The sequence below is a fragment of the Amphiura filiformis genome, chromosome 11 (genome assembly GCF_039555335.1).
Source record: "Amphiura filiformis chromosome 11, Afil_fr2py, whole genome shotgun sequence".
Lineage (NCBI taxonomy): Eukaryota > Metazoa > Echinodermata > Ophiuroidea > Amphilepidida > Amphiuridae > Amphiura > Amphiura filiformis.
The window spans coordinates 39,390,513-39,534,691 of record NC_092638.1 but is presented as its reverse complement, the minus strand read 5'-3'; the positions used below and the strand labels follow the sequence as shown (position 1 = coordinate 39,534,691).

The 144,179-nt window shown below is 35.9% G+C and overlaps 7 protein-coding genes, 1 long non-coding RNA gene and 1 other non-coding gene across 13 annotated transcripts; 7 read left to right on the top strand and 2 right to left on the bottom strand.

Moving 5' to 3' along the window:
* Positions 1–34,111: 34,111 nt before the first annotated feature.
* Positions 34,112–35,293, bottom strand: LOC140163672 (growth hormone secretagogue receptor type 1-like). Its single transcript, XM_072186987.1, has one exon. It carries the CDS (start codon positions 35,291–35,293, stop codon positions 34,112–34,114), a length of 1,182 nt encoding a protein of 393 aa, XP_072043088.1.
* Positions 35,294–40,665: 5,372 nt separating this feature from the next.
* LOC140164835 (GTPase IMAP family member 4-like) lies at positions 40,666–45,553 on the top strand. Its single transcript, XM_072188213.1, has 4 exons — positions 40,666–40,911; positions 42,767–42,817; positions 43,268–43,568; positions 44,688–45,553. The coding sequence occupies exons 1-4, from the start codon at positions 40,887–40,889 to the stop codon at positions 45,127–45,129; spliced, it is 819 nt and encodes a 272-aa protein (XP_072044314.1). The 5' UTR covers positions 40,666–40,886; the 3' UTR covers positions 45,130–45,553.
* Positions 45,554–50,961: 5,408 nt separating this feature from the next.
* LOC140164834 (GTPase IMAP family member 4-like) lies at positions 50,962–56,035 on the top strand. 2 transcript variants are annotated; one of them, XM_072188211.1, is made up of 4 exons: positions 50,962–51,114; positions 51,447–51,503; positions 52,699–53,050; positions 53,765–56,034. In XM_072188211.1, the coding sequence occupies exons 2-4, from the start codon at positions 51,458–51,460 to the stop codon at positions 54,060–54,062; spliced, it is 696 nt and encodes a 231-aa protein (XP_072044312.1). In that variant the 5' UTR covers positions 50,962–51,114; positions 51,447–51,457; the 3' UTR covers positions 54,063–56,034. The 2 variants fall into 2 exon arrangements, with proteins under 2 accessions (XP_072044312.1, XP_072044313.1); XM_072188212.1 differs by having other exon boundaries at positions 51,000–51,099; positions 53,765–56,035.
* A 7,121-nt stretch (positions 56,036–63,156) lies between these two features.
* Positions 63,157–71,152, top strand: LOC140164833 (GTPase IMAP family member 9-like). Of its 2 annotated transcripts, none has more exons than XM_072188208.1 (4): positions 63,157–63,414; positions 64,625–64,758; positions 65,707–66,076; positions 67,112–71,098. In XM_072188208.1, the coding sequence occupies exons 2-4, from the start codon at positions 64,689–64,691 to the stop codon at positions 67,503–67,505; spliced, it is 834 nt and encodes a 277-aa protein (XP_072044309.1). In that variant the 5' UTR covers positions 63,157–63,414; positions 64,625–64,688; the 3' UTR covers positions 67,506–71,098. The 2 variants fall into 2 exon arrangements, with proteins under 2 accessions (XP_072044309.1, XP_072044311.1); XM_072188210.1 differs by lacking the exon at positions 63,157–63,414 and adding an exon at positions 64,395–64,456 and having other exon boundaries at positions 67,112–71,152.
* Positions 71,153–76,330: 5,178 nt separating this feature from the next.
* On the top strand, positions 76,331–96,634 carry LOC140163671 (receptor-type tyrosine-protein phosphatase F-like). The gene is made up of 16 exons (XM_072186986.1): positions 76,331–76,413; positions 76,569–76,675; positions 77,569–77,841; positions 80,394–80,514; positions 81,106–81,293; positions 81,730–81,929; positions 88,523–88,688; positions 89,214–89,299; positions 90,121–90,241; positions 90,731–90,829; positions 91,484–91,622; positions 92,250–92,404; positions 93,203–93,370; positions 93,984–94,151; positions 94,657–94,953; positions 96,288–96,634. Exons 2-16 carry the CDS (start codon positions 76,597–76,599, stop codon positions 96,632–96,634), a joined length of 2,607 nt encoding a protein of 868 aa, XP_072043087.1. The 5' UTR covers positions 76,331–76,413; positions 76,569–76,596.
* A 1,627-nt stretch (positions 96,635–98,261) lies between these two features.
* LOC140164832 (uncharacterized) lies at positions 98,262–103,608 on the top strand. 2 transcript variants are annotated; one of them, XR_011860588.1, is made up of 3 exons: positions 98,262–98,438; positions 100,654–103,210; positions 103,509–103,608. It is a non-coding gene; the product is annotated as an uncharacterized lncRNA (long non-coding RNA). The 2 variants fall into 2 exon arrangements; XR_011860587.1 differs by lacking the exon at positions 103,509–103,608 and adding an exon at positions 103,303–103,403.
* A 1,947-nt stretch (positions 103,609–105,555) lies between these two features.
* On the top strand, positions 105,556–105,629 carry Trnar-ccu (transfer RNA arginine (anticodon CCU)). Its single transcript has one exon. It is a non-coding gene; the product is annotated as a tRNA-Arg (tRNA).
* Positions 105,630–109,294: 3,665 nt separating this feature from the next.
* Positions 109,295–120,429, bottom strand: LOC140163670 (NADPH oxidase 5-like). The gene is made up of 10 exons (XM_072186985.1): positions 120,316–120,429; positions 119,148–119,362; positions 117,474–117,688; positions 115,219–115,407; positions 114,689–114,867; positions 112,898–113,089; positions 112,515–112,647; positions 111,616–111,947; positions 110,649–110,866; positions 109,295–109,497 (listed from the first exon to the last, which is right to left on the bottom strand). Exons 1-8 carry the CDS (start codon positions 120,427–120,429, stop codon positions 111,829–111,831), a joined length of 1,356 nt encoding a protein of 451 aa, XP_072043086.1. The 3' UTR covers positions 109,295–109,497; positions 110,649–110,866; positions 111,616–111,828.
* A 6,486-nt stretch (positions 120,430–126,915) lies between these two features.
* LOC140164001 (uncharacterized) lies at positions 126,916–139,767 on the top strand. Of its 2 annotated transcripts, XM_072187286.1 has the most exons (5): positions 126,916–126,967; positions 134,504–134,655; positions 137,639–137,988; positions 138,727–138,831; positions 139,378–139,767. In XM_072187286.1, the coding sequence occupies exons 1-5, from the start codon at positions 126,954–126,956 to the stop codon at positions 139,657–139,659; spliced, it is 903 nt and encodes a 300-aa protein (XP_072043387.1). In that variant the 5' UTR covers positions 126,916–126,953; the 3' UTR covers positions 139,660–139,767. The 2 variants fall into 2 exon arrangements, with proteins under 2 accessions (XP_072043387.1, XP_072043389.1); XM_072187288.1 differs by lacking the exon at positions 134,504–134,655.
* Positions 139,768–144,179: the final 4,412 nt, after the last annotated feature.

Here is a 144,179-nt window from a genome sequence, read left to right as displayed (position 1 = left end):
GGGTCAAGTGTTTTCTTAAAACAATTTCAGCGCCGCTTTTGTTTATATATTTCCCGGTCACTTTGCTTTCAGAGCAATATTTACTTTAAATCAATACGCCTCTTCTTGTTTTAATATCAAAACTCATCTCACTGTGTATTTTATTTACATTTAGTTATTTCTATTTGAAAGTGATCTTTCCACGAAGGGGTTACTGCTTTTAACATTGCTAATGTATATGGTTTATTCCAGCCAAAGCGGGACAAAATTCTCTCTGGGGGCCATTTTAAAAATGTTTTCCATTTCAATTCTAGACTTATCAAATGAGAAGATCATATCTAGTGAATCATCAGGTGGAAGTGCCATCGGATTGAAAAATAACTTTTCTTGCTAGACCAAATAAAGTGTTAAATGCGCATATGCATGTTACCCACGAATTTAAGCCTTTTTTCACCTGTTGTACGCCATACAATGTCCCTTTCTTTAATATCTTTCAATATTTTACATGTGACCCACAAACACTAGAAATCGGCGAAGACTTTGAACGTAAAATAGAATTTTATTACATATATCTACAAAGAAATATTTTGGTTATTACAAATTTTAAGAAAGAACAAGGTGTACAGGTAAGATTGTGTCAATTCTTCGAGCTCTTTCCAAAGTGGCTGGCTAACATTACTGCATTAGTTCGAAAGATTAAAATAAATGCTTTATAGAAATATAAAGTCAGATTTTGAATCTCGTCGCAGGATGAGGATCTCGGATGGATTCGTGGGGTAACAGCGTCTGAAAATTAGCAAATTCCTATTAATTTTTTAATAAAAATAAATATTACTTTTCCATATGTCCATAATTCAGGCTACAATGGCACTAAAATATATTTTAATCAAAATACAAACTACATGGAATATTTAGAATTGATCATTATGGCATTGTGGGTATAAAAATTCTGAGAATATATGATGTTGCCAAATTCAAATAGACACAGCAAACAGTTTTATATTATTATTTTAAGTAAAATCATTTCATATTTTCATGCAGCAATATTTAAATCGTGTTTGATGGTTCCTAGGAACTAAACACTATCAAGACATTGTTAACTATAATTTAAGTAGGGATTCGTGGGTAACCAAACTGTTCGTGGGTAACACATATTTGAAGGTATGTATTGGTAAGCGGCAAAATAGAAAATTTTACAGAAGGTTGGAAATCATCATGTGGTTATTCCTCCATTTTGTTTCAATGATTCCCGTTTCTCTAACCAATTGCATGCCACCAAAAAATGGTAATTTAGGATAATCAATCAAAACTTCATGATGCAGCTTCAGTATACCGTCAAGAGGACGCTATTAAACAGGACTGTTTTGGAACCTATTTCGCATGTTTTCAAAATGTTAAGATGAATAAGATTCATAAGATTCATAAGATAACATCTAATTTACGAGTAAATCCTTGGATTCGTGGGTAAAGCCGAATTCGGGGGTAAAGCTATAAGTACTATAGTACCGTTTGGGGTTTGCGTTTCTTAGGTGCATAAACTATAAGTACTGTAAAAATTATAGCATACCCATGGCTTGAATATGTGCTGATTTAGATTTAAAATAAATATTCTCCTTGTTTTTCAAGGTTAGCATCTATTCGGGATTCGTGGGTATCAAAAGTTTAAACCGTCGTAATTTGTTTTAAAGCGGTGAACGTATTTATACGATTTACAATTTTAAGCGCTTGTCAAACTTAATTCAGTGTCCAAGGTCATTAATGTTAAATTAAGTTATGGCAATTATATTTGCTGGACTAGTGGATAACATTTGATATGTGGGTAACGTCAAATTTGATTTTGTGGAATTTTATGGGTAAAATGTATTTGTATAAAATAATCACTTGGACCTCAGAATTATAGTACGAAACTTCGTTTCAAGATATAGTCATTTATGTTATATTCACTTAACATTTTTCAGAACGATCATTTTATTTTTGATCCGCGGGTAACAAAATTATTAGCCAAATTGACTTTGATAGAACTCGATCGTTTTACATATGATGAGAGAGTTAACAAGGCTAAATGTTTAGGTGTTTTAATTGATGATGAATTACTGTGGCATAAGCAAGTAAATTGTGTTATTCAGAAATTTTTCTGTAAAATATCTCTTTTAAGACGTCTGAGCACATTTCTTGATAGTAACACCCTTAATATCTTGTACAAGTCATTGATTCAACCCTGTTTTGACTATTGCTGTGTTGTATGGTTTGGTCGATATGAAAATGATGTACACAAACTCAATGTCCTACAAAAACGATGTGCTAGAATTATTTTGAGCGTTAATTCCCAAACCTCGTCTAATGTTATGTTTCCAGTATTAGGATGGAATTCACTTTATGATCGTTGCAATTATTTTAAAGCACTGCTAATGTTTAAATCTTTAAATGGCCTGGCGCCATCATATCTTTCTTCCAAATGTAAATATGTATCTGATTAAATCATGGCATTCATACAAGACAAGCTGCAGCTGGTCTGCTAGCGTTGCCACCTTGCTCTAATGGTAATGATACCGAATATTTTAAATTTTCTTTCTCGTACAGTGGTGTTGAGGTGTGGAACAAAATTGATTATGATGTAAGGAACGCCTCAAATTTACAATGTTTTAAGAATATGTATAAGTTTAAGCAAGGAAGTACTAGAAGTACTTCCATGGTTTAAGCTATAATATGACGTTATTAGTGGTGTCATATGTATTTAACAGTGTATTTTATGTAGAGATCTTCATTTGTTTGGTTTTTTGGTCAAATAATTGTTCCTCTAGTTGGTGCTATATTATATTGTCATGCTGGTTTGATTTGATATGTGTTAATAATTTTTGTTGTATTATATGTAATTTTAAATTTCTGTTGTGCAATTGTTATATGATGCAGGGCCCCGTGTAAGAACAGCATTTTTGCTGATCGGGTTACCCTGGGTAAATATGATGTAATAAATAAAATATATAAATAAAATCATGCAAACTTCTTTCTAACGATAATAATTTCATTTTTATTGAAGGACATTCAATGACATATATGGTGCTTTATCTTTGAATTCGTGGGTAACGCCAATTCATTTAAGCCAACATAACTTGTCCCCTGGTATGGCTTGCTAGTAAAGGCCTATATGCTCAAAGAGAGCACATCGGACGTGACATGATATGCTCCATCAATAACATGATTTCCTTTATTAATGACATTTTGAAGTGGAAAGTTAACATAGAGAGAATTTTGTCCCTCTTTCGCTGGAATTGACCATATGTGGATTCAATAAAATCAAATAGCCTGTGTATTAGAAACACGCTCTTCAAAGAATACAAACCAAGTCGCCAGTGGACATGGGAATCCCCAGATGGTTTTATTCTTCGAGAGAAATGCGGTAAATCATAACAACGGTCATCACCGTATAGCACAGAGATGTAATATAAAAGGAACAGTAACTATAGTTTGTTCAACTCTTTCTTTATAACTTTATTCCTGTCATTTTTTTCAGTTAATATTCTTCTCAATCCAACTATCAGCTGAACTTGGTCTTCAGCATACATAAATATTTATTTTGATGCTAGGCTATCACCTAATTTCCTATTCTGGAAGATCAGCTGACCTTCATAAGGCCCACTCTTCTGTATTATCATGAATGCCAATTTGGTTATTTCTCCTGATTCACATAGATTTCCTTATGAATTAAATAACTGTCTTCCGGTTGAGACTCGCCTCGGTTCTGATGCAACGAAGATAATACCAGATTTGAAGAAAAAGGGTAAAAAATAACAAGTTCAAGTTTTAACTATAGTATTAATTTCACATACGACGCGTAACTTGAAAGTTGAGGACATTCATTTTGTAGTTCCGTCTGCTATCAGATTTTAAAGTTGTACATCCTTTAAAGATTATATTATTTCCGGTTAAAAGAAGCTTTACCTTTTAAGATGTATAATATAATAGGATTCACGATTTGAATAGTAGTTGAAAGTAGTCAAAACAGTAACATATGTTAAGTGGTTAAGTTGTCATGTCTGGCAAATTTGGTGAAAAATATGCTTTTTGTAACATTTTGTTTGCACATATCACAATAGATGAAAAAGTACAGGCGGTCAACCACCAGATAATGTTGCGTCCTTCAGTATTTGGTTCCATGTAAGATGTGAATGTGAGATGTATAATTGCTGTTCATAATACAACGTACAAAATAGTTACGGAGTCATATTTCCACATTTGAGCCTACCCACAAAAACATATTATGGCAAGTGATCTTTATTTGCAAGAAATGGATAGGGTCCTTGTACTCCAAAATCAGAATTTATACTCAAGTCGTTAGATGTATGGAAACCAATTGACTTACTTGTTACTTCTGGAAGAGGAATGCCTGACGTGTATAAATAGCCAGGTATTATAATCGCTTGTCGCCTGTATTTGGGCTTGTATTAATGGCGGTGGTGCGTATATAAAGGCTTTTCGTATTTGGTTTGCAAGTGGATGTCATATTCTGCATAAAAGAAGAGTCAACTTGAGAGAATTGATACTTGGTATATTTGTACTCACTCACTCACTCTTATCAAAGAAAATGCTTCGGAATATTTGTATGGAATCTAATACCTTAAGGGCTGGGGTATGAACGTTTGGACAGTATTTATTTTGGGACATTAGAGCACATCAGACATATCGAATTGCATTCTGAATACGAAGAATGTCATTCTGATATCAAATAATTTTGATTTTTTGAAATTCGCAATTCAATACACATTTTATGGCAAATCATTAAAAATTGATATTTTTGATATTTAACTGTACTTGAAGTAAACTTTATACATCTGATGATTTATACTTAAAGTGTATGTAGGTGGGATGAAAAGCCGACGATCAATTGAAAATTTTGACCTTTCGTATTGAAGATATGGATTTTTTTCCAAAAACACCCAAAAAAATTAGGTCGTTTTGGGAAAAAAATCCATATCTTCAATATGAAAGGTCAAAATTTTCAATTGACCGTCGGCTTTTCCTCCCTGCTACATACACTATAAGAATATATCATTAGATTTATATAATTTACTTCGAGGACTGTTATATATCAAAAATTTGAAAAATATCAATTTTTTATAATTTGTCATAAAATTTGTATTATATTATATCAGAAAGACATGCTTCGTATTCAGAATGCAATTCGATAGGTCTGAGGTGCTCTCATGTCCCATAAAAGATACTGTCGAAACGCAATAAACGCTCATTTTAGATCCCTTAAAGTGGTGATATTTTTAGGTGTTTGTCTTAATATCGATCTTATTTTCCTGATTGGACATTCGCGCAGACGAGGTTTAATTCTGTACGAGTCAAATCAGGCTCTGTGTTGGACTCTGATACCTATGATGATCTAAGATAGTCCACCAATGGTACGCTCGCTGATCGCTCCGCTCGCTATTCGAGGTGTGTCGCGGTTTGCAAACTGTGCTAGTTCTAATCTGTAGTTCAATTTGTCTGGTAGATGAATTGCATAGCATCGCGGTGTATGGTGCAAGAAAGCTGTAACTTCTAAAGCTCCTGCAGATCATTCTATGGATTTGAAAAATACGATGGCAAATTCATGAATTTGACAGATATTCAGTCCGATGCCGTGGTTTTGAAATATTCACAAAATTGCTGGTATAATAACATCAGAGAAGTGTGAAAGGGCACCTCTTAATTTTAAGAATCACTGATGAAAAAGCAGGAATTTAAAGAACTTGATGGATATGTGGTTACTGTTATCATCAAAACTATTTGTAAGATTATTATTAATCACATTCCGTTAGCCCACGAAATAACTATTGCTAGGAAATTGTATAATTGACGCGTAATTATTATTATTTTCATTTTTAACTTAATAAATCTTCTATTTTGGAAGTTCACACAATAGAATAATTATAACAAAGTCGCTGATACCAATCATTGTTTGCGCCTCAAAATTACAGTGGTATTTTAATATTTTAATATTTTAATATTTTAATTTGACAATTCTTAAAAGAATTGGTCAAATTACATGAAGCCAGGTTTGAAAGGTGGTTACGAGAGGGACATCAAATCCTGTCTGTAATACCTGTTTCGAAACGACTGCACATATGGTCGAATCCAACGAAAAGTGTACACGGCATGTTCAGGGCCATAACTTAAAAGTATTAATCAATTGGCATTCGTTTTTGTATTGTGTTTATTCGCCTTGATCATACGCTTCGCGCCATATATAATAAGACTCCCTTCTGTGAAAAACTTAGACACAGAGACCCCAAAACATGCTATTTTTACCCATTTTTTCAAAATATTTCTTAAAGTATTTTTAAAAACATCTGAATCAGTTATGAAAAGAAGTCATTGGATTGAATCTAAATTGATTTCCTGAAAGGTGTGTATTCAAAGATTGCCTGTTAAATTTTTCACATATTTGTACATAATTATGAATTTTTGTGATAATTTTTTGAGTGGTATTTTTTACACTACCTACGAATACAATTTTTCATAGCACTAGATATAACTTTAAAAAATGGAAATCACTAATAAATGCGCAATTGATACAAGCTTTGATATGTCCAATAGTGAAATGCATTGCATTCAGACATCTTTATTGTTGTGTTTAGCTGCCAGAAATACTAAATGGCACAAAGGTAGGTTTGGTAAAAAATATGCATTACCTCCGAATACGTGTTAAAAGCTGGGTCATTTCCACAAACTGAGAGAATAGTAAACAATAGTTAAGCAATAGGTGCCGGGTAATACACTCTTTATTTCTACCAAGTTTCAATAGCCTGCGTTTAAATATTTCTGAGATGTCAACAATAAAAGCAAGTATTCGTAGGTAAATTTCGGTAACCGAATGTTACCTACGAATACAATTTGACATCATGACAGTATTGTGAAACACCGCCATTCATGCCAATGCCCATATTGGTACATAACGAAGGCCTGTATGTTTGCTATCAAATCATATGTCAATGAAATTTGCGAATTCACATCCATGCCAACCATGCAAAACTGAATACGGCTTACTTGTTGAAAAATATGTACTGAAATAGACGACGGTCTGCTCATTTGAAAGAAAAATCAGATTCGAAGAAGATTAGAAGGTGATAAATACGTGGATTTGTCAACTATCATGTGTGCTTCATTTTAAATGTTTACCGACCTTCTGGTTTCTGAGTAATTTGTGTCCAAATTGATTTATTCGAAGGTAACTTTTGACGTTTTCGCTAAGGTTACCTACGAATACCATGGAAAAAACGACTGTTCTCATTGTCTCATGTTCTAGACAACACAGTGATGGACCCTGGTATAAAGCTAATTGTAGTTGCCCCAAACGAAAGGCCACAAGACGTAACCGACTCCAAGATGGACTTCACAAGTCTGCAATAACGGTTTTAAGCGATTTGTGTGCAATTAAGCAAATTAAAGTCACTTTAGTGCCTTTGTTTCTTACTTCAATCCTCTTTCAACGGCTGTGAACCGACATTATTGATACATGATAGGGTCTCAAGTATCAATAAACGCACATTAAGAAAATAATACATTCAAAGTGCTTTATAAAATGAAGTTTTGATTGCGATATCCACCAAAAGTCTAATTCTACCTACAAATACTGAAATGTTACTTACGAATACAGCATAATACGTGCCATGTGTAATGAAGTGTCCATACCAATGGAAATTAATTGTCAAAAACTTTAAGCGGTACCCCAGGACACTATTATTACCCATATACGGATTCATTCAACAATTATTTATTATGTAAAATTGCTGATTAACTACTTGTATATCAAAATGAAGTGTTCAAAATCTTGCTAAAAGCATCAAAATTTTTTGATCTAAGGTAATAGCATTTATTCATTTGGACGTACCATCTGAAACAGATCTAAACACTACCATTTTATTAATTCATTACCATAATAGCAAAATTTAAACCTCTAAACTCAATATAGACATTTTTTTTTTTTATCTTTTATTTTATTTGCTTCGTTGATTTCATCACATTATATATTTACATAACTCATTTGTTCTCACTTAACTAATTTCTGACTTTACTGATTTCTACAATTTTTACTACATAAGCTTTCTGATTCTTAATTCAGAGTGTAATAGACTGATCAAATCGGGATATTTCCCGTAACGATATTTACTAATTGACAGTTTACTAACACTTATTATTTTATTGATAGTAGTATTACATTTTCCTGCACGGTAGTAACCAAAGATAACATCTGCTTGTGTGGTTTTAATTTTAACATTGTAGTGTTGCAAAATTATTTTGTCCACTTCGCTCCATATCTTTTTATTTTTTTTGCAACCAAAAAAAAAGTGTTCAATATAATCTACTTCGTTACAAATTTCACATACATTACTTTGTTCTATTCCTATTTTGTTAAGAAAGACTTTTGTTGCATAAATATTACTGGTTATTTTCCAATTCAATGTCATTAGCCTAGGTTCTTTTGTTGCCAGAATATTTTTCCAAATTTTGCTCCAATTGAATTTCATATTTTTGAATTTATTTTCCCAAAAGGTTTGACATATTGGTTTAGTCGAAATCTTTGATAACATAGCTTTCCTATATAATTGTGTGGTGCAATTCATTATTGCAACAAAAGTTTTTCCATCATAAAAGTATATGTCCTTGTTAATAACATTCTGATATTTATTTTTGCATGTCTTTAAAATTGCTTGTTTTAGAGCTAAATATTGTATACAAACACTGGCTGGCTGTGGAAACCTACTTTTGATTTCGTCTAGTGAATGAAAGACACCGTTTTGATCATACAAGTCTGAAATACATATTATACCTCTTTTAGCCCACTCCTTGTAATAAAATGTCTTACCCCTGCTAATTATACAAATATTATTCCAAATAACTTCATCTCCCCAGTTTTGCACTTGGTTTTTGTCTTGAGTACTTTTTGTTGACAACCATACCTTGATTAGATTTCGGTAAAACATGGGCATCTCATTTATTATATATCTTACCACTGCATTGATATTTTCAAAATTACAGTTGCACTTAAAAATATGTACGCCTAACTGGGTTTTATTAATAATATATAAAGGAATATTTTTCCACGTGCCGATTTCTGGCGATGCCAACTTTTTTCTCCATAACAACTTCAATGAGTCCAGAAATATTTTAAAATTGAACATTTTTAGGCCACCGTTGTCGTACTCGTTTACTAGTGTTGTTCTTTTAACCTTTTCCGAACCTCCCCATACAAACCTAAAAAACATACTATTTACTTTATTTACAAAACATTGTGGTAAGTCTATTATTGAACCTATATATGAAAATTTTGATGCCATCAAATTTTTTACTATGAGTATTTTACCAACCATTGATAGGTTTCTCATTGTCCATGCTCTTATGGACTTTTCTATTGAGACCATTTTCGGTTCCCAATTTGCAGACAACTCTTCAATATTAATTGATGGGTTAACTACTACACCTAATAATTTGACACTGTTGTTTGGTTCGAATTTCCAATTGATGTCACCGACCTTCTTTTTCAAACTTTTGCTTGCGCCAATCCAAACTGCGTCACTTTTTGTTTTATTAAGATGTAGACCTGAAATTTCTGTAAAACGGTCAAGGATTTCTATAACTCTATGTATTGACTTTTCATCCCTCACAAAGATTGTAGTGTCGTCGGCAAATTGAGTTATTTTAACTTCACCTTCCCCATAGTCTTTAAGGGGTAATTCAATACCCCGTATATCATTTGTTTGTCTTATCTTACTAGACATAATTTCTGACGCTATAAGAAATAATAAAAGAGATAAATTACAACCTTGTCTTAAACCTTCTTCTTGAAAGAAGAAATTTGACAAATGACCATTGTGTAATATACAACTTACAGTGTTCTTAAACATAGTGGTAATCCATTTTTTCAATTGCATACCAAAATTTAATTTCTCAAGTGCAAATAAAATCAAATCTCTGTTTATCGTATCGAATGCTTTTCGAAAATCAATGCAAATCATAGCCCCTTCTACATTTTCCTTTTCTGTATATCTCAAAACATCTTCAACAAGGCGTATGTTTAAAGCTGCACCACGTTTTCTTAAAAAGCCATTTTGGTCTGTGTTAATTACGTTGGGTAAAACCTGATTTATTCTTGAGGCGAGCACTTTTGCTGCAATCTTGTAATCTATATTCAGTAATGTTATCGGTCTCCAATTATCCAATTTGTTTCTATTAAGTCCCTTCCTTTTGTGAATTAATATAATAATACCTCTTTTATGCGATGCTGCGAGTTCGCCAGCTTCATGTGCTTCATTAAACGAATTTACAATCAATTGTCCTACCACTCTCCAATGACATTTAAAAATTCTGAAGTTAATCCATCAATCCGGGGCTCTTACAATTGGCCATTGTTTTAAGAGCCTTTTCACATTCATCATTAGTAAGTAAACTCTCACATGACTCTTTATCTTCCTCAGATAACTGTTCAGAGTTCATATTTTCAACGAAATTATCAAACATAAGTTGTGTCGTTTGACCCCTTTTTTTTTACTATTCTTAGACAATTCAATAGACATTGTTAAATCGCTCATGTTACCTACGAATACCCGGGTTTCTTCACCTTTTCATTTTATAAAGCGTTAGGTGTATGCGTATAATTCCAAATTTTCCTGAAAACATATATCCCACTCGTTCTTATACAATGTGTAAATTGATTCATACTCATTTGATAAATAAAATACAGAAACTGACCTAAACTTCATTTTCAAAAATAAACTAGCATAAATTGACTAAGATCATATTGGTCGCGTTATAAAAACAAAAACAAATATTTTTTGGTTGAGCTAGCATTTTCCTGACACCCTGTGGTCTACATTACACGAAAAAAGCGTTAATGGGAATATTTCACTTGTTTTAGGTTGATTAGTATTGCGATAGTGAAAGCATCCTAGTGGTATTCGTAGGTAACATTGGGTTTTGATATCACATTTACTATCACACGTCCTGGATTTATTTTTCAAGATTAGTAATGGCACTTTTGGTTCCTATAAGGCCAATATGTCATCAATCAATGGGCAAATGGAAAAAATTGTGGAGACATTTTTATTTCGGACTTTTATTTTTGGCCCGTGGACACTTATGGTTGGATTCGACCATATACGTGATACTTCGCACCTTTAAAGTCAGCGCTTTATTAGAAAAATCTCGATGGCTTCCCGTATATTACAGGGGTTGGTATGGATCATTTTGTCAAGTACAATGGTATGCACATAACGCATCGTCATTGATTTTCAAAACATCCATTGCCAGAATGAGATCACATATATGTTTCCCACAAGACCCCATTTCATGTGTCACTCCCACACCCCACCACCTCAAAACTCTTTGATGTGCCCCCCCCCCGCCGCTCCCACAGTGCGATATTCTTATGATCTGCATTCCAACGTCAGGTTTAATAATCGGTCGAAACTCAGTTCGCAATCGTCTGGAATAGAGCACGTTTGGATATAACCAAAACGGTCGTAGGATGTACTAGCATTCGATTTAGTGATTTGTGCAGCCGCGTTGAATGTTGGGGCGGGCTTCATACGTCGATCATCTCGGCAGCTATTAGCAGTTGCGTTTCCCTAGCTCACTGTCGTTGATATGGGCATGATAGTGAGCATCATGTTCGATTGGAAATTGATAAATCAAATTATACAGCTCCGATGTAGCGAATAATTTAGGTCAACGCCATCTCCATGCACGTTCCAATATTCGACAACATCTTTTACAAATGGTTCTATCTACAGCTAGGAACTTGGTTTGCACGTACGCATTTCTTTACAAGTGCAAGCGAAAAATAATTTTTTTGAATTTGTTAGGCAAGAAAGTTGCTATTAGAAACCTGCATGTCCGAGGGACTAGAGAGGTCAAGATATTTTAATTCGGATGACAAACCTGGTATCTCAACATTGGACATTTATTGTATGCCGCTTTAAACTGTAATTTGGTGATCACTTAAAGTACAAACAAAACTAAAGATACAAGAATTTGGCAACAGTCTGATTCAAAATATCTGTCTCCCACATAATGAAGAGAGTATCTGCCAGGTTATTTACTTATTTTCAGATACACCATTGTATTGTTGGAAACAAACTAATCCAAACCACCTGCCACAAAAGTGGAAAGGCGGCATCTGCAATGTCATTTATTAACCGATACTGTGTTTTTATAATTCGGGCCAGACAAAGGGACCTTGCTAGATGAAATTGCCAATTTGCTCTAAACATTTCACACCACAAAGTAGAAATATGGTTGTGCGCCCTTAATTACAATTCTCAGAAAAATATCATTGCCTGCATTAAATTAGATTATAGCACTTAAATGAGCAGCCATTTTGGCTAAATTTGGATTGATCATGATTAGCAATATTTTACTCCTGAAAGTGTACCACAGATGGGAGAGATCAAGTCATCTTTAATGATTTTAAAGCAGTTTTCTGAATAGAAACACTGGCATGATTTTGCATGTAAATTGGTTAATTCCCGGGCATCATAGATTCTGACAGTCAACCTATTTTTCCCCAGCTATTCAACCATCATATCTGTCGCTAAGATTTTAGTCGCTCCTGTGAGAACAACATAGACATATCTGGGATTACATACCTCGTATAACACACTGCTAAATTGAGGAATGAGGCAACCCATTACAGCACAAATTTGGTGAAGTGTTTTTGTGCTCATTTGAAGATATTGTACACTTTAAAATAAAGCTTAGTTATATTGTCTGAGAACTCTTTCGTTAAGTTGATATTTATTTATTTGGATACTATATATTCAACTACGAATATTGGGACTAAAAGGGTGACGAGAACTAATATTTGTCTGCAAACTAGATTATATGTCAACACTGAATAATGGATAGTCATGGTAAGTCGCACACAGACTTCAAATTTGAAAGTAAGATATAGCAAATGTAATATCGTTTCAATGTCAATATTTGTCAAGTATCAAATATAGACATTTGAAAATGTTGAAGGCGCTGTTGTGTAAACATTTCAAACCAAACCCATTTCCGTTATATGCATACAACAATAATAACACTCAAAATTTTGAATCTTTAGTCCCGCCCAAAATACCTAGTATGCCATGTACCCCTTTATTTATTAATTACTCTGAATATTGTATTTCATGTTGATTTGAATGCCATAAATATTATAAAAACATTTTTTGTTTTATTTCTCCGAATCGTCTGCAATGTATGAATGCGTGAAAGGTTTAGTTGTTTTTCTTGCGCCGCATTACTCAATCGGACAACGCTGATGTAAACTTGATTCTTGTTCTTATAACAATTTCCCCACTTTTTGTATATTTATTTTCAGTCATTTTATTTTGAGAGCAATATTGTATTTTCTACAAATCAATACGCTTCTTGTCGATTTAATATCAACATTGAGCCATAAAGGTGTTATTGTAGTGAAGAACAGTGTATAGTAAGTATTACGAATTCAACTCCTACTTTGTATGATACTTATTTAATAAATTATATAGGTTTCAAAACATGGTAATGCATTATTCAGAAAGATTACGTTCTCAGAAATGCATCGTGATAAAATTTTAAACAACACGAATTACCAGGTATATAATTGTTTCTTAAATGTTGATACCAACAGGTTCTGATTGTTAACAACGACGGAATACCCTAGCATAGTTTTAGTTACCTTCCGTCTACCCCCCCCTTCCCATCCTTCTCTTCTCCCTATCTTTCTCTTTCTCTGTAGTGCACATCGTGTGGGTCTATATTACCAGAGCACACTTATTGGAGATTTGGGCTACCAAATCGCTGGTTATGTAACCATTTGTTTCAATGCAAAAGGATGACAACAATGGAAATATCGATTATTTCTGCTGGATGCTTTCGAGATAAAAGTACTGAGTTTGATATACGAGTATGAATTGAAAAATGATCTTTATTTGCAACAAATGGATAGGGTTCTTGTACTCCAAAATCAGAATGTATCTCAAGACGAAATGGTGATAACTTGGAGAAGATAATAGTTCAGGGTCAAGTTGAAGGACTTCACAGATGAGGCAAGCAGAGGCTCCGTTAGACAGATGGAATCAAAGAATCCACTGGACTATCCCTTTCGAACGCTTACCGTCTTGCATTGGACAGGTAGAATTCGAACAACATCATCAAAAGGGTCAGTTATGACCCACAGGACGACGACGACCCTGCTCTCGACGCGCTCGCAGATTATCGCACCAGTGGCACAATGTGTTATAAATTGCTTATTTTCCAAGAATGTTGCTTTAGTCACATCATGGATGTAGCATTTGTTGAAGCTAACTATATCGAGTCTCGTTTGTTATAAATATATTTATAGCCTTATTAAATTTTGTTAACAGTATCGAATATAGTTTGTTATAAATTCATATAAATACTATTGGCTTATTGGATTCCTGCTGAACAACGACGAAGCGAAGTGGTGTAGAAAACCTACTTATCTGCGTGACTAAAAAGAACAACATATAGCCTACATATCTGGGATTATAAACCCTTTATAACACACTGCTAATTTGAGGAATTGGGCAAATTAATTTTAATTACCCCCCCCCCCCCATTAAAATATGTTTTGGCGCTCACTCGAAGATATTGGTGCAACACATTTTTGTTGGCGTAAACTATGGCCCGATATTTGCTACATGAAAATGAAAAAATCTTACCTTTTGTAAAACAATTCGAAATAAAACTTTATATTGCCTGAAAACCTAAAATTAAACTTACATTTGTATATTATGTTATAAAATTACGAATAGTGCGTATAAAATAAAATAACAAAGAAAAATATTTTGTCTGCAAACTAGATTTTATGTCAATTACATGAACCCATTTATTTATTACTTAATATGAAATATTGCTTCTTATAGTTCATGTTGATTTGAATGACATAAAACATGAATTCGAATGACATGGAAATGAAACGTACAAGTAAAATGCAAGAAGGAAACAAATTTGGTAAAATTGCTCCGAATCACTGGATGAAAGCGTAAAGAAGGCTATATAATGTTTTTCTTGCCATGCAGTACTCACTCGTACAGCGTTGGTTTAAACGGGTCAAGTGTTTTCTTAAAACAATTTCAGCGCCGCTTTTGTTTATATATTTCCCGGTCACTTTGCTTTCAGAGCAATATTTACTTCAAATCATTACGCCTCTTCTTGTTTTAATATCAAAACTCACCTCACTGTGTATTTTATTTACATTTAGTTATTTCTATTTGAAAGTGATCTTTCCACGAAGGGGTTACTGCTTTTAACATTGCGAATGTATATGGTTAATTCCAGCCAAAGCGGGACAAAATTCTCTCTGGGGGCCATTTTAAAAATGTTTTCCATTTCAATTCTAGACTTATCAAATGAGTAGATCATATCTAGTGAATCATCTAGGTGGAAGTGCCATCGGATTGAAAAATAACTTTTCTTGCTAGACCAAATAAAGTGTTAAATGCGCATATGCATGTTACCCACGAATTTAAGCCTTTTTCACCTGTTGTACGCCATACAATGTCCCTTTCTTTAATATCTTTCAATATTTTACGTGTGACCCATAAACACTAGAAATCGGCGAAAACTTTGAACGTAAAATAGAATTTTATTACATATATCTACAAAGAAATATTTTGGTTATTACAAATTTTAAGAAAGAACAAGGTGTACAGGTAAGATTGTGTCAATTCTTCGAGCTCTTTCCAAAGTGGCTGTCTAACATTACTGCATTAGTTCGAAAGATTAAAATAAATGCTTTATAGAAATATAAAGTTAGATTTTGTCGCAGGATGAGGATCTCGGATGGATTCGTGGGATAACAGCGTCTGAAAATTAGCAAATTCCTATTAATTTTTTTATAAAAATAAATATTACTTTTCCATATGTCCATAATTCAGGCCACAATGGCACTAAAATATATTTTAATCAAAATACAAACTACATGGAATATTTAGAATTGATCATTATGGCATTGTGGGTATAAAAATTTTGAGAATATATGATGTTGCCAAATTCAAATAGACACAGCAAACAGTTTTATATTATTATTTTAAGTAAAATCATCATATTTTCATGCAGCAATATTTAAATCGTGTTTGATGGTTCCTAGGAACTAAACACTATCAAGACATTGTTAACTATAATTTAAGTAGGGATTCGTGGGTAACCAAACTGTTCGTGGGTAACACATATTTGAAGGTATGTATTGGTAAGCGGCAAAATAGAAAATTTTACAGAGGGTTGGAAATCATCATGTGGTTATTCCTCCATTTTGTTTCAATGATTCCCGTTTCTCTAACCAATTGCATGCCACCAAAAAATGGTAATTTAGGATAATCAATCAAAACCTCACGATACAGCTTCAGTATACCGTCAAGAGGACGCTATTAAACAGGACTGTTTTGGAACCTATTTCGCATGTTTTCAAAATGTTAAGATGAATAAGATTCATAAGATTCATAAGATAACATCTAATTTACGAGTAAATCCTTGGATTCGTGGGTAAAGCCGAATTCGGGGGTAAAGCTATAAGTACTATAGTACCGTTTGGGGTTTGCGTTTCTTAGGTGCATAAACTATAAGTACTGTAAAAATTATAGCATACCCATGGCTTGAATATGTGCTGATTTAGATTTAAAATAAATATTCTCCTTGTTTTTCAAGGTTAGCATCTATTCGGGATTCGTGGGTATCAAAAGTTTAAACCGTCGTAATTTGTTTTAAAGCGGTGAACGTATTTATACGATTTACAATTTTAAGCGCTTGTCAAACTTAATTCAGTGTCCAAGGTCATTAATGTTAAATTAAGTTATGGCAATTATATTTGCTGGACTAGTGGATAACATTTGATATGTGGGTAACGTCAAATTTGATTTTGTGGAATTTTATGGGTAAAATGTATTTGTATAAAATAATCACTTGGACCTCAGAATTATAGTACGAAACTTCGTTTCAAGATATAGTCATTTATGTTATATTCACTTAACATTTTTCAGAACGATCATTTTATTTTTGATCCGCGGGTAACAAAATTATTAGCCAAATTGACTTAATGGCCTCTAGAGTCCACAAACTTTTGATAGAACTCGATCGTTTTACATATGATGAGAGAGTTAACAAGGCTAAATGTTTAGGTGTTTTAATTGATGATGAATTACTGTGGCATAAGCAAGTAAATTGTGTTATTCAGAAATTGTTCTGTAAAATAACTCTTTTAAGACGTCTGAGCACATTTCTTGATAGTAACACCCTTAATATCTTGTACAAGTCATTGATTCAACCCTGTTTTGACTATTGCTGTGTTGTATGGTTTGGTCGATATGAAAATGATGTACACAAACTCAATGTCCTACAAAAACGATGTGCTAGAATTATGTTGAGCGTTAATTCCCAAACCTCGTCTAATGTTATGTTTCCAGTATTAGGATGGAATTCACTTTATGATCGTTGCAATTATTTTAAAGCACTGCTAATGTTTAAATCTTTAAATGGCCTGGCGCCATCATATCTTTCTTCCAAATGTAAATATGTATCTGATTAAATCATGGCATTCATACAAGACAAGCTGCAGCTGGTCTGCTAGCGTTGCCACCTTGCTCTAATGGTAATGATACCGAATATTTTAAATTTTCTTTCTCGTACAGTGGTGTTGAGGTGTGGAACAAAATTGATTATGATGTAAGGAACGCCTCAAATTTACAATGTTTTAAGAATATGTATAAGTTTAAGCAAGGAAGTACTAGAAGTACTTCCATGGTTTAAGCTATAATATGACGTTATTAGTGGTGTCATATGTATTTAACAGTGTATTTATATGTAGAGATCTTCATTTGTTTGTTTTTTTGGTCAAATAATTGTTCCTCTAGTTGGTGCTATATTATATTGTCATGCTGGTTTGATTTGATATGTGTTAATAATTTTTGTTGTATTATATGTAATTTTAAATTTCTGTTGTGCAATTGTTATATGATGCAGGGCCCCGTGTAAGAACAGCATTTTTGCTGATCGGGTTACCCTGGGTAAATATGATGTAATAAATAAAAATAAATAAATAAAATCATGCAAACTTCTTTCTAACGATAATAATTTCATTTTTATTGAAGGACATTCAATGACATATATGGTGCTTTATCTTTGAATTCGTGGGTAACGCCAATTCATTTAAGCCAACATAACTTGTCCCCTGGTATGGCTTGCTAGTAAAGGCCTATATGCTCAAAGAGAGCACATCGGACGTGACATGATATGCTCCATCAATAACATGATTTCCTTTATTAATGACATTTTAAAGTGGAAAGTTAACATAGAGAGAATTTTGTCCCTCTTTCGCTGGAATTGACCATATGTGGATTCAATAAAATCAAATAGCCTGTGTATTAGAAACACGCTCTTCAAAGAATACAAACCAAGTCGCCAGTGGACATGGGAATCCCCAGATGGTTTTATTCTTCGAGAGAAATGCGGTAAATCATAACAACGGTCATCACCGTATAGCACAGAGATGTAATATAAAAGGAACAGTAACTATAGTTTGTTCAACTCTTTCTTTATAACTTTATTCCTGTCATTTTTTACAGTGAATATGCTTCTCAATCCAAATATCAGCTGACCTTGGTCTTCAGCATACATAAATATTTATTTTGATGCTAGGCTATCACCTAATTTCCTATTCTGGATAAGGCCCACTCTTCTGTATTATCATGAATGCCAATTTGGTTATTTCTCCTGATTCACATAGATTTCCTTATGAATTAAATAACTGTCTTCCGGTTGAGACTCGCCTCGGTTCTGATGCAACGAAGATAATACCAGATTTGAAGAAAAAGGGTGAAAAATAACAAGTTCAAGTTTTAACTATAGTATTAATTTCACATACGACGCGTAACTTGAAAGTTGAGGACATTCATTTTGTAGTTCCGTCTGCTATCAGATTTTAAAGTTGTACATCCTTTAAAGATTATATTATTTCCGGTTAAAAGAAGCTTTACCTTTTAAGATGTATAATATAATAGGATTCACGATTTGAATAGTAGTTGAAAGTAGTCAAAACAGTAACATATGTTAAGTGGTTAAGTTGTCATGTCTGGCAAATTTGGTGAAAAATATGCTTTTTGTAACATTTTGTTTGCACATATCACAATAGATGAAAAAGTACAGGCGGTCAACCACCAGATAATGTTGCGTCCTTCAGTATTTGGTTCCATGTAAGATGTGAATGTGAGATGTATAATTGCTGTTCATAATACAACGTACAAAATAGTTACGGCGGCATATTTCCACATTTGAGCCTACCCACAAAAACATATTATGGCAAGTGATCTTTATTTGCAAGAAATGGATAGGGTCCTTGTACTCCAAAATCAGAATTTATACTCAAGTCGCTAGATGTATGGAAACCAATTGACTTACTTGTACGTTCTGGAAGAGGAATGCCCGACGTGTATAAATAGCCAGGTATTACAATCGCTTGTCGCCTGTATTTGGGCTTTGTATTAATGGCGGTGGTGCGTATATTGAGGCTTTTTGTATTTGGTTTGCAAGTGGATGTCATATTCTGCATAAAAGAAGAATCAACTTGAGAGAATTGATACTTGGTATATTTGTACTCACTCACTCACTCACTCACTCACTCACTCACTCTTATCAAAGAAAATGCTTCGAAATATTTGTATGGAATCTAATACCTTAAAGTGGTGATATTTTTAGGTGTTTGTCTTAATATAGATCTTATTTTCCTGTTTGTTATTCGCGCAGACGAGGCTTAATTCAGCTCTGTGTTGGACTGTGGTACCTATGATGATCTAAGATTGCTATTCGAGGTGTGTCGCGGCTTGCAAACGGGGCTAGTTCTAATCTGTAGTTCAATTTTGTCTGGTAGATGAATTGCATAGCATCGCGTCGTATGGTGCAAGAAAGCTGTAACTTCTAAAGCTCCTGCAGATCATTCTATGGATTTGAAAAATACGATGGTAAATTCATGAATTTGACAGATATTCACAAAATTGCTGCGTAACATCAGAGGAGTGTGGAAGGGTACCTGTTAATTTCAAGAATCACTGATGAAAAAGCAGGAATTTAAAGAACTTGATGGATATGTGGTTACTGTTATCATCAAAACTATTTGTAAGATTATTATTAATCACATTCCGTTAGCCCGCGAAATAACTATTGCAAGGAAATTGTATAATTGACGAAAAATTATTTTCATTTTCAACTTAATAAATTATATATTTTGGAAGTTCACACAATAGAATAACAAAGTCGCTGATACCAATCATTGTTTGCGCCTCAAAATAACAGTGGTATTAAGAATTGGTCAAATTACATGAAGCCATGTTTGAAAGGTGGTTACAAGAGGGACATCAAATCCTCTCTGTAATACCTTTTTCGAAACGATTGCACATATACTTTATCCCGTGATTCTTCGCACCTTTGAAGTGAGCGCTTTATTAGAAAAATCTCGATGGCTTCCCGTATATTAGAGGGGTTGGTATGGACCATTTTTGTCAAGTACAATGGTATGCACATATACGCATCGTCATTGATTTTCAAAACATCCATTGCCAGAATGAGAATGGATATAACCAAAACGGTCGTAGGATGTACTAGCATTCGATTTAGTGATTTGTGCAGCCGCGTTGAATGTTGGGGCGGGCTTCATACCTCGATCATCTCGGCAGCTATTAGCAGTTGCGTTTCCCTAGCTCACTGTCGTTGATATGGGCATGATAGTGAGCATCATGTTCGATTGGAAATTTATAAATCAAATTATACAGCTCCGATGTAGCGAATAATTTAGGTCAACGCCATCTCCATGCACGTTCCAATATTCGACAACATCTTTTACAAATGGTTCTATCTACAGCTAGTCTCCCACATAATGAAGAGAGTATCTGCCAGGTTACTTATTTTCAGATACACCATTGTATTGTTGGAAACAAACTAATCCAAACCACCTGCCACAAAAGTGGAAAGGCGGCATCTGCAATGTCATTTATTTACCGATACTGTGTTTTTATAATTCGGGCCAGACAAAGGGACCTTGCTAGAAGAAATTGCCAATTTGCTCTAAACATTTCACACCACAAAATAGATTATGATTGTGCGCCCTTAATTACAATTCTCAGAAAAAAATCATTGCCTGCATTAAATTAGATTGTAGCACTAAAATGAGCAGACATTGGCTAAATTTGGATTGATCATGATTAGGATTCCCCTCCTGAAAGTGTAACACAGATGGGAGAGATCGAGTAATCTTTAATGATTTAAGCAGCCCTTTTATTATGTTTCCTGAATGGAAACACTGACATGATTTTGCATGTAAATCGGGTAATTTCCGGGCACCATAGATTGCGACGGTCAACCTATTTTCCCCCAGCTATTCAACCATCATATCTGTGAAGAGAGAAATGACGTTTTCTTAAGGCAAATTTAGTACATACATGTGTCTCTACGGGGCTTTATTCGGTGGCATGAGATCTAAACCACCAAACCTCTAGACAAATGTACAAACGCGCCTGTGCTTATTTTGCAAGATTGAAGTTGGTTTAATGCATCAAGAATCGTTCGTTATAAATTCATATCATCAAATCTATTGTCTTATTGGATTCGTCAAAATGCTGAACAACGATGAAGCAAAGTGGTTTAGAAAATAAAGCCTCAATTAGAAACCCAGGTTACAAACCTACCTATCCGCGAGAGAACAACATAGAGAGAACATCATAGACATATCTGGGATTACAAACCTTGTATAACACACTGCTAAATGAATGAGGCAACCCATTACAGCACAAATTTGGCGAAATGTGTTTGTGCTCACTTGAAGATATTGTACACTTTAAAATAAAGCTTAGTTATATTGTCTGAGAACTCTTTCGTTAAGGTTACACAAAGAGACGTATAAAAAACGTATAAAAGACGTATAAAGTTGTTCTCTAAAACAGAGTTTTCTCAGTAATCAAATATCGCAGCGAGTGAAATGTTGGTGCATTGGATGTAGCTTAACATTTTTGTGTGTGTTATATACAAATTATTAGAATAAATTTGAAATTCCTTCGTTTAAAGCATTTTTACCCACCATGTTCACAAGATCAAAAACACGTTCCATGAGGTTTTTTTCAAATGTGCGCTCCGTATAAATCCACACCGAGCGATTGTTTTCTTCTTTTTCGTATTGTATTACAAATCGATCAAAGAAATAATGTTGCCATGGGGAAGAACCAAATACAGTACCGATTAAATTTTAAAAGCCCGTTTTGGGGGAAATTTTGGAGAATTTGCTTGAGAAAAAGCTGGTTTGTGAAATTATCGATATCTTGATTACGAGACGTTAATTTAGACATCTGAATACCTACATTATTTCTCAACATTCTGCCAATTGCTATTCCATTTGATTTTCACTCCAAATTGAAGCTAGTTTTGCAAAAACGAGGTTTTCCTCCATCAGTTCGTTCAAAATTTCAGCGCCGACATGCGTGTTTATTCTAAGAGCCATAATGCGGACGCGATTGTAATCATGTAATTATAGTTATATCATCCGCTTTAAGAACAGTCAATTGCGTAAGCTGATCTATGGCCGAGTGGATAGAGCGTTTTTGTGGGTTCGAGTCTCCGTGTGACTGAATTTTCTTTTTTTTTTCTCTCTTTTCTCATTTTTACTTCCTTTCTTTCCTCTTTTCGTTCTCCTTTTCTTTTTTCATTTCTTTTTTTTTTTCATTTCTTTCTTTCTTTCTTTTTCGTTCATTTTCTTTCTCTCTCTCTTTCTTTCTCTTTTTCACTATTTCTTTATTCTTTCTTGCTCCTTTCTTTTTAGTTTTATTTGATTGATTCGCTGAGTGCAGTGAATCGTGATTGATTGTTTTTCACTTTATATAATTCAGAAATTTGTAGGCCTGCTGCTAAGTCTGTCTTGTTGATTTTCATCCCAAATTCGATTTACAAATAATTGCTTTTTGATATTGTTGTTGTTGCCTACCATTACATTGTAATCAGGGGAATAGCAGCATTGATTTCATCAAAGATATCAAGGCTATAAATTCAAAATCAACACATTTTCCAGGGCGTAGCTTGACGAAGTGCCCCCAATCAATTTTAAAATTTATAAAATCCTTGTGAAAATTGCCGAAAACGGCTTGTGCCACCCCCCGGCATCCGAGGACCGGGCACGAGCTAAGCCAAGTTTCATAGCCTTTTCATGTCTTGACCGTGGATCGATATTCTATTGTAAGTAGGCCTACGTCCCGGTACGCTTGTTCATTTTCTGCATGGCTGTTTCTGTTATGAACTTACGCCCCTCTGAAATCAAGCGCATGAAAAACTCTCGGCTAACCTTAAGTTGATATTTATTCATTTGTATACTAAATATTCAACTACGAATATTGCGGCTAAAAGGGTGAAGAGAACTATATTTGTTTTCAAACTAGATTATATGTCAACACTGAATAATGGATATTCATTACTATGTAAGTCGCACACTGACTTTAAATTTGAAAGTAAGATATAGGAAATGTTATATCGTTTCAATGTCAATATTTGTCAAGCATCAAATACAGACATTCGAAAATTAAAGGCGCTGTTGTGTAAACATTTCAAACCAAACCCATTTCCGTTATATGCATACGGCAATAACAACACTCAAAATTTAGTATCTTTAGTCCCGCCGAAAATATTTTATGCCATTACTTACTCTGAAATATTGTATTTCATTTTGATTTGAATGCCATAAATATTATAAAAACATTTTTTGTAAAATTGCTCCGAATCGTCTGCAATGGATGAAAGCGCGAAAGTCTTTAGTTGTTATTCTTGCGCCGCATTACTCACTCGGACAACGCTGATGTAAACGGATCAAGTGTCTTCTTATAACAATTTTCCCACTTTTTGTATATTTATTTTCAGTCATTTTACTTTGAGAGCAATATTGTATTTTCTACAAATCAATGCGTCTCTTGTCGATTTAATATCAACACTGAAGCACATTCACTCCGCTCTTGTATTTTATTTACATATCCATTTCGTTATCTGTTAGGTTATCTGCCCATAAAGGTGTTATTGTAGTGAAGAGCAAATGTATAATAAGTAATACGCAATTCAACTCCTACTTTGTATGATACTTGTTTAATAAATTATATAGGTTTCAAAACAGGGTAATACATTATTTAGAAAGATTATGTTCTCAGAAATGCACTGTTAGAACACGTGATAAAATTGTAACCAACACGAATTACCAGGTGAACAACACAAATTGTTTGTTAAAATTTGTAACCAACAAGTTTAAACCTCTGATAACTTGCGTGAAAAATGTGTGTGTTATTGTGAACAACGAAGGGATACTCCAAGCATAGTTATAGTTACCTCCACCCCCCCCCCATCCTTCTCCCATGTAGGAGTACATGATGAACACAGTGTCACCCTCCTCAAACTTGTACATGTCAGAGAAAGTTTCTCAGGGAGTTCAGATGTCATCAAATACTGTGATTCTCGAATAGAGCTGCATTGTCTTGTGGCTTTTAGTATTGCTGTATTTCTTAATTGTTTGGTAAAAATGTAGCAAACTCGAGCAAAGAACACTCGAGAATATGTTTTCTTTCGCGTTGTCATTAGTTCTGCTATCACATTAAGGACGGGCAATCGATATCAACGGAGCTGGGTAGGTTTTTTGTTTTGTTTTGTTTTGTTTTGTTTTGACAAATAATTGTTTCACCAACTAAGCAAAAAAAAAAAATGCTCCACCTCGGGCCAGAAAAAAAACCGGATTTTGTGTCAAGATTAAAAATAAAAATTGTCCCAGATAGTGAAGAATAAATGCCTTCTTTCATAAAGTTAGATGCGAAAGATAACAGGCTCCTGACGTATCTGCTCATGTTCAGAGCTTCATGTTATATGATCGAGAAATAGTAAGTGGTTCCTTATTTTTACCTCATTATTCGGCTTAAAATGTATAGAAAATTTACAACAGTTAAATTTACAAAATATTATTTTCATTTTTGTTCAAGACTGGCACTATTTATACAAAATTTACAGAAATTATAATTAATTATGCTTTTACGGTGCGGATAAATTGAATAGAACATCTCTTCTGCAGCGGTAAAATTTAGCAATATTGAAAGGAATATGGTGCCATCACCACTGAAGACTAGAAAACAGCTTATTCAAAAAAGAAGGAGGAGGCGGCCTATATGCTTCACAGTTGCAGGACGTCAGACGATGCGAGACACAAATAATAAAATTCGAGGATCTGAAATAAATGAAATGCTGCAAGCCCGTGCTTACATCACGAGCTTGCATCATATAATTCGGATCCTCGCATATCATTTGTGTCTCGCGTCTCACATTGTCTTGTGACCTGCTAGGGTGAAGCATATAGGCCGCCTCTTTCTTCATTTACTTGTTAAACGCATACCAAAAAGTAATTACGCCCTTTATCACGAGATAAAACTCAAAATCTATGCATCAAATTTTAAAACTGAAATAGCAAAAACAAACACAGGTTAACTCTGCACATTTTGATACCTCATTTGTCTCTATAGCTCAAAGTGTGTAGCCATGGTGACTCCTTGAATGAACTTAAGATGCATTTTCGAAGGACGAATCGTGGTGACCAGTGACGACCAGGCACTCTAACAACAAAAGCAACATTTTCAATGGGTTTATGTGCAACTTTTGAATAGGTTTTGTTTTTTCAAAATTTGCAAAACAAAACTGTTTTTGTGTTTCCTTAAATCATAAAATAGATTCATCAGGTTTGTAGATGTACAGTAAAATAATTTTCTTATGCACAAAACCAATCGTGTATGATCCTCTCCTGACTGTAAATACATTCTCTACAGTCGGGATACGTCCTAACGGTATGATACGTCCTAACTACCATGATAGGCGAAACCGTCACGTGAGTAAAATATTTTGGTTTTGTGCATAAGAAAATTATTTTATTGTTTTTGTCTTGTTTTATTATCTCATGATAGAGGAGGGTAATTAATGTTTGGTAGATATTTATTATAATTGGCCGCTTTAGACACGTTGAGAGAGTTATCATTGTGATGTACCCTGTATAATTGTGTATCATGAAATAGGGTAAGTTATCTTTATAATCATGCAAGAGTTTGTTTATTATGACATAGGGGGAAAACCCAGATGACTGCAATTAAACAACATCATTAGGGGAAAATCCCCTGATATCAGAATGTTGCAATAATGCACAATGGTCAGTGGTTATATTATTAGAACATTTAGGAAAATCCCAGATGGTTTGCTATAAAACATCTTGCTGGATATAATGTATCAATGTGATTGTAATATGTGGTTGGTGTAGTTACCTCTCACAAATGAGAGCAATAATAATTAAGCTGGATACTCAGAGAGTATTACAAAGTGTGGCCATGGAGGATTCCTACAGTGTTACAAGTTCAGCCTTTGAGCGATGAAGATTATGTAGATGGATCTCGTCAAGTACGGATACCGTTGTTTGCCCACACGGCAATTGTTTTGTCCTCAACGACATGCTGAAATTATGGTTATTATTTCGGAGCTACGAAAATGGACCAAAGTAAGACATATGGTCTCACTGCGGATTGTGTCGGACTTTATGGAAAAGGTTATAATTATTATCATCTGGATACAGATCTGACAGGCTGCAATAGCCTTTATCATTGAGACAGTTTATAGTGTTGATCTGTGCTAGCTAGCTAATATGCTTACAGTCCAATTCCTTCAAAGAAAGGAAATTGCTAACCAGAAATATTTTACGTAGTCAATGCACTACTGCCGTGTTGTCGGAGAAGATCTAGAATACGTCAAAGAACGTACTTCTTCCAAGAAAGGAATATATATTCTTCTGCCGATTTGCTGAAGTCTGGTTAATGGAGCAACACAACTGTCAATATAAGTGGGGACAACTGCATCGCAGTCCTGCTTCCTGAATATATTGTGTGAAAGATGGAAATAGCACCATAGCAGCGCAAGGAGTTAAGTTTGGAGAAATCAGCGCAAGGAGTTAAGTTTGGAGAAAGCAACGCCATTTTTGTGTGAGGATTTCATACGCAAGGATATTTATAAACGCAAGTGTTCACTGGACTTCGCTGATTTTCGCAGGATAAGTGAATAAGGATATATTACATCAGTCGTCCAGAACATTGCAAGAACTTTATGATCACCAAGAAGAAGAATGCTGGCTAAGTACTAAATAGATAAAGAGTGATTATATGTGATTATTGTGTATGTGCATTTGTTGTCATATATTATACCAATCATAACGTGCTTTCAATTAAAGACTTAGATTTTGTTAGCTTAATCAAACAGTGTATTTGTGTTGTGCATTCGTGTGAGTTCGGGTAAAAGGTGATTTTGGCCTTGAGTCAAGTACGACTCGTAACATCATGAGGACTTTAGTTGAGATTGCCCGAGTACCAACTGCGAACTCAGGTAGTGCATGTGTTAAGACTCTGGACCGGTAATCCCAGCGACTGGGGTTCAATCCCAAGTCCTGATTTTTTCGCTCTTAACATTTTTATATGTGAGTTTGCTCGAGCCTTAAAATAATCATTTATATTCAATTTACATAAATCATAGACTGACCTCCATAGCGATCGTCGTCGCTTCATTCGTACCTGATACACACATTACTGATCTGACATTGTTTATTGTGGCATTGTGTCACCCATACCACTACACACAATGACCATTTAGTGTTTTGTGATGGCTAGCCCACTTCCATAACTTCCTATTAAAACTGCCTTTACAGACCACCCCTTCATTTGGTGAACACACCCAACATTCCTTGAAAAATGTGTTTTTAAAACAGAGCAAAAGTCTAGGAGGACAATTTCGTCCTATGGTACATTATCACAAAGTTCTTTCCAATATATGACAACCTCTGGCTCCGATGCATTGGAAATGTTACAAGAGTATTGTTACAAACTATAGATGGCGCTCCAGCAATATTGCAGCCCAGTGCAGCCAGTGAGGTCTGGTTTTAGCTTAATGGTCTCCTATTCCCAGTATCCAATTACCTACACTAACCTTATGCTAATGTTATATCGTACAAGTTATTATTTATTAACTAAATGATTTTGAGACAGCCACTATAGCTTCTTCTTCATCTTCATCCTGCTGTACCTCACTTTTCAGTATTGCCGTACGGGCTTTACGTAAGGAATATGTTATTTGGAAGTTTCAAAAAGTAGAAATTATTGCTTATTTGATTAAAAAAACGGACATTTCCGGGCAATTAAAAAAATAATATGGAAAAATTTGTTTTTTCTCTTCTCGATTTCCATCAGATTGTATAATAATGACTTTTTTTTCAAATTCAACGGTAAATACTCTATAAGTTATTACCTTCATGGTTCACTTTTTTCCTTCTTCTTCGTTCTCTTCTTCTCTTCTTTTATTTATAGCTCGTACTTCTGTTCTACGATACAGATATAAAATATTTACATAAAATTCAGAAACTTTTAAAACTGTAATATTTATATCTTAAATAATCATGATAATGCATCTGATATGTATTTAGATTTTTATTTGTTCAAGGTAATGCGCTTTTTGACATCTATCTAGTACAGGGTGTCCCAATAAAAACAGAACCCTCATTGCGCCCTCTTTTTCTCCTATTTTTGACAAGTTAATCAAATATATTTTGGTATGTGAAGAAACCTTTATTCATTAGCTTTAATAAACCGAAAGAAATATTTCAATCGGCTCACAACATTTGAAGATATACTCTTTTAAAGAAATGTTCCCTCTATCCACTCTAAAGTCAAAGATTAAAAAGGAGTACACGTACCATGCATGCATATCAAGCATTCCTCAATGATAACGTTATAAAATAACGAAATTTATTTAGGGAATGGGCTTTACCGGTGGGCCTATGGGCTATGGATTGTGTTAAGCGCCATTAACTTGTTGGCAAAATAGATGTGGGATGGGATTTCTCTTGCTATATACTTGCAATTAAACATATTTTTTCTTGGTTATGTATGTCGTTTTGTTTTCTTATGTTTCTTACTTTCTTACTTTGTTGTTTCTTGCTTTCTTTTTATTTATTTACAACATAACATGACATTTTCTCTTTTGGGGATAAAAGGTAGCCTGAAATGGGCTGTTTTGTATGTCCTTGGTTCTTCTAAAGTGAGTTTACTGTGCTGCTTTGCCCTCTACCTGGTTGCCTCCTTGACGAATACAAGTTTCAGCCCTGGTCCTTATTGCATCAATTGCATTGCGTGCCCTCCTGTGCACCGTGTACTTGCGAATGCAGCAGTAATACGGTTGCGAAGATGTTGGAGGCTAGCTGGTGATCCTCGCTCATAGTGAATGCGTTCCAAAGCCTAATGCTATTATCTATCTATGTCATTAACCGTGTGTTTCGTTTTAATCTTTAATGTAGCCAAACCTCATCCGAGGACTGAGTGAAAAACGGGTACATTTCTTAAAGAGGGCAATAAAAACATTGTAAGCCAATTGATATAATTGTTTTGGTTTATTTAAGCTAACGATTTCAGGTTTCTTTAGATACCAAAATACATCAATTGTTCAGAAAAGGGGAAACGGAGGGCACAATGAGGGTTCTGTTTTTATTGGGACACCCTGTAGATTGAGCATCCCAGTGAAAACGATGTTTTTTTCATACATCATTGTGGTAAATTCAGATTTTTTCCCGTTTCGCATAACTCAATAAAGCAAAATTCACCGAAAAAAAAGGATTTCTGACAAATCAACTGATTTTAACACATGCGTTATAAATATGATTTACGAAATATATCTCACCACTACACAACGCCCCCAGCCCCACCCCCAACAACCCGTAATTATCTTCAATATAATGTAGAATTAAGCACTCCTCTATAGCCTAGTCAATATTGTAAGGGTGCTTCATTTTTTGCTACAGTCAGTAATTTTTGGATATGTTGTACAATATACACCAGAGAAGTATTTGCCACATTTTTTATTTTATGTGGGTGGGGCCTAACCAGCCAATTTCAAAATGGCCGCCATTTTCCAGATTTATTTACTATATCAGATAGGAAAGCTGTCATTTGCACCCCCAGGACTTACTCAAATCAACTTTTTAGGTTCCTTGTATGACCCAAAAACTATCCACTATGTTCCCCCAAACCAAAAAGTAGCCCTAATGCAGATATTCAAGATGACCGCCAAAATGGCCGCCAAAACAGGGTTTTTTGAATAAAAATGTATGTATCAATATCCTTGCACACTTACAGACCTGAAACAGGGTCTTTATAAAAAAAAAAAGAGGAAAAAGCTGAAAATGCTCAAAAAACGCTGAAAAACACCGTAAAATCGGGGTAAAATGGCTCAAATTGGGCTGAAAATAAAAGAAAACACGTAAATTTCAGGAATAAAAAAGAGGAAACAGCTGAAAAACAAGTACTTGGCAAAAGTGGCTATCTCAAGGTTACAGTAGCCCTGATATTCGCCAAATGCAACAAATGAAAGTTGATAGTAGATTCAAATGGTGAAATTTTCAATCCATTCAAAATGTTAAGAAACCAGAATCAAACTTGTCAGCAGATATTGATGCTTTGTTGAAAAATATCCTAGTGTAAAATACAAAATGTAGGTTGCTCTCAGTTACTAGAAATTACAAATGACACGCCTTGTAAACTAACCCTGCTTATATTTCTACTCCTTAAGTAGATTTCAGCAGTTTCTTCAACAAAATTGGATGATATTCAGTGCTGGCAACTCATAATTTGTATATGATACTGCTAATTATGTTAAAAGTGTTCCACTATATCAAAACATAGATAAAGACATATTTGTAGCCATGTATCTGTCAATATATGCTATTACAAGCAAAATTACGTCATTTTGGCGGCCATTTTCAATTTCTGGCAACTGATAACTCGTACAGGGTACTCCAAATCGTCTTATAAGTGTCAAAGTTGTGCTCCCAAATCTAAAACATTTAAAAAAGATACTTATTGGAAGCCATGTATCTATTAAAATATGCTATTACAAGCAAAATGACGTCATTTTGGCGGCCATTTTGAATTTTTGGCGACCGAACTTGTACAGGGTACAAATAATCATCTCAAAAGTGTCAAATTTGTGTTCCTCAACCCCAAAAATATAAAATAAGACACATTGAAGGTATGTATCTATTAAAATATGCCACAAATAAGCAAAAATAGGTCATTTTGGCAGCCATTTTGAATTTTTGAATAGTAGGGGGGTCAAACGTCATCGGAGGTCAAAAATTTTGGCGGATTCGTGTTTTACGGCCAATTTGGCCATAGAAACAACTCGTTTAAAAAATTCGCCCAACCCTATTTAAATGGGTCATATGAGATGTTGTTGCCCCAATGAAGAAAATGAATTTATTTTTATGATGGGTTACTTTCTATGTCATTTAGTTTACTCATTTGATTCTTGCCTGTTACCTTACTACTCTGGCGGCCATTTTAAAAGCCATTTTGGATGCCATTTTGACTTTAAATCATGGAATCATCATTAACAAATAACCAATGGCCCAGAAGCCCTTACTCATGAATTACTCTAGAATAAGATGTGTTTTAAAGGCTAACTTAGTGTATTTTCAGTCAAACAAACGTGTTTTGGCGATCATTATGGCGGCCATCTTGAATATCTGCATTAGGGCTACTTTTTTTAAAGCGCAGTGATTTATAGTGCGCTACGCACAGGCACAACGCCTAGACGTTGATCCACAAGCCTCAGCACACTTTACAGGTTGTCGCTGACCACTATGGCCCCACATCATTCCATAAACTATTAAACAACAATTCAGGGACTTTGCTGCTTCAAGAGCGCACACCCTAGACATTCCACAAATAACCTCGCAACCAGGATCAGCTCCCCAAGTTTCGTACGGGTTATACACATTGGTCTGGGGCGGACATTTTAAAAATGAATTTAGAAGAGCAGCAATGACACCACTTGCATTACATTCCAGATGTTAAATCTACATCATATGCAAAATTTGAGGAAAAATGAGCGAGTCCGTTTTATTTTAGGGCCATTTGTCTATAACTGGTCTTTACATGTAGCCCTATGGAGAGAGTGCCCGTTGAGGGCGCTATAACCCCCATTTTAGGAACAAAAATGTGATTTTAAAAAAACGGACTCATGCGAATTTTCTAAAATTTTCAGAGTATGTAGTATGAACATGTAGAAATATAATCAAGTAGTTACTCTACCTGCTCTTTCTCCGAAAAAATAAAAAGTCCTATACCTCAATGATAATGAAACTTAGATGGTTACAACGAGACAAATTAGCAGTAAGTTCCTTGTCCAGGGGAATTTCAAGCTTACTCAATTATTTCCACGAGAGCGTACTAGGCACCGCCAGGGTTCGAACACGCAACCTCTCGCACCATAGTCGAACGCCTTATCGATTGAGCTTACTTGACTGCCTTTTTATTTCGGAGAACATATTGGATGTCTTATGGGGTCATATAAGGAACCTAAAAATTTAATTTGAGTAAGTCCTAGGGGTGTAAATGACAGCTTTCTGATAGTAAAAAAATCTGGAAAATGGCGGCCATTTTAAAATTGGCTGGTTAGGCCCCGCCCACATGAAATAATAAATGTGGCAAATACTTTTTGTTTCTCTGGTGTATATTGTACAACATATCTAATAATTACTGACTGTAGCAAAAAAGCAACCACTGATATGGAGACTATTATTTTGACTAGACTATAAGGTCCGTATGCACAAAAGAGTTAGACCGGATCTAAAGTTAGACATGGTCTAAGTGAAATTTAGTCCCAGGAGAAAGGACATTTTCTTTTACATTTGCTCAAGTTATTTTGTATTATTTTTGAACATTGTATTAAAATCTTTAGAATTTGCTAGCTACTTTATGAAGGTAATAAGAGTAAAAGACCATTCTGCGGGAACTTAATTCCACTTAGACCAAGGCACACCTTAGACCCGGTCTAACTCTTTTGTGCATACGGACCTAAGTGTTTTAAAAGCAAAACCATTGAACCTATTATAATTGTCTAATTAACTAACCATTTCGATTTAGAGTATAGAGAATTATATTTAAACATACTAACTTTAAACAAACACACTGTCAGCTACTACACTTACAATCTATCATTATCGCCGATTAAAATTATTGAAAAGTCTGATTACCAGACATAAACTACCATGAATATAATCATGCGAAACAGCAACAATAATAGAATCAGTATTATACATTTAGCAACTACCTATACACTGACACTGTGATCCGCATCTGGGAATTGTTCGCTGTGACTGGGTGTGTAGGATGTCGTCTGCCCGCACAAGAGAAGCCCATATTGATCCACATCTCAGAAATCCACATTGTCATTAGACAGTTTGCGAAATGAAGTTTGAAAAAATTACTTCAACTCCACGGCAACTGCAACTATATCGATTGAATGTCTTGCTCAGACGCAGGGCTCAGATGTACTGCAACTCGAACGTCTGATTGGTTAGTGCACCAACAACGTCTTGTCGTGTAAACTCGTGATATGTGTTGGCGATCAAAAGAAGGACATGTGTAAGCGACTGGATCCCCGGACTACATCAAACTTTCTCCATTTTGTTTTGTCAAGTGAGTTGTTGGTGACACTTCAAGACAAAAGACTTAGGCGCTTCATTTGAATAAACGCTAATAAACTCAAGTCGTGTTCACACAGTCGGACATAAGTGACTTATTACCGGTAATAAGTCATTTGTGTCCGACCGTGTGTACGCGACTAATATTTTTCAATTAAGCTTACGATAGTAGGGCTATGTTATTAAATAAATGCTTACTTATTTAACGTTTAACAATTAGAGCAAGAAATTCATTAAACACAGACAGACTCTAACCTTAAATGTAATCTAAAATAAACGTATGATAGGTAGCAAGTATTTTAGAACCGTGTCCAATGGGGTATTCAATTTGTAATCTACCATACCCCTGAAGAAAAGCTTTCGCAGAAGGATTATTCACCTTGCATTAGTATAAGTTATTATGTCTTTCACAGCTGGAGTTAGTATTTCAAATGGATGCTACCGAATTGTCCATTTTATTTGAAACTCGTACTTCCTCTGTGGAAGACTTTATGAATCTTACACAAGAGGGTGTATATTTCTTCAATCCTCGGTCTCAACATATTGTATATAAAGGTGTCATTGTACGCATGTAGATGTTCTATCATGTTCAGTCTTTTCCTGTTCTTTCTGAGATACACGACAGCATCCAAATGCCTCCACTAAAGCCCTCCTATATCTTGGGTTCACGATATTGTATATTACAGGATTAATCGAAGCATTGATATAATTCAAAGTCGTTGATATCCAGAACAATGTCGCACTCTGATCCCTTGTCAGAAGATCGAGTCTCCCATCACTTAGATTCTCAAAAACTCTCTGAAGCCCGTAAAGTTGATATGGCGTCAAGCATAAAAAGAAAGCCGTAGCGTTGAGAACCAACATGCGTGCAACTTGAGTGTTAACCTTCTGTATTTGATTCGGCGTCTGAGATTGCTGCATAGTTTCACTAACGGCTTTGCGTTTCATTAAAGTCCAAATAATCAGCGTGTAGAACACAACATTTATGCAAAATGTGATAACAAAACAGCCTACTTGTAAAATTATTGGATAATTAACAAATATCTGTGAATTGACTGAAATTGACACGCAAAAATACAACGTTTTTGGTAAATGATGATACTGCTTACGATCGGGCCACAGCACGCAAGTGTTCTTCATGTGACTACCGTTAGGTGCAACAGAAGCAGCAAGCGCAAAGGCGACCACCCATGTGATAAAGATCATCTTAGCCGTGCGTTTCTTACTATTAAAATATTTGTGTTTAAGTGGGTGACAAATAGCTAAGTACCTTTCATAGCTCACTAGGTTCACCACACCGTTGGAGGCAAAGTAGGTGATGAACACGACACCATCCATTAAGATGCAACCTGCGTTTTGCTTGAACGGATTCGTCAACACATAGGGTGAATTAGCGATTGTCCAGATGTAGCGAAGACCAATAAAGACGATGAAGAAAAGATCAGCTATGGAGAGATTCGTTAGATACACGTTGGTGATGGTTCGCATGTTCTTAACACGTGCCAAGGTGAAGAGAAAAGAGAGGTTCCCAAGAAGACCGAAGGCCAGGATAAATGGCAAGATGTACATGGTAAGGATACGCACTGATTGTGGGAAAAACAGTTGATCAACAATTAGGGTGTCAGGTACATAGATTAAGTTTATAGTCGAATCACAGTCAGTGTTGTCAAAAACGGCATTTTCTCCATCCGGCATGCCTGTGAAAGCTACGGTAACATTGGAATAGTTATATGTATTCATGGTCGAAAAAAAAAAACTGAATGAGTATTATATGCTTAGAATTATAATTTTTATAAGTCGATAAATGTTTGTGAGAGGGAAGCTTGTGACAAAAGACCTATACAAAATTATACTCCTTGGCTAGCCGTGCTCAGTGAGAGTGAGATGTACAACGTCGGTAGGCAAATATATATAGCTAAACAGAATACAAGTCGGACCATGCGCATTAATAATTCAGAAGGAATGTGCTTTATTCAGAAATTAAAATTAGGTGCATGTCAATGATTACTGGATGAAAAAAAAACACTCAATGGAATATTACATAAAATTAATTTAATTATAACATGCGTTTAATGAAATAAAACATGCAATTAATTGAATAAAGCATGCGATATGAAAAGCCTGTTTTTAATAACATTATTATTATGGTTACGTTACCTTCGTCTTTTATAGAATTTTTGTCACGCCGAATTTAATTAAAATTATAACGAACAAAGTGAAGACTATAATTTTCTATTAATTCTCATCGGGAATCGGGGGAATGGGTTAGCGCCACGGAGCGGCTCTGTTCGCGCTTTTGCACTTAGATCCAGGGTTCGAGCTCCGGTTGTTTCCAGATTACTTAATGGACATTTGGTTTCCAGTCTAATACTCGATCTTGCCGGATTCTCAATTTAAAACTGAGCTTTATTCCCGGGGCTTTATTCCGTGAGTATATTGATCTGCCTTGCATACCGTAGTGAATAAAACAATTATGATAAATAAAGGCATTTGAAAAGGGCGTAAAATTGATATTCGAGTATAACCGATAACAGCCAATATATCCAAACATCCAACCAACTCAACTCATTATAAAATAAAACAAACATTTCTGGGCAAGTCAAAAAGGCATATGGGCAAAAATGTGATGATTTACTTTCCTCTTGTGGTTCCTCTCGTTGATTTTCAGATAGCATAACAATGACATTTCAAATCAAATTCAACGGTAAGCACACCGTCCTTGTTTGTTAACTTTTTATTGTCATAGCTTTGAATACTTGTCTACACCGACCGACACAGTTACATTTGACAAAAGTTTTAAAGCTTTTAAAATTTCACTTAAATAATGCTGCGACAGGTATTTAGATTCTAAAACACAGTCTCCTGGGCATTATTTTTTTAAAATCTAACTGTTTCGTTTGTTCAAGGTATATAATGTGCTTTTTAAAATGTATCTAGCTCAGATTGAGCAACCGCTGGGAACAGCCTTCTATATTTTCCTTTTTATGTATGTAGTTAGTCGGTATAACTCTTGATCGATAATCGTGAGGTTCGGGGTTCAAACCCCGCTGATTCCTGATTTTTCTGCTCTCTCAATGTAATATAATGTCAGTTAGCCCACGCTTCATAAAGTCACTCCCTATTAGTGTTTGAAAAGAAAACCAATAGAGCCTATCACCTAGTTTTTATTTACCTAAATATTTCGATTTAGAGTGTACAAAGTAGAGTATTGAAACATAATACCTTTCAAACACACAGTTATTCCGGGTTGGCAACCATTTTCTAATTTTCAAGATACATTATTAACAATCTATAATTTTTACGCAACTTTAATTAAGTCTGATTTCCAGACATACACGACCATTGTAAAAGCCAAGTGTCGTACGTATTTCACACTGTTCATTGACAAAAATAGCATAAATTAACGGTGTGACGTGCAACAAAATATCTGTTATTTTATAAGTCAAAATATTGAAAATAAAGGGTAGATCGCAATTCAAATAGGTCACACATTGTATGGCGACGATGTATGAATGCAGAACATACATGACAAATTCTCAATTCTCATATTGGTAATTGAATTGCCACTCAACAATCCTATAATTAAGGGGGCAACATTTCGTTTATAATCAGCTAAATTCAATGTTGAATTGCGTGCTATAGGCCAAATTAATTGTCAAAACATGATTTTGAGCATTTATTTTTGCTGTTTTTGAGGTCAGGTCTATTTGATTGTTTACTCGAGATGTATGAGTTATTACCGTAGGCATATTTTAGCGTCTGGGCGGTATTACAATACTCAGACCCCAGACACTAAAATGATCGATCATGCTATATGTGGCTGGACGCGGCGAATGAGCCGTAAACTCGGCAAACTTTATTTCGAGCTACAGGTGAAAATATATGCAAATCTCGTATTTTAGCGAAGTTAAGATTTTGCAGATTTGAAATGTTTAAGCTTTCTTCTAAACACATACAAAGTTTTATTTTAAAGAAATAAGGGAAATATGAAATAATCAACATTTTCTGAAGCCCATCTGATGAAAAAAAAATTCCAAAATAGATAAAACAAACATACAACAGAGCTCATTAAATGTGCAAAACAATAAAATATCAGTCTCAATCTTGTTGTATTATTGTAATAATACCCGTAACGTGTCTGTGTAAAAGCAATTAGGATGTAAGGAACATACTGGTTACTATGCAAATATGCTGGTTTTCATTTCAAAATGGTCATTTTGCTTCCCTAACTTTGAACGCGGTTTTCTCGGTTTCGCGTTTTGATTCATGACAACCTATAACAAGCCATAACTTTGCTTCTGATTGTCATATGAAGTTCATTGAGGTGTCATTTTAATCCCTGAAACATGCTCTTTGCAACTATGTAAAAAAGTAAAAATGACCAGAGGGGGACTTTACGGCTTATTCGAGGTGTCCAGGCACATATATAGTTGCCACTGGTTATCCTTTACCATATTTACACATTAATTATCCATTGCACCTAAATACTGCGTCTTCGACAGTAAAAATTTTAACAACATTTAAAAACTGCGACTCGCTCATTATTTACATTTTTACTGCCTTGGACGCATTATTTAGGTGTAAAGAATAATGCATTGACCCTTTATTTCATAAATATATGACCATGCATTTTGAACTTGTCACCCTTCGTGGACCTACTACATGTACATACATATTTAAAAAATTGATGTTGAATTGTATTGTGTTGTAAACTTTCATCATTATTTTGTCTACTTGTAACACGGGTGATGGAATGCAGTTTAACATCCTCGCCAAGGCCACATCATTTCACATTTTAGGTGGAATAGACCCAGCAATGGCTGCCATTGAGGTGTAGGAATGCGTGAAATTGGATTCTATAAGTCGAAGTGAACGCGAAAATATATACGCTGGCGACGTTATAAATCGGATTAACTACCATATAGCAATAGGTGAAAACAATTTTGAATATATCGCGCTGCACTACAAGCAGGTTGCACTCATCAACCGTGTATGTCTTCAATCATAGATTGAATACAATACTGGTCTTTTCAAAGATACCAATCTTACAGGTGCGAGTGATCAGCATGATATGCTCCAATGCAGAAGTACCGCGTGAACGTACCAGTGCAGCGCGGTATATTCACCTATTGCTATGATAGTTAGTCCGATTACTACATAACTTCGCCAGCGTATTCGCTGTCGAAGTGACGTAATAATCGGATTAACTACCATAGCAATAGAGATTATCCATGTTCTATAAGCTGCATATCCTATCAGCGACTGCTATACCTTGTTTAGGACTTTCAAAAGAAGTGCCTGCATGTGCAATCATGACTGTTTCAAAATAGCCCGCCAAAGTCATGCAGGTAACTCCGAGGTCGTACATTGAATTGGTGTGAATGAGGAATACTACGGGAATCAGCGCCTGTTTTTTCAGAAGTCACGCATGAGTAAAGTGGATAACCTCTATAGATGAATACAATTTTTAAATAGATCGCCCTGCACTACAACGTTCACGCGGTACCTATGCATTGAACCATAGATGTCAAAGAAATCCTGATCATTCGCACCTGTAAGATTAGTATCTTTGAAAAGAGTGGTATTGTATTCAATCTATGATTGCAGACATACACAGGTGATAAGTGCAACCTGCTTGTAGTAACTGCAGGGCGATCTATTCAAAATTGTATTCATCTATACAGCCTGTCTCAAAAAAAATTGTGCAAGTGAAAAGCGCCCGCTTTGGCGAGGATATATGGAGTGGCGAACATATGGAGAAGGGAGTGGAGGGAAACAGGCCGGGAGGAGAGAGAGATTGATGACAAGCGGAAAGAAAAAAAAGAATTGTTGTTTCATTACGCTTTGCGTTGCAAAATGAAAATATAAAATTGGCAAAGCTAACTTTAACTTTAATAATTGAGCCTTTATTAAATAATATATAGGCCTATTACTTTCGTAAGAATATTAATTGAAACGTATATCTAGTTTCAAAATAATATGATAATGAGATTAGCGCAAGGTCCCCACATAATACTTGTTGAGAAGTATAGCGAGTTCATTCATGTTTATTGAAAACGAAGCGCCTGAGGTACAGTCTTTTGTCTTGAATTGTGACTAATAACCCACTTGACCAAACAAAACCAAACTCACTCAACAACATCTTTGACCAACTCATCACGCCCTCTATAGCGGTTCCTGTTGCCTATAAAAGGAAGCAGTCAGATGTGATGAGTTGCCAGTCTGAGGAAACCACTAGTGTAGTGGTGAAACGTCACTAAAATGTGAGTTTAACATCTTCATTTTTATTGGATTTGTCCAAAAAGAAATATGTCAACAGCATATATTTATTTTAACTAGCATTTTGAAGTAGAAGTTTCAGATCGTATAAATCATGTTGAATTTGTTACCGTTGACGAGGATCACACTTGCATTATATTCGTTGCATCCCCCCACCCCAAGTGAATAATTAGCACGCTTATTATTTCAGGATTTCGGGCAAACCACACAAAAGTATAGGTAGATTAATTAGGAATTCACTCCAAAGCGCACCTTTTTGTCAAATTATTTCTCTTGTCACTTTTTCCTCCTATTTCATTTCTCCCCCTTTTTTGTTTTAAATTTCACACTATTTTGCACCATGGGATGGTGTGAAGTTTGATGGGAAAACGGACTCCTTTGCCCCTTTTCATTTAATTTCCTGTTCCTTCCAAATTTTCTCTTTAATTTTTTTGTCAGCGGGGAACTTTTATCTTTCACCCCCGCACTCCCACCCCGCGAGCTTGCTACGCTACTCATAGCGCCATCATTTGAGCGCAACTTGTTTCAATATCTCATTTCAATATCTTATTACTATTTCAATCATGACCATCATATCCCGAATAATACTTTTGAAATGAAAAATAAAACACCAATAAATTGATAATGGTTTAATAATTTTATAATTTTTATAATCTTATATTTCTCGCCACACTATATATCTGTAATCATATTCTTTACTGCACCTAAATTATATTGATATGATCAAATATCGAAGCTCATCAGATATACAATTAACATTTTCACACCACATTGTAATAATTATTGAGGGCTGCCTTCTGATGAGGGCTGCCTTGGTGGATACCTATAACTGCCAGGCCAATGTTTACTTCCTGGGATGCGCAACTCTCGTTTAAGTCTTTTTTGCTAAACTAGATAGGCAACTGCTACAGACCACAGTAGTTTGACAACTTCAAGTATACTTTTATCATAAAATTCAATTCCATGTGACCGCAATATTTTGTGGATTCCAGTTTGAAGAAAAGCACGATTATAAGTTTCATTTCATAATATAAGTAGGTCGCAGACGCACACCATGGCCAGCGGAGAGGCGGAATCGGGTAAGTTTGTGGTGGAGACCAAGCTATGCATGATGATGCGTGTAAGACTCGTGTATTTTGTTGCAAAAACGCATACATTGATACCTCATCCATACCAAAACGATTGTTTTGAAAAAATAAAAATGAGTTAGGCAAGGGAAAAAAGGTTAACATGTGGTGAACGACAAGCCGTTGGAGGTACTTTTATTCAGTGAGGGAAGCCATTGTTTATGTATGGTGGGAAGCCATGCACGTGAATGTAATGAATGACTATTAGTCCATGTACATGAATATGTGAGCGTTGGCAGAATTTTGTTGGGGTGGTGGTGTCGGGTGGGTTTGGTGATGTGTGGGATGTGCATATGGGCGACGGTGTGTGTTTGAAATTAAGAAGTGAGATGACATGACTATGTGGGCGTCGGCAGATTTTTGTTGTGGTAGTGGGATCTGGGTGGGATTTGGTGGTGTGTGCGGAGAAGTGAGATAACACTTTGTACACTGCAGTGCTAGGCATTTTAACTGAGAAATACTGGTGATTCAAGAACGACCCAAATCCATTTGATTTAGAAAAGTCAGGCATTTTTTAGTTACAGACCCCTGTGAACTAACGCAAACCCTTGTGATAATGTAAAATACATGTGTGTTTGCACATAATAATATTTGCATTATAACTTGTCCCCAAAATCCCAAAACTCATCAAAGAAAAAATATTTTATGAAATTGAGCATTTTTCAATCATTTTGGATAAAAAATTCTCTAAGTTCTCTTTTTTTACCCAATAATTTTTTGTTACATTTCCCGAAAGAAAAAAATTTGGTAAAAAAACCCAAATTTGTTATGATTTTCTCCCAAACTGACCATTTCTGCCCAAATGTTAAATCACAGGTGGATTTGTCAAGTCTTTGCCATTCTAAATATGTATACTTTTATATACTTGAGACAAACAATTTAGCAGTTATGAGGCCCTAAATTTTTTATAATTCCAGGGTTTATAAGACCAACCTTTTAAAGGAAATCTGTACCATAAACTAATCAATGGCTATATAGTTGCAGTAATAATAAAAACGACAAACAGTAAAAGTCCCAAGCTTATATACGTCCAAATAAAGGAGAAATTCTTAATTCCTTACGACAATCAGCGGTCGTTTTGTAATCCATGGTGGCGGCCATATTGATACCCGATGTATTTTATTACGCTGTAACGGTACACCGATTTTGAAACCAGCGAAATCCGTGCCACGAGCCTCGTCCCTCGTGAACTTTGGTGACACAAAGCGAATACTACCAAAGTTTAGATTCAACATTCGTTCAAAAGAAAACGCGACAATTTTTACCCATAAAACTACAGAAGAACATAAAAAAATGTATTTTAAGTAATATTTATGATCAATAATGTCTTTTGAGAACGAAAAGTAAAAACAGCACTAAAACCAAAATTCGCTGTGGGGTTGCGAATGCCATAGCAACACACGCTCGCCGCGGGTCTGTGTGAAAGGTTACACTGACCGCTTGTGGCAGAAAGGAGCTATCATGGCGGCTTCCATGAATCGCAGAAACGAAGGATTAAAAGTGCTTTTTCTTTGTTAGGAATATTCCGAAATTCATATAGACCGTCTGGTATGTTTAATTTAGGGGTATATAACTATATTAGCCATTGATTAGTTTATGGTACAGATTTCCTTTAAGGGACGTGATATTGGCAAGGTGCCCCCAAATGTGCTCCAAAATGACCCAACTTGCCCACTCATTTCGAAATGTTTGCCCTTAAGAATTGAATTGAACTCGGAGACGTGTGGTGGGGAAGGGGGAGGGGGGTGCTACAGTTGATTATTTAACATCTCCTTATAGTTTTCCCCTTTTTCCTTCTCCATTTCAGATAAAAGAATCGTGTTGGTAGGGAGGACAGGAGCAGGAAAAAGTGCTACAGGTATGTAAAAAATATAGTCCAAACCAAAGGGGCCAAAGGGATGAATCGAATTGAATTTACGTCGTGTCTTTAGTGGTGAATTCAACTCCCTACCATCTATTCAGCACGGCATTAATATAAAAACAATGGTGCACAAGGACTTAAACAGGCCAAACTAAGGTATAGCTAAATATTCCAACACCCTTGGAGCTGGACTTATTTACTTTTATTTATAGTGTGTTCTAAAAAGCACAATTAGAAATTAAAAAATATCTGACCATTTTTGAAATAAACACAAATATTAAAAGAGAATTCTATACAAATATCGAAAACCTTAATTAAAATAAAACAGTTATTCTCTTATATTGTTACTTAAAAACCAAATAAAAAAAACAAAACAAGCAGTGTTTAAAAAGTTATAAAAAAAGATATTATTAAATATCAAATTATAATCATATGCTCTTATTGCAGGTAACACAATTATTGGAAAACCAGTATTCCGAGAATCTGCATCAGCCAAATCCATTACGAAATATGCAACAGCATCCAAGGAGACGGTTCTCTCAGAAGAACTTCGTGTGGTGGATACTCCGGGCCTATTCGATACAGAAATAAGCAATTATGAGACACTAGTAGAGCTAACCAAGTGTCTGATACTCTCTTCACCGGGTCCTCATGTGATAGCGCTGGTGATGCAAATTGGCCGATTTACTCGGGAAATAGAGGAAAGTTTTCGACTTATTTTGGACACTTTTGGGAAAGATGTACATAGGTACGTCAGATTTAGTTATGTTTCAAATGATTAATAATTTACCCTTTGACACATCAATAGATTTTGACCAGCTCAACACTATTTCCTGCCTTTTTTATCCACTCTATTCTATTTTGCGGCTGCGATGATCACTTGTCCTTTTTTCTCTTTTTTCAGAATCAGGAAAGTAAAGGCCTGTTTCATTCTTCACAATGTCCTTGATAAAAACGAATAAAAACAGCCGGCTCTCAACACGCGATATTCAAAATGCCCGCGTCAAAATTACCTGTGGCAATTGACGTCAAGGTTATTTGTGCTCAATTGTCGTCAGCTATCATTGTGTTACTGGGTCGTCATTGCCACAGGCAATTTTGGTGCCCGGGGAATTTGAATATGGCGTGGTGAGAGACGGTTGTTTTTATTCGTTTTAAAAATTAATAAGAGTTTGTTTTAAATAAAACCACGTGATTCGTGCTCGATAATTATTTTTCTAACATATAAGGCCTAAAGTTGTGATTGTCGGACTGTTCCTTTAACTTAAAGCCTTTGTATCAGGGCACGGAATAAGAATTCCCAGTTTCTTATTTCTCGACACAAGGGCTAAGAGCCATATTGTACAATTGATTTGTTGGGAGTATCCTTTCTTTTCCTTGCTCCTTTTCTTATAAGCTTTTTAAGCTTGGCTTGAGCCTGGTCCCATCAGGACCTAAGTGTGTGTCCACCCGGACAGTCTGGTTAAAGAAACATCAGCTAATCTGATCCGCTACGACATAACGGCGTAGTAAATAACAATATTTAAATCTTTAGAAATACTTTCAAGTTCTTTGCTTATGTGTCATTTATTTGGAGATGTCTTCAAGATAGGAAAAGAAAGTTCATGCTTTCTCTCATAAGCTCAATACAATTTTAAGTCTGAGCTATATTTCCTTGAGATGGTGTGGTTATAAAGTGTTACCCGCATTCCTAATGTTGGTGTTCTACCTTTATTGTTCTATGGGCTATTGTGCTTCATTATTTGGCTGCTAGTAATATCCAAAAAGCTGTTGAAAGTCTCATGTAAGGCAGAAAGCATGGCAAAATCGGACCAACCACCTTAAACCACGTTATTTTATTTTATTATCTTTATATTTTTCTCAACAGGCACATGATGGTCATCTTCACTGGAGGGGATGCACTTGATCGTCAGAATATGACGATTGAAGATTTCATCAAGAGATGCCCTCAGTACTTAAAAGATGTGCTTGCTAAATGTGGCAACCGCTTCTTGGTTGTAAATAATCTGGCAACCGGCGAAACGAAAGTAAATCAACAAAAACAACTAATTCAAGGCATAAATGATATAATTCGCGCAAACAATGGCGGATATTACAGTAACATGGTCTATGCTGCTGTAACCCAGAAGCTTCAAGACAAGTTGGACAAGCAGGGAACGGAGGTGGCGATAGCTGCGAAAGTCGGGTTTTTTGAGCGCATCATTGAAACGATTGTGGATAACCAAGACGAGATCCTTGAGTTCATCACAGTAGTTGCCAGCGTCTTAGCACAATTAGGTTTGCAAATGCTAGTGGCAACGTCAAAATGACTTTATCAATAATATTTCAACTCGTGCACTTTTTCAGGCTGTTTTTTTTTCAAACACTTTAGGTTTTTCATGGATGATCATTCTCATGCCTGTTTATGTATTTGTAATAGTCATATCTGCCATATCTAGTATTCCTAACAAAAAAATACCAGAGAGTGGAAAAGAATAACATACCGTTATGGTAACAACTGTGATTTCATTATAGAATGTGCTGTTTTATTTCATTCTTTTATAAGGCGACTAACCAGTGGACTTCGGGTATATATATAAATGCGCATATATAAATGCGCACGTGACATCTACAAGTCGCCATACCGTGTTCAACGATGTAAGGTACCCGGATGTGCACAAATTCCACACGCAAAAGTATAGGCGAAAATGACAGGTTACAAGGAAAATTGGCTTTGCAAAATAGTGGCATTGATTGCAAAGGGCAAAATAATTTGACCCGAAACATAAACTCTTTATTTGGATTTTCCATTACGGAAAAAAAAAAAAAATTATGACGGAAAAGCTAGATATAGCTGATTTAAAAGTTATATTTCATTATTTCCGTGCTAAATGGGCGTGGCAATTGGCCATATTGATGACGAAATGTGATTCTTACTGGCATTAAGGTCAGAACTGGGTAGCTGCCGATGATGTTATTTGATAATGTTTGCACGTAGGGAACTTAGGGGCTGTCATTTTCTTCGGAAGGAAGGGGTCATGGATTTATTTATTTGGGAGTCAAGAATAGTATCCCCCCCGTAGTGCCGCCAATGAACATAACTGTGACCCTAATTTTAACTCTAATTATAACGTAAATTGAGGAAACTATAACTTTAGCCCTTTTCGGCATAATGACCCTCTCAAACTAATAGGCTAGATGACCTCCTCAACTCTAACTTACTCATTCGCTCTAAAATAAACAAAAAAACAAATTCAAAATGTGTTTTAAGCACCTTTTGTGTCCCCATGCTAAATCGGTAATCTGTACACCCTTTGTCAACCTTTGACGTACAATTTAGAGTATAAACACGTAGATGACTGTACATGATCTAATCATCCCGGCTGGAAGATGTTGATGAAGACTCGTATACTATACATCACGCTCATACGTCATATATGACAATTTGACGTCCAATCACGTATGTGATCCATGCTTTGAGGTCATACACATTATTGCCATGGTATTATATTGCAATTGTATACGTCAATTTTGTTCAGTTTGATTCAACCGGCTTATAAAGTTTTACTTTACACGGAAGGGGAAAGTTAGCAAAAAACAATTAATTTATGAGTGTAAAAGGGGGGGGGTGGTTTTGGGGGAAGGGGGGGCAAATAATATTTATAAAATTATAAGTAAGGCGAGAAAGAGAGAAACCCTGTTCTACGGGCGAACGGACCTTTCAAGTAGGGTCGGTCGGTCTGTTGGTATTAAAAAAAAAAAATTAAATAACCCAAAAAATCACAAAAATCTGTAAATAAATTTCAATTTGAGAAAATACAAAAAAAAATTGTCCTGAAATTTCCGAAATTTGGGGTCGGCATTCATTTGTACAGGAAAAATTTGTTTCCAAATTTGTTCAAAATAGAACAGGGTTTTCGTTTTTCGTCGAAGAAATAAATAAATAAATAAATAAATAAATAAATAAATAAATAAATAAATAAATAAATAAATAAATAAATAAATAAATAAATAAATAAATAAATAAATAAATAAATAAATAAATAAATAAATAAAAATAAATAAATAAACATTAGTTATGTTTGTACAGGGGGGGTGATGTGCAATAATCATGATCCTTTGATATCCATGATTTATCCTTGCAAATTTATAGCATCGAACCTCCAGCCAATGTTCCTTGCCAGTGCTAGCCACGAAACAAGGTCACAACTGTAGCCACTCCTTCAATGATCGCCATTTCAGTGATTGACAGTGATGTAATGCAAATATGGCGCTGGCCATCTGGTCACGTGCGCATTTGTATATGCGCATTTATATATACAACCGAAGTCTACTGCTAACGGAACAAAAACACCAAACGTACCCCACACACCCTACGTTCTCGTATTGAACGTGGTCCTCGAACATTTACACGCCATTTAATTTTACATTTAAAACCGAGGACACACGCATTTGAAACACAGATCGTAAACAACCAGGATGTAATCTCATGAAGTGCATAAAATTGTAAATGTCTTTCAGAAGAGTAGCTTGTAACAATAAACGATGTTGGAATGTCTCTGGAATCAACTGTAAATACATTTTAGGCTACGTACATCTGCGATTTATTGAAAGATATGAGCATAGGGCAGCTATTGCAACAACAACTAGATAGCATTTACTCAACAAACTGTCCACTGCATAGCAGAACTTATTCAATGTATTTTACCATAGCAACGCGGGAAAGCGTGCAACATAACCGTTTGCAACATACATTTTTGCTGCAACTTTGCCTGCACTTCAAAATAATAAAAAGGAAGAATTTCAAGAGGGACATGATTTATCCAGTGACTCTAACCTGGAAATTAGCGGCCTTTTACAGTACAGATTCTAAAATATAGCACATGAGTAATATACAAAGATTTATTTACCGCTTGCGAGACGATTTTAATATTTCCTATACCCCAAAAAAGTATGTGAATTATTCTTATCAAATAATTAAACAGATATAAATTTCAACAAGCAATTTAGCCACAATTTTAGTTCTCAAAAGATGATGTTTTATTGTTTATAATTATTGAAAGTAGGTCCACAGTTCGCGTCCCATGGGATTAAGTTTTTCTAAACGACATGATGCTACACTGATAGCAACCGGAAGCCTGATCCACATTGCATCAAACCGGACCGAATCTGTTTCTCAAAGGTCCTTATTGGCAGAGTTAGTGATTTATGCAACGATATTAACTCGCTCAAACAGCTCTTTAACGCCGAGTTTGTAGCGCACATGCTACGTACGAACGTTGCGTTGGGATATTGCAGTTCAAAAATAATCTTACTATCTTTAATACACTCACAAAATGCAAGAATATTTCAAACTACTATTATGTTTAAAATATTGTTTAATTTATTTGTGTGCGTCATTATTTAGTTAAACGTACTACCCAGGCAAAATTTAGGCATGAGCCATGCCTATAAACATGCCAAGATCTTGTCAAGAATATGTCCTACTTTCGCTAGCAACGGCCATGAATTTTCGTGAATTTGGGAATTATTGATAGGTTGTTCATACTCACACATGAATATTCATGCCTTTGCAGCCTTTTATGTGTCATGCGTTTGGCCAGGGTCTTGACATGTTCATGGGTAACACATGGGCATGAATCGCGGTCAATGTCCAATTCTCTCTACTTTCATGTCCATTAATTCTTTATTCAAGGGCGTCAATTACATTTTTAATTGGGTCAATAATTCATCCCCTATTTTTATGCCCATGCATCCTTACAATCCATAGACAATCCGTGTTCATGGCATAGCAATCAGAGGCGAATTTTGGGAATACCCATGATTTTTTTTGGCCTGGGTAATAGAACTACGAAGGGTGGGGGGGGTTGTAACAACCCCTCCCCTAAGATTTTTATCCGTCACCAAAAAACGCAAGCGTTTTCGCCCAAACGACCTAAGCTAATCGTAGATCCATCCTTTGCGTTCATTTTACTGATTATATTTTTACCCCGGCACCTTACTCGGGAGTAGGACAGGTCGTCAAAGATGACCATTTTTTAAACATGGGAGGTGCTTAAAATATGGCTCTTAAAAGTGGTACATGTACATACTCATAAAGTTTGAATGCCCCCCCCCCTTTGTGGTCAAATGTTATGAACTTACGGCACAAAATCAACAGCGCGGATTCCTGGTTGTCCAATGAGCTCACACTGCTTCTTTGTATACAGTAAAATTATAACATTTGGCCCCTGGGGGCCATTCAAATTTTCTGAGTGCTTACCGCTTTTAAGAGCCATATTTTTTAAAGCTCCTCCCACTTTCAAAACTGGTAGATTACAAGTGCATTTCAGTTCTGATGAACACATATTGGTATTTAGTAAATATCACCTTAAACCTCAATAAATTTGATAATATCAGAATAATGTTGCTCAAATTCAGAAATTTTACCCCCACAAAATCCAATTCAGTCTCCTTAAAATCACTACATTATGATCGCTATAATGTAAACTAATGGAAAGCACATTTTCTGTCAAAAATTATTTTACACCATCTCCCGACACACCCCAATTAATATTTAGCCCGTGCGGTTTATGCAGACCACTTCCAGACCAGTCTTGGAATTTGGCGAAAAAATATTCCATACTAAATGTCAAGTTTGTATCACAAAGATATTATTAAGGACCCGATTGAGTGCTACCTTCAATTGATTGGTACATTTATCACTTACCTCTAGCCCAATGGGGAAACTTACGAGGGGCTGGGGTTGAATGACCACCGTGACGTAGCCCTCGTCCTATGGAGCCATATTTTGTAAATGAGTTGTTGTACCCCCCCCCCCTTATTTTCTATTATAAATTAATGCCATATACTGTTATACCGATGTATAGCTATTGCATTTTGTCTTTCATTATGTTATTGTTATAATTGTAGTGCAAAGGCCCGTGGGTTTATGTGTACAATAAATTCTAAACTGAAAAAAAACTGTTATCGGCCTTCTCTATCCAGTGATGCCAAAATAAGTACAAATTACATTCCCACAAGTAAATGTCGTACATGTACAAAAGCATAGGCAAAAAGTTCTTTCGGGTAAAAATTCTATACACATACGAATATTTTTCACCGAATTGTTTCCAAAATATAACAGGAAACGACTATATTACCAAGTAGGATGTCGATATCTCTTGGAATAATTTTAGCAAACCAAAATGAAAATCACGGCTGGTAAAATGAGGCTGGATCTACGATTAGCTTAAGTCGTTTTGCCGGAAACATACACGGCCTTTTTTATGCCGGAAGAACACCCATTTGTAGGATTAGGGTTAAACATCGAATTCTTAGTTACCTAAGGGAACAAACCAAAAGATCGATGACGTCCTATAAATGAAACTAGTTTCGTTTAGGGGGGAGGGGGTAAAAATACTCGATTACGTTTGTACAAAAACATCGCTCTGAAGAATGTGTCATTATTATTATTATGTCATAATTTTCAAAATGTCGTTATTACGTTTCTGACAGGGAGGAGGGGTCGGATGAGAAACGAAACTAGTTACGTTTATAGGACGTCATCGATCTTTTGGTTTGTTCCTAAATCATTCAGCTCCCGTGGCCAAGTGGTGTACTGCAGTCCAGGTCTTGCAAATCTGAGTCCTGCTTCAACATTGACCCCCTCCCCACGATCACTGTTCTGTTTGCTGTCTGTTACGACGGCGAAATTGTTTTGAAATGTCTTACTTCCCGTCGTTAGAGACTCCATTTTTCACAGGACATTATCTGATGCAAAACTTCTAATATCAGGGAAAGAAAACAAACCCAAAAACACCCACCCACCGATCCCTACACAAACAAGACAAAACAGGGGACACAAAAACACATACTCAAACCAAGCAAAAATAACAATCACAACACAACACACTAAACAAACACAATTTGATGCAAAACTTGGCAAATGAACAAGAGGCGACCTATTCCTTTAATTTTAACAACTCATACATATTTAGACTATGTTTACTAGACATCCATAACTTCATGATATAGGCAATAATCACTTATATGTGTGCGTGAGGTATGTGGGTGTGGGGGTGTGTTGGGTGGGTGTGTGGTGTGTGTTTCAAAGGAGGTCAATCGTCGGTATCAACATTAATGGTGATAATGACTGGATGTACGTACATAATTATAAGAGATTTGGTGTAACGCGCCCTTGAATTTCTCGCAGTCTGCATGGTACTACTTTGCACGCTATACATGTACAGTGATATCTTCTACATTTACTGGCTAGTTATATGTTCCGGGTATGTTGTTTCTGTAGTTACGCAGTTGATGTCGACACTCTAAGCGTAAGTATTGGAATCGGTGTTGTTTTTGTCAAGTTCAATTTTAATTTCCAGATTAATTTCGGTTTAGAACATCAATTTAAACTAGGCTACTCGCTGTATAACAGGGGTGTGCACAAATATTTTATTTTCCGTTTCAGGTACAATTGTGGAAGTGATTTTTTGACCTGTGAACTCGGAAGAACTTCAATAATGAAATGATATATTCTCCTCTACTATCAATCGGACCATCTAAACACTGTTTAAACCAAGCTTTATTCTGATAGTTACAAAACCCGATTGTAACCACAAGCGTAAAAAATTAATTCTTTCACTGTTCTTCGTTGTATTTGTAGCTGTGAATAAAATGGCCAAACGAAACCAAATGGATATTGTTTCAGACGAACGATCAGGTAAGGCTCAATATACGAATATTTTTTTGACAAGATACATGCTCTGGCCGTAGTTATAGTTATATACCGCATACAGCTCTTGGTGTTTGATTGGTTAAAACCACACCACGTGTCATGTAATAGTTGAACTATTCTTGAGTGGGACGGTTGTTACCATGGAAGCGGGAAATAGTAGTACTATATCCCGCTGTCATGGCAACAACCTAACTGTCACGAGTACGCACTGGTGTTACGCAGAGATTATGCCATAGACACGCCAACTCAGTTGTGGCTTATGGGTGACATTTCTGAAAATAGTTGTTGATAAATATTGACGGCACTTTAGTTGGTGAATGGTCAAAACTATTGCTCCTCGAGTCCTCGTGATCTCAAAACCGTACTATTTTCACTCAGCTTCGCTTCGGGCAAATAGTACGGTTCTGAGTGTTGACCATTCACCTCCAGGGCAGTCAATATTTGTATGCTATAAGATATTGTTATCACTTTTAAAACACTCGAACTGACAATTTTAAAACCGTTGTCAAATGTAATGTTTCAGTTTGGATTACTGAAATCTGTCTCCAGAAACTAATGTAAATATTATGAATATGTAAATTACATAATTTCTGACAATTTCATTTTGAATTGAAAAAATCATTACGCAGTTCAAGATTTCACACGTAAGATAATGGTGTAACTATCTTAAAGAACGTGGAACATTTTACTGCCTTTTATAACCAATACCATGGTAATATAAAAATAATATCCAACAGTCACTGTGCTTGTAGAATACCCCATGTAGTCCCTCTATAAACATTTCACCAACAAAATGATAACTTCCTAGGAATTACATGGCTGTACAGTACAAGGTTATCTTGTGTAGTTCATTAACCCACCTGAATCATGTGCTGTCTCTGGCTATTATGTTAACCAGTACTGTATTCACTTCAGTGACAGATAGAAATCATCCAAGGGGAGCTCAACTTGTGAAGTGGAAATGAAAATTATGTCCAAGGGGAGGTATAACGTATATTGAATTTGGGTACTCTTTAGATACAGGGGAAAGAATGAATCCGTATAGATTTATTTGGCTTAGCGTTAACATTTACCCAATAAAATTAGTTGAGTTTGTGTCTTCTTAAGGATGCATTAATAGCATTTTGCTCTTTTCATAAAAATGGGAAAGACTATTTATTTTTCTCCATTTGATTCTCAGAAATTCGTCTCATTCTGGTTGGTCGTCAGGGAAGCGGGAAAAGTGCCACTGGGAATACAATACTTGGACGTCGCGTGTTTGACGACCATGTTGGTGGTTTTTCTACAGAAACAAACTGCCGATATGGGAAAACGGTGAAAAAGACACATTCAATTCTTGTGGTGGATACGCCTAGCCTAATCGAAAAGAATGTATCGGAGGAAAAGTTTCAACGGGAAATTGGAAGGTGTATTTTGCTCTCATCTCCAGGACCACATGCGATTGTTTTGGTCATAAATGTTGGTCGTATGAATAAAGATCTCCAATGGGCACCACGATTACTTGAAGACATATTTGGAGCTGATGCAAAGAGGTATATGAAATGTATTATTAGAGAGGTTACCATACGCCGATGTCGTACGCCCGTCTAATTATTCAAAACCACTTTCCCGTGACGTAGCGAGGTTGATTATTTAGCCAGTATTGAATATTTTGCACTTACGAAATGTCTGTTTTAAAATATATTGACTAGAATCGAGGATATCGAACATTCTACTAATATGATCCATTTTGTTTGTAAGAAATCATTATAAAATATTAACGCTACAGCGAGGTGTGAAAATTGACGTGAGATGTCCATGCGTCTAATGCATTCCCCTACGGGCTCGTGCATTAGACGCATCAACATCTCAGTACGCGTGCATTATTTTGTACAATTTCACTCCAAACAAGGGGTATGCCATTATTAACCTCGCACAATTCCACGTATAATTGCTCGCGAGGTTTTCGGACGCATTCATTTTCTTGCGGGTTGATGCATTTATATTTGCTTGTATATATTTTCTTACATTTTTTGTGTTTTATCATTTGTGTTTTTGTATTTTATTAGAAAAATACAAAAAATCTGGATTTTTTTTTCTCGTGAATGAAATAGAGTAATACATGCGTAATCAACATTGGGGGAGATGTTGATGCATCTAGTACACTCCCCCTACGCATTATAAGTATAGAAAACAAACAGATCTGAAAATTGAAGCATAAGTTTTCAATTAACTATAATATAATTATTTCTATACCCTATGCACAGGTATCTGATAGTTGTGTTGACGGGAGGTGATCAACTAAGACAAAACAATATGAGTAAAGAAGATTTCATCAAGTGTGCGCCGGATTACATGAGAGGCCTTCTAAGGAAATACCCTATTGTAGTCATGAACAATTGGGAGGAGAATCCAGAAGAAAATCAACAACAAGTGGAACTCCTTCTAAGGGAAGTGATGGCACATAATGAGAAATGCATGTCAAATGACATGTATAAGAAGACGGAGGAGATATTGCTGAAGGCGGAGGAGGAGTCTAGATCTGTGACTGTTGTAGCGACATAAGATGTTTTTAAAATCGAACCTTCACAGTTACTTTTTATAAAACTATTTTGTCGAATTGATAGGGTATAAAAAACACTCAGTGGAACATTTTCATCGATTTAGTATTATAAGGCGATGTCACCATTTTGACAGAAACAAACGAAGCTAAATAATCGTATGCGGGGGATTGTCCGGCGCATTTTGACACCTCAATCACTACCCTACGACACTTCTGAGAAAAGATATGAATGTTTAAGTACCAAGAGGTCGACAAATAAAAATGGCAAAGCAGCCTATTCAATGGTTTTAGAGCTGATTCACTAATCCAAGATGGTTTCATTATTCTCGCCTTTTCAATGTGAATTTAAAGCATTGTCCTTGATGCATGTTGGATAATCCTTTGCTTATTGTACATATGAATGATCAAAGACAAAGGTGAGTGGATACTAAGACATTTACATTTTGAGATAAACTGGCCTCAAAAAGAAACTTATAATTTTTCACAAGGTCATATCTTAAAACCTTCTCCATAAAAATGAACAAAAATATTGCACAAAGCTGTTCCGTGTCAGTGCATTTTACTGTCGTGTCAGTTTGACAACTGCTTGGTTACTGACATGTGTTTAGAGTAGAGTATTGAAGTTATCCTGTGTGTAATTTTTGTTCATGTACAGGCGAATAATTGGAAAGCAACAACAGAAATATGTTGGGCTGTGAATGTTGGTCCAGGAAGGTGTTCCATGTCAGGGCATTTCGCTGTTGTGTCAGTTGGACAACTGCTTGGTTACTGACATGTGTTTAGAGTAGAGTATTGAAATAATCCTGTGTGTAATTTTTGTTCATTTTTATGGAGAGGATTTTAAGATATGACCTTGTGAAAAATTATAAGTTTCTTTTTGCGGCCAGTTTATGAGTTTGGAAAAGGGATTCAAAACAGGTCATGATTACAGCCAGGGCAGCTGCATTCCTGGAAGCAGAAGGAATTGAGACACTTGGGTGGCCCTCCAGAAGCCCTGATCTTAACCCCTTGGAGAACCTTTGGGATCAGCTCAACAAGAACATAAAGGCAAATACAACTCTGGTGGGATTGCGTCGCATCGTTATCAACGAGTGGAACGGGATTGAGCAAAGTAAAATTCGACGCCTCACTAGGAGTATGAGACGCCGCGTGGCTGCTGTAAGGGAAGCCAACGGTGGACACACAAAGTACTGAAAGACTGGTAAAGAAAGAGATTAATTTCAAGTGAAGTTCGAAGCGGCAGTACGATGCCTGAAATGTGCTCAGCAAGTAAACAAAAATGTTATCTGCATGTTTGTTGTTTTTTGTGTTCTTTTATGCTGAAAACTTGAATAGACCTCTTTGCAATTTTTATTTTTCGACCTCGTGTTACTTAAACATTCATATCTTTTCTCAGGAGTGTCGTAGGGTAGTTATTGAGGTGTCAAAATACGCAGGACAATCTCCCAAATGCGATTATTTAGCAGACGCACAAAATTAGTCGCTAGATTTTAATTAATAGCGGTTAAATTTCTTAACCATAAAGAAACTTTTTTTGCATAGTGTAGGTAAAACATATCAATCAGAATGTTGGAACCTTTTACAAGTTTATAGAGTATAATATGAAAAATTAAAAATACCACGCTTGCAATATTTGCCAATCAAAACAGCAGCCATGAACAGCCTAATGTAATTTAGGTCATTATCTTTCAATGTTATATTTTATGCAAACTGCTGGGATTATTTTAGTACAAATACAAAATCAAATCCATTAGTAAAATATGCAAATAATAGGATTTTTAAATTAGTTTTACTGATATATTCTATATTTCCTTCACTTTTCATCGATAAAATTAACTTTTATTTTATTGATTATTATAGCTGATATTTCAGCCTGTATATGTAATTGTAATAAATTAATTTCGTTATGTATGTTTCATATCGTGATTAAATATGTTCCGTTTTGGAAGCTTTATTTGCCTTAATATTTGTTGCCCTCCAACACACCTTAAGGGCTGGGGTATGAACGTTTGGACAGTATTTATTTTGGGACATTAGAGCACAGCAGACATATCGAATTACATTCTGAATACGAAGAATGTCATTCTGATATCAAATAATTTTGATTTTTTGAAATTCGCAATTTAATACACATTTTATAGCAAATCATTAAAATTGATATTTTTGATATTTAACAGTACTTGAAGTAAACTTTATAAATCTGATGATTTATACTTAAAGTGTATGTAGGTGGGATGAAAAGCCGACGATCAATTGAAAATTTTGACCTTTCGTATTGAAGATATGGATTTTTTTCCCAAAACAGCAAAACAAATTAGGTCTTTTTGGGAAAAAAATCCATATCTTCAATATGAAAGGTTAAAATTTTCAATTGACCGTCGGCTTTTCCTCCTGCTACATACACTTTAAGAATATATCATTAGATTTATATAATTTACTTCGAGGACTGTTATATATCAAAATTTGAAAAATATCAAATTTTTATAATTTGTCATAAAATTTGTATTATATTGTGATTTAAAAAAAAAGAAAATTATTTGATATCAGAAAGACATGCTCCGTATTCAGAATGCAATTCGATAGGTCTGAGGTGCTCTCATGTCCCACAAAAAAATACTGTCGAAACGCAATAAACACTCATTTTGGATCCCTTAAATTCGTAACTCCAATACAAATATATACTTCAGGTTTAATGCACCACCTGTTTTCAAGACATTGGTTTCCTGCCTTTTGTTTGTCTTTGAGTGTGTTTGATCAAAACGTATTCAATATATTTTATACACTTTTCGACTTTGTAATTGTTTGCGACAGACGTATAATACTTCTGATGACCTACCACCACCTGCTTCGCAGACAATGTTTTCCTGTCATTTTGTCTGTTAAAGGAGCGTGTTACATTACTCGTATCATGGTATGTAACAAATTTAAATCTAGATGTGAATTTATTTTATTGATTTAGTTTATCCAAAAAAAATAGCCCGCAAATCATAAAAAGCAACTTGTTCAAAAAGGGAGAAACATTTTTGCTTACATGTTATTATTTTGTTCTCTTAATACATTTGCAACTGCATGTACAACCAAACGGACCCTTGCACAGACATTGACAATAAAAAAATCACTATATATAGTTTATGTGAATAAATTAAAACGTGACCGACCTGGAGAATAAAGAAATCATTACATGAACATTAAATTAATTACAACCAAATGCACCCTTGCATATTCATATAGACAAGAATAGTATTAAACTAGAAAGTTAAACATGTGAATAAGGTAAAGGTCGTCGAGCTGAAGATACTAACAGTGCTAGAAATCATTAAATGAACAGTGTAAGCAGGTGTCACGGTGTTTGGTAACCTAAATTAATTGAACACAATGAAGAAAATTGCGCTTGGGAATAAAATCGAGTACTCGACTGGTGAAAAAAAAAACTCTTTTCACAACTCTCTTTGCATGAGTCTGAACGTGACAAATAACTTCACTTTACTTATTATTAGTCCTCGACAAAGACTTCATTTTTATGGTCATGGGAACGGAGCAACACAATCTAAATTATTCATGCTTTTTTGTACTCGTCATACTTGTTAACGACTGGCAATGTTCCGTTTGATTGCGTGCATTAATAGTAAATTATGGTCTTTTGCTGAATGTTTTGATGGTCCTTTTTCAAACAGTCTGCTATCCACTGCACATGCTGCAGGGGAAAAGAACAGATAGGTTGGCAAATCCCATCCAATAATTCATATTTCCCACCCAATATATTCCACCTACCTATTGCCCAAACATATTCATAGTTAACTATTTTGCCGTTGTAGTGCATTTACAATTTTGAGTAGAAATAAATATCACATGGACAGAAGGAAGCTCAAATTAATCCACAAGACTTGAAATACAAGGAACCCAAAGACATGACTTAATATCTCGAATAAGCGGGGTTTTTTTCTAAAGATTGGAAAACGCTTTAAGATAAATAAAATAAAATGAGACTGCAATATAATAAGTAATAATAAGTATACCTTTTAACTGTGATTCAACCTGGGTCTCTATTATTATGTACAGCATCATGTACTTTGCTAGCTGGTAAGTATTGACCAAATAAACATTAAATTATATGCATGGCAATTTGTTATGTTTTAGTTTGTTCACTTCTTTTCAAAAATTTAATTCCCAGCCTTCATTATTGTTTTTGCACCTGGGTTTTTACACTAACTAATAAACCATGAAGAGGGATTTTCAACCGACAAGTTCAAGATTTACTCATGTGTATTTTTAATCATGTGTAAATGAATCAATAATAGTCTACTTTATATTTGAAACTCGTATTGAAACTCGTATTTGAAACCTGTATGATGCGCAAGTTTCCCACAACTTTTACTTCTGATGACACGAGCAAGCGTGAAGGTTTTTAAACTCATTTTTAAACAATCATGTTGGGATATTGGTGGGTTAATCAGTTAATATACAGTAAATCAAAGAATTAGGGTACTAGTTATGTTCACCCCTGTATATCCTAAACAAAGTCAGAAATGTCAAAATTAAAACAAGCAATACCTGTAGCTTTGATTTAAAACCTTATTTACTGAAATTGGTTGAGAATTAAAGAAACGGAAATCTAAAACCTAAGGAAGAAACAAAATCAAAAGTTGCACTTTTGCGTTCTAATCAATGAAAGCTCGACACTGGTTTTTTTGGGTTTTTTAAACGTTAAAACGTTAAAACGTGCTAATCAATAGAAGCACGGTGCAAGTTTTCTTCTTCAATAACGTGTTGTATTCAAATCAATTAGCCTTTTCGAGATATGGCGGACACAATAGGATGGCGCTGCACGAAATGGGTTAAGTCTTTTGAAATCTGCCCTCCACGCCATATCTCGTCGAAAAGGCGAATAGGGCATGCAATGGAGCATACTAAAGCATTTGAATTTGCATCTTCATCCCGGGATCTTCCTTTGGTTTTTGGATCGTCGTGTTTTTATTTCTTGAAAGATTTCAACAAACGAAGACTTAAATGCGAGCTAGAAGATACAGCTGTTGACTGTTAGTTCCAATTATGACATATCTGTCTTTGTTTAGTTAGGCTATACAAAAATTCTTTTGCTTATACTGTACTGTGCTATTTTTGCCTTACGGATACCGCATCTTCGAATATAAATTTTGTCGCCGTCTTTTTTTGCAAATTCGGTTTTAATGGTATAAATATTGAACGGTCCCTAAATTCATGATACTTATTTTTGTCCACGGATCATTAACTGTTGCACAGCACCAACACACGCACACACGACTAACTAACGTTGTTTGGTATGGGCCCAGGGACAGGCGATTTGCGCGGAAAAAAATAGCAAATTGCGCGGAATTGCGCGGAACTTTTTTTTTCAGTGCAAATCATGTATCCCTAAATTACGCGGAATTGCGCGGAAAGAAAGTTCCGCGCAAATCGCCTGTCCCTGGACCGTATGGCTCATTAGAACAAAGACACAACAGGTGTAAGAAAATTGTGCAATTTATTCTTATTTCCATTGCTTTCTGCTCATTATTTACATACGGATGTCAAATTTTGCGATAAAACTTCAATGTTGGTCCCATCTCACAACTTTTTTAAAACATAATGTTGTTCTAATGTAGGTTCCAACATATTAGTACATAATTATATTATGTATGGGAACAACATTAATATAAACTTGGATCGATTGAGTCCATATAAATTGGTCGAGCTATGAGTTTTAAAATATTGGACGAGACGTAGTTCATAGCGAGACCAAAAAATATTGGGCATTAGCATCCAATTTTATTATTATTATGTTTTAGATCCAATATTTTTACACATTTAAATTCATCAAAACATGATAATGTCTTCACACACGCCTCAACTTACTACTTATAAAAGTGACTAAATGCATCAGTACATAAGTGTATGACTTAATAGATCAACTTGATTAATGTCAAAGTAAATACCATTCAATTATTAACAAAAATGAATTTAATGGTCTAGAGGTAATAGTAAATCAAATAATAATTTGATCCCTTCTCATGTGTATAGGGTCTGTGATTGCACAGCGAATTAAATTTATCATGGTTCGCCCAACGAAAGTTGGTGAAAGTTTAAAGTATGTATACGTATGATCACCGCCACTTGAATTTTAAATAAAGGCGATGGTTCTGACAACGAACGGCGTACCTTTCACTCATCCAAAACAAGATTTTGAAGAGTTCTGCACGGTTGCACATTGGATATCTCAACAATGTACACATAATATGAAGACTACCAAAATAATGAAGGTCGTAATTGTTAAGTTCATCAAAATGTAAGTAATTAAAAGCTATTAAAGGAGCACTTCGTCATCAACAAAATTACACCCTCCCCTCCCCCTCTACACTATTTATGATTTTTATACCATCAGAAACCTACACTACCAGATATCTATTGATGCCGACTCCGGAGGTACTCTGCTGCCCAGCTGCATATTCTGCTTGTCGACAGACAAAACACAGTAATACATATGCAATTATGCGTAACTTGCCAATTCAATATCCAAATCAACTAACATTTTGAAAATAAGCTTTTTCTGTGAACCATACCATAAAACGAGGATGCTAGAATCACGAAATACCTCTTTAATAATATTCAAAAGCCCATCGTTATAATGAAAAGATCGCGTTTTGATTCCAGGCAGCCCTGATTCAGTTTTATTATCAATATTTCGTTTTCGCTTTGAACGATAATTATTCTTTTCAGTCAGTTAAAAGTTTTCACATGACTAGTCGTTGTCAGTGCACCATTCCCAAAACCACCGCATCCATTTCATAATTCTGTACTCTTGACTCCAGTAATGAATATTGACAGTTTCATCGATCAAATCTTCGCGAAGCCCATCTTGTATCTCAGCACGAATCCTATCTCTGGCAACAATGTCTCTTTCTTCCATGACAACGAATCCTTCATCAACATGTGTTTCTTTGTCCTGTTTTATAGAGTGTCTTCCACTGATGAATTCAAAATTATCCGAACCAGCCCCTTCTGGTATGTTTGCACCCGCCATTTGTCTTCTTCCCAGGTTTCTCTGAAAAAAAAAAAAATAATAATAATAATAATAATAATAATAATAATAATAATAATAATAATAATAATAATAATAATAATAATAATAATAATAATAATAATAATAATAATAATAATAATAATAATAATAATAATAATAATAATAATAATAATAATAATAATAATAATAATAATAATAATAATAAAGCCCGCTACTACTACTACTACTACTACTACTACTACAACTACTACTACTACTACTACTACTACTACTACTACTACTACTACTACTACTACTACTAATATTAATAATAATAATAATAATAATAATAATAATAATAATAATAATAACAATAATATTAAAAATCTAAATAAATTAAATTAAATTAAATAATATTAAATTAAATTAAATTAAATTAAATTAAATTAAATTAAATTAAATTAAATTAAATTAAATTAAATTAAATAATTTTTTTTTTGAAATATAACCACTATACATTTATAGTTTGTTTCGAATGGAAGGATTTCCCTTGAAATAGACACGATAACAATGTACACTTCCTGAGAGCAATAATAAGTACAGTGCACATGAACTTTCATTTACCGGGACTCTTTTAGTTTGGTATCCCAAATGGTATGATACCGGAAGCAGTGCAGAGCGTTTGACCTACTGAACTATAGCGTTTGATTTCAAGATTAAAGGAAACGTTTCATCTTCTTGCCAGATATTGTTCTATATGAAACCTATTCAAGGCCATTTGATCAAGTGATACAATGTGTTACAGTAAATAAAGTTCAATGAATGCAAAATGAAACATAGAATTAGGAGTTGATAAAATTGAACCAGAGTGAGGTAAAACTGGGAGGGGGAAAGCATTTTGAACACAATGTTATTTTGGCACACATTTAAGTGGTACCTTTTCAATATTACCCTCTAAAAACTGGTAGAAAGCAGTAAGACATTCAGACATGCAATTTCTCTCTATTAGCTTCATAGCCTATAAACTATTTAAGGTTTGAAAATTGGAAACTGGAAAATCAAGTATTGGCATACTGATAAGGGAGAAAACAACTTTCGGCATGCATTCAGAAGTTTTAACCTACAAATCCCCCCCCCCCCCACACACACACACACACAACAAAACGTTTTAAAGAAATGTTTTAAATATCGGGTATGATAGAGTATAATGTAAAGGGTATAAAACGTTTTAATACCTATCAAAACATTTGTACAAACTTGCTGCAAAACATTTTAACATTATACACATAATGCTATTTAAGCTTTCACAAAAATTGTTTGCAAATATGTTTGTCAACAAATATTTTCTGATAACATTTTTCAACATTTTAAAATGCTGTTTCAGTGTTGCTGTTTTAAACAAAAACGTTTTCATAACCTTAATATAACCCGACATTTAAATGTTATTAAAATCAAACGCATATTTTGTGTTTGCTGGATGGCTCGTAATCATTGCAACACCCCTTACATTTACTATAGTATGCCTAAATTACATGAAAAAAAATGAGTACCACCCGGTACAACCGACTCGAGAATTTGTATTATTATGTTTTACTGTTATGGCACCTGCACTCGTATACACACGCGCGTCTCAGGAAGACAAACAAACAAACCAACAAACAAACAAACAAACCAACTAGAACAACGAATGACAAATTATATATAACTATATAATTGTTATCACATCTGGTAATCATGAGCTTACTTACCTATCGTATCAGGAGAATGTCAATTCTTCAAGCTTATGATTATAGCTTTACGTATAGTGGTGTAGTTAACAAGCAGTCTGAAATATCAAAATTATGACCATTCAGTACAAATATTGTTAAAACTTCTGTTAACTTGAAAATTTGGTCATTTATTGCAATCGTAAAATATTAGATACACAAAATATTATCATACATCTAAATGTTTTAATTATATTTCATACTGAGTCGCTTCTGCTAAGCAATTTCGCGCATGCGTTTTACATACCTCAATTTTCTAGTAGAGTCGATTCATAGTTATGATGCCTTCTGCAAAGCGACCTTTGCCACAAGCCCGTCATGTGGGCAACATCGACCAATTACTGCATGTCGATTTTTCTATTATAGTATTAGGTACAGTATAAATTAGTGACTGTATTACATTCGCAATTATCAATGTGATAAAGTAAAAATCAACAGCACTGAATGTAATACTTCAATGATTGAAAGTGCTAAATTTGAAATGATTTGATACATTTCACAGCGCAGAGAACAACAACAGTGCATGTTTCGTCAGGAAATACAGTAATGTTCATCGACCTATATTCTAGCCAGGTAGGTACTTTATCACCAACATTAACGCTCGTCTTACTAGTACGGTGAATGGAGGAGGTGTACGATTTTTCCAGTGCACTAAACCCTATATTAAAAGCTCAAATAAGTGCTCAGATGCCACCTTACCCGGGGTATGGTGATCGATCCGAATTCAGGGTACGGCAGTGGGGAAGGATTGTTGAGGCCCATTTTACAACTACGAGGGCGCACTCGCATTATTACGTCATGATGCCATGTTACTCATTTGATAGAGGTGATCCATATTTAGCTATCCTGGCACCAAATAACACAGTACATGGGTTTGGTAAGGAAATCCATGAGTGAGGTTGTACAACCCTCCTCCTTATAAACGTCATATACCGTTATATTTGATACAATGTATAGCTATGGGTCTCCTCTTGTGATACCAAAATAACATTTCCCACATAATGTCGCTATGACGTCATAATGTAAGGGCTCCCATTCAAATTTGGGAAATTCTGGCTATGTACAAAAGTTTAGGCAAAATTGATTTTCGGCTAAAAATTCTACAAAAATGCAAATTCATTGATTTTACTGTAGAAACCAATGGTGTGCCTCACCAACTCCACCTTCATGGTCATCTTTGATGGCCGGTCCTACCCCCGGGTAAGGTGCTGTTGTAAAAATTGTATCACTAAAATGAGCGCAGAGGATGGATCTACGATTAGCTTGGGTCGTTTGGGCGTAAACGCGTGCGGGTTTTTTTTTCTATGCCGGATAAAAAATCTTGGGGGTTCTAGGGTTAAAACATATCAGAATAAAGAAAAACAAGAACCACTGCTATGTGCAGACTTTATCATTAGTTGATCAATTTTAATAGACGTAAAAAGTGGCATAAAGAATATGGACTGTTCCACCACTTTTAGAGGGCATACTAACTAATTAGCTTTGACTCAATCGCCGTTCACATGCGACTCAAAGCGATTGGAGTATATACCAACTTCATAATATGCATTGCACAGAGTAGTTCAAAGGATACTGTAGTGTTATATAGGTTATCGAACTATTAAACGCGGAAGTGGTGAGTACAGGCACCGAATGTCAAATTAACATAAATTTCAAATTAAATAATAATTGTTAAAATAAAATGGCATCTGCATGGATATTATAAAACTTTAATTCTTACTGATTTTGTTGTCATAATATGCCTATATTTAGATATATGTATTTTTGTTTGTTATTCTGTCAGAAATAAAAACACAGAAACGTAACAACAGCATTGTTATCTACGTAACGGTAAACATTGGTGGGAGATGGGAGGCTCTGCTGGTAAAGAGACGGATGGAGGATCCAGTAACACACCTGTTGAACATGACGCAAAAGGTATTATGAAAAACATTTATGCTATATAATTTGCAGGTATACGTTTTATTACTTACAAAGTATTAGAAGTCCAAAACGCGATTGTTATTTTTCATACAATTTGCACAATATGCATTTCAGTAGTTCAGTAGTAAGACCTTGTCGTATCCTCAATTCACAGTTCTTATCCAAGGAAATGTTTTCTAGGTAACGAAACATTATAACATATAGTACAAACTATTTCTTATTTGAATTGTACTTGGACGAACATTTTTGACATCTATTTCGTCAAAATACGCGCACTTTTAGGTTTTATGATACATTAGTATTATAATAACAATACCATCGTTGTAAGTTAAATGAACCCTACATTATCCTGGGACATTGAGAAACCTAAAATTATTGCGTTCATTTTTTTCATGTAGCGTTATTATTTCTACTGAAAATTAATAATAAAATAGTTGACGACCAGGTCCACTGGTCAAGAGATGTAAGGTATTTTGATTCCTTATTAGAGCGGCGTATTCAACATCCATGAAGCATTGCTTGTAGGGTTTTCATGTAACACTTTCTCTCTGACCAAATCTGGGTTCTCAAGATCTTCCGATGTCACCAGTTGATTCAGTTTTTTCCTGGAGAATGTAAAATTGTTTCGATCATTCACACATAAATCTACATCATTTTGAACATTCTGAACTGGCACCTCAAAATATATATGCTACACAACTCAAAAATGCATCTTCCTCTTGATGACTGTTGGGCTTGTTAGGAGGGCAATAAGATATAAAGCATCTGTTTGTTTTGCTTGTTTTCTTATTTTTGCAATAGAGTAGATGAAATTTTCTTGAGTAGACAATCTTTTTGCTATATTAAAACTCCACTGATTATGTATCTGAAGCACAGTGATTATAACATGATAAAAATCCTCATTTTATCTCATTTTATCGTAACTTTCTGTTTAATATGCAGAAGTACGCATGGTGTTGGTCGGCAAAACAGGATCCGGGAAAAGTGACACTGGCAACAGCATCTTGTTAAAGACTGGTAAAAGTGAAGACAAGCCTTTCAAGGTTGAACTTTGTGGAGAGTCTGTTACACAGCATTGCAGCTGCAGTACCAATGAGGTATTCGGTCATAAAGTGGTCATCGTAGACACACCAGGCTTGTTTGATACAAAGAAGAAAAATCTGGAGACGCTTAAAGAATTGTCAAGATTCATGCTTCTTGTACAGCCTGGTCCACATGCTATAATTTTGGTTCTACGGGTTGGACGCCTTACTAACGAAATACAGCAAACGATTTTCCTGTTAATGAAGCTGTTCAAAGAAGATGCCTACAAGTATGTTGAAATATTTTTACAGAAGGGGTGCACCATTAGATTTTCGGTGGACTGAAAGTTCAGGAGACAAAATTACAAAATGAGCAAAACCAAAAGCCTTTGTATAAACTATCATCGAATACCTTTAAATAATGCATATAAAAATACACTGATCAAATCTTCAAATCCCCCACCCTCTGTCCAATAGGGCTACTAAGGCCTGCTCTAATATACAAACACCTTGCAAGGAAGCCTTTTCCTGCCAGGGTAATAATTGAATTTTGGGGAGGGTAAGATAATTACTCCACCCATTTAAATCATATACATGTAGGTCTGGTAGAGCTCAGGGCAAATCCGAAGGGGTAGTGGGGCTAGCCATAATACGTGATTTGCTCCACAGCGGCGCCCTCAATTTGTCTCGAATTTCTACTTTTTGAATGATTGTAATGCCCAATGGTGTACTAAATACCACGAGAAAGACGAAGCTTTAAAGTGCTGTAATTACAGTAAAATTTAAGTCCTTATATTGTTCCGAGTGACGATTGAATGACAGCTAACACGTCTTGTGTATGTGAGCTCACATGTATCATTGAATCAATGACGTATAAACTATGTGCATATCGCTACTTGTCTTGCGTCTTAGTTACGTCCCAGCTGCGAGAAGCTCCTCTCAATAACAGTACGATCGGCGAGCTAATACACACATTGTAGGTGCTGGAATGAAATAGCAATTTTCTTCGTTTTACCTCATTTGTTTGGCTCGAAATTAAAAGGATATAATATGACTAGTGAAAATTAACATTTAAATATTCTTTATGCAAATCGCATATTATTGTTTTAACTCACCTTGACACGGCAGGTGTAAAAGACAGATCAATCAGCAATCAGTGTCAGTGATCAGCATTCAAAAATCAAGGATCAATCTCTTACATCTCAGCAATCAGCAACCAGCTAATGATCAATCAGCAATTAGATCAGAAATCAGTGATCAGTCTTTTACACCTGCCATCACGTTCAACAGCTTCAATAGTTTATTGCTTAACTTTTTTCATGCAGGTACATGATTCTTCTTTTTACTGGAAAAGATTTCCTTGTTCGTGAAAATAAAACCCTGGAACGGTTCTTGCAGGAGGTGCCGGCGGATATCAAGGATGTCGTTAGAAAATGTGAGAAAAGATGTATCGCCTTTAATAACTGGGCAAATGAAGATGAAAAGAAGAAACAGGTCAAGGAATTACTTGACATGGTGGAGAGTATGGTCACCAAAAATGGAGGAAACTGTTACGTGTCAGATCTCCAGGAAAAACTTAATCAACTGGTGACATCGGAAGATCTTGAGAACCCAGATTTGTTCAGAGAGAAAGTGTTACATGAAAACCCTACAAGCAATGCTTCATGGATGTGGAAAGCTTTGGTGGCGGTTGCTAATGCATTTGGCTGGGATATGTAGAGGTGTTTTATAACCTAAAGCAGTATACATATTGAAATTACAGACCTATGGTAAAATACACTCCGAAATGTATTATAAACTTGATGGATATACAATCAGAATTTAAAATGTTCTGGTCAGCTGTAAATTGTATATTATTCAAAAAGGTCAAATACTAGATAGCATCTGATTTTATACATTATAGGCACCGCAATCAAATTTGTTCGATATTGGGATCGACCGTCGATGCTGTGTCGATGCTTGCATTGTCTCGGTGAATTCATTACATACAAACATTAAATGTTATCACAATTAGTCAATAGTCAATTAATTGGTATTAATTGGTAATAATAAAGATCGATCAACCATCAATAGTCAATCAAAAGATCGACCGAATTTGGTTCTATTATCTAAATCAGTAAATAAAACTTTAGGTACCTAGGCTGTGCAATGCAGCAAACATAGGCTGAGCGTCGAGCTATTATGTGTCTCAGAAAGCTTAATAGTATGGTAGCATTATATACATAAAGATTCCAACAAGCGTATTAAAGTACAAACCACAACTAATTTACTTTCGTAAAACGGGTCATTTTCAGTATTACTTTTGGTACATACAGCCTGTCTCAAAAATATTGTGCAAGTGGAAACCGCCATCTGTGGCAATTAGAAAATATTGGTGTGACATGATACTTATATCAACGTCACGGGAGCAGTCCTAGCTTTTAGATACCGTTTGTTTCATTCATTTTGGTTTCGGCAATCCAGAGATCTGCTTCACTGAACACAAATATGAACCCCCTTTTGTGCCACTTTTTAGAAAATTGACTAGAATGTTATATATCCAAATACCTGTACAGTACAGGAAATAAAAGAACATTCATTTGTAGGATTAGAAATGATTATATAACAACTGCACAGTATAAATGTATTGAAGACGAGGGCAGCAAGATGCGTTGCTACAGGTGACGGTCACGGAAGGGGGCTCTGAGTGCCCCATGTACATGAACAATAATGTTAAAGACCAATACAAACTGTAAATGGACTAAACTGTTGATTTCAAGCATTGTCGGATTCAGCTGCTGCACACTCGGAAATGTGCTTATGATTTGATGAAAACCATCAAAGGATTTTAAATCTTTAGTGTAAAATTTCAAACGTATAATTATGCTTTACGCACAATTATGTGCAATATTTCGTTGACATGATTTTAAATTCACAACAGAGTGTGCAATATTTTAACGTGTCTTGAGTGACAAAGAGAACAGTATTTACCATGACAAAATCTTTGACATGTACATGTATTTAACTTTACAGCAGAATGTGAAATATTAATTTAATCTGTTTTAAGTGGAAAAGAGAATAATTATACCTGTATCATGATAAAACAGTAAAAACAATTTTGTATTGTATAATCGATGCATTCTTTTGATTTAACGAAGGAACTCTTGATTAACTTGATGCTATCGATGATTTACATGTACAGCCCTCTTCCCTAGTAAAAGTGGCACAATCGTTGTTAACTAAACATATCTCGAGATTAAAACAAGCAAATTGAACAGAACAAACGGCATTCGAGAGCTAAGGCTCCGCCCTTGACGTTGTTTTAAGCATCATGTCACAATAGTATTTCCTAATTGCCAAAGATGGCGCTTTTTACTTGCACAATTTTTTAACAGGCCTTACTGCAGTTACTGTCCGTTTTCCTATACACAATACACAGAACTCTCACAATTAACGCGTGACCTCTACAAGTAGTGTATGTTAGAAGTATAGGCAATTGCCTAGTTAACGTCACTGTGTGAAAAATAACCGGCCAATATTTAAAGTATTCTCTGAAATTCTAGAAAATATAGTTTTGTAACATGTCCTAAATTTTTAGCTAATTTAGGTGTTTGGAAATATTCGCACTTTTGTGTTTTAGGAAGGATATGTAAATGTCAGATAACACCAAAAATATGAAGAAATTATTTCCAAACCGTGTTAAAGGGAATCTGTACCATAAACTAATCAATGGCTATATAGTTGCAGCAATAATAAAAACGACAAACAGTAAAAGGCCCAAGCTTATATACGTCCAAATAAAGGAGAAATTCTTAATTCCTTACGACGATTAGCCGTGAGTTTGCGATCCATGGTGGCTGCCATATTGATACCCGATGTATTTTTATTACGCTGTAACGGTACCCCGATTTTGAAACCAGCGAAATCCGTGCCACGAGCCTCGTCCCTTGTGAACTTTAGTGACACGAAGCGAATACTACCAAAGTTCAGATTCAACATTCGTTCAAAAGAAAACGCGACAATTTCTACCCATAAAACTACAGAAGAACAAAAAAAATGTATTTTAAGTAATATTTATGATCAACAATGTCTTTTGAGAACGAAAAGTAAAAACAGCACTAAAACCAAAATTCGCTGTAGGGGTCGCGAATGCCATACAGCAACACACGCTCGCCGTGGGTCTGTGTGAAAGGTTACACTACCGTTTGTGGCAGAAAGGATTCACAAGCAGCTATCATGGCGGCTCCCTTGAATCGCAGAAACGAAGGATTAAAAGTGCTTTTTCTTTGTTAGGAATATTCCGAAATTCATTTAGAGCGTCTGGTATGTTTAATTTAGGGGTATATAACTATATTAGCCATTGATTAGTTTATGGTACAGATTTCCTTTAAGTCTGCAAACCATTATGCTTCTCATTTTCAAGAACGCTGGTTAACAATAAGCAGACTATTGTCTCATTTCGTAAACAAAAGCCCACACAGTATTGTTACCTTGCGTTCGCTTTATAATCGTTCACCCAACTGAAACTATAATACCAGCTCATTGCTCATTGCACAGGTAAACAGAAACATGTGTAGTGTGGGTTTAACCAGAGAAGATCTGATTTAATCAGTTGAGCTGTTTTCAATGAGTGTTATCTTGGTTTAATAGCTTTTAATGGGGTTTAAGTCCTGCAAAGGTCGTGGTGAATTCTACTGTAGACATGACTGCATCATGCTGTATGTTAAATTGGATGGTGACCTAAGGCCTCGTATCCATAGGCTGTTCCCTTGTGGCGTGTGCCCTTGTTCCGTGTTTACTTTTTCCCATGTGACCTGCCACACAGACAACCTATGGATACGGCCACTAAGCAAAACAAAGGTTCGTTGTCTGTGTGGCAGGTCACATGGGAAAAAGTAAACACGGAACAAGGGCACACGCCACAAGGGAACAGCCTATGGATACGAGGCCTAAAACTGAAAATGTAACGAAAGTACTTCACTTTCACTCGTACTCGTGGAAGAAACTTTGACATAAAAATAACTGTGTTTTACGTTTTACGCTCACTCATAAACACGAGTGGGTTTTTTTATATTAAGGGGTGGGGTATGAACGTTTGGACAGTATTTTTTGTCATATCGAATTGCATTGTGAATACGAAGAATGTTCAACAGTTCTCGATGAAAACTTTATAAATCTAATGATATGTACTTGAAGTGTATGTAGCTGGGATGAAAATATGGATTTTTTCCCCAAAAATACAAAAAAAATGGTCTTTTGCGGACAAAAATGCATATTTTTAATATGAAAGATCAACATTTTCAATTGATCATCGGCTTTTCATCCTAGCTACATACACTTTAAGTACATAGTACCATTAGATTTAGAAAGTGTACTTCGAGGACTGTTGAATATCAAACATTTTAAAAAATATATCAAATTTTAATAATTTGTGTATTATACCGTGAATTTTTTAAAAATCTAAAAATTATTTGATATCAGAAGGACATTCCTCGTATTCAGAATTCAATTCGATATGTCTGATGTGCTCTCATGTTTCACAAAAATACTGTCGAAACGTTCATACCAGAACGGGCTAAACATAAAGTATATGTTCAAGTATTTTTGTTTAATTATAAAAAAAAATATGAAGAGACTTCGTTGTTTTTCTTTTGGTTTATTTTTTCTTTTATTATCATGTAATACCACAAAACCTAACTAAACCATAACTAAAAAGGCAATAACTAAGGTGCTTCTGCATTACTTGCTTTAATCTATTATAGGAAACGTTGGACTATGCCATTTTTTCTTTAATACCAAAATGCACATTTGGAGTTATTTTACTGTTACAATGTTACAGCGTAGTCCAACGTAGTCTAACTTGACTGAATTAGCATGAAGAAGAAGAAGGAGCTATCAAGGAAGAACAGATGATTAATTGTGTTTTCATGGAAGAACAGATGATTAATTGTGTTTTCAACTGATTGAGTATCCCAGGTTAAAGAAGAAATAAAACAAACAAACAAAAGCTATAAGAAGGGGGAAAAGGAGAATAAGATAATTGTAAAGGCTCTACTTTTTGATGCTTTAAGTTCTAGATTTCAAAAAGTCTCCAGTTAGTTTCTCCCCCATGGAACCCATAAATTTCCATGAACACTTGGTGAGGCAGAGTTATCACAGTTTGGGTACTGAAGTCACGTTGTACTGTTGTAATCGTCGTAGTAGCTCAGTCACGTTATCAGGATATGCTTGTGATAAATCTTTGGTTTCCAACGGGTCTTCTTTAATGTTAAACAGGCAGATAGGGTGGTACTTTTCACTTGCTGCTGGTTTTGTTAGTTGACTCGATAGTTCTGCCCATGTCCCCGTTGCTGTATAAAAAAAAACAAGATCGTTATTTAGTGGTCGGAGCTTTCGATCCTACTCACTTACATAAATAAAACTAACTTTGAATTAACTATACAGGCATTTGTTGTGGATATGCAGTTTTAAGTAGCATATTGTTTAACTTTCAAGTTTTTAAGATATCATGTTCATCTCTTTGTTTTATTAAAACACGAACTTACATACACATGTGAGTTCTCACATCAACATACGAACACACATCTGACATATCCTACCCACTCCCTATTCATTACATTCGACTGCGGAGCAAGCGACTACGAAGTTTCTCCAAGCACAATGATCCGTAGCTAGAGAAGCAATAGCATCTGGTTGTAAATCGGTGTTGATATCCCACAGGAGCTTCTGTTTATAAGTCAGATAGCTTCCTGGGGTATATCTTCTACAGGGCTCCTCCACTGGCATCCTCAGGATGTGTTCAAGGAAACGAATTTGACGCTGCTTTACTAGGTTGATGAGAAGCTGTGTGTCAGTCATAGCATAGATCCGGGCGTTGCTCACACGGTCAAGGCGTTTGATGTTGTGCATAATCCTACAGAATGATGTGGCGAATGCATTTATCAGTATGTTTCGACTATGTTAATAAATACGTATTTATAAACACGCACGTGACCACCTCCGAGCTGCCATAACAGCTTGTAGACAGAAAGTCTAGAGAGTGGTCTTCCTGTACATTTGAATGCAAACATGGCAAAGGCATTAAACAACACGACACTCTGTAGAGCAAAATTGACTATTTTGTTCAACCTTATGATTATATTGTAAACGTTGTTATTGTTAAAACGAGAACCACTAACCGCGAAATATGTAAAGGGTTCACAAAAAATAACTCCCCCCTTAAAATTACAAAACATTTCTTTGCATAACTTGACATACATTTCGTTGATTTGAAAAATTCAAAAACCTGTGAATAAAGGAATCATTTTCCTACCCTCCCAAAGTTCTTTTAAAAACGAATCTTTTTGCTTTGGCCAAAAATAATCACATTTTCCAAAAATGATGCTTTCAGAAAAAGTTGTACTTTTCCACATCCTATACATGTAGTGTACAAAAACATTCTCGATATAAATGTTTTGATTGATTTAATGGTGTTTTTGTTTCCTTTAAATTTTATGTATACGATAACCCAGTCACCCATGCAATCATCTTGCAGTATAAATCAATGATTCATTAACATGTACGGGGTATTTCTAGAAGGTTGTATTGCGGCGGTGTTTCAAAAATGGTAAAATCAATTTGGGAGTTACAAAACATTTCTTTCCATAACTTGACATTCATTTTATTGATTCGAAAAATTTAAAAACCTGTGAATAAAGGCATCTTTTGGTTACGCTACCAACGTTATCCCTCCTCAAAATCCTTTTGTTTTGGTAAAAAATAATCACATTTAAAAAAAAAAATGCTTCAACAAAATTGCACTTTTCAACATCCCATACATGCAATGTACCAAACTTTCTCGATATCAATGTTATGATTGATTTAATTGGGTTGTTTTCCTTCACCTTTCTGTCTCTGATCCCTTAGTCACACATGCAACAATTATTAAGTGCAAAACAATGATTCGTTGAAGCTAATTTTGACATTAATGAGGATGTTGAAAAGTGCAACTTTTTCTGAAAGCATCATTTTTGGAAAATGTGATTATTTTTAATAAAAACAAACAGATTTTTAGAAGAACGAACTTTGTGAGGGTAGAAAAATGTTTACTTTATTCACAAGTTTTAAATTTTTCAAATCAACGAAATGTATGTCAAGTTATGTAAAGAAATGTTTTGAAATTTTAGGGGGGAGTTATTTTTTGTGAACCCTTTATATCCAGCAAGCTTAAACCATTAGCCCCTGATAGAGGGCAGGGTCTGAAGAATGAGGGAAATTACGGGGTCAATCAATCTAAACCTAACCCTAATCTCTAACCCTAATCCCTAACTCGAATCCTAAACTCTAACCCTAATCACTAACCCTAATCCCTAACCCTGACCCTAATAAATAACCCTAATCATAACCCTTATCCCTAACCCTAACCCTAACCCTAATCCCTAACCCTATCCCTAACCCTAACCCTAATCATAATCCATAACCCTAATCCATAACCCTAACCCTAATCGCAGACTGAAAATAGTAATGACTTGTAACTAACATTCATGTAACAGGATGTAACCTTAATGTAACCGCATTCAACAGCATTTTAAAATTGTATTCAACAGAGGGCACTATACTAAATGGTGATATATTCACAATTGTACGATTGTGGTATATTCACAAAGTAAGACAGGAGACCAGGTTGGATTCTCGGAGGCATGTCTGTACCCAAACCAACGGTACCCCCTTGTGGTAAACATCAGTATACAATGGTTCGCTTCAAGTTCAGTAGTGACGTCAATGCTTACCGTGTTTGCGCTGCAAGCGTACTGACAAACAGCGTATGTACGCGTGCGTGTACGCTCTACGCGATTAACTATACCTGCACCATTCAATACTGCGACCACAGAAGTACGTCACTATACTGAACTTGACATGTACCAAACTATAACCTATAACCGCGGTTCTGCCCGGGTCCGTCCGGTCGACTTCTGATTTCATCCCTTAGAAAATTTTTAGGAAAAATTAGTTGTTTTGCTAAATCATCCCCACTCACCCCTAATAAAAATCAAACCCCTTGAAACCAAGCCCCAAATGAAAATTCCAATACCCTAAAAACCTAAACCCCAAGTGTAAAATTGAAAATTAACCTGGCAAACACAAAATTGCACTTTAATTTTGAGCTAAAATATTGTACAATTGAACATTTTTGTGGGCTTCGCGCGCATAGTAACACACGAGCAAAATGATGTCCACCAACAACATTTTTGTCTTTACCCCCTGATACGCCACTGAACATGTAAAATACTTGGACACCAAAAACAGATTTTTACACAATTCACGTTTTCATGAAAAAGTACAAAATGTAGATTGTATTAACCAAGGAACTGTTTTAAAGAATTCCGGTTACCCAATTGTTTTCAACGTGACAGGGTATTCCCCCGATTTGCGCAATATTCAGTGAATGCCATGAGTCTATACAGGGTGTCCCAGGAAAAATTACCGGGTGAATATATTTGGATATAAGTCAAGAAATAGGCATATGAATCAAACAATTTTAAAAAATAAAAAAGCATTTTATTGTGCATCACACTACGTAAAGTTTTTTAATTCGGTTGACTGGTTGCGAAGAAATAAGCGATTACATATTGCGCATTACATCAATGTAATTCATTCCAAATTTGATCAACAGGCGCTTTTTTCATACTCGCTCATCCCTTCCTAAAGTTTTTGCATCTCATTAAATTTCTCCTCTTATCTATAGTTTTAATTCCGACGGTGTTTTGTTATGCTTACTTTCACTGAAGGTGAACAACTTGAATATAAGTTTTAATTTACCTTTACATTGATACATAGTGGTTGAATTATAAGAAACTTAATATGGATTCCTGAAATAGGATAGCAATAACATTAAGGCCGTATGCAGACTTGTTTTTGACGTAAAATATTTGATGTAACATATCTACGTTATTTAATCTATTGTCATTCTATTTCCAGTAATGTCTGATGACGTAAAATCGATAATATATTTCTACCATATATTATACGTAACATTATTGAAATAGAATGGCAATATTATACGTCTAATACTCGGAGTCTGCATACGGCCTTGGCTTTAATTCCTTATGCAATATGCTAAACTTTCCAAAAAAAACAAGAAAGACATGATTAAATGAGCTTGTAGCTTCTAAATTTTGATACTGTGCAATATTATGTTTAAGCTTTAAATATTTATTTCAAGTTTTATATTCATTATTCAGGACATTATTTGAAGCAACGTTTTGTCCGCGAAAAAATCCTAGCTTTATTCCTGTATGTTGTGTAATATGTTATATTTGAACTTTTTGATGAACATTTGAGCCAAAATAATGATCAAGTGTTTAAAATTTTACTTAGAAATTAGCTATTTTTAAAATTTTGGATTCTGATACGCATTCTACTTACATTCACCCGATAATTGTTTCTGGGACACCGTGTAGTGCATATACACTGAACAATAACAATAGTTGGCAAGTTCAACGATAAGTAAATCGGTATAATGAATTATTTACAAATCCATTTAAAATCATTGAACCGTATTACTATATATTAGTACACTAAGATACTGACTTCATACATTGTCACAACTACGCGTGGACACTGTAAGCACTATATAAATGGCGACAGTTATTTCCTGATTTCTAGATAGGTGAGTAGGTGATAATACTGTGATAATAAATTGTCATTAAAAGTACATAATGTAAAAAATATAATGCATTTTGCTACTGAGAACCGTCTATAATTATAATATGCTACTTATAACGCAATGTCTTGGCAATAGGTTTTCTTTTTTTTTCTTTGAAGCACATTTCCAAATTTGACTATTTCCACTATGCCTATCGTCAAATTGATGACCATTAATCTTGTACTGCTATACCTCAATGTTGTTGGTGTTGCTGCTGCAGATTTAGGTAAGGTATCGTTAAGCTTAATTTTACTTAACCCTAGAACTACTGAGCCATATTTTGTAACACGAACTACGAAGAGGGGGTTGTTGCGACCCCCCCTTAATTTTCAATTATAAACATCATACACCGTTATTTATAGTAAATATATAGCTATCAGTCTCCTCTATCTAGTGATACCAAAATAAGTACAAACATTCCCCACATAATGTCGATATGACGTCATAATGTGAGGGCGTACATAAAAATTTGGGAAATTCTGGCTATGTACAAAGTATAGGCAAAATTGATTTTCACCAAATTTCTGCTAAATATTATTAAAGGAAAATACTATTTTCACCTAACTAACAAGTAAGTCAGTAGCTCTTGAAATAATTTCACAAGAGCGAAATGAAAATCATTGGGGTCTCACTAACCCCCTCTATGGTCATCTTTGATGGCCGGTCCTGCCCCCGGGTAAGGTACTGGGGTGAAAATTGTATCATGTTTGATCATGTTTAAAAAAAAGTATCTATCAATGCTGTTCAGTGGCTGTGCTCCTATTGCACAATGTTTTAGCCGCGCGTATGATATTTTAGCGTATGATTCGACATGGATTGTTAGTTTTGATTACCGACGGTACCTATAGCACGTGCCCTTGATTCTAGTTGGCATTTTCGAGGAGGGTGCTCTCTATTTGTACGTGAAAGTTACATTCAGGCAAAGAACCACGTGAGCGCCATTAGGCGAATCTTTACGGTAGCATAATAGCGGTCTATGTCAGTATCCATCTCGTCTGATTGCGATAGATCATGCAACAAATAAAACAATAAAATATTATCCCAAGCTTCATATTCCATTCTAAATTCGTTATATTTTAAATAATATATTTTAAATAATATATTTTCCTTCAATTATAGTTATTTCTCCTAAGGATCCATACGTAACTCCTGGATCAGCTTTGGATATCATCTGTACCTGTAATTCAGCAGCGTGCAAATCAACCGATATTGTGTGGACACGGGACTTTGTTGATATCGAGGCAAAGTCGTATAACATCGTAAATACTGAGACAACGTCGCAAATATCGATACATGACATACAGCTGACTCATCAGTATGGATGCTGCATGGCTGATGATCCACAACGAACAGCTTGTTATGGGCCATCGGCGACAAATGTAAATGTAGGAAGTAAGTGCGTATTAAGGGATGGGTTTATATGTGTGTAAATGGAGGAGAAATGGGAGGATTTTGGCATGTTTGCTGTGATTGTTTGCCTAGCAATATTGATCACAAGTACACAATTGATGGTGCATATCAAGGACCAAACTCTATAGTTTTATATTTGAGCACGATCACTTCTGTAAGGTCATGGGAAATTATGTAAATCGGCTTTTATATTTGATGTTGCATATCGGCTCACGCACTTTATTTTTGTACCCAGTATTTCACAAAGTCCCTGTACTCTGATGACCCTATGACTTTTTGCTGGTATGTTGAGCACTTTAAACAATTAATTATAGTACTTACCTCCTACTTTAGGAACATGCGTATGTCTTAATGTATGTCGACCATGTCAACAACCCAGTGTAGTTTTACATGGTTGGAAAAGTCTATTTCCTTTCGCTATTTTGCCAATCATAATTCATAAATTGTCCAACTTTTTTTTTTTTTAAGATTTTTACAACTATTCCGCCAGCAAGGAAACACAAATTTATGTGTATCCAGTGCGTCCTTTACGTTTAAATAGTTCAGTTTATTGTCAAGTTGTGCCTCTATACGCCATATTTACGGAATTGATGATACGAGCTGATACGGAATTTTTGAACCCAAATTTCTTGAAATATACATTACCTTTTTAACTTCTCGCCACGAAATTGGATTCATAAGAAGGTCAAATACAAGCCTTTTATTATGGCTGGTATCATCATCTCGATTGGTGTCTTGTGTTAGTATTATTCCATATTTTGCTGGTAGAAGTTCAATGAAACCCTCCATAATTCACGACTACTGTCACTTGTGTTATAAACTCGATGTGTTTACTATATTGTCGCTCGGGTCCGCGACTAATCGCAGGGACCAGTCTATCATTAGCTATTCTATACACTTTTCAATAGCCTTATTGTGATGTGTGGGAGTTTTAAAAGCCGAGCCATGAACAAAATATAATGCGAGCACCCGGGGGGCATCAACTTTAGAGGTGACGGTATGTGCCTGTCAATATATGCCCCTCTTTTGAAGCCGACTATACCCGATGACAGGCACCTTCAGTTTTCAAAATATTATACCCAATGACCCCTTTTTCATTTTGATTGTACATAATTGACCGTTTTTTTTTTAAAAAAAAAACCCAACGTTTTGTACTGATATGCGCCTACTTCGCGACGCTTGTACAAAATGTAGGCACATATACCCATCAATTCTAAAGTTGAGTGCCCCAGGGCGAGCTGCATACTGCGGGCCAATGAACAATGAGATAGTGGCTTTTCTGATATCACTTTGAGGAACTGTTGAAGTATAAATCAGCCAACGAGTAGGTGTGTCCAAATTGCACATCTTGAATTGAGACCAAGACATGCTGTTATTTCAATTGTTATATCGTTCCGGTATTACCTACCATTGCCTACGAGATGCAGTTCTAAGGTGACAGAGGGACAGGTCTGCAATTCGATTCCACAACCATTCATACCTTTCATCTGTTTTATTGTATTATCGTGCGAATTGCTCCGTGGTACCTTACGGGTACCTGAATTTTATTTGAATGAAGATGACTCTGTCATGCTCGACGTCATATTGCATAATTTCTATACAGTATATGCAATAAACCAACCAGAACAGTATAACAATTGAAATAATAGGCAGTTCTAAGAAGAATATAACGTCATTCTGTATTATTATTCAAGGTTGTAACGTGTGTCTATGCTGTCATGTAGGCCAACCTGGCAACAGACACGCCCCCGGTACAAACAGATGAAATTTGTAGAAAAGCGTGATTATGACAAAAAACATTAAAAAATGATACTTTGAGGTATTGTTTTTTTAATTTTTGTATGGCAGATCATACATACACATGTGCTGAGGTCAAAAAGGTAAAAATTTTGTTTTTGACCCCTGACTCACCTGTCATTCCAAACAACCCCTTAACTGCATCTAATTTACTAAAACGGTCTACAACGTTATATCCTAAGGTGGGCTAGTCCGAAAAGTTTCCTAGTAGCTCCTAGTACCCTAATCCTAAACCGGGATACCCTAACCATAAACTTAAAACCTTCTAAAGTCCTACCCCAACATTTGGCCTAATAAACCTTTTTTGTGTTTCGGACGAGCATGACGAGGGCGTATAGCGAACTAGTGAACCTAAGGACTAGCGCCTGCACACTAGTAAACGTATACATTAGGCCTTTGTAAAGTTTTAGCATACGTAAAAGTACTTCTTCAGTTTCTGGTTTCTCATTTCCCAGTATAGTACATTCAAGTGTTTGGTTGCTGGTCCGATGGGTTAGCCGATAACTTCTTTAGCATATTTATAGTGGAGCGAAAAACGGATCGACCTAGGCTAATTTGTTTCCGTTTGCAGGATTCAAATTCTTTCTTTTGTGTTATAATATTGCAACCGAAATAAAGTAATACGCAGTACAATAATAGAAATACCAAAGCGGTACAAAAGATTTAATGAAGTTGACATAATCATAAAATCATAATGGTCTCTTTAATTGTCGGTATTTATGTTGTTTGTGTTGCAGTTCCGCCGGGACCAGCTCAAAACTTCAACTGTGTGAGCCGGAATCTAGACGATTATTGGTGTGAATGGGAATGTAATAATCCAACGATGTTGAAGATGACATACGTATTTCAATACTCAGAGTAAGTATAAACGGTAACTCAGTTTTTAAAAAATTCTGGATTTTTTTCCTTTAAAGCATCACAATAGTCAAAGACAGAATTTAAAAAAAGACTAGTTCTCGCCTGACGTCATTTGTCAATCAAACTTGGTCACGGTTTGTTTACGAGTGTCGATCAGATTGAGTTTCTGAAGGCGGTGGTAATTTTTCGGCATTGTCTACGATTCCTTTTCTCCGATCGGCACCAGATGAATCAACCCTCCTTTTACGCGCTATTAACCAATCAATGGTGTTAGGAGTATGCTTGCCAGAAATGTCAGACGCAAGTTTGTAGTCTTTAGACTGATAGTAGACTGGTAGTAGACAGTAGTACTGCGCCCGTGTGGCGTCCCTATTATGATCCTAAAATAAGGTGTGTCTTGCATGCGGGCCACAATGATCAGCGGATTTCTGTAAAGGGCAACTTCTTTATGTATAATTGCACTTTTATAAAAGATAAACCCCGAAAGTAATCGTTTCGATAGGGGCGCCGGCAGGTGTGGAAACACACCGGGAAAATACTTTCGCAATCAAGTGTTAAACTAGTATTTTGATTGTCTCCTTCTTTCCATAGTGATAACAAAACGTGGTATAATTGTCCAAAACAAGGACTGTGTCGGCCTAATGATTGTCCAAAACAAGGACTGTGCAAGTGTTTAGTTTCGTCAAAGAACCATTACAATGCGGTGGAGCAGTACATAAAACTAACATCCAGGAATGCGATGGGGAGCTATACTGACACATTGACCTTTGCATTTCAAGGTGAGAGTCTTAAGAGTATAAAGCCTATACCATTTTCATCGGATCACCGTAGTTCTTGAATTACGGCCAATAATATATAAAAAACAAATGTTTTGAGCGCTTCCCCCTCCCGAGAAAGGTCATGCAAATGGGGCGGAAATGATTCCCCTATATCAAGCCTTGGGATGTCCATATCATAATTGTGTGTGTCAGCTTTACTTGTCTCAATATATTAGTGTAAAGACCACTAGGTCACACCCTCTTAATGACGATGAAAGGCAAACGGGGCGATCTGCCATTTAATCCTCGCAGTAAAGCAGTTGCAGTTTGTATTGCTTTTATTCTCTGGTATATATTTCACCTTAATGTAGCAGCTATCTTTCACCGGTTATAATTCTTTTAAGTGTGGTTATTTTTGATTATTTACTTGTTTGTTTGATCGTTTCTTTTTCGACAGATATAACTATGCCAAACCCTCCTAGTAATATAAGATTTAAAACCATAAACTATGATAGCATCGTGGTAACATGGAATTTGCCAAAAGAATGGAACCATGATTTCAACGCAACACTGCAATACAGGCTTCGCTATGGGTTGATCAGACGGCGTGAATATACATCTGGTATTGGATGTGAAAATGTCATAAGTTCAAAAATAGTAAGTCTAGTTGAATAGATTTTTTTAAAGAAAGTTAAAACTTTCAGTTTGATATTTTTAGTCCGACGCGTAGGACCTGATTGTTTTAGCCACATACCATCTGTACTGCTTAATAAAGATGAACCGCGAAAGTCCACCAACCGCGAAACCCGAAGAAGCGGGTTTCCGGTTGGTGGACTTTTGCGGTTCATCTTGAGCAATACAGATAGTCTGTGGCTAAAAACAATCAGGTCCTACTCGTCGAACTAGATATTTTGAATACCTAGATGACTAAGAATTACATAAATACATAAATATTTCTTAAAGAGGGCATATCTTAAAGAATTGTGAGCCGATTGAAATAATTGGGTTTATTAAAGCTAGCGATTTAGGGTTTCTTTATACATACCAAAATACATTTGATCAACTTTTCAGAAATAGGAGAAAAAGAGGGCGCAATGAGGATTATGTTTTTATTGAGACACCCTGTATGTTGATAAAAATTACTGTAAGTAATCCGTTAAGGGAGGTGTTATGAGCGAACCGTGGTTTGGATTCCAGAGGGAGGGTGCCTGTAAGAGGCACAGCCATCAGAAAATGAATAACTGAGATCGCGCGCCAAATAAACTTACTGCAGTACTTTTCCAAGTCTTTAAAAAAAATAGACATAGGTGGGAATCGAACCCGGCACCTTCCGGTTCTGAATCAACAGATAGTATCACTAAGCCAACTTCCTATCTGCAATAAAACATGTGATATTAATTCTTGATAATGTTTCACGGAAAAATCAATACTAATGTACGATGTCATTCTCTAATAGAAGTCCCACAACTAAAGTAGCAATCGATAAATCTGCTCACTCAATCATCAAATAATCAATCGAAAAATAAATAAATAAATAAATAAATAAATAATACAAAAAGAAATTATAAATTAGTTTTTCTAGGACCTACCGTACGCTCACATAGGGCCTGCACTTTGGCTCGACATTTGAAAGGGGCGTGAATTCATTTTTGGATACGCCCCTATTATAATTAGGTAATACTCGACTCACACACATTCCCTATATGTATATACATGTACCACATGTAGTAAATCTGCCTGCTTTATCTGTATTGTGCCGTTCTTAAGAAAATACGGTAGTTAAACACGATTTCATCAAACATTATAACAATAGCTCTTTTACAGTGTGCAATCATCCCGGGAAATAATTGGGCAATAATAGAGGATGTGCGTGAAATTAGTGATTGGCTCCATACAAAGGAATTGAACCGGTGTCCTTCACCGTAATCATGGCGCAATGCAGTGCATTCAATCAAACGTTGTCGTCAACCTATTTGATCGTATAGTGCATTTGTTATGTGTGTGAGACGAGCTGTCGCGGTAGATTGCAATAGCTTGTAATCATGCTTTTGTTGAATGAATTTGAGTATTCCGCCATATTTACGGTATGATACGTCATAATCTAGGTGATTATTTGCATTGGATGTCTTGAATACGCTGGCGAGGTTGTGTAATAATCGGATTAATGCTATAACAGTAGGTGAATACAAGTTTTGAATATATCGCGTTGCAAAGCCCCATTCAGTGATCCCAACAAAAATAAAAAAAAATCAAATTGTTACTTTTATAAAAAAATTTTAATGAAAACAATTGGCAAAAAACCCAAGAAAACGGCAGTATTGACGAAGTTGAAGCCCCATTCAAATACATGTAGCTAATTTATATATACTGTCAGTATATAAATTACAGATTCACGTAAATGCATTATTTTTGTCTTAAATAGGCCTACACGGCTTAGGGCTGAACCACTAGCAGAAGACACCAAGTTGATGTTTTATGACCTTTGACATTCTTTTGTGGCGAGTGACATGGTCAGTTCAATTCACGCCGAGTGTCCTTGACAGGTTTAACTCTGCTTCAGTGGTCATGAAAGAATTCAAAAGATAACCACTGCCCCAACAATCCCAAGCAATTGTCTGAAACTGCTCTTCGGATGATGTATCATAAGAACTCAGTCGTCAAATGATGATAGTCATATAATGACCAAAAGATTATTACTGACTATATCATTGAAGACTGAGTTCCGCATCTTGTACAAAATCTGAATTTTGATGATTTTTACGATCGTCCGGATGAAAAAAAATCACTGAATGGGACGTTAGTTCCCTCCTCTCCTTACACTGGCAATATGAATCAAAGAAAAATAAAGAAAAAATAAATAAAACAAGAAAAAAAAAAGACAAAGAAAAGAAACAATAAAAGAAAAACAAATATGAAAAGTTCGAACAATATTTGATTTATAAAATTAATGTGACCGTGATGAGGCTCGAACTCACCACCTTCCGATTTAAAGTTCGAAGCGCTAGTGTACCAAATTCTGATGCCTTACCAAGTGAGCTGTGCTCCTGAGATACGAAATAAAAATAAAATAATACACTGTATACCTGCTTGTGTCGGTAATTGATTTACTCAAATTCCATAATGGTACAGTGCAACAGAGCAAAAATGCCCAAAATTTAAAAGCTAGGCCTATATAATTTATGACCACTATACACTACACATAAAAATACTAATACAAGGGAATTTCAACGTAAGAATCCAAACAATTAAGTACCAACATGCACAGCATTGTCCTTATATTACATTTGGGTTTTAACAAAATGTTATCAAACCTCTACTGTGATTGGCAGCTGCACAAGGCATCTCTTTGATAGTTGATAATGGCCATCCATTCAGCAAGTGGCTACTAACTGACCTTGACAGGCTTGAATGAGCACTGTCATCTGCTACAAAACCATCACACTCTAGGACCTGATCACTCCATAATGCTACAGGGAGCACAGTACTTTGACAATGGAGTGAAAGACTATTATTATTGATTAGGCGCGGATTTTAAAAGTACAGCTCTTATGCGTGTATAGCAAAAATCATGTAACTAAAGTACTAAATGCATTCTGCAAAATGCGCTCTGACCAATTTATAAAGCATTTCATTAGCTTTAATTTGACATATTGTTTGACATATTTGGAATTATGGTAAATCATTAAATAAAATATTTATTAATTAATCAATTATGTCAATTAATTAAAAATTTAATGCAAATATGCATATTTCTCTGACAGAATTGTAGGATTTGACAAGAGCCATCTTTCTTGTAAGTTTGATTCTTATAACATACCGGTATCGTATTGCGTCCCGTTATAGTTGCAGAAAACAAATACGTGTGCAGGACACACACACACACACCCCCACCCCCACCCACACCCAGAGGATCGTACCGATTTACAATCGTATAACATTCATTGGCGCTAGTAGTAGTAAATTCCAATTTTCTTTGCTTTACCTCACTTGTTCTGCTCAAAATCAAAAGGGGACATATCTGACAGTAAAGCTTACATTTTATGGAAATTATGTTTAACTATTTGCTTAAACAGCACAAAACAGATAAATCAGACAAATTTACTATACATAGGCCTATACATGTATGGTATGCCAAGGACTGTTTAAGAATATAACATTAGATTTATGATATTTACTTCGAGGACTGTTATATATCAAAAATGTGAAAAATATCAAATTTTAATAATTTGTCATAAAATTTGTATTATATCGTGAATTTCAAACAATGAAATTTATTTGTATCAGAAAGACATTCTTCGTATTCAGAATGCAATTCGATATGTCTGATGTGCTCTCATGTCCCACAAAACATACTATCGAAACGCTCAAAACGCTCATTCCAGATCCCTTAATTTGGTTAATTTTCTTTGTCTTTTTTTTTCTTTTCTTGTTTTATTTATTTTTTCTTTATTTTTCTTTGATTTATATTCAGCATCGAAGTGGTTACGTAATTCTCTTGGTTACCGGATCACGCTATTTTGATATGCCTTCTTCAAGTGCCATATACTTTGTGTGGTGATTGTTTCGATCGTGGTTCATAACTCAAGCGCGTGATCCCGTTGACATAGTAACATTACGTAACTTCGATACTGAATTGCCAGGGTAAGGAGAGGAGGAACTAAAGGCCCATTCAGTGATTTTTGATTTTTTTCATCCCGGCGATCGTAAAAATCATCAAAATTCAGATTTTGGATACTAGACTGCGGAACTCAGTCTTCAATGATAGTCAGTAATTTTATATTTTGGACATTATTATGACTATCATTTGAGGACTGAGTTCTTATGATCCGAGGAGCAGTTTCAGACAATTGCTTGGGATTATTGGGGCAGAGGTTATCTTTTGAATTCTTTCATGACCACTGAAGCATAGTCAAACCTGTCAAGGACACTCGGCGTGAATTGAAAGACCATGTCACTCGCCACAAAAGAATGTCAAAGGTCATAAAACACCACTTTGGTGTCTTCTGCTATCTAAAGGCCTATGGCTGATTTTGTACCTTTCGTCATTGTCATAGATGTGCTAACATAGCTTGCTAGTGCAGTGGTTCAGCCGAAAGCCGTGTGTCTAAGACAAAAAATAATGCATTTACGTGAGTCTGTAATTTATATACCGGTACTGACAGTATATAAATTAGCTACATGTATTTGAATGGGGCTACAACTTCGTCAATACTGTCGTTTTCCTGTTTTGTTTTTTTGCCATTTGTTTTTCATTAAAAAATTTATATAAACGTAACAATTTGATTTTTTTTCACTTTCGCTGGGATCACTGAATGGGACTTTATAGCGCGGATTATTCAAAACTTGTTTTTACCTACTGCTATATAGGGGCCTAGTATTAATCCGATTATTACATAACTTTGCCAGCGTATTCAAGACATAGGTTATGTAGGGATAAACTGTACATGGGTATAGAGGCCCTGCATGCTTTTATCGATTGGCTCCAAACAAAGGATTTGAACCGGTGTCCTTCACCGTAATCACGGCCATCAATTATTCCATGTCACGGCGCAGTAGCCTACAGTCCATTCAATCAAATGTTGTCAGTGTGCGAGACGAACGATGTATAAATCTGGAGGTCACATCATCACTTATCATCCTTATTGTAAAAAGTTTGTCCAATGCATATACTGTGTGTATTGTTCCCGGGTATTGTCAATGCAGTCAAGCAAACAGGTATTATATTTTGAAAAGGACGCTATAGTATATTCACAGGGGTGTCTTGAATGGCCAATCATATGGGACATAATCAAATTGCAGTGACTGCTTCCTTTGTTACCACATGTCAGTCATTTTGTGATTATTGGACCATGTAAACCTGCAAAAAACGAGCCAAAGTGCAGGCCCTATGTGGAAAAATAAATCAGCGCATAAGAAAAAGAAACAAACGCTCGGATTCGAACAAGCGACACTGAGAACAGCAACTAAGAAACCACAATGCCTTAGACCACTCGGCCATAGAAGCACACAGTCTTCTCCATGTCAAAAAATATATATTTACCTTTAACGTTGCGCAATATTGGCACATGACACGGGCACATGTCTGTGGGTAAAGATACTGCATGATAGAAAGGCGTGCAAAGGATCTATCCCTGAAGTTAATGGTCATTGACATGTAACCAATTTTTTGAATACCAGCTACACTCAACCTATACAAAGAAGTATATTATTAGGCGTTGACGCAATCATGAATGCGGGAAGTATAAAACCATAGTCGCCACTCGTGCACTTGTTTGAGTCCACAGGTATTCCGGAAACAGCATTCAACCCCGAATTCAGAGGTCGATTTTGGGTTGTTACATGCAAATACAAACTAATTATATCATGAAAAAACCCACCAAGAGGACTACGATACTTATTCAGAGCCAATCTACATTCTGTTATTTACAAAAGCCGACGACGGTCAAAGTAAAATTATAAAAGGAGCAAGACCAGATATCAACGTTAAATCACGGTAAGCCTAAAATCGCATCGAAAACGCAAAAATGCAGTCACAAAATTTATAATATTACTAAATCACCACAACGAATTGTAACGTAGGTATGCAGAAAAGAGTTGTATTAGCAATAACAAAGTATGTGCAAAAAGATTTGTCTTTGGCATGTCGCTTTTTTGAAAAATAGCCAAAAATATGAAATTTTGGAAAAACGCCCCAAAATTTAAAACAAACATGAACCTTCCAAAATAAATATATATTAGCACTCGGCGGCCCAGTCACTACCTGTCGCTGTGATTTGGGGTAACTCGTTGCTTCCCTTCTTCAGATACCTGTACTTCAAGGTCGCTCATACCCCAGCCCTTAAGGGAACACGATCTTGAAATCAGGAAAAATAATGTATTACTTTTTTGACAAAACGTACGAGCGTACATATCCTTCATATAAAATAGCACGAACCCTGATAAGAATCACTAGCTTAAGAGTCAATATGCCGTTTTCCCCTAATTACATTATAATTATTATTATTTATTTGATATCAGAAGGACACTCCTTGTATTCAGAAGGCAATTTGGCGTGTCTCATGTGCTCTCAGGTCCCACAAAAATATTGTGCAAAGATATAGGTAAACGCTGTCAACATGTTCCAGGTTTTTTAGGAACGGGTCACATATATCTTTGTAGCTTGTTCGATTGGACAGACAGAATAAAGTAATACTGTCTACTGTAATACTGATTGCTGTAAATTGTGTGACAATATCTTGATCTCTTTTCAGGAAACTATACCTTTTTCGACAACAAAAAGAAAATATACACTAACCGGCCTGAAAGCATTTTCTACATACTGTATCTCAATGGGTGCTAGTGTTTATACCGGTTACCTTGATATTCCAAAATGGAGTTCGTGGTCCGACCCCGAAGAATCACACACGAGTGAAAGTGGTTCGTACTTCTCTGCTTTATACATGTAGTATTAGGCATATTTTTGGGATTTTTTAAGGGCGGAATTGTATTGCATTTTGCTTTGTATGCATCTGCCAGTGTGGCGCAAGTCAATAAACATCACTAGGTGAACGAACGTTGTTTTTTTGTTTGTTTGTTTGTTTGTTTGTTTTATTTCTTCTTTAACCTGGGACACTCAATCAGTTGAAAACACAATTAATCATCTCTTCTTCCTTGAGGCCTAGGGAAGAGGTACGTAGACAACTTGATGTACTATCAATTGGTAATCTTGAATGGCGCCAAATTTAATAACGCGTTCACGCTCGTTCATCTATACCATTATGCGAGCCACAGCTGTGACAATTTCGAGTGCACACTCGATAGGCATCAATGCGGATTACCGTGTAGATATCCCCATTGAACGGTAAAAAATACAGCGTAAGATCGGTTTTTGGCCTGCCTTATTGATTATGCCTAGCATAATTGTTTTGCCGACCCATGACCCCTCTTTATTTACCGTTTCAGCTCCTGTGGGAAGAGTACAAAATGTGAGTATCATCATGGAAGAACCAACATCAACATACGAAAGAGAAGTCACGCTAGCGTGGGACGTAAGTCGTTGACTTTTTATTTTTACCCATGTTTAGGGACACCTAAACTAATTATTTCCCACAGTTGTAACTTTTGTGGGACTTTTAGAATAGCTACACTCTAACGATCTATTAATTTTTGAATTTTTGAATATAGAAACTTGTCAAATTTGTTAAGGGAAACTATTCAGATGGAGACATAACAGATTTCTCTTCAAAACGACTGATCAAAATGACATTCATTCATCAAACTCAATAATGAATGCAACACAATGGAGGGTTTAACTAACATGTTACAAACACTATTGTAGTCAATCTCGCTTGTATTATAGAGTGAAAACTGAGATTATTGTCAATTTTAATAAGTTTTGGTATACTTTATCTTCTCAGAGGGGGGTATAAGTAAAAGAATCTTGTCAAAATTAAATGGGTGATCTTGTCAAATAGAATAGTCGCTTGTTAAAATAAAACGGAAAATATTCATTTTGATAAGATCAACCCTTTAAAAAAATCGTCCTTTTCGTGATACTTTGTGATAGAACAAAAACAGTAGCATTGTTAATCTTATGGTTACCTTTCACAATTCTTTAATAAGAATCTATACAATAGAGCATTGTGACGAGAATTCCTTGCATAGAATCAGACAAGAACACATGTATTTTAAATGTAATAAAAAGAAAGTTTTAGCATACATTGGGTGCTATATTCCAAAGTACAGAAAAGCCATACGGCGCCAGTTTCTTTACGCTCACATCTTCTCCAACCCTTATTCGGTGTGTAGGATGTGTATGGATTTCAATTGGAATACCCCAAATAATACCTCCGTTTTACTATTTTACTAGAATGTTCCAATTGATCAGCAAAACGGAATCATTAAAGGGTACACACTATCCATCAAACAAGAAGAGGTTGTTATAAGGATACAAAATACAACTGGTACCACTAAAAGGTACAGTTTTACCGGTAAGTAAACGCACTCTATGTGAATACCCAGTAAGCATAATAAAAACCAAAACAACAATATCATTTAAATGTTGGTTATATAAAGGGCGTACAATGATATAAGACGTTTTAATAACATTCAAATCATTTTATGAAAACTGACTGCAAAACATTCTGATATAATGTTATTTAAGTGTTGACAAAATATTTGGCACCAATTGTGTATGCTCCGCAACATTTAAAACAATTTATCTAGTTAAATTGATCTCATAAATATCGTCATGACGTTTCCGTATAATGACGAAAAGCAGATTACTATAAACCGTGAAGCGCCCTCAGCGATTTGCCGAGCGCGGGCAGCGACAATGGCAAAAACGACCTTGTACCGTAAAATTCATCGCCCTCTATTATAGTCATAATACAAAAGGACCAGTCAACAATTCTCTGAGATTCGTCAGTATGCAGTGATAACGATCTTTGTTTGATTATCACAATATGTTGTCTCTTTAGGAATCAAAAAATTTCAAGCCTATGTTGTTGTGATTAAAGCATTTAACTCTGTTGGATATGGTCCGCCTATGAATGTTGACATCAAGGACCGTACAAATGGTAAGAAAATCCTCTTCTTTTGAATTTGAAGAGTAATTATATAGGGTAAAGTAAAGATACACACCGTAGGGTTGATGCCCTTTAAACGTAAATGGATATTAGTAGCTTTTTCCAATAATTTCACAAGAGCGAGATGAAAATCATTGGGTCTCACCAACCCCCTCTATGGTCATCTTTGGTGGCCGGTCCTACCCCCGGGTAAGGTGCTGGGGGAAATTTTAATCCTAAAATGAGAGCAAAGGATGTATCTACGATTACCTTAGGTCGTTTGGGTGTAAATGCGTGCGTTTTTATGACTGATAAAAAATCTGGGGGTGTCCCCATTCGTAGTTTTAGGGTTATTAAATTCTAAAGTACGTCACGTTGGTGTCACTCAAGCGTGCTAATTGGTGACGATCAGGTAAGTGACATCATGTTGATGACTCTGCGGTAGAAAGAGTTATGTCCATTAGCTGGTGTGTAATTGAAGTATGATCCGCATTCACTCATGCACTGAAAACAAAAACGGTCATGTGAGAGAGCATCGCAATACAAAAATTGCTGAAAGTAAAGTATAGTATAGTATAGTATAGTATAGTATAGTATAGTATAGTATATTATAGTATAGTAGTATAGTATGGTAATATTTTGAAAATATTCCCACTGCTTTTACAGAGCCTGAGCCACCAGATTTAGTCCAGATCGATAGCAAAACAAACACATCTATGTCCGTTCGCTGGGTAATTCCGTCTGAGCCAAATGGCTATATAAAGAATTACACTATACAGTGGAAAACAGTTGACGAAGATAAGTGGTAAGATTTCTTTTGAAGTTTCGACATAGGTTCAAATACTGTTCATGTTGTGACTTTCTTGTTAAGTGCTCTGTCTTTCGTCTCCCCTCTTTTGCTCTTCTTCGCCACCTTCTGTTTTTCTTCTTCCTTAGTTCCTCGCCGTATCTTCTTTCCATAATAGTCTTCTCTTCATCCTTTTACACTTCTTGTTCTTCATATTGTTCTCGTCATTGTGCCGTCTTCTCCTGATTCTTCATCACCATCGTCGTCTTCTTCTTCTCTTCTTCTTCACCGTCATTTCTTCCTTCTTCCTCTTCTTCACCATCATCTTCTTCAAGTTCAAGTTCAAGGTTTATTTTTTTTAAATCCCAAATCACAATACAAATCAATAATAACAAATCCTAATTACATAAAGCATATTCAAAATGATCTTCAATGAAATATTAACCGTGAGGCTTGTGGCATCTAACCTTTATACGGTCCGCTATTTGCAAGTTTCCTAACCCTAAACCAAACCATAATATTAACCTTAACCTTTTTTTCTGGACCAGCGAACCTTAGGACTAGCAGTTAATCTCCATCTTTACCATGTTTACACGGTAGAATCATATACCAATTTATCATAGTTTAATCATTTCATATCCGCAGGCTAAGTACATTTACAACTTCCGACGATCGAACCAGTTACACAATATCAGGCCTGCATGTGTACACACTATATGACTTGCGAATACGCGCAAATAACCATCGATATAAAGGGAAATGGAAATATCCGGATCAACCATCAAGAACTTCAGAAGGAGGTATACTATATATACTATGCATCGTATGATTAGTTTATCTATAAATAAATCACCTGAAACCCTCTAAATGCTTAAAGACGAGATATACTCTTAACGTCTTTGCAGGCGTGTTGTTAATATTGCAACAAGCGTCGTGTTTTTGGTTCTTCTCTGCGATTTTTAATTCTCTACTGTGATGTTCTTTTCACTCAATGTTATATACCACTAATAAGCCTGGGCGATGTATGGAAATACGACGAGGAACTATTTGTTTGTGTATCTGAAAATACTGCTTTATAATCATGAAATTAACTAAGTTATTATAGCCAAAAAAGTACATTTTGTGTTTCGATGCTTCGAAATGGTATATTTTAGGATATTTTTGTTGCAATATTTACCAAAATTCATCCGCATGGCATCGGTTTTTAGTAAATATTCGCCCCACCTTATTCATCTAGTTTCACCTGAAATTGGTGGCGTTTAACTGTGAGAGTTCTAAATAAGAGAAAATTTCAACGAAATTAGCCATTTTCCTGTAATAGATAATTAGTGGTATTGAACCTCAAATGATCGAGGATTGCTCGCCTTATAATACAACAGAGAATATAGTTAAGATTAACTGACTTAACTGAGTAGGAGGAGGAGAGGGAAACAGAAAGCGATAAGAGGGAGGTAAGAGAGGGGAAAGAAAGGCCCTCAAGAAGTCGGATCGCGGAGTAGGATATGCCTTTAGGAGGTCTAATTTACTTAAAGTCGATAAAAAGAATATAATATAATATTCAATTCACTTTCGTGCCGTTATATTCTTTGTTTTTGCAGTGCCAACAAGAGCGCCCAAGATATTATCTGTTAAAACCGTAGATGAAGAACCCACTGAACTGACCGTTACATGGATGATACTCTCTGTAAATGAGTCACACGGTAGCATTAGCAAATATCGGTTACATTATTGTGTTTACAACAAAAGCATGTCTCATTTATGTACTGGTAAGTCTGTCTTTGTCTTGGTTGAATGTCATTATTGTGTATATAGTCAATAATAGTAACCCATGTCGAATTATAATATATCAGTCTTCATGTAGGATAAATAATAATTTAGTACATGGTTCCACCACCACATAGTTTGAATGTAATTAATCGGTAAAATTATCTTGATTCAAGTTAAATCTGACTCATCGTGTTGAATTTATGTGGGTCAAAAATGAGTAATAATTCCGTGCCACCTTATCAAGATTAGTACATATTTATGGTACGTAAGACCCTTCAAGATTATGGCTATTCGCCAGCGAAGTGGTTACATAACTCCCTGGTAACTGGATCACGCACCCTTTGGAATTGGTAGCCATAAACTTTGTGTTGCGATCATTTCGATCGTGGTGCAGAACTCAAAAGCATGATCCAGTTGTCATAGTGATAATCGGATTACACGTAACACTTTGCTAGCGAATAAAGAGGGACGATTACCGGATGCCTGTTCTTGATAAGCAGTCCCGATAAATCAATTGAGTTCCAATCCACACGTGTAATTTTTTTTTAAACAATTTAAACATGTTAAAGGTCAAACAGTAGTCTAAAATGACAACTTTTAATTTCCCATCAGGTGATACCACTTGGAAGGATGTGATTGGTGAATCAGAAATGTTGAGAAAATCCGAAACATTGCATAATCTGCATACATCTACATCATATTTGGTTTGGATTAATGCTTTCACCAGGGCTGGAGCTGGACCATTGTCGGAGAAAGCTACAGGCAAAACTAGCGACGGAGGTAAGATTTGTATAAAGTTATAACATAACATAAAGAACAGAGCAACTCAGAAACGCTGTTCATTGATATTAGTCAAATTGAGTCACCCATCGAGTAAGTATGAAGTACGTTACTCCTACCCTCAAAAAACTTTCGCGTTTTCACTTTACAACTTTATTTACTCGGGATGTTGTATCTTATACTGAGGTAACCAGACGACTAGATTGGTATGTACCCAGAAGCAGTATTATGACACAAATGGGTGAATACATAAGATAACTTTGTGCAGTCATCTAGTTCCAGGATCGTGACTTTCGCAAGAGGCAATTGATAGGCAAATGTTAAGAGTCTCACCACATGTGTTATGCAAGAGGCTCTGTGTATTAAGCTACCATCGATTTGGACGAACTGTTATACAATGTTGATCTACACCAACTTTACCAGAATTATGTCACATTTATCATTTTATGTTGTTCAATGTATTCTTAACTAATTTGATGCCATTTTTTTCCATATTTGTTCATAGTACCTGGACCTCCGGAGAATCTCTCAGCGTACAATATTACATCAAATACTGTCAGGTTAGCATGGAACGCCCCGTTATCTACTCATGACATCATTCACCACTTCAATATCAGATACGAATTAATAACGGATAATAACGAGTACATGCTGGGCCAATATCTGAATGTAACCGATCTGTATACTGTTGTATATGGCCTTCACGGATATTCAACGTATGCTTTCAGCGTTCGAGCGTGCAATACGAAAGAGCAATGTGGTGAATATTCCAACGCCGTTTTAAAGACAACTGATATAGGGTGTAAGTCAATTTGTTTTCTTCCGGGTTAAGGGATCTAAAATGAGCGTTTATTGCGTTTCGACAGTATTTTTTGTGGGACATGAGAGCACCTCAGACCTATCGAATTGCATTCTGAATACGAAGCATGTCTTTCTGATATCAAATAATTTTCATTTTTTGAAAATCACAATATAATACAAATTTTATGACAAATTATAAAAATTTGATATTTTTCAAATTTTTTATATATAACAGTCCTCGAAGTAAATTATATAAATCTAATGATATATTCTTAAAGTGTATGTAGCTGGGAGGAAAAGCAGACGATCAATTGAAAATTTTGACCTTTCATATTAAAGATATGGATTTTTTCCCAAAAAGACCTAATTTTTTTGGTGTTTTGGGAAAAAATCCATATCTTCAATACGAAAGGTCAAAATTTTCAATTGATCGTCGGCTTTCATCCCACCTACATACACTTTAAGTATAAATCATCAGATTTATAAAGTTTACTTCAAGTACTGTTAAATATCAAAAATATCAATTTTAATGATTTGCCATAAAATGTGTATTAAATTGCGAATTTCAAAAATCAAAATTATTTGATATCAGAATGACATTCTTCGTATTCAGAATGCAATTCGATATGTCTGATGTGCTCTAATGTCCCACAATAAATACTGTCCAAACGTTCATACCCAGCCCTTAAGGTCCCATTGTGGCCTGTACACCATCCCCGGGACACCATCCGCGATAATCAACTTTTGAAAAGCACCCTAAACAAGGATTTAACCCTTGACTAAAACGATACCCGAAACAGGTAACACGCGATTGTTTTCACACCCTAAACAAGGATTTTATTCCTTGCATCAAATTTCATACCCTAAATATCATTTCCGCGTATTAGCAATTGCAATTTTGCTAGCCTATTTTCCAATTTCTCATGTTTCTGACACCCTAAACACGATACGCGCGCGCGTATCGTGCCTACCCACAAAAAACTACCCTTTTTACGCGTTTTCATTATCGCGGATGGTGTACAGGAGCTTACAGACCACAATGGGAGTGACCTCCCCGGGGTTAAGGTTTTCTTTTCTTTAAAACGGACCAGGCATGATGATGTTCAGGCCAAAATTCAGTGATGTGAAATAGTTATGGTTCACCAACAGCCACTAAAACCTATTAGGCAATGACATTGTTTAGAGGTGTCTTTGTCATCCAGCTGCCAGCTATATGTGATTATTTAGAGACAGATCATGTGATATATTCAAATAATATTATTGGTAGCGTGTAAAGCTTATAAACCGGTTAAATCAACCTCGTTTTAAACTCTGTGCAATTTCGTCATTCTACAGATCCAGGACCGCCAATGTTTAGTTCAGTGTCGCCGATCTCTTCAACAGAAATCTCCATTACGTGGAAACCACCGTTGCATCGCAACGGTCCAATTCCATACTATTTAGTTGAACATAGACGAAGTTCTATAGAACCTTCATGGCATAACACCACGGTGTCTTCCACGCATGTTACACTTGAAGTCAAATGTGGAATAAATGAACACAGATTCATGTTTGATTTCCGAGTTTTGGCAGTTAATGTAGATGACACTAAGAATGGACGCCTATTACAGGGTAATGCGAGTGAGACACAGCAATATAGAATGTGCAGCCCAATTGCTGGTAAGACACGAATCATAAATTAGCTAACTCACAATATAATATATCAAAGAGAAACATTTCGTCGGGGCTAATGGTACTATCCACCCAAGTGCCTTGATTGTAACAGTTGTGTTACTGTCAGTTAAAGACTTTCAACATGTTCAAAGACAGCAAAAATTTCTAAGCATCAGCAAAATGCAAGTAAATGTCTTGGCTACAGTATAGCATGCGAGTCGCTCATTTATATTTCGAGCAACATCATGATCGGCAGTCACGATTCCAAGTTCTTATCTCTCTGGCAATATTTGAAATTATTTGGCACATCCTAGTTTTTGAGACTCTGAATTGCCAAATAACTCAGTTATGTAGACCCGTTTCTAGTTCCTTTTGCTCAGGTTTTTATATTATACATACTTTCCTTCCAAGTGACATCGGTGAGGTATATGGTGTAACACAACTTTCCCCCTTCTAAGATCATGCTCTCCAAAACTCTCCATTACTTGCTTGCTCACAGGCTTAGAGCGACTCTTGTAGTCGGACTACTGTAATTATTCTCCAAACTATAATATCCAGCATACAGTTCCTGATTTCAGGTCCTGATAGTCCTTTATCTTCTCCCAGCATCTTGGTATTATAATCCTTCTTATAGGGGGCATTTTCCTCGTTTCCTGTGTTTGGTCTGCCATATGAGAACCATTGATGCTGCTTCCTCCTTCTCCTGGCACAGTGATTTGCAAACTTTAGCCTTCAGATCATGAGTTTCTCGGAAATTGGCAACAGTTTCCTATACAGTTCTTTATTTGTGGTGTGTGCTTGCCATGAAACATGTTGGTTTCCGCAAGAGACATGTGTAACCCGGTGTGTAACAAACATTGCACTCCTCATTTTGAATGTTATTGTCCACTTTTCTGCATCGTATGTTAATACAGAGTCTATGATGTGGTAAAGAGCTGATCCTTAGATCCCTTCGCAGCTTTCCAAACTTTGTCCATGCTGTAGCATGCTTTTCAACCCAGTGCCTTTCTGGTGTTAAAATCCTTCTCACTACTGCAAGTCCACCAGGTGATGTGACATGAGATATGATACGGTATGCTGGTACGTGTATCCTATGGCAGTCACTAGCTCAGAGATGACATAATGGTCTCATTAGTCAACATCCACGGTGGCGGTGGTTGGTATCAAATGCCTTCTTAAAATCGATGAATTTTATTGCAGCAATGCGATTGTTGTTCTTGACTTCCTCAATTATCCTCTTTAGAAGAACTATCTGTGACACTGTTGATCTCCCATGTCGAAAACCATTTTGGTTTGAATATCAGGACCGGGTCGAGATAAGGGCGAATCCTTTAGATTAACAGTATGTTGAATGTTTTTGCTACTATCACTGACTATGGCTGACAAACATATTCCCCTGTAGTTCTTCTTGTTTCTTAAATCTCCGCTTGCGGGGATTGGTATAATGAGATTTAAAAGTGACCACTGGTCAAACTTATTCTCTGAAGGGTTTTTTGTTTGTTGTTGCTGATGAACGTAATTATTTGTATTTTACCTTGCTACAGTACGTTATTACAGCTATAAAAACGGATTGATTCTAGTAATAAAACATAAACAGACACATAAATGCATTTTAATGATGAAACCTTTGTCCATCTACTATAATAGTAACAACCCATTATCTAATCATTGCCATTGCTTACAGTGAATGTTGCGGTTCCAGCAATTGTGATACCGATCGTTATCTTTGTGGTGCTAATATTCTTAACGTGTATGGTACAACGAATACGAAAAGCAAGTGTCTTCCAGGAGGTTCCAGAACCACGTATTATTCGAGACGGCAGAATGAACAGAGTAAGGAATACCCTGTTAATGAAATATAAAGTCCACAAGTTCCTTCTTTTTAAAAATAAATCAAAATATATATATTATTAATAGCCTATTTTATTTTACACACCTAGTCAAATTTGCAATGTCAGACGTTTTTGCGTTCGGTAACAATGGCTCAATAAGTAAAAAGAGATGCAATTTTGAAAGTTGCACTTTAGACCATTCAACTCTTCATTTGAGACCTACATGTCTACTATATAGATTACATGCTTCTTTGTGAAAGTTGCATGGACCAAAGTGCAGCTTTCAAACTACATCTGTTCTTACATACGAGGGCCGGTCAAAAAGTTCGTAGAACTCGGTATGCTACTTTGTCGCACGGTATTGAATTTCGTCTCACTTGAAAGCTTGTTCCTTCAAAACATTATTGCAAAGATATTATATTTTTGCATCACTGTATATGGGCAGGACACTCTTCAGAGGAAGCGTACCTCCATGAATTCACAGGTACTACCAGAAGTGAATACAGGGTCATCATGGAAATTTCTCCCGACGGTGGTGAAAACTCAAATAAACTTTAACAATGTACAGTTGTTGTAAATGGTAATGAAGTTCTTGGTATTCAACAGCAACGAAATGGTTATTAGAGTTCAAGAATGGAATGAGCGTCCTTGAAGATCATCCAAGGTCCAAAAGACTTGCTGACGTCACCACTGATGATATACGCGCTGGTACAGTGGCATTGATAATGAATAAAGAGCCCAATAAGAGAGATGAGATAGCCACAAAATATGACAACTCTGATGAATGTGTTTTCAATATTAATCCATTAACAGTTGGGTATTCCAGGGTGTCTTCTAGATGGGGTCTCGGAATCTTAATGTACAAAATTGATACTAGTTGACATATTCAAGTCCACACCTTCTATACACGTAGAATGAGGGCCAAGGCAAGTTTAATCTATATGTGGCTGAAGGGGATAAGGCATACATTAATTAACTGGAATTATGAGTGAATTTAGTGGAAGCACCTGGATCTCACGCCCCTAAGAAGATCATCACTCGGTCACCGTAGTGCAAGGTCTTCATCGCTGTTTCTGAGATCCAGGGATGGTCTTGATGATAGATAATTTGCCAAATGAAAGTACAATCATAGGCATATATCATGCAATTTTAATAGCAAAATTGAGCAAGCCATCATGTGAAGAAGGTTGATGGTAGGAATGTGGCTGTTCTCGGATTGTGTCTTGTACGCTATTCTTAGTTTGTCTGGCCTCCACTCACGACAGAGGGGTCAGTTAATTAAACTAACTATATCGTGGTTCAGGCATGGCCTTCAGTTAGTGAAACCTATTTTAGAATTTTAAGTCCTACCTTCATAATACCAGGTTTGCTGGTGATCAATACTGGTGAGCCTTCACTGAAGAGTGGCTCAAGGAGCTATCGGAAGACTTCCATTTCGTTGACATAGAAGGTTTCAAGAAAAATTGCGACGGGTACATTAAGGTATGTAGTGACCATGCTCAAGAGAGATAGAAAGAATTTAGCTAGAACTCTTTCAAGTACCTTGTTCTACGAACTTATTGACCGCCCCTCGTAATAAGCTATTGTGACCAAAGGTAACGATGTGCGATATATTGTAAATTGGTCCAGGTGTGTAATGTGTAAAACAAAACAGGCTATCAATAACTGTCATTAATGTTTTAATATTTTTAATAGCATTTAAACTTTTCGATTTATTTTAAAAGTCCTGGGGACGCTTGTGTGTACCCTTTATTATATAACTTTCATAATCTGTTAATTTATGAGTGAGGATCTGCCGTAGTGTGCAAGAACATCGTATCGTGAACTATAGAAAAAGTTCTTTTTCTACAGTCCATGATCGTATGTGCATTTTGCAGACCATGATTTTAGTTGGTTTTGCAGAAAAGCATTTGTGTGTTTTTCAAAGCACTTGATAAAAGTAGAAATTTTGAATTTTGTATGAAATCCAATGGGCATTTTTATTTCTTTTAAAATATTCAGCAGAAATTTTCCTTTCAATACTTTTTTAAGTAATAACCAAGTTTCATATCATATGTGCATTCATATAAACGTCTACCAAAAAGTATTTAATCACGTTCCTTCTTTTCTTTAATGCCTAATGTCGCATGAATTGATCTATAGCTGTATGATATTATCCCGTGTTTTTATTTCTCTGGTAGTATTACTTAATATTTAACATTATTTTGTAACTTCAGGAATGGCACGGGACATTCCGTGTCCCAGAACGAGAAGTATTTGACGAGCTCTCAGATGTCCAGCAAAATTGTACCATCAATATATCACCATCCACAGACAATTTCATGCAAACAATAGCAGCGGACTTTGAAGACACACTTTCATCTCAACAACAGCACCAGCCTACTCAGTTTGCGACACCGGTGATTAGTGTAATGAACCAGAAACGATAGCAGCTTTTGGGCGGACTGAAAGCACTGACAGTGGCCTGCCAGACACACCGATGTCAGCTAAGGAGTTCTTTCCTATGCTACCCCTTGTCGAAGATGACAATGATGATGATGACGATGTCTTTGAAAATGGATCCTTCAACCTCAATGAACAACCACCTATAGTTGCAATTGATTTGGACGCTTTATTTAAGCCTACGTGTTCATTGCCTGAGTCTGCATCGCCCTATATGAAAATAGGACAAAACAAAGCTGATATTCAGCAGAACCTTACCAATCCATCACAAGTTGCAAGCACTTCAGCTGTGTCACCCTACATGAAAATAGGACAAAACAAAACTGATATACAGCATAATCATACGAATCCATTACAAGTTGCAAGCACTTCAGCTGTGTCACCCTACATGAAAATAGGACAACACAAAACTGATATACCGCAGAACATTACGAATCCATTACAAGTCGCAAGCACTTCAGCTGTGTCACCCTACATGAAAATAGGACAAAACAAAACTGATATACAGCAGAACCTTACGAATCCATCACAAGTTGCAAGCACTTCATCTGTATCACCCTACATGAAAATAGGACAAAACAAAACTGATATACAGCATAATCATACGAATCCATTACAAGTTGCAAGCACTTCAGCTGTGTCACCCTACATGAAAATAGGACAACACAAAACTGATATACCGTAGAACATTACGAATCCATTACAAGTCGCAAGTACTTCAGCTGTGTCACCCTACATGAAAATAGGACAACACAAAACTGATATACCGCAGAACATTACGAATCCATTACAAGTCGCAAGCACTTCAGCTGTGTCACCCTACATGAAAATAGGACAAAATAAAACTGATATTCAGCAGAACCATACGAATCCATCACAAGTTGCGAACACTTCATCTGTGTCACCATACATAAAAATAGGACAAAACAAAACTGATATGCAGCATAATCATACGAATCCATTACAAGTTGCAAGCACTTCAGCTGTGTCACCATACATGAAAATAGGACAAAACAAACCTGATATGCAGCAGAACATTACGAATCCATCACAAGTTGCAAACACTTCAGCTGTGTCACCATACATGAAAATAGGACAAAACAAAACTGATATGCAGCAGAACTTTACGAATCCATCACAAGTTGCAAGCACTTCAGCTGTGTCACCCTACATAAAAATAGGACAAAATAAAACTGATATTCAGCAGAACCATACGAATCCATCACAAGTTACGAACACTTCATTTGTGTCACCATACATAAAAATAGGACAAAACAAAACTGATATTCAGCAGAACCATACGAATCCATTACAAGTTGCAAGCACTTCAGCTGTGTCACCCTACATAAAAATAGGACAAAACAAACCTGATATGCAGCAGAACATTATGAATCCATCACAAGTTGCGAACACTTCATCTGTGTCACCATACATAAAAATAGGACAAAACAAAACTGATGTGCAGCAGAACCATACGAATCCATCACAAGTTGTGAACACAAACAAGAGTAAATTAACATATCCCGGTGAAAACATTGCACAACAATCTTGTCCAGTAAAAGACGACCCCTAGTCCAAAATGTCAAATCTTCCTCCTTTTCCACTTCAAGAACGTACACACACTCCTCCCAACCAATAGCGCACTATTGACATTTTGTACGGATCCGACAAATTGTTACCAAAACGAGGTTCTCTCTGTAGACGCATGAAAAAACCCGCATTTTGCCCTTCTCGCGTTGATAGCAACGCACTAGAAGGCTTTTGCAAAGCGTATGTGTTGTTAATATTGAACGAAATTGGATGAATGGGGGTATCTAAATGGGCGTACATATACTATATCTGTCTTTCTATGTTAAAATATTGTGAATACAATTGATATTTATAACGGCTGCGTTACTTTTTGTGAGTTCTTTAAATCATTGTATACCGTGTATTCAAATGTCACACCAGTTCCAAAAAAGGTGGTACTCGTATATGCGTGTACATAAGCCACCTGTCTTTCTATCTTATTGTGAATACGATTAATAATAGTTCTGAAGCCATAAACGTGTTGCAACGGATGCGGATACTACATTACGTTGATGAAATATATAAATAAGCAATTATTATATTTTTAGTACGACATACTTTTATGGAAGACAATCAATAATACTAGTGGAATAAGTTCCTAAATGAACAGATTTAGTTCTAAGACAATACGTATAATTGCGTCAATGATATGATGTGAATCAGAAATGTCGTTTGAAGATGTGATAATCAACAACAGTTCTGGTGTCATAATTTATGCATATAAAACTATTAACAATATAAACCCTCACCTTATCAAAGGAAGTGGTTACCCCTTACACCCCTTAATATTAACCCTGGTTTTCTCACCCTTAACGGTTCACCCCTTAATATTAACCCTGGTTTTCTCAAGTGAGGTGGTTACCCCTTAACGGTTCACCCCTTAATATTAACCGTGGTTATCTCAAGGGAGGTGGTTTCCCCTTAACGGTTCACCCCTTAATATTAACCCTGGTTTCCCCTTAACGGTTCACCCCTTAATATTAACCCTGGTTTTCTCAAGGGAGGTGGTTTCTCCTTAACGGTTCACCCCTTAATATTAACCCTGGTTTTCTCAAGGGAGGTGGTTTCCCCTTAACGGTTCACCCCTTAATATTAACCCTGGTTTTCTCAAGGGAGGTGGTTTCCCCTTAACGGTTCACCCCTTAATATTAACCCTGGTTTTCTCAAGGGAGGTGGTTACCCTTAACGGTTCACCCTTAATATTAACCCTGGTTTTCTCAAGGGAGGTGGTTTCCCTTAACGGTTCACCCTTAATATTAACCCTGGTTTTCTCAAGGGAGGTGGTTACCCTTAACGGTTCACCCTTAATATTAACCCTGGTTTTCTCAAGGGAGGTGGTTACCCTTAACGGTTCACCCCTTAATATTAACCCTGGTTTTCTCAAGGGAGGTGGTTTCCCTTAACGGTTCACCCTTAATATTAACCCTGGTTTTCTCAAGGGAGGTGGTTACCCCTTAACGGTTCACCCCTTAATATTAACCCTGGTTTTCTCAAGTGAGGTGGTTTCCCCTTAACGGTTCACCCCTTAATATTAACCCTGGTTTTCTCAAGGGAGGTGGTTTCCCCTTAACGGTTCACCCCTTAATATTAACCCTGGTTTTCTCAAGGGAGGTGGTTTCCCCTTAACGGTTCACCCCTTAATATTAACCCTGGTTTTCTCAAGGGAGGTGGTTTCCCCTTAACGGTTCACCCCTTAATATTAACCCTGGTTTTCTCAAGGGAGGTGGTTTCCCCTTAACGGTTCACCCCTTAATATTAACCCTGGTTTTCTCAAGGGAGGTGGTTTCCCCTTAACGGTTTGCCCCTTAATATTAACCCTCACCTTATCAAGGGAGGTGGTTTCCCCCTCAACGGGTTTTCCTCTGAATATTAACCCCACCTTCCAAAACATAGTTGTATCGTCTTGAATTTCGGGCACGCCGACGAGTTTGTCGGCGAGATTTTGCGCCGGGTTCTAAATTGGGAAAGGCTTTCGGGAATTATCGAAATGTTCTGTGGGTATTAAAGAATGTCATATTGATGTATTTGTTGTATTTGCATTATTTCTTCTTTTGCCTGGGTTGCTCATTAAGTGGATGTTTTAAGGTATTTAAACGAGGCCCAGAGATCACATTAAAATGTACATCAAAATAATTTAACAAACTATTTAAATACATACAATACATAAATATATAAGCATGCACAATCATTAACTTAAAATGGCCAAACCAACACACCCATACATAAAATTTAAAAATAAATAACGAACATAGTGCATCAAATTTAAATACAAAAGTACTTTTATAGAATATAAAATAAAGTCTTAAAAATGATTATGATGCATCAAAATGTCCGAAGGAAACTTTGTTTCAAATTTCAACGGTGTTTTTTTTAAGCCATACTGTAACAGTTGCTGAAAAATTCTGTTTTTACACGATTGTAAGGTACTTTATCAACCTAACATATCCTCCAAAAATCAAGAGTGTAAGTGCTGTAGTTTTGTCAAAATCCGAGGTTTTTAATAAAACGCAGAAACCGTCGTTAAAATTATTACGATGGAAACAATCGTCGAACGCGTACACGATATTCATAACACAGATTCAGTTTTCTTTACTTTATCTCAGTCGTTCGGCTCAAAATTAAAAGGGGACATATCTGACAGAAAAAGCTAACTACATTTTATGGAAAAGAAATACTGATCTATTTTTATGGAAATGTTACAATATGGCATTAACTTCAAATATTAATGCTTTCAATGTCTTCAGTAGTTCATGTCATGATATGACAAATCAAAATGGCGCGAAAGACTCTTGTCTTGTAGGTCAAGCATAGTTCGGTTCGCTAACGGTACGATAGAAAGCGTTATCGGTGGTGTCATCGGGCCATTGGTAGCGTTACAGGACCACACAGCATTGATCCCCTAGAAGTTTTCTTTTCTAAAGTCAAATCCGTGCTGGAGACACTTCTTACGAATAACATTGCCAAGATGAGGTGAACCACAGAAGAACACTGTCACTCTGCCTTTTTGCTCCTCCTCCAATTCTTTAAAAACCTGGCAAGAAAATAGTAACATTGAAATGTTTAAGTGACCGCTTATGGGTTCGAATTTCAACCAGCCTAATCATGAAGCTCCCGTGGCCAAGTGGTTAAGGCACAGGTCTCCTAAACCTGAGGTCCTGGGTTCGATTCCCAGGCGGGATCACTTTTCTACTTGTCTCCTTTATTATTTACGACGGCGAACCTGGTGAAAAATTATGTTTATTTTTTGTTTACCAAACCATATTCCATCAAACATGTCAAAAGGGGATCAAAAGGTGCTTTATGATTAAGAGTAATTACCGTAAATTTGATCTTTCGTCGCAAGTTCCCTAACCCTAGAACTATAAAATACTAACACTATTGATATCGTTATGAGTTTGGCAGAATACCGAATATCGATTCGTCTTTTTGTTAAAATCATGTAAACCTTCAATTACATGACAGGGATCAGATGGCGCGGCACTGCACCAGACAAACGAGCATAATGTCTATGTAAAAACCCTGAACAACTCTCTCCGTAGCCCACGTCACACTGAATCACCGTTAAATAATTGATAATGCTATCCTATGGCTCTCTACCGTTTAATCTCCTATTTAAAAGAATTCTGCGCAACGTGCTTTTAGCAAAACGACGAATCGTTATTCGGCATTCTGCTAAACTCATATTTTCATAACAATAACAATCGTCGTGATGGCCGCATAGTGACGTATAACATAATACTACCGTCCATATGTATCCTGTGAAGTGCTTTATAGCCAAAATATTTTTCAATATAAGGCCAAGTAAAATATTTAAAAAACATGTTTCACGTCCGCGGTTTTGAAAACAAGGAGGAAGAGGGCCTTTTATTTTTTATTTTATCGCAAAATCGGTGTGAATACCCATAATTAGAGCCGTTTTAGCGTATACAATAATGCCTGGAACAAGAAGGAGGCCTCTTTTTATTTCTTGTTCTGAGAGATAGGTCCCTCTAACTATCACAAAACATTATAAAAGTGTTTTTTGTATATAAGCAAGGCTATAGAAAGCATCTCTACATCCTAGACATATTTTTTGAAAAGTTATAACTGAATTATTTCAAAAAATAATAATAAAATTGAAGAAACCTCAAAAAAGAAAGCGGGGGGGGGGACGTGAAACATGTTTATTTTTTTTTATAAATTATAACACAGTCCCTCACCTGATTCCAATCTGGTCTACCAGCCTCTGTTTTTGTCTTCAAGCCTGTGATCACATCTCGTTGTCGCTTTTGAGGCGCATTATGTAATCCTATCGCTGTCATGTCATTCTTTCTTAATGCTGACGTCATGTAGATGCATTGTGATGAATTGCTTTAAGGGCGCTATTTCTTCTTGTTCCACCTCAATTTGATTGAGGAGACTTGTGAACCACTCAAAAGAACGCTGGTGGCGATTGATCCAAAAGAAATCAACCTAAATAGAAAAAAATGAACCGATTTTAAGAGTTTCCACTGAGTTATCCTTTCCCTTAAATCCATGGTCACTACTAGCCAAATTATCGGCTTTTAAGAGCTATTTTGATTGGTTATAATCTAGTGCTCTATTATTAAGATTAGTTACTTAGATGATTATATCGTTATGAATTTGACAGACAACCGAATCCGTACGTGTTTAATACGAATAAATAATTTTTGAATTAGCGAACAAGGGATCATTACTTTAGATAATAGAGGGCATCATATCGACATTTAATGATATGTAAGCAAAAGTGGGCGGCATACAGGGTTAGCTATCGGTGCAGCGCAGTACGGCCGACGATGATCACCGTTAAAAAAATAACTGAAGCCTTGTTCCTTGTTCGCTGATTAGAGGTTAATAACTGCGCATCGGTTATTTGGAGGGCATTGTGAAAAACCTAAACATTTTGCCTTTGGAACCGTGGAATATCCCGAGGTCCAAAGGCAAAATGTTTAGATTTTTCACATTGCGCGACATATTACCGATGCAAAGATAACTGTCACTTTCATCTCTTCACTTTAAAAAATATCACACAATTTTCCTCAAAAATAAAAAAAATTTACGTTTTGCCTTTTCAAAAATCGATCAGGCTAATATAGGACGACCAATAACAGAAGTGCGTATCACAATCTATGCAAATATGGTAGCGCGCAATCCAAATACGGCGGCAAGCGCTCTCACAATTTGCTCGACGCACAACACGGCGCGCGCGGAGGTTACTAATATTTACGCTGACGGCACGGAGGTCCACTGTTATTTATTAGTGACCGCGTTCAGCGTTTGCGTTTTGCCAAATAAATATTAATGATTGGATCGCATGTATCGCGTATATTAATGAGGTTATGAATTCAAAATAATTCATGCGTAACATGAATTTTCCAAAAGACGAATACGGATTCGGCTGTCTGCCGAATTCATAACGATATTATGTCCAATCAGAGACACTGTAAGAAAGACTGCAGTGTCCATATGGTTAATTAATTCTGTTGCATCACTGCCCAACACAGTTTTTGGTGACTTTGGTTTGAGAGTTGTTTTTAGGTAATTTTGGGTCGCTGATTTCAAATATAGCATTAGTTTTTGCATATCACGTCAAATTTTCACTCTATGGTATACCCCCGCTTATATGAGAGGGTGTATTGCCCGGGTCCATAAAGTTACTAAATCACATGAACCCAATTCAAAGTCAAAAGGTAAATGCATAAATATTGACATAATAATGTCAACTATATAAAGGTACACTAATTTGGCAAGAAGATTTGCCTTAGCATGTTTATGGAACAAATTTCCGTCTGCGGGATTGTCTAAATTGTATAAATCATGTAGAAATATACAAGATTCCATGTGTTTTAGAGCTCCTGTGGTGCAAAGCATCATGGGAAGGTATGATTGTCTGCTATTAAGCTGTATTTATCAGTCCAATTCCACTTAATGTATAATATTTTTAAGACAAAGGCAAAAAGTATAACTCATCCTGTCCTTGCTTATTAAACATATGTGTTCTAAATAGTAATTCATGAAATTTCACCATTTGTCATAGAAAAAAACTTGACCTGATAGGGAAAAACTGATGCCATATTTGAAATCAGCGACACCAAATTACTCAAAAACAACTCTTAAATCCAAGTCACCAGAAAAAAAGTTAAATTTTGTACAGCTTTGTTGGTTCCCATAGGAATTCTGTATATATCCCAACATGCGGTTTTTCAAACAGTTCGGGGCAGTTTGTGACATGATAGGTGTGGAGTCAGTTCATACATGAAAATAGTTGGTCATGCAGGATGTATTTCTCCCCACTTCTAAATTGTCTTAAAAACTTTATATTTTATGCCCATTATTTGGAATTAGCGTAAACTGGATTAAAATGAGTACAAAAAGCCCAGTATTTGTTCAATGATTCTTAACAGAAAAATCCAATCGACCTTGACCTTATTTGCTGTTACCTATAGGTAAGAAAACATCCTAGATACATCCTAGATTGTACTATCAAAACGAACATTTTGATACTTACTTCGGCAAAATCGCAGCATTTTTACGTTTTTGACCCATGTAAAGCAAAAACTTTGACCTTTGATCTTTTTGGTAATAACTCGAGAGCGGAACATCCCAGATAGGTCAACCTATTCATTTTCTGAATCCATATAACTAGAGGATTACATTGGAGTTTGACCTTTCGTGCACACGGGATCAGCCTCAGACAATGGACTACATCTACGTGTAAATCGTTACAATCATGTCACATATTCTAAGTATTTTCAGAAATACTGAAAGTTGTGTCACAAATCTTGCAAATGTTGTAACTGGAAAACCCTTTTCACGAACATCTGAATCACAAAGTTACCTTTTTTTAATTGCAATAAAGATGGTATATCGCCATCCATCCATGCATGTCTACAATTAGGACACGTGTTTTTCGCTGCTTTGTACCTCATGTGAATACTCTGTAAAATGGACGCAAACGGTGTAACCCCTATGCCAGCTCCTATTAGAACGGCGTGTTCTGCTTCAAATATGTGCTGCGACGGTGCGCCGTAGGGACCATCGATATACACCTGATTAAAAGGTAATAAAAAGATACCAGTGAGTGACGGTGCACCGATCAATATATAGCTGATTAGAAAAGTAATGAAACAATAGCAGTGAAGATGTTCGTATATGTACCTGAATTTTATATGTCGTATGGATGGAGCAATTTAGTTCATACCTCACTTGGACCTCAGGAAATAATATGGGGACATCAGAAAATAACAGCAGGAAATAATATGGAGACATCGGGAAATAATATGGAGACATCGGGAAATAGTATGGAGATATTAAGAAATAATATGGAAAAATCAGGAAATAATATGGAGACATCAGGAAATAATATGGAACATCAGGAAATAATATGGAGACACCAGGAAATAATATGGAGACATTAGGAAATAATATGGAGACATCAGGAAATAATATGGAGACACCGGGAAATAATATGGCGACATCAAGAAATAATATGGAGACAGCGGGAAATAATATGGAGACATCAGGAAAAGAATTTTTTTTTTTATTTACCCGGTATAACAATTTGGTAAAAGACCAGGCGAGAACCCAATATTGCCCGATGCACTAAATTAAAGGGTGGCCTAAATACACCAAACACAAAATAAAAGGGACAGACATAAAATGGAGAAACCAAATGGATGAGAGAAAATAAATCAAGACAAAACAAATGAGGTGGAGAAGGAGATGGCTAGCACACCTGGTCATTAATGGCAGATTTGAAGGCAGCCAGGGATGGAGATTTGACCACAGAGTCAGGAAGGTAATTCCATAGGGTAGGTGCATATGGGAAAAAAGATTTTTGAGACAGGGAGAGATGGGAAAACGGAATAACACGGGCGCACCTGTTGAGATTGCGAAAGCCAGGGCGCGGGTGCAGTTTAAATGGGTTTGGCGAAGAGCATAGCTTGTGAAGGATTTTGTACAGGTGGCAGAGTGTGGCCAGATCACGACGTTTGGAGAGGAGGGGGAGGTCTACTTTTGAAAGTAGATCCTCATGGGAAAGCTTCCATTCCTGCAAGATCACATGGAAGGCAAATCGCTGGGTGGATTCTAACTGGTTTGTGAGCGTCTGGTTTAAAGGATGGTATGTGATTGAGCCATATTCAAGGGTAGGACGAACATGAGCCAGATATAGAGAACGGCGGATATACAATACACACACCTCTACTCCAGTGTCTTCATTGCCAAACTCTTCTATGTTACTTATATTCAATGAATGTTGCGTTACTGTTCTTCCTAATACCCTCCTCCTAATCGGTGCAATAGGTCTTGCTGATTTTATACTGGACTGCGAGCTCTTCCTACGAGACAATATCTTTGATTTGGTAGTTTTCGATTCATGTTGTAGAATCGATGCTTTCGTTAATGACTGGCCTCCTGCTGATGTAATTGTGGGGGAAAATTAGAACGATTTGTTTAAGAACTCTATATAGCGCAATGATATGATAACATGAATTCAGTTGAAGATATACTAATCCTGTAAAAATCTAAAAACTGTATAAGCAAGTTGCGGTCATTTCATCTATAGCATTACCACTGCCCTGCACAAAAGTATGCAGTTTCACTGCACAATATGGGGTCCTGTTATAAGCTTTTCTATCTCCTTTAGGCAATAGAACAAAATTAGTTCGATCTTATGATCGACTATGCTTGATCCATTTTTTATTATTTATCATATTAATAGACTATTGTTATTTGTGATATCATCTGTACATGTAATGATATTGACCAATAAAAATTTACCATTGATTCTGATTAACTAGTTGATAGTTCGTTATAATAACAAGCATCGAAGCAGCATCGACGGTCGATTAAAAGAACGAAGAAATGTGGATGTGGTGCCTTAGCCAGTGGCAGTACAATGTGCAGCTGGATAAATTAGTTACGTCAGATAACCTTGTCTATTGTCTTTCTAGTGACGTTCACCGGAAGCATTTGGTTGTCAAAATGTTGACGGTCTCACTGCCTGGGGGTATGGACTAAAATATGAGTATTTTTTAATACAATCAGTTTGGCTGAAGAAGCCGCTAAAATATTGCACACGGTATTCTTTTAGACACTTGTAACGTTTGACTGCGTGTTTTATTTTTAGAGATCACCATTTCTTTTAAATACTGAAAGCATCATACCTGTTTCAGTGACAGATCCTGGTACACTGAAATCTGGGACAGGTGCGCTTGTCTGTGATTCCTTGCGCATGTTCTCTTTGTTGACTTCGCTCCCATGATCTACGTATGTGAACTTAGTTACGACCGAAGAAGCCTTTGCATCTTCGCTGTGTGACATTGATTCCTCTTCTGCTAGAGACTCTAGTATCTGACCTTTAAAGATCGGATTTGTTGCTATGCGTTGTAAGATGGATGTACCTGGAGATTTTCTGCTTTTAGTTCTTTTTTTCTGAAGAAATCAAAGACTCTCTTGGTCCAATTTCCAAGAGCTCGAATATGGAGTGTGATGAATTCTGCAAGTTAAAAAAGGTGAATCTGCACTAGTATTGTATACATGAGCTTTTGAGGCTTTGGCGTTCTCTCGCGCGCATTTGTCCCAGTAAAGTCACTAAGGACTTTTGTAACAAATGTAATTATATTTACGCTATATGCCCCTTGAGCAGTTGAAGTTTTATTCTCCTTGACACATTTACTTTCCAAAGGAACTGAATTCTTATCATGCCCCCAAAATGACCCGTTTATCAATTCGCCATACCGCCACAAGGGCAATATGGTCCAGATTGGGAATCAGTTTAACAGATGACAATGTTCAGTCCAGCTTTCCAGAAAGTCACCTGGGCCTAAGACAAATGTCAAATGTTGACAGTTGGTTACAGGTGTCATATTGGAAGTATAATGGCCATAGTATAGTTGATTGAGTCATTACCCCCTCTGCTGCCTAATGCCATTTTGGATCAAAATTTGACAGCCCTCGTTGTATGCTGACATATTTGTGACAAATGACAGACATTCTTGAGTTTGTTAGCAAACGGAGTGTGGAATGTAATATTGTACATGTATGACCGTAATGGTATCCCTACCTCTTTTTTCAGGAGCACTACTGATCGTAAAGGGGTGCCATTCGTATTTAGCAATCGCTGGTATCTTGATGCAAACATACTCGCCAGCGTGAAAATGAAAATTGGCTGGCCTAGGAACGATTAGATGAGTTACCTGTGAGCACATAACAAAACAAAAACAGAAAAATCGGTATCGGAATCGGTATACGCAATTTGTACAGAGTACCGCTAGCCTGATTTAAATGCATCCCAGGAATATACGGATACCGCCTCTCATACATTCACCGTATATCGCTTAGCTATTGAAACACTATACCTGCCTATAGCAAGAAGAACGCAAGACAATACCCTCCAATAAAACCTTTCTCCGTGCCACAGTGGGCATTTGAAACATTGACACTTACATTAGCTGGTAAGAGAATAGCTTGCTTGATGTATATTCTTCCATGTCTTGCTCGTTGCACAACTCTCCGGCGAAGTATTCGTTCTACGATATAGATAGCGCCTGGTAACAAAGCCCACATCCAGAAGGTGCCTGAGTGGACAAGTAAGAGAATCCAAAATATGATGGCCAGTTGATGGGTCAAATAAAATACCTGAAAAGAACCAAAGAATTTCTGATAAGTCCGATTTTTTATTAATTAATTAATTCATTCATTCATTCATTCATTCATTCATTCATTCATTCATTCATTCATTCATTCATCCATTCATTCATTCATTCATTCATTCATTCATTTATTTATTTATTTATTTATTTACGACTAGAACTCGTGGAACTTAAGTTGTAACTCTTGAGTTTCACGCTAACTATGACAACTATGATGATCGCATTAGCGTGAAACTCAGAGTTACAACTTTCGTTCCACAAGTTCTACTCGTATTATTAGCTCTGCTTTAATGCATCGAGCACTCTTTCTCCAAGTATTTATTTATTTATTTATTTATTTATTTATTTATTTATTTATTTATTTATTTATTTATTTATTTATTTATTTATTTATTTATTTATTTATTTATTTATTTATTTATTTATTTATTTATTTATTTATTAGGGGAAGAGGGTTCAAAAACTTTACAATGACTTTGGAATGTTTCAAGAAAAATAGGATTTTCAGGTTTATCTCTCAGAATCTCACATTAAAAAACAGATAAAAAGAAAAAGGGCGTCTTTCTTTTGCAAGAGTGCTGTTGTAAAGACCCAAAACTAATAACAATTGCAATTTCACATTGAAAGAAAACATCCCCTTCCCTCATCAATTGATGAAAGTCCTCCGGACAAGAAGCAGAAAAATAATTTTATATGGCCTTATGTGAAACATGTAAGAACATATTATTCATTTTGACTCTAAAATGTTTAAGACGCATTGTCGTGTCAACTAGATGGATCTGGTACTTGACTTTATTATGTTATGTTATTATTATGCTACAATGTTGCTTAAACAAATCAGTCAGTATTTAATCATCATTTTAGCTATACAAAGGCGGTAATATAATCGGTAAATCATACTATGGCCAAAACATGTCCAGCATGACACGGTTACCAACTGTCAACATTTGCCAACAAATTGGGTTGAGTGCAATACTTCCTTATCTCCATTAGCTCCCCTGGGTAATGTTGTGTATAAATGCAACCTGTGCTTGTGAATAACATTACCCACGGCAGCTATGGAGATAAGGCGGTGTTGCAGTGAGCCCTCAATATACATATATAGATACTAATGTATTTAAAAAGGAACAAAATCTAACAATATTATGACAATGGGTTGTTCCAGTTTAAAATCCATACACCCGCTATATAAGACTTGACCTTAATCTCCCACAGAGTGAGTTAGATTTCAAGTGGAGTCACCCATTCAGGTAACCCCATTTTAAATTCACAGCCCCTATGTAGAATATTAAGGTTAACAACTATTTTAAACTGTTGCGATTTGGTAGTTCACAGTATCTTTCGAATGGCAGTGAGCTTTGGCAAAAATTGCATTGATCATTTCATAGTGAATGAGTAGAAGAATTCAAATATCACAACTTTTGTAGGTCCTTGTGCAAAATACCAAAGTGTTATTTTTCAATAATATATTGATTTAGACAATGACAATCGATGTTTGGCTGCTTCGACCAACAATACCTAGTCTACCCTTAAGGTCATGTCTTCCATAGGAGGTGTACGGATTTCAACTGGAATAGCGCAATACCCGAAAGTAGCCTTTTCTTCTGATATACGGAGTTGAAAACAATACAATGACAGCTAGTACATACAATAGAGCCCATCCGGTGATATTGGCCGTACCGAATACCCAGCCAATACCAGGCTTGGTGGTAAATAAATAATCGATAAGGGTGTAGTTGGTTTCATTGTTTTGACTCCATTGGACTGTGTTGTAAACAATACATAAAATGATCTTGTTAATGAATAATACACAAAAGTATAATACAAATATAAACCGTGTAGCTTAATATTACTGAATGACTATTAAACATCAAATAAATACTTCCCTCCCTATACCCCACTGTCTATTGAAAACCAAGGTCACGTGCATGCGTATTTAAAAATACGTATTTATAAATATAATCGAAGCATACTGTTCTTGTCATACTGTTCTTATTGTATAAGACTGGGCCAATTGGTACATAGCAGAGAATCGAAATTTTATCAATTGGGCCCGGGCCGTATTATCCCTTCTGATACTTCAAATGCAAGTTCAAAGAGTAAAATTATATTTACCGTAATTTGTCGTATGACCGCAAGTATGAATTACACTAAAGAACACAATGGCATATCCCACAAATTTATGAAGATCTACATGCTGGTCCATAGGTAGGTAAGTAGATAGTTTGGTATTACGGAGGACAGTGAGACATCTCTTTAGCATTAAGACGACGATGAACACGCAGTTGAAACTCAAACATCGCCCTGGTGGTGGTATAAAACAATGAAATTCTTCAGTGGAGTAAGTATTAAACTATTATGATAATAAAACACACAGACGTAGGTTTTGCAGTGTATACCCTATGCCAGTTAGGGAGCACTCGTATTCACGGACGTCTCTGATATGATGATATCAAAATACTAAAGTACTCTTGAAGCGCCGAGTCACGTGACGGTTAGTATAATAGTTCAGGAACCTCCCTCAGTAGTCTCAAATCTCAGTCGCAAACGATATAAGTAATGTTATATCGGGAATAATTTTGCGAATAGGCCTCATCAGGGTTGTAGCTAGCCCAAGATGAGTGCCTGCAAGCTCCGGCAGGCACTGTTGTGACATACAATCTGAAAATGACTTGGGATTTTTTACTTCAAACCGTTGAATTTTGCCCATAAATGACTCGATTTTGCAATCTGTGTGTTCTAGGACCATTTGTCGGAATTTGCACAGATAGATATGACTTTTGCGACTGTAAATATTTGCTAAACATAGGAGAGCTTATTCTAAGGGAGTGTTCAGAAATACTTTGGTGGGGGAGGACTGGACAAGATGAAGGGATCAAAAAAATTTAGTCTCCAAAGGGGGAGGTCAAAAAGGATTTGCTCCTTATAGAGGGGTCAAAAACGTTTTTAACAATGAAATACCAAAAGAACAAGAACACACAAATTGTTTGCGTGCTACGCGAGCACATTATCACAATAAAGCCTTTTTGGAAGCTCGAAGACTTAACAAGATCCGATGTGTTGCACCGAGTGACCAGCTGTCAACAAAGCTATATCATGATATTAGTCGTATGTGATATTACAGACTTCCCGTATGCCAAAATCCGACCCGTATGAGAGACGTCCGTGAATTACGAGTGCCTCCGAACTGATATAGCTCAGGTGATGTTAAGGTTGTAAATAAATAAATAAATAAATAAATAAATAAATAAATAAATAAATAAATAAATAAATAAATAAATAAATAAATAAATAAATAAATAAATAAATAAGTAAATAAGTAAATAAATAAATAAATAAATAAATAAATAAATAAATAAATAAATAAATAAATAAATAAATAAATAAATAAATAAATAAATAAATAAATAAATTCATATCTAGTTGCATATAGAAATGTCTGGAAACATTTGGATAGTATTAGAACAACCACGAGTGCCCCAGTATCTTCTAGAACATTCTATTACAGTAACCATCTATGCACACTAATGAAATCTGATTGGTTTGTGTTGAGGTAATGTGCTATTTTTAGAACTATGTGCACAGAGTAATGAGTCTGATTGGCTTGTGGTGAGGTAATGATCTATTTTAAGAAATAATGTAATGTGCCATATATGGGATGGTAAAGTGATGTAATTTACCATATATAGTTCAGATTGTTCTGGAATGCTAGGAAATTAGATATAAGGCCTGGAGAGAATTTGGTCTTGGCAGCAGACGTGAGTTGTAAAAGGAAACTCTGTGAAACTTATGTTAGCCAGTATTGGAACAAAGTTACCATTGAAGTCTTCAAACTTCGGTTCGCGGTTCTTGTGTGTGTGTTGGAGAGAATTAAATACGCCAAAGGCAGTAGTGAAAGCCAGTAGTGCTTCATTGTTTGTCGACTCACAGAAGTTGCAGACTGAAATATCTCCATCACCGAACTGTGATATGTTGCTGGACTAACGTAATGAGTTATCTGTCTGTCAAGTGGAGCAGAAAGCTTGCTCAAGAGATCTCCGAGAAAGGAGTTTGTGGTCAACATAGAAGACCATTTGGAGGACATTGGCAGAGCAGCTAGGATAGTGATTAGTTACCCAGCAAACACAAAACGTTTTCGACAAAATAAATAAATAAATAAATAAATAAATAAATAAATAAATAAATAAATAAATAAATAAATAAATAAATAAATAAATAAATAAATAAATAAATAAATAAATATATTTAAATATATAAATATATAAATAAATTTGATTGATTGATTGATTGATTGATTGATTGATTGATTGATTGATTGATTGATTGATTGATTGATTGATTGATGATTGACTGGTTGGCATTCCACTCACCAGATGATCGGGCGACCATTGCCCATGGACTGTCCGGATATTGTCTGTATGCCACCAAAGCACCGCTGACAATACATGCTATATTGATGGATATGTACAGCGTCATGAAGATAATCATGTCAACATTGTTACGAATGTTCTTGGCACTGATGTTACAGCAATTCCCGTTGTTTGCCTGTTTCCGCTGTTTTGGTGGTCGCAACAATTCTGACGCACTTTATAAAAAGAAGATTGCAATTTCTTGTTATTTAAGGGCTCAGTCAGCCACCTTTGCACAGTATTTTTGTGGGTCCTTGGAGCACATTAGACACACCAAATTGCATTCTGAATACGAGAAATGTCCTGATGATGATATCAAATAATTTAGATTTTGTTTTATATATCCCCGATATAATACAAATATTACAAAGTATTAAAAATTGACATTTTTGACATTTAACAGTCCTCGAAGTTAACTTAATAAATCTAATGTAATGTTAAAGTGTATGTAGCTGGGATGAAAAGCCGGCCATTATGTGAAAAGTTTGACGGAGGCTTTCGATTTTCGTATTGAAGATATACTTGAAGTTTCATAAATAAAAGACCTAAAATATTGAGTCTTTTGGCGTGAGGTGTGTGACTGCCTTGTATTTCTGCATTTCTTACTGTTATTTTCTATTTCAGCGTGCTTCTTTGAATGAACATATAATATTGTTATAATACCTCAAAATTAACATAATAAAATTAATTTTATATATCCCATCGCAAAATAGATGGCAATAGTAAAAAATCGCAGCCTTTTGAGATACAATAATGGGCTATTCCAGAAAATAGATGCACACCCCAATAGAGGAGTCCGGATTTCCGGACTTTTTGTCAACATGGTCAAGTCGTGATTGTTGGAAATCCAGACTTTTCAAGTGTCCAAAGGCGAAAAAATCCAGCAGAAAAATAGTTTAAAATCAGAAATCCTCAATTTGAGAGCTTATGTCCGACAATTCCCTGTTTTTTTAATTCATTTATTGTATTTCCAAGCTTTTCCCAGTAACATTGGCAAGTAGAATTCAAGTTCTTTTCAGGAAGCACACTTGGAAATTCAGACATTTCTTTTATTGAAAATTTACTCCTTTATAGGGCACATCGACATCGTCTGGTAAATAATTACACTCACACATACAGCAGAGAAATTAAAATTAATACCCGGGATCGATACACGGGTATGTGCACGATTTGATATTCAGACGATAAATCTTTGGATACCGGGGTAGAAAATGATGAATATCTCCCGTAATTTTTTGATTCTAAAGAAGCCAATTTCAAGGCTTGTACTTGAATATATGTGTTGAAAGAATATGATAGTCGTTAGCTTGCGTATTGAGAAAGAACTGTGCGTTTTGAACTCAAAAACTGACAAAAATTTTATATCTGATTTTATATGTGCCGAACAAAAAAAAAGATGCTCACTGACATCTACAGAGGTCAGTCACCAGGCTATTGTCAATAGCCTTAGTCGGATGTCCCTCGGCCCATTATGCGTCTCACAACAATTAAACATGTCGGACAAAATGGCCATGCGTGGCTGTGAATTCAACCTACCATCATGGCGATTTCTGCCATGAAGATATCGGAGCGATGACACTGTGTAGGGGGTGTGCATTTATTTTCTAGTATAGCCCAATGAATCAGATTTGTCACCTTATTGTAAGATTCTCAGCAAATTCCGGGTATTTTTCCAACTGAGCCCGCAATTCTTCAAAACATATATTCCCGCTGCCGTCAGAGTCCGCTTCTTCAAACAACATCTGTGTTAACTCGTCTAGTTTTTCGTCACGTAGCTGCCACGCACTTTCAGCTGCACACGAACGCAAGATTGTGCGTAGTTCTTCGTATTCTATTGTGTCCTTCCCTATCTGTAACAAAACTGCAAGCGGGTCAAAATATCAATATTTGTTTATAGACGAATCCAACGAGCCAAGTCATGGTCAGGATATTTGCAAAAATGTGCCATGGGCCGTTCTTATACTGAAACAGTCATCATTCTTTTGTCTACGAGTAACACGGGTGATAGAATGCAGATTAAAATACCCTTCAAGGCTTCAAGGCCGCATCATTTCACATTTTAGGTGAGATAGCTGGGTCCCCGTCGCGGCTATGGCTGCCATTGAGGTGTAGGAATGCGTGAAATTGGATTCGTCTATACATTGATTATATTTATGTATGGTTCCAAATATTAATAATGATATCTTCTCACGTCATGCTACATCGAATGTGCTTGTAATTGAAAGACATAGACCTGTATGGCTCAGTGGCGTAGCAATACGGGGGCAGGGGCGACGAGCCCCCAATCGATTTGAAAGAAATGGTAGGCCTATAATTATGAAGATTGCAGAAAAATGGCTTGCGCCCCCTAATCAGGACAGCCCCCCCGATGATTTACGCAACGCCACTGCAAAAGTACAACGTATGCCTACATGTGTCAATAATTACACTAGACGAAATTTTGGATGAGAAAACGGACATTTTGATGAGAACGGCCAAAATGGAAAGAATTTAAATTTTCTCATTCTTTTGGATAAGAAAATAATAATGTTTGTTTTGAGCTCAGCGGGGATTACCAATTCTCACCAGTTTTAATAAGACAATAATGATTGACACACACCACGAAGGTTCTCATCCAAAAAAATGAGAAAATTTAAATTCTTTCCATTTTTGCCGTTTCTCACCAAAATGTCCGTTTTCTCCTTCAAAACTTCCTCTAGTGTTACAAACATTGAACAAAATGGGCTATTCCAGTTGAAATCCACCCAGATGACAGACAAGACGTTAATCTCTTAACTTGAAGAGCCCAGTGTAAATTTCTTACCTTCTTGACATTTAAAGCTTTCTTAAATTCCTCCAAGTAGATCAACCTGTCGTCCCCAGCAACCTGCACAAATCTCTGCTCCGCCCAGGCCAACCATTTCGCATCTTTCTCCATACTAAAACAGCAAGATAAAGTAGGTCTACAGCAGCGAAGACATTATTATGCAGTATGTCTACCCACAAATTTAACCGATTTTTAACTTCTTGAAAATTTTACCGATCTGGTAACTGGTATGAGCGAAAAACATAACTGACAACGCTTCAGTTCTTTCCTAACCACCTAAAAGTACAATGAACCGTAAAGCTTAAGTGCCCATATGATATTGATGGTGAAACGTAAGACATAAGTATAAACATACACAATATACAAGATATGTTTAACATAAAGACCTGTAGTATAAAATTACAATCAGAATTATGAATGGAATTAAAGAGGCATCCAGATAAAAATATTTGATATAAGTATATTGTTATCAAATATTTACGATATTGATTTGATAACATAATATATGTGTATCCTGTTATTGTTAAAACATCGATATGCGATCTTTTTTTGTGGAAAAAAAATCTATATCTTCAATACTTTTCCTCCTCAGCTACATACAATTTTCTCCTATTTACGCTATTCTTTTCAAGCTTTGTTTGGTTGCCAAAAAGTGAGCCAAAGTGGGAGCTTTTTAAACTTGCTGCTTTCTTTACGTTGTCAATGTTTTTTGTTGGATCATTTTTTAACATTAAGGAATCGGATAGCAACGTTTGTACAGTAGGCCTATATTTTGTGGGATATCAGACATATCGAATTGCATTCTGAATACTTCTGATATCAAATAGTTTAGATTTTTTTTAATTGGCGGCATAATACAAATTTTATGGCAAATTAAACAAAATGTATCATTATGTCCCATAAAAAACACTGTGCAAACGTTGCTATCCGTGCCCTTAATGTGATTTTTTTTTCCAGCCATGGCTTAATTCTGAATTGTCACCTAATTTGGGTGTACTTTGTCTAGGGTCCAATCTCTATCATGGAAAATTTGCTATATCTTTCTAAATATAATGAGTGTTTGTTCTAGATTTGTGTTTTAGCGTTTCATATTTGAAAGAACTAATGTTTAATTGCAACATTTCGTAACCACAAACCTAAACTGGGTGCTATGATGTACAAGATTGGGCTACGAGTATGCATTTTACCAAGTGGGCAATAGGTATTTCCTTCATGTTGCCAATGCATGACTTTCTTTATTATACTCAAAATCGGATTTTATTATACTAGAATTGTTTACGTTCATGTAGGCTCCTTCACAGCCGGTTTCTGTCGTGTATGTTTACGAATGAGCTACATGCAGACTGGGTTGCCAGGGACTACCAGGACAAAGTATCGTTTTTGACTATAACAATGTAAATATTAGCAAGATTTGGATTTGACCTCCTATCAGGTTTACTGATAACATAATTAATTGGAAATCTGAAATAAACACTTATTTTGTAAACAGGTGAAACACTATGATTATTTATGGTTGGAAACTTAAGAAATTGCTGTTAATGAAAAAAATAATATATTAAACATACATTTTGTTTTTTCAACGATGAAAACCCATTCACAAATAAGGTTTTTAGGAACCATTTGACATTAAACATTTTGAACAATTGCTCTATGAAAAAAGAGATATAATTGCACCGCTGATCCAGGCTGCTGATAAGCTGTCAACAAGTGTGATCACTAATTCAACGATAATAATGAGCAATGGTGGTGGTGGTGGGGGGGTTAAATACCAGTAATTGGGGGTAGATAGTGGCTTTGGTTTTACACATTTTTGGTATAGCAACTGGACAGTTTATAGTAGTAACAATATAATCAACACATTCAGAAAATAAAGATTGGTTTGAGGCCAGGAATCCCTGGGATTGAGTAATCAGTCTTTTTGATTATAATGTGATCAGTGTAACTACCAATAAACTATACATTACGAATAAATATCTCAAATAAAATACCATGTTTTTAATGGATTTTAACTGTAATTTACCAAACATTGGTAAATGGTAAAAATAATGGTAAAACACAGAAGAGGTAAAAGGGCAGAGATATGGAGTTATGAATTGATATGAAATCCCTTAAGCAGCAAACTTTCTTAAGGTTGTCTGAATATAGATTGTTGTATAACTCGGATGATGTGATTTCAATTGAGCAGTTTGTTACAGGTATGAATTAAAGGAGTATTTTGTGATCCTAGCATCCTCTTTTTGTAACATTTTTCAGTACATATCCACGAAAAAAGCTTATTCCAAAAATGTCAGTTGATTCTGATTTTGCGTTTGCGAGTTATGCATGATTATGTGTATTACAACTGCTCCATAGCCTCATCACCCCCCCCACTTTTCTCAAAAAAAGTTGAGATTTTTATATCACTGGAAACCTCTGGCTACATAATGTTTATGTACAAAATATTTCTTGCAGATTAATTCGTTTTGCAAAGATATCGTGAAATTGGAATTTCCTTCTGGTATACCAGAACGAAATTACAACACATTGTCTATGGAGCAATGCCCTTTTAAATGTAGACCTATTTCGCACACATTTTTCAATTCAGCTTTCAACATGAAAATTTTGAGTATTTCCTAGTATGTCATTGGTGGTGTATTTACCAATAAATGCCAATATTTCACACCCGGTTAGTTATGCCAAACACTCAAATTTACTAGCATTCCAAGTACTTGCCCCGGGGTACTTGCAATTCAAAGTTATGAAGTTGATCTGCATCCATGGCATTGTCTTTTTAAAGACATTTCTTGTTATTATTATCATTACTTTCTATTTCATTTCAAATTGTAATACTTGAACATTTATGTAACTTTTATTCCATGCAGATTATGCGCATGCGTTAAAATGGTCATGGTCAATTTCGTACAGTGGTCCTCTGCCATGCAGATCAATCTATGTTGAACTTGGTATTATTGCCTCGAGGATAATTGCCTATCGATTGGATCGATCATGGATACTCGGCAGGTGTGGAGTAGCTGTACAGGGTGTATCAAAATGATTGGTACCCATCAATATCCATTGAGTATGGCAAGACTGTCTCATCAAAATGCAGTAAAGCAACCACCTAATTTGTAGATTTATGCAATGAAAGGTCATAAAACTATAATATGTAATCATTTCAAGAGGATCTAATGTTGAATTTGGTAGCAACCGTTTCCATTAAGGGATCTAAAATGAGCGTTTATTGCGTTTCGACAGTATTTTTTGTGGGACATGAGAGCACCTCAGACCTATCGAATTGCATTCTGAATACGAAGCATGTCTTTCTGATATCAAATAATTTTCATTTTTGAAAATCACAATATAATACAAATTTTATGACAAATTATAAAAATTTGATATTTTTCAAATTTTTGATATATAACAGTCCTCGAAGTAAATTATATAAATCTAATGATATATTCTTAAAGTGTATGTAGCAGGGAGGAAAAGCCGATGGTCAATTGAAAATTTTGACCTTTCATATTGAAGATATGGATTTTTACCCCAAAACGACCTAATTTTTGTTTGTGTTTTGGAAAAAAAAATCCATATCTTCAATACGAAAGGTCAAAATTTTCAATTGATCGTCGGCTTTTCATCCCACCTACATATACACTTTAAGTATAAATCATCAGATTTATAAAGTTTACTTCAATTACTGTTAAATATCAAAAATATCAATTTTTAATGATTAATGTGTATTAAATTGCGAATTTCAAAAAGTCAAAATTATTTGATATCAGAATGACATTCTTCGTATTCAGAATGCAATTCGATATGTCTGATGTGCTCTAATATCCCAAAATAAATACTGTCCAAACGTTCATACCCCAGCCCTTAACGCAGTGGCGTAACTACGGGGGGGGGGGGCAACATGCCCCGGGCGCCACCCTTAGTGGGCGCCAAATTGACCAATTCAGCATCGATTATGTGCCCCTCCAAGCGATGAAAGTCAAAAATTTTGCGCGCTTCGCGCGCATTTCAGCACAAAATCAATTGAAAGAAGATTTAAGAGCGATATTCAACTTACTCGATAACCAAAATTAATTAGTCATAGGCCTTATTTGTCCAAAATTTCACTCCGCGCGCAATTGTTTCAAGAATGAGGAGGGGGTGCATTATGTATTCTTGGCCCCTAGCTATACGGCACCGCCCGCGTCTAAGATATTCTCGGGGAGGATGGGTAGGGGCGCCTATTTTTTTTTCTTGCCCCGGGCGCTACCAACCCTAATTACGCCACTGCATTAACGACAGAGGTAATGGGTACCAATCATTTTGATAAACCCTGTATGCTAAAGAAGTAAGGTACTAAACTAGGAAGTCCCTCCACTCCAAAAAGTATAATTCATCATCTAGGCCAGTTGCAGCCGAACCTCAGCAGATCTATCCGCTCTTAGATTGTAACATCCACCAATTATCTGTGCAGCTCCCCAAATTCCATGGGTGAAGGAAGTTTTTGATAACCAAACAACTAATCACCGATTTTTTGAAAACAGGAGGAAACCGGAGATCCCGGAGAAAACCTGCGAGAGCGAGCATGGAATCGGGATAAACCAAGTGCACATGAGTCCTTGGGCCGCGCCGGGGCTTGAATACATGACATTGTGTAATGAAGTGTCTCTATCAATGGAAATTAATTGTCAAAAACTGTAAGTGGTACCCCCGGACAATATTATTACCCACATACGGACTCATTCAACAATTATTTTTACGCAAATTTGCTGTTTAACTACTTGTATATCAAAATGAAGTGTTCAAAATCTTGCTAAAATCATCAAAAAAAATTTGACCTAAGGTAATAACATTTATTCATTTGGACATACCATCTCAAACTCAATATAGATATTGTTAAATCGGTCATGTTACCCACGAATACCCGGGTTTCTTCAACTATAAATATATAAAGTGTTAGGTGTATGCTTATAGTTCCCAATATTCCTGAAAACAGATATCCCACTCTTTCTTATACAATATGTAAATTGATTCATACTCTTTGATAAATAAAATACAGCAACTGACATAAACTTCATTTTCAAAAATAAACTAGCATAAATTTAATAAGATCATATTGTTCGCGTTATAAAAATGAAAACAAATATTTTCTGGTTGAGCTAGTATTTTCCTGACACCCTGTGGTCTACAATACACGAGAAAAGCATTAATGGGAATATACCATTTGTTTTAGATTGACATACTGCAGTTACTGTCCGTTTTCCTATACACAATACACAGTGCTCTCACCATTGACGCGTGACCTGTACAAATGATGTATGTTGGGAGAATGGACACTTGCCTAGTTAACATCACTGTGTGAAAAATAACCAGCCAATATTTTATTTATTATCCAAAACTTCTAGCAAATATATTTCTCTAACATGACCTAAAATTACAGCTAGGTTAGATGTTCAGAAATGGTCGTACTTTTGTAAAATATGAGTGAGGGCAAGGCATAGCTAGCCAACTCCCCGTGTTAATTGAATGGAGATTTGACCGAAAATATTGGTATCGGACCGCTCACTTCTGAAGGATGCCACAAAAAACGGTAAAAGCTACATTTAAATTATTCTAAATAGGTTCTAGAAAATAAAGTTTTGTAACATGTCCTAAATTTTTAGCTAATTTAGGTGTTTGGAGAGGGTCGTACTTTTGTGTTTTAGGAAGGACATGTAAACGACAGATAACACCAAAAATATGAAGAAATTATTTCCAAACCGTGTTAAGTCAAAAATCATTATGTTGCTCATTTTCAAGAATGCTGGTTTACAAAAAGCACGACATTGTCTGATTTCGTGAACAAAGCCACACATAACATTGTTTCCTTTCGTTTCCTTTATAATCGGTTACCCAACTGAAGCTATGAATACCAGCTTTATTGCGATATCGCACATGAAAACAGTCACTTGTGCACAACCAGAGAAGATCCGATTTAATCAGTTGAGCTGTTTCAATGACTGTTATCTTGGTTTAATAACTTTTAATGGGGTTAAGTCCTGCAAAGGTCGAGATGAATTCTACTGTAGACATGACTGCATCATGATTAGTATTGCGATAGTGAAAGCATCCTAGTGGTATTCGTACATTGGGTTATGATGTCACATTTACTATCATACGTCCTAGATTTATTTTTCAAGATTAGTATTTTTTTATTGGACTTTTATTTTTGGCCCGTGTACACTTTTGGTTGGATTCGACCATATCTGTAATATTTGAATTCTTCTGCACGCTCGCTATGAAATAATCAATGTAATTTTTGGTAAAGCTCACTTCTATTCCCAAGATGCTGTAAACTACCAAATCGCAACAGTTTAAAACAGTTGTTAACCTTAAAGGGACTTTTTTATACTGATGATGTTGCCGGATAACAGAAATAAGCTTATTGGCCCTTATTGATGTATTGACTAGCTGTTCTTAGTGGTGCCTCGCACGTTAGACGCGGTGAGAAAGCCGAATGAACAATTTAATTAACATTGATCTAATTATAATTAATTTTAAAATATATCAATGGTAGCTATTGATTGATTGTGAACCATACGTGCATGCGATCGAGACTTGTTAGTTTAGCTCCTTTTGTGGCATAGCTTTGGATCGAATGACACCGTGATGTTGTGGGTTCAACGATGGTTTTTAAAAGGTAAGACACTATCACTATTAATGATAGTTAACTAATAATTTTAATCATCAGTGTTGAACCCATAATATATAATTTCGGTTAAAAAATTGTAAATAATTATGAGATAATATTTAGTAATAACTGTCAGGAAGGTTTTCTGTCTATTTTAAGGGTCTGGTAAAGTTTGAAAAAAAAAACAGGTACAAAATTGATGGTGCGTGTGAATCAGAAAACTCTCCAGTTTTATACTTAAGCATAATAACTTCTTTAATTTTAGCTAACGCTGATGCAAACGCAATTTCATACATTTCCCGTGTGTTTAAAACTCCAAAGAAATAATTATGGTACTTCCAACTTTGGAGAACAACATATACCTTAATGAATCTCGTCAATGCAGACAATTCGACGTGATTTTGCAGTCCCACTTTTTACGAAAAAGACTTTACAACCATTCCGCCACCGACGAAAACCAAATTTGTGTGTATTCAGTACTTACTTCCTGTCAAAATCACCCACTTTAGTGCTGAGTTCTGTTTATGCATGTCATATCTACCGCATTGATGTTACGGAAGTTTGAACATAAATTCCTTGATTATAAGATTACCTGTTCAACGTGTCGCCACGATATTGGACGCGTAAAAAGGCCAAATACAAGCCTTGCTCTGTGGTTTCTATTATACTCACGATTAGTATCTTGTGTTTCGTATATTCCATATTTTGCTGGTAAAAGTTCAATGCAGCACTTCATAACTGACAACGCGTGTCACTCTGTTAAAAACTCGATTCATTATCGATACCTAGGTTTCGTCGTTTCAAGGGCTTTCAATGTATGTTGTCAATGCACGCTTAAAGCCATAATACCGTAAACGTTCGCCTAATGGCGCTATGGAGTTCATAGAAATGAGAGAGCGCCATCCCTGTGAAAGCCGACTATTATCACTGATCATTAAGGGTACGTGTAGTTAAAGGGTGAAACCAAGGGGGTGACACTAAATTCACGGTTGTTCTATTAGCAACGCAAAATCTATGAAAAATTCAGCTGGTTTACTAGCTAGAAAGTGAGGCCACTTATCGATCCGTTATAGCTCGTTATGAATAATTCATGTTCGACCCCTTGGATCATGTTAATTGAGTTTGGCAAATAACAACGTTGTTAATTTTGCGAACTTTGCCTGTTCAATGAGAGTATAGCGCGCCCCCAATACATCTGGGCACAAACCCGGCGAAAACGATCCAGTTTAATGAAATGGCGAACGGGTATTCCCATCAGGCACCAGTGATATGTTTTTTCAAAGAAAGTCTACTAATTTGATATGAAATGACATTTTGCAATAGCAAAGTCAAAATTAGGACTTGCTGTCAATAATATGAAGGAAATATGTGACAGAGACAAGGTGGGAAATACAAGTAGTATTTAAGTTATAACAACCTTTGATACCCGACCTGACCTTCCATCATGGCGCCATGATTCGTCTTATGTTTCTATTATGCTCTCAAGTAAAATAAAATACCAATCTGCACTGAGCATACAATGTTACTTGGCTCCCAGCATGAATTATTGATTTTATACGGAGGTAAAGAAATGCACAGTGTATGTGCATGATGTGCAAGCATACTCCAAATATTTACGGTAAATCTGAATAGTGGTCACATGTTGACATATCATGTGTTCGGGAAATCACGTGGCAACATTTTAAGATTTCAGGCTTGTTTACTAGTTAATTGCCATTTGTACTCTTTATTATTTATCTTTGTTAATTAACATATATTTTAAATGCTGATAAATCGTGGTTGGCTGTCCATGATATCTGTTCAATTCAATGTTTTATGAATATAATTCTACCACGCAGAGGGGGTCACGCAGCAGAATTTCACCTGACTTAGCTAGATTTCGAAGCTCTGCTCTTCAAATTCATGTAACTTTCAAAGTTTATACATTTAATATATTTAATATGATACTAATTTTTGTTATAAACTGGTACACGAAATGTACTAGCTTATTACCTATACAGAAAGATGATTATCAGCCTTCACTCAGCAAATTGACATGCCCGGCATATGCAGCCATTCTCCGTCTGGATTACATGACTGTCGCCCTCAATACGTCTGGGCACAAATTTAAATAACAATACGCTATTTACATATCAATGCGGCCTCATGCTAATTAAAGCTGCCCCAACCAGGAGTTCATCTATGGTGAAACCTATCGACACATACAATTATGAACAAGATCGAACAAACTTTTTCATGATAATGCGGTAATCATTCACCTGATACGTTGTGGCTCAGTGAGCAGAGCATTAGACTATAGTGTGAGGATAAAGAGAACTTGTGGAGAAGATTGATGGTTCGAATCTCATGCAGTAATTTCTGGCAGATTTAATATGATGTCTGTCAATGTTTTTTTCTGATTTGAGGAAATTTTATTCTCTATTTTCTTGATTTTATCTTTAACATTGTTTATATAATTTTATTATTTTATCTTGTGTGTCTTTTTTCATGATTCTTTGTTTTTATCGTTTCATTTTAGAGTAACTCAATCCATTCAATCAAATGTTGTAATGAACCTATTTGATTGTATAGGCATTTGTTATGTGTGTGAGACGAACTGTCGCGTGCGACAAGTCTTTCAATTCGCGCGAGTGTCCTTGCCTATTGTTATGACGCTATTTGCTTTCCATAGCTAATTTAAATATATATCGCTCCGCGGCTCCGTCTCCTCAATTACCCTGGACTATTATTCGTGGTAGTTTTCAGCCAGCCACAGCCGGAGAAGGAACTAAGAATATTTCACTCATCTATTATATTGTTGTGATCACTTTGATGATGAGAGATTAAAGTTTATTTGTGAAGTTATATTTTGCTCTCCGTTTGTTTCTGTTTGAGTCTTTCCCCGTCTCAGATGGAAGATCCATTGGCCATGTATTTGGTTTAATTTCTAGTAATCAGATAACTGGCGAGTGGATCTTCACATCAATTTCTGAGTCATAATACTATGCATCAGTGGTCATAAGAGGTATATCATTTTATTCGAAAAGGGGGGTCCCAAATATACGGGGGTCACATAGTCTTGGAAAGAATAATAGGAGGGGTTCATAAAATGTTTTATGACCCCCTAATAGGAGGGGGTCATAAAATGTTTTATGACCAAAATGTAGGGAGTCACACGATGACCACAGAAAGTGTGTTATTTTATTCAAAAAGACTGATTTCAATATAATTTTGGGGTTTGGGATCATAAAAGTTTTGTTGCCGAAATAGGGGGTGCGCAATGTTATTGACGCAGACTTTTTGTAAACTTGGGACCCCCCTTCCGAAAAAAATGATAACCCTCTAGGAGGATTCAAAAGATAACCTCTGCCCCAATAATCCCTAGCTATATTTGTTTGAAACTGTTCCACGGAGGATGTATCATAATTCAGTATCGAAGTTACGTAATGTTACTATGTCAACGGGATCACGCGCTTGAGTTATGAACCACGATCGAAACAATCACCACACAAAGTATATGGCACTTGAAGGCATATCAAAATAGCGTGATCCGGTAACCAAGAGAATTACGTAACCACTTCGATGCTGAATAGGCTCAGTCTTCAAATGATATAAATAAAATTTGAATGAGTGAACGAACAAAATCATACAACGACCAACTGAATAGAGGCTGTGCATATGCCGTATCATCCCGTAAATATGGCGGACTACTCAAATGCATTCAACAAAAGCATGATTGCATCTACCGCGACAGTTCGTCTCACACACATAACAAAATGCACTACGACCAAATAGGTTGATGACAACATTTGATTGAATGGACTGCACTGCGCCATGATTACGGGGAAGAAACCGGTTCAAATCGATAAACGCAAGGCCTCTATAGCTATCATTGAATACTGGCTAGGATTCCACAACACAATGAGAACATGTTAAGGCCGGCTTTTTTGCAAGGAATTAATCCCCCAAGCATCAGGCAAATTAATCCCCCGAGCAACAGGCAAACATGCTCTACTTTCAAGGTTGTTGCATGCAATCTAACCTCCTTCAGCCAATCAGCTGAGTGAACACCGGTTGGTCACTGCATTCATTTGGGAATGTGTAGGGACCAGCTTGATTCACCATCCACAACATGATAAATGTGTGCACATGCTACATTATAATACACTTGTAGGCCTATGTTGTTGTTGGTGGTGGTGTTTAGCCCTTTTGATCTTAGTTTTCCTTAGCCTTTTATTTATGGAAAATTGTATAGATATACAGGAGAGGATGGCAATCTTTTGCTTTCAGGACAACACATGAGCCATTTTGATATTAATACGAAAATCATTAACCACTACTTATGTTTTGAGTATATCCCAAACCTATGGCCACGCTCAAGGAATTGCAAGGCCGAACATTGCTTCGTCTATTTTGATCAATTGCACAGCTTCATGGTCAGTGAGCACATAATCTCACCCACTAAGTAATGGGCCTTGCAATGGAAATTTCATCGTGTAAGCCCACCTTTATAAGGCGCATTGGAAGGCACACAATACCCCAATGGCTTTCCATATTATGTGCACTCAACAACTATTCAGTATCGAAGCCCGGTATCGAAGTTACGTAATGTTACTATGTCAACGGGATCACGCGCTTAAGTAATGAACCACGATCGAAACAATCAGTACACAAAAAAGGCATACCAAAATAGCGTGATCGTAAAGGCCGGTTTACACGATGCAATTTTCCATGCAATTGCCTGTTGCACAGACCTTGGAAAAAGATTGCACCGTGTATTTTGGATTTGCAAGGAATTAATCCCCCAAGCATCAGGCAAATTAATCCCCCAAGCAACAGGCAAAAAGGTAGCGACATGCTCTACTTTCAAGGTTGTTGCATGCAATCTAACCTCCTTCAGCCAATCAGCTGAATGAACACCAGCTGGTCGCTGCATTCATTTGGGAAATGTAGGGACCAACTTGATTCACCAACATTGTAGGCTACATTGTAGGCCTATGCTGTTGCTGTCAAATAAAACATCATGGCCAATTCCAAAGCAACACCTATGGCACGGAAATTCCTTGATCTGTACGAGGAACATGAAGCACGATAAGAAAAAAAGAACTATAGCCCTGGACAGCACAGGTGCCATTTTGATATGATTATGAAAATTTAACCACTAAATATGTTTTGAGTATATCCCCAAATCTATGACCACGCTCATGGAATTGCATGGCCACATATTGCTTCGTGTATTTCGATCAATTGCACAGCTTCATGGTCAGTGAGCACATAATCTCACCCACTAAGTAATGGGCCTTGCAATGGAAATTTCATCGTGTAAACCCACCTTAATGATCGCCATACAAACAGCGCTTGGTTCCGATACCATCACGGAGTTACGTAACTACTTCGTGGTCTGATAGTTATATGACCAATGGTCTGATCTACTTGGGTTCGATCCTTTTAAGAAAAGAAAAAATAGCTGATCATTTATATTATAATGCATAAATGAATAAGTTACACAATTTGAAACATTGAGGCCGTTCTATTTTTCAAAGGTCATTTAACTGTTAAATGTAGTGGAATATATCACGCATTGATAGGTAGCAGGTGGTTCTGCTCTTTGTTTTGTGATGAAAATCGTGATGTTTTATTTCATCACGCTCTAAAACAAACGATTTCTTATGTATTACTTTGTTTCGTGATGAAAATCGTGATGTTTTATTTCATCACTCACGAAAAATTGATTTCTTATGTATTACTTTGTTTCGTGATGAAAACCGTGATGTTTTATTTCATCATCACGCTCTAAAGCAAACGATTTCTTATGCATTATATTTGTTTTGTGATGAAAATCGTGATGTTTTATTTCATCACGCTCTAAACAATAATTATAGTTACATGCATTTTAAGAAAAAAATCTTATTAAAACAGTATGTTGTTTAGAAAAAATGTAGAAAGTGATGATGATGATGATGATGATGATGATGATGATGAATGATGATGATGATGATGATGATGATGATGTCTCCAAAAGTGTCCCGGTTTTTTCTTGCCCTAAATCGTGTGTATCTATTAATAAGGCACTTCAATAATCAATAATCAGTCCCGTGACGGCCTCCACTAACTAGCTACTAACTTGGGTTTACATGATGCAGTCATGTCTACAGTAGAATTCATCTCGACCTTTGCAGGACTTAACCCCATTAAAAGCTATTAAACCAAGATAACACTCATTGAAACAGCTCAACTGATTAAATCGGATCTTCTCTGGCTGTGCACATGTGACTGTTATCATGTGCGATATCGCAATAAAGTTTGTATTATAGCTTCAGTTGGGTAACCGATTATAAAGGAAACGAAAGGAAACAATGGTATGTGTAGCTTTGTTCACGAAATGAGACAATGGCGTGCTTTTTGTAAACCAGCATTCTTGAAAATGAGCAACATAATGATTATTGACTTAACACGGTTTGGAAATAATTTCTTCATATTTTTGGTGTTATCTGTCGTTTACATATCCTTCCTAAAACACAAAAGTACGACCCTCTCCAAACACCTAAATTAGCTAAAATTTAGGACATGTTACAAAACTATATTGTCTAGAATTTTAGAAGAGTACTTTTAATATTGGCCGGTTATTTTTCACACAGCGACGTTAACTAGGCAATGTACTATTACCTATAACATTAACTAAAACACCAAAGTACGAATATTTCCAAACATCTAAATTAGCTAAAAATTTAGGACATGTTAAAAACTGTATTTTCTAGAACTTTAGAAGAGTACTTTTAATATTGGCCGGTTATTTTTCACACAGCGACGTTAACTAGTCATATCCCCATACTTTTAACGTAGGGCTATTTGTAGAGGTCACGCGTCAATGGGAAAGAGCACTGTGTATTGTGTATAGGAAAACGGACAGTAACTGCAGTATGATGGGCGCTGATATTTCATGTTCACTGTCACTTATTTATCAGAAAAGTGCGACCCTTTGTCAATCACCTACAGTACCCAATTTCGGCATACTATATAAGAAACTCATCACGATGATTGCCAGAGAATAGTTTAAATGTAGCTTGTACCGTGTTTTTGTGGCATCCTTCAGAAGTGAGCGGTCCGATACCAATATTTTCGGTCAAATCTCCATTCAATTAACACGGGGAGTTGGCTAGCTACGCCTTGCCCTCATTCATATTTTACAAAAGTGCGACTATTTTTGAACATCTAACCTAGCTGTAATTTTAGGTCATGTTAGAGAAATATATTTGCTAGAAGTTTGGAGAATAAGTTAAATATTGGCTGGTTATTTTTCACACAGTGATGTTAACTAGGCAAGTGCCCATTCTTCCAACATACATCATTTGTAGAAGTCACGCGTCAATGGTGAGAGCACTGTGTATTGTGTATAGGAAAACGGACAGTAACTGCAGTATGACTGATTCAATGATTCATTCATTTTACTGTAATTAAAGCACTTCAGGCTTAGTCTTTCACGTGGTATTTTAGTACACCACTGGGCATTACAATCATGAAAAAGTAGAAATTCTAAAATGATTTGTTTTTATTTTGATCCACCAGATTGACCTGTGTAACAACTCACAGGGCTGCAGCGATGCGGGGAATAACGTCGTCACAGTTTCACGCAGGATTTATCACGGGTGTGCTTTGTTTGGCGTCCATAGTCTATATCTACAATCACTTGAAGTTCACTTTAGAACCAAAACGATCAGGTATTAAAATAAACAATATAGCTACTGCATTTAAAGAACAAACGGAAAGATCAACGAAGTCCTATAAGTGAAACTATTGGCTGATGACTAGTACCTCCTGCTTGAAACGTAATTCTGATTTTTCCTGAAATGTTGAAAATGTGGACACGTGTCCATATGGGCATGCGAAAGGGGTATTTTAATATGGACATACTATAATACAATGTTACCCCTATACATTGCTATAGATCGGTAATTTCCATAAAAACCATTTACATATCAATTTGTATGCGGTCTTCAGCAAAGTCATAGTTCATTGAATTTACAACCTTATGACAAAAGAGGCGAAAATAGTAACTATTTGCACACCATTTGCAATTTAAAGAGAATCGGCCATTGTTCATTAAAATGAGGCTAGTATATGGACAATATTAAAGTGTGCTCTTTCATTTAATGACATAAAATTTGAAAATGTGTAAGGAGCACTTTTAAAACCTATATTTTGGTCAAAAAATGTGCTTGGATAGGTAGTTTTTAACAGATTTACCACATTCGCCTTGCTATAACATTGAATTGCGTTATCTGTTGACCTATTTTTAGGGGGAAGTGTTAGCTTTCGTTTGATATAAAAAGAATTCTTATTGCATGAAGGGAACACTTGAGGTTTTGACAGAAACAAATCACAGAATCCTATTTTCCACTAGATCTCACACAGCTCTTATGATGCTATGCACTCAACCGTGTAGTATAACACAGATTGTGTACTAGGCTAGACTCGCTGTGCTGGAAATATCCGTGTTCGGGTGTATCGAGGTGGAAACTGTGCGTAGATGCATTTATAGGAGAATCGTTTTTGTAGTCAAACCTTTGCATATGCTGTTCTTACAGTTTTCAAACTTGATCACATGACATATTTAAACAGAAATACTGAAACAACAAAGTGTCAAATAAGCTCTTGACAAATGTTTGAACAGCAAAGGTTCTTACTCTTCTTCGTTTAGAATATGTAATGATTGATTTTAGATTTAAATAACTATTTTGAAGAGTAAAAGATTACAAATTTGTCAAATGTGAAGCATTCGTTTTATAAACGTAATATATTATTTTACCCCTCCCCCAGAGGATGACTTAAGTACTTCCCATCATGCATTGTAAAAGTGTTATCACAAGAGTTTCAACTGCCACTTTTATTTACTTTTTAAATCCCATTGATTTCTGTACAAAAGACGGTGTTTTAAAATTGTGTGTCTCATTATTACTTGGTCGATTTCAGAACAAAAGTGATGTGTGTATAAAGGATAATTCACACCTTATATAGATAACATAAAATAACATAAAATGTGAAATCTTAGCAGTGATAGAGCAGTGATGTCATGTTTCCTCACACTGCTCTGCTAACTGCATCTAGTTAACCAATGTTAACCAGGGGGGTGTTGGGTAGTACTTACTTCATCCTCTGGCCCTCTCCACTCCACGAAACTAGTTTCGTTCATAGGACGTCATCAATCTTTTGGTTTGTTCATTTACCTTCTACGTTATTTTGTGGATAGAAAAACTAGACGAATAGAGTTGTCTGAACCCAAATAAGACATCGAACTTACTTTTTATTTATGTTAAACAAATTGAGTTCGTTTTCAGAGCAATAAATGTCTCCGGCGTGTTAAATAATTATATTCATTTCTCCGCCTACAATCATCGTCGAAATGTGTTAAGACACCGTAACCAGGTTTTTGGAACGGGGGGGGTGTGGGGGGCACAACTTGTAAATGTTCCGACGGAAATATTTTTGCTGGCGGAATATGTGAATTGTGGACCACAATTTCTTTTTTTGGCCAAATCTTTAAAAAAAACTGGGGGAGGGGGTAGTTAAAGTATTTGATCGACATCCCAGCAAACACAAAACGTTTACGACATCATTCGCCAAAGGTTATAAAAGGTTGTCAGAAAACGTTTCAATGTCGGGTTATATAAAGGGTATATTAAGAGTATAAAACGGTTTCACAACCTTACAAAACGTTTTTTGATAATCTACTGCTCAGCAAATAAAAATGTTTGACAGAAAACGTTTAAATGTCCGGTTATATAAAGGGTATAAAAACGTTTTAATAACATTCCAAAAACATTCTTGAAAACTTGATACAAAACATTCTAAACAGAATGTTAGTTTGGGGTTGAAAAAATGTTTGCCCAAAATATTTGTAATAACGTTTTAAAAACGTTTTCATGACCTTTATATAACCCGACATTTAAATGTTATTAAAATGTTTTGAAAAAAACATTTTAAGAACATTTCTGTGTTTGCTGGATTCAAATATTTTAACATAATGTTATTTAAGTATTGACAAAATATTTGGCAAAAATGTTTGCAAAAATAGTTTACAATAACATTTTTGTTAAACATTTAAAAATATTGTTGTAGTTTGTTTTCATACAAAACGTTTTAAAACGTTATCATGACCTTTATATAACCCGACATTTTAATGTTATTAAAACGTTTTTACCTAAACCAAAAGCCAAAATATAACTTATTTAAAACGTTTTTAAAACGTTTTTGTGTTTGCTGGGATGTTCTTTGTTTCTTCACCTCCCACGCACATTGTTGACCCCCGCCCACTGGCTACGCCACTGTAAAGACACTTATCGAAAACGTACACTATAATTATTATGGCCTTATTTCCGTTATTTTTAACGTGACGAAATGAAGGTTTCTTTGGTGTCAGGCCTAAACCTCAGTTTTCCTTACATCCCAGCCCTCCGCCCTTTCCCACAAATCAATTTTGGGTGCCACTAGGCACAGAAGAATTCCAGAATGATCGGGATACGGGCTTATTTATATTACACACAGGATAAATTCTACATAACGAGCTATAACGCTATGTAAGTATAGAACCTCGTAATAATTTAGTAGAATTTACCTCAAAACTAGTATTTACTAAATTATGTTAAATTTTATTGTGTTATTTTACTTAATAATTGAATTTGAATTGCTATTGTTTCCCCACAGAAAATCAGAGACATGTCTTACCAAACGATAAAAACGACTTTATACAAGCATTACCATTGCAATCTAAACGGGGATCACCCACACTGAAATCCGAGTTCGAATCCCATCAAGAATCCGAACACAAACCGAACAACATCACCACACGACAAGAAATAGGGAAATTTATTATTGACTGTGATAAAGAAATGCCTGCATTGGATCAGCTTTGGGAGCGTTTGGTCATCGTGACGGCATTTTCTGAAAATCATGTCTTAGAAGCGAAAGGAATGATTGCATCGATTCAAAAACATATGCCCGGAAAACGAATCGTTGTTTATGATTTGGGGATTAAACAAAAAACAAAACCAAAGGTAAGAATTTCAAGTTATTAATAGCATTATGTTTTCTAACGAATTTAAACAGTAGAGGTATAGGGACATAACACTCAAAATAATAATAACTTTATATTATAACAACTTATTATAAGATCATAATAACCTTTTCGAATCAACAATTACTCACGGGTTAATTGTTACCTATTGTTTCTGCTTTGTTGTGAGATGTATCTCTCGATAGCCGAGTATTTATCTATACTATGACATAATTTGCTACCAAGACAGTAAATATTATTAGACTTCATATTGATGGCCACGGTATATTTCTCCCGGGTTATTACAGTAACTCAGGGGTTAGTAGTAGAATATCGTATCTGCAGTAGCTATCTGGTGTCATATGTTAGATGTGTAATATACGAGGGTCATTAAAAAAGTTCTACCTCCATCACATATCTGTTATCTTACGTGCCAGGATATGGACATTACCCTTTTAAATCTCGGCTGCAAAATAAAATTTATTTGTTTAAAATGTGATTTTGGTTGTTAAGATGTGTTGGTTGAAGTGAATACAGATTTGGTACATCGGTCTGAAAAGAAAGGCTAATTTTGATTTAAAAAGGTTGCCAACATCTACGTGGAAATCATTACAGATTTAATTCTGTAAGAGTGTCAAATGCCTATTGCATTTGGGCCTTTTGCACTAACCCCTCGAACCATCGGTAGAACACTTTGTCAACCTTCTTTTAACCTGCTGCTTTTAATTCTTTACTGCAGGTGAAGAAATTCTGTGGCATTGAAGTACGTAATTTTGATTTTGATAAATACCCACCGCACACGAAAAATCTTCATACATACGCCTGGAAAGTATTTATCATACGGGTAAGGAAAGATTTGAAGCAAGTCCTTAGACTTTACAAAAATAAAATAAAATAAAGCTCTTTTGTGAATATCTTTAGTGCTTTTCATTCACCATTATGCACAATAAAAATAAGATACCCGTAACGTGAACCCACGGTCAAAGTGAGGATAGTGGTGTCCACAAGATAGGGGGGACTCTTGTCAGCCAATCGGGGGACATTCACCCAGTAGGGGGGAAATTACGGGGTCATTAATTACGGCGAGCGAAGCGATCCGGAAATTTTTGAGCAGTCGGAGGAAACCCCTTGGCCCCCATTTTTGAAAAACCTGCGGACGCCACTGAATGAGGGTGGATTTCGAACATTTGCGCAAGGATGTTTTTTAATTTGAGATATCAATGACGTCAAATGATGCAGAAATCACGAAGTTATGAAACAAAAGCCGATTTCATCTGATACTTAACTCTGCATTTTGATGAAGTAAAATAGGGAAGCATAATGCTGTCAATCGGTTTACATTACTTTTAGGCAAGTTCTAGTATAATTCTTTTTATTCATTACTTTCCAGGAGACTTTGCGTGAATTCGGTGCAATTTTCTGGGGTGATTCGTCCGTTCGTTTTACAGGCTCTCTTAGATCGGTCTTACCCTATCTACATTTACACCATGGTTACATGTCGCATATCCACGGCTACGATCCTAAACTCAATACTGATATCAGACATCAATATTACTTCACCCATGCGAATATGTATCAAGAATTAGACGTAAACAAAATTGAATATTACAATTCGAAAATGCCACACCTCATGTCGCGGCAAACAGACAACTCATCGTCAACAACTCTGTGATGATTGAGAGAGTTTTAGAGCCGCTAACTGAGTGTGCTAAGAGGGTCGAGTGCATTGCGCCAGCTGGGGCGGTTGTTAATAAACATAGGTTTGACGCTTCTGCCTTGGCCCTCCTTGTTTATAAAAATATGAGATATGAATGGACACCTGAAAATCGCAATATTACTTCAGATATTTTGGACAAAGTTTGCAGATTGGATAGAACAACACATGACGGTAAAAATGTGAGAATTTGTTAAGGAATGAGCAAACTAAAAGTAAAGGTAACTGGAGAGGGGAAGCGACGAGTTGCCCCAGATCACACCGGCAGGTAGCGATTGGACCGCCGAATCCGAATATGTATTAATTTTGGAAGGTTCATGTTTGTTTGAAATTTTGGGACGTATTTTTCCAAAATTTGATACTTTTGGTGATATTTCAAAAAAGCGACATGCCAAAGACAAATCTTCGGGCACATACTTTGTTATTGTTAATAATGTTCTTTTCCACATACCTACGTTACCATTCGCTTTGGTGAATTATCAATATTGTATTTTTCGTGACTGCAATTTATCGTTTTCAATGCGTTTTAAGCTTACTTTGAAATTACCTAGATATCTGGAAACGCTCCTTTTAGAATTTCTGATCGTCGGCTTTTGCAGGCAACAGAATGCAGATTGACTCACGATGAATGTTATATTCCTCTGGCTGGGTCTCTCTACGATATGAATACTTTGACTTCATTTTAACAAAATTATAATTTACCTCTGTCAGTGGCGTAGCGTGGCCGCTCCTACCCCGGGGAGGCTCATTACAGAAAAGGTAAATTTTGCCGCCCCCTGCAGCAACTGCCCAAAATGGTTGACCTAATTGTTTTCCAGCCATGATAGCGCTCAAGAAAGGGGGTGGGGTGGTATGGGGGTTAAGAGCAATCGTAGAGGTGTTACACCCCCCCCATAATCCACACCCTCGAGCGGTGGCCCTGGTGACGACCAAAAAGGTATAGTTTCATTAGTTTCACAACTTTATTTAACCTTTTCCATAATTTTTAGCCCTTTTTTCCATTAATAATTCTCCTTGCCGCCCCTACTATCCCGCCCTTTTTCTTTAATCATGATGCAGTCATGTATACAGTAGAATTCAGCACGACCTTTGGAGGACAAAACCCCATTAAAAGCTATTAAACCAAGATAACACTCATTGAAAACAGCTCAACTGATTAAATCAGATCTTCTCTGGTTGTGCACATGTGTCTGTTTTATATGTGCGGTTTTTGCAATGAGCTGGTATTAGCTTCAGTTGGGTAACCGATTATAAAGGAAACGCAAGCAAACAATGGTATGTAGACCTTTGTTCACGAAATGAGACAATGGTCTGCTTTTTGTCAACCAGCATTCTTGAAAATGAGCACCATGATGATTGTTGACTTAACACGGTTTGGAAATAATTTCTTCATATTTTTTGGTGTTATCTGTCGTTTACATATCCTTCCTAAAACACAAAAGTGCGACTATTTCCAAACACCTAAATTAGCTAAAAATTTAGGACATGTTACAAAACTATATTTTCTAGAATTTCATAGAATAATTTAAATGTAGCTTGTACCGTTTTTTTTTGGCATCCTTCAGAACTGAGCGGTCCGTTACCAATATTAGCTAATATTTTCGGTCAAATCTCCATTCAATTAACACGGGGAGTTGGCTAGCAATGAGCTAGCTATGCCTTGCACTCACTCATATTTTACGAAAGTGCGACTATTTCTGAACATCTAACCTAGCTGTAATTTTAGGTCATGTTAGAGAAATATATTTGCTAGAAGTTTGGAGAATACTTTTAATATTGGCCGGTTATTTTTCACACAGTGATGTTAACTAGGCAAATTCATATACTTCTATACACACACTATTTGTAAAGGTCGCGCGTCAATGGTGAGAGCACTGTGTATTGTGTATAGGAAAACGGACAGTAACTGCAGTATGTAATTCTTCTTGCCGCCGCGCCCTTCATCTTCCGCCGCCCTTCTTTTTTTTTGCATTTAAATAACGATGTGAAGTCATTGTTAGATTTTTTAAATATTATTATATGGTGTAATATTAACTGAAAAGCTGTGATAGAGGGTGCTTTTTGAAAGCTGTGATAGAGGGTGCTTTTTGATAAAAATAAAAAAATGGCTGCCAAATGCCTTTAAATGACTAAAATGTACCACAAATCTAGCTATATTAAAAGTTATTACCATAGCCTTTGTCAAATTTTGCACTTAAAATGATTGACATTTTATTTTTTATTTTTCTCAACAAGTCATAGACTGGAAATATGCATGCTAGGGTATAAAGCTCTTGTCGGTGTCCAGAGGAAAACAGATTGAATGCGAAAAACAGATTTTGAATGAGCGGTTCGTGGTGCACTTCATTTATGCCGGGATATGACGCCAAAGAAAAAGTAATATCATTTTCATCATCCATTTCAAATTGATTGTCAGAATTTTGCAGCACTACTTGAGTCCCTGTGCATGCAATACCAATATAATGAGTGCATGATGTTGAGGAAAACCTTCTATGGGCATATGGAACATTTAGGCGACAAAACTTTTGCAAACCTGTAGGGTCATTAAAAGTTGCAGCAAATTGAAGAAGACAAATCATAAATGCAGAAAGAAATGTCTTCTGTCAGATTTTTCTGGTAGGGATAGGATATCAGGTCAGCTGCATAGGAAGGGTAATTAATAAGTATGTTAGTTGGACCCCTGATATGAGCATTGGCCATCTGCTGCATATTCTCTGAGACCCTCTCCGGACTTGTTCAGAGGACCAGAAAAGGTCTGATCAACTCTGATCAACTTCGGCATACAATATTAACGCCAAAAGATTCAATACATTTTTGTCTCAAAGCTGGTACAATGACCCGGGGACAATATTCATACTGCAGTTACTGTCCGTTTTCCTATACACAATACACAGTGCTCTTTCCCATTAACGCGTGACCTCTACAAATAGCCCTACGTTAAAAGTATGGGGATATGACTAGTTAACGTCGCTGTGTGAAAAATAACCGGCCAATATTAAAAGTACTCTTCTAAAGTTCTAGAAAATATAGTTTTTAACATGTCCTAAATTTTTAGCTAATTTAGATGTTTGGAAATATTCGTACTTTGGTGTTTTAGTTAATGTTATAGGTAATAGTACATTGCCTAGTTAACGTCGCTGTGTGAAAAATAACCGGCCAATATTAAAAGTACTCTTCTAAAATTATAGACAATATAGTTTTGTAACATGTCCTAATTTTTTAGCTAATTTAGGTGTTTGGAGAGGGTCGTACTTTTGTGTTTTAGGAAGGACATGTAAACGACAGATAACACCAAAAATATGAAGAAATTATTTCCAAACCGTGTTAAGTCAACAATCATTATGTTGCTCATTTTCAAGAATGCTGGTTTACAAAAAGCACGCCATTGTCTGATTTCGTGAACAAAGCCACACATACCATTGTTTCCTTTCGTTTCCTTTATAATCGGTTACCCAACTGAAGCTATGAATACCAGCTTTATTGCGATATCGCACATGAAAACAGACACTTGTAGGCTACTTGTGCACAACCAGAGAAGATTCGATTTAATCAGTTGAGCTGTTTCAATGAGTGTTATCTTGGTTTAATAGCTTTTAATGGGGTTAAGTCCTGCAAAGGTCGAGATGAATTCTACTGTAGACATGACTGCATCATGTTCTTTATGCAATTATAGCAGTTTTCACTGATTTTCTTACAGCTTTGAATGAATTGGGTAGTTGCCAATGTATTTGTGCCTAACACCGATGTCTACAATCCTTTCCATGTTGATTAGCCCCAATGGACCCCCTATGGGCAGACATGATGTCAGATCAGCATGGAAGGATCATTCAACCAATCCTTTGATATCGTATTCCCTTGATCAAAAGGGGTTTTTCTAATCCTCCGGAAAAGTCTGGTATATAAATAGCATTCCACAATCAGTGGACATTTCTGAAGTTCAAGTTCAATTCAAGAACACTTCTCCTCTATATTATGTTCCCATACCCTTTTCAAGCATGCAGGAGCTACAATCAGATAATAAAATAAATATCACACTTGCTCAAAACAATTCAAATGCATGTCATACCAATGGTATATGAAGTTATCAAGTCTGTTATGTATTTGAAATACAGATAGACTCCGCCCTGTATCTCATCCTTCACCATACACCATATTTCAATGTTGGAGAGGGCCAATTCCCATATCAGAGGTCCAACCAACATACTTATTAATTCCCCTATGCAGCTGACCTGATATCCTAGCCCTACCAGAAAAGTCTGACAAAAGACATTTCTTTCTGCATTTATGATTTGTCTTTAGCACTTTGCTGCAACTTTAATGACCCTGCAGGCACAGATTATAAACCGGGAGTACACCCTGTTAAATCGGGGTTTGAATCACATCAAGAACATGACGAATCCGAACCGGAACCGAACGATGCCACTGTACTACAAGAAACAGGGAAGTTTATTATTGACTGTGATATTATATATAGATTC

Bases quoted from the DNA above. Each gene is read 5' to 3' on its own strand.
- LOC140164834 (XM_072188212.1), top strand. From the start codon at position 51,458: ATGGCCAAACGAAACCAAATGGATATTGTTTCAGACGAACGATCAG. The intron at 51,504-52,698 runs GTAAGGCTCAAT...TTTGATTCTCAG, and splicing joins TGTTTCAGACGAACGATCAG to AAATTCGTCTCATTCTGGTT. The intron at 53,051-53,764 runs GTATATGAAATG...CCCTATGCACAG, and splicing joins TTTGGAGCTGATGCAAAGAG to GTATCTGATAGTTGTGTTGA.
- LOC140164835 (XM_072188213.1), top strand. From the start codon at position 40,887: ATGGCCAGCGGAGAGGCGGAATCGG. The intron at 40,912-42,766 runs GTAAGTTTGTGG...TCTCCATTTCAG, and splicing joins CAGCGGAGAGGCGGAATCGG to ATAAAAGAATCGTGTTGGTA. The intron at 43,569-44,687 runs GTACGTCAGATT...TTTTCTCAACAG, and splicing joins TTTGGGAAAGATGTACATAG to GCACATGATGGTCATCTTCA.
- LOC140163672 (XM_072186987.1), bottom strand. From the start codon at position 35,293: ATGAATACATATAACTATTCCAATGTTACCGTAGCTTTCACAGGCATG.
- LOC140164833 (XM_072188210.1), top strand. From the start codon at position 64,689: ATGGGAGGCTCTGCTGGTAAAGAGACGGATGGAGGATCCAGTAACACA. The intron at 64,759-65,706 runs GTATTATGAAAA...TTTAATATGCAG, and splicing joins TGTTGAACATGACGCAAAAG to AAGTACGCATGGTGTTGGTC. The intron at 66,077-67,111 runs GTATGTTGAAAT...TTTTTCATGCAG, and splicing joins TTCAAAGAAGATGCCTACAA to GTACATGATTCTTCTTTTTA.
- LOC140164001 (XM_072187286.1), top strand. The intron at 137,989-138,726 runs GTAAGAATTTCA...TCTTTACTGCAG, and splicing joins AACAAAAAACAAAACCAAAG to GTGAAGAAATTCTGTGGCAT. The intron at 138,832-139,377 runs GTAAGGAAAGAT...ATTACTTTCCAG, and splicing joins GGAAAGTATTTATCATACGG to GAGACTTTGCGTGAATTCGG.
- LOC140163671 (XM_072186986.1), top strand. From the start codon at position 76,597: ATGCCTATCGTCAAATTGATGACCATTAATCTTGTACTGCTATACCTC. The intron at 90,830-91,483 runs GTAAGAAAATCC...CTGCTTTTACAG, and splicing joins CATCAAGGACCGTACAAATG to AGCCTGAGCCACCAGATTTA. The intron at 93,371-93,983 runs GTAAGTCTGTCT...ATTTCCCATCAG, and splicing joins CATGTCTCATTTATGTACTG to GTGATACCACTTGGAAGGAT.
- LOC140163670 (XM_072186985.1), bottom strand. From the start codon at position 120,429: ATGGAGAAAGATGCGAAATGGTTGGCCTGGGCGGAGCAGAGATTTGTG. The intron at 117,689-119,147 runs GTGACAAATCTG...CTTTTTATAAAG, and splicing joins GCTGAGAATCTTACAATAAG to TGCGTCAGAATTGTTGCGAC. The intron at 115,408-117,473 runs GTGAGTGGAATG...TACCACCACCAG, and splicing joins AATGGTCGCCCGATCATCTG to GGCGATGTTTGAGTTTCAAC.